The 113,829-nt window shown below is 42.0% G+C and overlaps 1 protein-coding gene across 3 annotated transcripts; it reads left to right on the top strand.

The window, feature by feature from the left end:
- Positions 1–32,976: 32,976 nt before the first annotated feature.
- Positions 32,977–85,066, top strand: Mrps9 (mitochondrial ribosomal protein S9). 3 transcript variants are annotated; one of them, XM_036167744.1, is made up of 12 exons: positions 32,998–33,170; positions 45,717–45,896; positions 59,697–59,759; positions 59,839–59,869; positions 67,989–68,068; positions 76,189–76,256; positions 76,815–76,847; positions 76,979–77,054; positions 79,236–79,404; positions 80,254–80,362; positions 82,571–82,740; positions 84,797–85,056. In XM_036167744.1, exons 1-12 carry the CDS (start codon positions 33,036–33,038, stop codon positions 84,886–84,888), a joined length of 1,206 nt encoding a protein of 401 aa, XP_036023637.1. In that variant the 5' UTR covers positions 32,998–33,035; the 3' UTR covers positions 84,889–85,056. The 3 variants fall into 3 exon arrangements, with proteins under 3 accessions (XP_036023639.1, XP_036023637.1, XP_036023638.1); XM_036167745.1 differs by having other exon boundaries at positions 76,818–76,847; XM_036167746.1 differs by lacking the exon at positions 76,815–76,847 and having other exon boundaries at positions 32,977–33,170; positions 84,797–85,066.
- Positions 85,067–113,829: the final 28,763 nt, after the last annotated feature.

Here is a 113,829-nt window from a genome sequence, read left to right on the forward strand (position 1 = left end):
CTCTGTCGGATATGGTTAGAAGTGTCTCCTAGATGGACAAAGAGAGGGAACAAGGAGACAGCTTGATTTGTCAGTCCACAGTTCTGAAGGATGATCAAATCATCTTAACCACCTTAAGTTAGCAACTGAAAACAGTGTCCCAGGATGACACTGGACATTGCAACACAAGGAGAGGATGACGAGGAACTGGCAGAGGTAGGAGTCTCTAAGGGACACGCTACTCAGCAATGAAAATTCACAACATGTCATCAGTTACAAAGCGGAAGTCATTGTCTGCCTGGTCAGTGAGGTGGCTTGAAGACAGAACAGGGAGCTTGAGAAGACTCAAAAGAAGCTCCAAAGGCAGTGGCCAGCAATCAATATCCAAGTACATCACCGGTTCAGCTGGTGAGATGGCAGGTGTCTTAGCTAGTACCAACTGTCAACTTGACACAACCTAGAATCACTTTAAAAAAAAACCAAGAGTTCCAGTTAATCTTTATCAGGGTGGTTTGTAGATATACCTGTGAGGGGTTGTCTCGATTGTCTCAGTTGATGTAGGAGAACGCAGTCCACTGTGGGCAGGGACATTTCCTTGGCAGGTGGCTCTGGGTGATCTAAGAAAGGTAGCTAATGAGGAGCTAACAAGGAGCAAGCCAGCAAGCAAACAGCATCCTCCATGGTTCCTACTGTACCTCATTGGCTGTGAATGAGTTCCTGGTGGGAAGCAATGCCGCATAGAATATAGCAAATAGGTTTGCCTTTAAGTCCTAGCCCTGAGTTCCTGCCTGCCTTCCTTCAGTGATGGGTCATGGCATGTAAGATGAAATAAACCCATTCCTCCCCAACTGGTTTCCAGTCACAGTGTTTTTATCTCTGCAAGAGATTGAAACAGCAGTTGGCACTAGACTGGGTCTCCCCAGCAATCACTATGAAATGTTACCATGTCACAGTCAAAGCAACAAAGGACATCCTTGTTATATTTTTCACAAACAACTTGTACAGCTCTCTAATCGACCTAGAGATACTAACGGAGCTAGCATTTAACAAAATACCAAAATGTACACTGACTGGATCAAGTGTCCATCACCGTCTTATGTTGCATTATCTTGCTGTTTCAGCAATAATGTTAGTGATTATGCATTGGCCACACGCCTAAATGCTGCTCCAACTCTATAATTTAAATACATATCATACTAATAGCATCATTGTGCAAAAGCCAAGGAGTATTGGGTAGTTGGTGTTTCCCGTCTTCTTGAAATACAAAGAGGCTCTTTCTGCTGCCCAGGATGCAGGTGTACCACGGGAAAATGCCTCACAAATTCCACCCATTTATTTGTCTGGGAAAAATAACTAATTTCTTAAGTTATAAAAATATACTTGCTCTTCCACATGAGTGGGTGGAGGGAAGTGGGTGAAAATGTACTGTTCCCCAGCTAATTTGTTTATGTAGTGAAACCATGAAAATGTTTCAAAATAAACTGTCTTAAATAATCAGGCTACGTTTTGCTCTGACCTGACAGTTGTATTTGTTGTTTTGTGCTGAACCTTCAACTGCACACATGAAACCAGGTGAAGCCCATTTCTGGGCATTTCGGTTTTGTCTTTCCAAAGTGTCACTTGTTACGGATACGTGTCTAGAAAAACTCAGATATCTTTTTAAAATCTTGACTGCACAGAACTTGGAGCAATATTGCCTTTAAAAACCAGAGTGTGGAACGCTAATCATGCCACATGGAGCACTAGACACATGTGAAGTGTCACAGAGCATCTCTACAATGTCTGGACTTGATCTGGAACCTGCAGTGGCTGCCATGACAAAATGGCTTCAATTGCAGCTTGGACGGTTCTTTTGAGTCCAGATTAAATGGTTCTAAAATGTGATCCTTACAAAAGGGCTATTTGTTTGGTATCGTGGGCTGTGAAAGAAAAGGCGTAATTAACATTAACTGCTAATCTTCCTAGTCTCACTGAATTCCCTGGTCCAAAGCAGGAATGTCTGATTCTCACGCTATTCTTCCTAGAGTGGTCAAAGACATGACGTGAGATCTTTGGTTTGTACACTGGTGTGGCTCCTGCCAACATCCTGTTTCCTGGTTCTTGGCTAGTTTTCTTGGTGCCCTGGAGAAGAAGGCATTGAGGATGGTAAAGCATTGTGTAAACTGCTAAAATTAGCCTCACATTATTTGTGGCTCTTTTAATTTACCTACTTCCTTCATTTCAAATCTGGCATCATCTGCCTGCAGCAGAGGTGAGGCTGTGTGTATTGGAGCCCATCCTGCTGCTAGAAGTAGCCCTTGGAGCAGGGAACCCTCTTGTCGCCTAAGAACAAGCCCAGGCTGGCCTTTAGAGCAGTCGTTCTCAACCTGTGGGTTGAAACCCCTGGTGGTGGTGGTGGTGGTGTGGTGTGTGTGTGTGTGGGGGGATTTGTCAAGCAATCCTTTTACAGGGCTCGAATATCAGACATCCTGCATATCAGATACTTACATTGTGATTCATAACAGTAGCAAAATTACAGTTATGAAGTAGCAACGAAATAACTTTGTAATGGGGAGGGGTCACCAAGACACGAGGTGTCACGGTATGAGGAAGGTTGAGAAGCACTGCTCCAAAGGAAGGAGAATCCTGGGTGAGGACTGGCTCCCTCAACCCTAAGCAAATGAGACAGCCTTTCCAGGAGAGTCGGACAGGGACCAGACCAGGGCACTCCCCTGAGCAGCCCCAGTGGCCGGGGTTTGGTTTAGCATCTTACAAACAATGGCTACCCCATGGGGAAAAAGCAGCCATGCCCTATGCTAACACCAACAGGGCCCCCTTCTCTTCCTTCCCATTGAAGGAACACTGCCTCCACCGATCCTTATCTGATGACAACAACCGACTTTTGTCAGAAACTGCCTAGTCTGTCCTAAGGGGACAAGTTGAACCATGAACACTGGAAGGTGTCTTTGGAAAAAGTGTGCTAGCTAAGAAAACGCAAATGAACTCTCACCTACAGCCCATGGGTCGAAGGAACTGCAAACCAAATGCCGCAGTGATGAGATTCTCTGCAGAACCACCTGCAAAAAAAAGGAATAAAGTTTCAAATCTGCCAACAGCAGAGAGCATGTGCTCTTGAGGCAGACTTTTCTCCCTCTCCACTTAGCTTTGAGCTTTGTGGGTCTGAAGCCCCAGGAGCAGAGTGAAGAGAGGGGCATTGTATTCCTTTTTCTGGGTCCCACATGCAGAAGCCTCAGGTGAGTGGGAGAGAGAGCACAGGAAACATTGTAGAAGAGAGACGACAACAGAAAGACAGCAAAAAACAGAGAAAATTTTGTGAGATTGAGTCTCCTGGGAATGTCAGAAACTACACCCATGAAGTCTCACCAACGCGACTGCCTAAACATGAGCTGAACAAAGACAGCAACAATAGGCATGTAAAAGTGGATGGGGAAAAGCACAAGAAGCCTCAGGCAATCTTGTTTTATGTCTTCTGAGATGCCAACACCCCTCTTCACAGGTCTGTGTCCAGATTTTTAGAACCTCATGCTTGTGGCTGGGTGGTGGTGGTGGTGACACACGCCTTTAATCCCAGCACTTGGGAGGCAGAGCCAGGCGGATTTCTGTGAGTTCGAGGCCAGCCTGGTCTACAGAGTGAGTTCCAGGAAAGGCGCAAAGCTACACAGAGAAACCCTGTCTCGAAACCCACCCCCCAAAAGAACCCCACGCTCTTTTCTCTGTCCCTCCAGTTCTAGGTAAGCTGACTCCTGCATTTATACTGTCTGTTAAGTACTGTAAGTATTGTTGGCACTCCGTGGATTCAGATGGTTAGAAGCTTCTAGAAGCTGAGAGGTGATACCAGATAAATCATCATACAGACAGCAGGTGCCAATTAAAAACATAGGAAAGAAGGAAGGAGGCCAGAGCTTATGACCTAGCTGCAGTACCAACATCTATCTGTGTGTTCAGAGAGAAGGTATGTCTAAGAGAACACTTGTAACAGGGCCCCAGACCTTAGTAGCTCCCCACCCCAAACCTTAGCACAACTGACCCCATGATGGAAATACCATTCAAGCTGCAAAACTCAGCATGTAGACAGTACTACCTGCTTAAACTAAAACAAAGGCCTAATCTACCCAAGTCCATAGTTATTGGAAAGTCTCTCAACGTACTGACCTTGCTTTTAGGCCTCTGTAGTTCTGCTTCTGGCTACGTACTCTTGTTAACTGAAGTACGTCAACTCAGAACATGGTTTTTGCACTTAAATGCTCATCCTGAGAAAGTCTTAAGGCTACACTGGGATCTCAAACACCTCGTGTGGTCACTGACTGGCTAATAAAGACTTTCTATTGGCTTAAGACCATGTCCAAGCAGTCTTCTCTGGTGAATAGCCCACAACACATTTAAGGGTCTCTGCCACAGGAGTACATGCCAGCTTGGGCTATGACCCTGTCTGCTCCTTGATTTGCACATCTTAGGGATCACTGGTCCAGGAAAAGCTCCTCTCTTTCTAAAGGAAAAAACAATTTAGGGTGAACTTAGAATACATTTTACTTGAGTACACATGATAGGGAAATAATAGCACAAGAGTGTTAATGCATGAGAATGGGAGCCATAGCACAGGGTGAGGGGGGAAAGTAGGCAGATGAACCTGCAGCAGCAGCCTCAAGAAAACAGAGGGAAGAGCAAGATCACAGACAAGGGAGAGTCTGTGTAAGTTGTTCAGATCATTAGATTAGACTGAGGTGACCAGGGTTGGAGTAATCTTTTACCTGTATTGCTTTCAAGAAACAAGTGTGAGAATTATCAAATCTCAATGAGGATCCAAGTGGAATTGCCAGTTTTAAGTCTTGGCCCTTTATCACAAGACAATTCAAGGCATCTATTTACGGGTAGATTGAAGAGTGTGGATTGAAAATTTTTCACGACAAGCAATCAGTATCAATAGCATGCCCAACAGCACCAGTATCACCTCATCATTTTATAAAGTATAGATTAAAACCTTATATCTAATCATAATAAAAAGCATGAACTTGTGGCAAACTAAAACCTGAATGCTACTTCCTGGATAAATGATTAAGAACATCTAACTTAAAATAATATCTGTCATACTTTTATTAATCATTCAAAACTAAAATAGGTCATGGACTGGGCTTGGAACTCAGTGGCATAGCACTTGCCTAGCATGCGTGGGCCCTGGATTCCATCACCACACAGTACCACAGAAAGAGAAGAAAGTGTTGGGGGGGGGGTATGGATCATTTACTCTCTTTTGATAATGAAACAAGCCCAATAGTTCCACAAAACTAATTTACACACCACAAGCATGGCAGTATCGTTACAAAAATCATATGTTTGTGTCTGAGGTTCTTTGATTTGACCATCCCATATCAGATTTGCATTTTATTATCTATCTAATGAAGTACTTCATGTTTCTTTCATTCTTAAAATTATATTAATTATATTTAACATTTCTTTTTTAAAGAAGCAAGTAGAGGAATATAAAACCTTTGAAGACTAAAATTGCTGAAGTAAAGAACTTGAGCTTATGACGTGAGTATTAGATTGGGTTCTACCCAAGGAAGTTTCAGGAGCAGCTGATCAGATTAAACCCTCACTAAGCACACAGGAAAGGAAGCATTTGGGAGACATATAATGACTGGAAATTCTTAAAACATGCATAGAAGAAAGCAAATCACTCACAAAGGACCTAAAGAGAGTGGCCTTCTTACCCATGCCCTTGGTATCCACAAGGCAGTAGAAAAATTTTCAAATCAAAGGGAAGAGCTGATGGGGTCAGCAAAGAACCCAGAAGGGAGTTCTAGCTTGTATGAGACACCACAGTTTGACTATGGCTTGTCTCCCCAGAACTCACAAAATTGTCCGATACTCAAAATCTCATGTTAAATGGTATTGAGAGGGCAGAACTTGACTGTCCTGTTCAGAGATAGGTCTCTGGAAAGTGATTAGATTACAAGTCATTGGGATGCAGCCCCCACGATGGAATCCTTGGATTCTGGTGGCTTTATCGAAAGGAGAGAAACTCACCACCTAGCAGCACATGCTCCTGCTTGATGCAATCCAGAAGGTTTCACAAAAACTAATGCTATGCTATTTGGATCTTACACTTCCAGGATCACCCACCTAAGCAAATCCCTATTCTTAACAAAACAGTGTGTCTTTTGGTTTCATGATAGTAATTTTTTAAGACTTATTTATATGCACTGTTCTGCCTGCACACCAGGTGAGGGCATCAGATCTCATTGCAGATGGTTGTGAGCCACCATGTGGTTGTTGGGAATTGAACTCAGGACCTCTGGAAGGATAGTCAGTACTCTTACCCTCTGAGCCATTTCTTCAATCCTCATGATAGCAATTTAAGAGCTAGATAAAACAGGTGGAAAGGGAAAAGCCTGGAAAGAAGTGAGGAGATGAGGTGATGAAGGCTTGAGACTGTAAGTGAAATGCAGCCAGAAGAACATGCTGCAGGGATGCAGACGAAGAGCACATAAGGGCCTGCAAATCACCAAGGTTTAGTTAACAGCAATTCACACTGCTAGACTACAAACCACTCTCCCATGTTCTTCCCAGCCTTGAAACCTGACAGCAAAGTTCTTTCGTCTTCTGAATGTGTATTTGTCAGGGTGGGTGGGTGGGTGGGTTGTCCCTTGTTATAAGATAATTCATCTCCTTTTCCAACATTGTCTGTAAAGTTTGGTAACCACTTTAGATTTTGGAGGCTCTCTCTTCCAACTATCTAGCTTTGGCATTGTAGCACAAAAGCAGCCAGAGGTAATGTGTATATGAACAGGCATGCATGGCTGTGTATCAGTGATATGGTATTTAAAGTTATTGAGTAGGGTTTGGTTCATAAGCTTCTGTTACCCATTCCTCATCTAAGCAAGCATTTGCCAAAGTACACTCCAGTCTCTTACGTTAGGAAGTGTGGTGAAGGTCTATGGGACAGCTGAGTCTCCACAATATGATCCGAACTTCCTATGCATGTGCCAATCTCTCCTGAAGTGTCTTACAGATTCTGTGATTTCTCAAGGTGGAGTTAAGCTCTAGGGTGCCTCCTTGGACAGCCTGCCTCTGTTCTGGGACTCTGCTATAGTCCGATTTCTGTTCATAAGCCATTCAGTGATTCATGCCTGTACTGAGTCACTTTCACTAACTATATTTTGTGAAGTATGTGAGTTTGCTGCGTATGTTATTAGGAAGTACTGCAAGCTGGTTTCTTTGAACAATAGAAATCTATATTTCCCCATGGTTTCAGAAGGTGAAAGTCAAGGTGTCCAGAGGAGGATCCATTTCTCCTGGGGTCCTTCACTGTGACACAGAGAGAGCTGTCCTCTTCCTGTGCCTTCATGTGGTTACCCACTAGGCATGTGTTTGTATTATACTTTTCTTATAAGAACAACAGACATATTGTACTGGAGATCACCTAGTTAATCTAGTTTAATTTAATTTTTGTGCTCCCTCACACACACCCAACTTGACACCAAATAGAATCATCTAGAAAGAAGGTTCCTCAGCTGTGAAAACACCTCCCTCAGGGTGGCCTGTAGGTAAGTCTGTGGGAGGGTTCTTTTGATTAATGGTTGATGTGGTAAGGTTGAGACCACTGTGGATGGTGCCATCCATGGGCAGGTTGGTCGTATAAAAGAGTCAGCTGAGTAATGGTAAGCAAGCCAGGAAGCAAGGTTCTCCTGTGGACTTTATTTCAGTTACTGCCTCCAGGTTTCTGCCGTTAGTAACTGTGTGATGCCTCTTCTTGACTGACTACAGGCTGTAAGTGGAAACAGAACCCTTCCTCCCCCAAGGTGTTTGGTTTGGTCATGATATTTTTCTCACAGCAGTGGATAGCAAAGTACTACAGTTATCAACTTACAGAACTTGTCTCCCAATTGCAGTCATAGTTGGAAGTGCTGGGACTTAGGAGGGTCACTGTATTTTCAATGTGAATTGGAGAGGAACACAGTTCAGCCCATCACTGTGTACATTTTTATAAACAGTTTATAGACAGGGGTCACTGTATGTTTATACAGTAAAACTTTCAGTTGCTCATTAGCCATTTCCTTTGTTAAAGGTCTTTTCGCATCAGGCTTGTGTCTGTCATCCCAGCACTCGAGAGGTTAAAACAGGAGGATTGTGAATTTGAGATCATACTGGGCTCTATGACTCAAAAGATAAATAAGTAAATAAAAATAGAACCATCTTTCTCCTGTGAGCTTTAATCAATTTCTATATTCCTAGTAATATCCAGGTTTCAGAATCTTACCATCATTCCTTTCTCACATCTTTTCTTCCTCTCTTCTAGGTGAACCAGGTGGTCACCCAATCCCCAATCCTGTTTATGTAAGTTTATGTAATGGAAGACCTCTAATGGAAACTCTGGGCCCAGAGCTTGGGAGAATGTTCCAGGCCAGCAATCTTCTAGCACATCGCCTCACATGGGTGCTAGAAGACTAATGCCTCCTGACCTCTGTCAAGGAAAAACACAACTCTTTCTCCAAAGAGAGTACCATGTCACTGTGTCCTCTGGATTGAAACACTCCCTCCTGGAGGGAAGAAGGATGCCGGTAAGATCCAGGAAGCAAAGTGAACTTGTAAGACTTTTGAAGCTTAGAAAATGATGAGACTAAAAGGCTCTTCCTTGAGCTTATAGAAGCAGTAATCAGGAAAACTGCTGGTGAAGAGGAGACGCTTTTGGAGAACCACCTGCAAGTTGAGCAGGGAGCTCCTGGCATACAGATTTTTATGAATCATGCTAGGGTGAAGTTTTACAGTCTTGTGGTCCCCACCAAGCACCTGTAATTCCTCATCTATGTTCCCATAAATAACTCCAAAGAAAACCCGTTGTCTCACCAAGCTAGGCTTGTGTGGAATTTGGTCTGTTTGTGCTCTGTCTGGGGGACAGGTGTTCGAGCATGTCTTCCCAGGAAGAGTTTTGCAACAGAAAATAAAAACAAGGTCTAAAGGGTCATGACTTGGAAACATGGCTAGAAGTTGATCTGAATGGCATGTGTGTTCCAGTGTGGAAGAGATAACATGGATTCTGGTAGTCCCCAAACAAAAGGAATTTAATAAACAATTATATTTACCAAAGTATTGGTAGAAGTATTGTATAGGTTTCTATTCTATAGGTTTCCCATGCTGTCTTGTAAAATTCTTAGCTCTGAGTCTGTGAAAACATATACTGCTAAGTTAAAATTTTCCCAGGCCTTGGGGCCTATGCTGGGACACTTGGCTCAGCCTAGGTGTAGGGAGGAGGGGACCGGACCTGCCTCGGCTGAGTCTACCAGGCTGGCCTGACTCCCCAGGGGAGATCTTGCCTTGGAGGAGGTGGAAATGTGGGGTGAGATGGGGGGAAAGGCTGGGGGTGGGAGGAGGGAGGAAGGGGAAATCTGTGGCTGATATATGAAACTAAATTATATATATATAATATATATATATATATATTAATATATATATTCCCCCCCAGGCTTTTACCTAATAGTCACAAAGATGCATAAGTCAGTAATGAATGTCTATGAAGGGAAAGCAAGATTTTTTTTCTCAATCTGCAATATTCCATTGCTCCCTAATCACTGCCAGTCTGTAGAATTTTCAACACAGATGTGGCCCTGTCAGGGAATTTTGGTTCACATCATAGAGAAGACGACAGAATGGATCTGATTTGCACCCTCCTCATCTCAACTTGGTGTGCTGCTTCTGTGGCCAGTTCTTGTTTGCATCCTTCCCCATGATAAACTGTGTGCCACACCTCTCACTCAGTTCTGTGATCTTCCTAGCAAATATTAAACCTCACGTTAGGGGTTTCACGACCCCCCTAAATTTGCCATTGGTGTCAAGAGTGAAGGTAATTTTGTGTGAATGGGACATTTCTCTGTGTCATGACACTCCTGTTTCTTTCAGGCCTATCTTAGAAAGAATTAGTTACAATTTCTTCAAAAAAATATCGCTGGGTGGTAGTGGCACACTCCTTTAATCCCAGGACTTGGGAGGAAGAGCCAGGCGGATATCTGTGAGTTCGAGGCTAGCCTAGGCTACAGAGTGAGTTCCAGGACAGGCTCCAAAGCTACACAGAGAAACTCTGTCTTGAAAACAAAACAAAAAAAATCAACAAAATATTGAGACCTACTGTTGGAAAGTGACATACATCATCTTAGGTACATTATATTCTTTTAACTGTAAATTCAGAAATAGAACCATTAGTTACTGTGGAACTAGCTACACACTGTTAAGCAAAGGAAAACCAATAAATGGCCCAGAAACCAAAGCTGGCTCATTCACAAAGTCAATAAAGCTGACAAACTTTCGAATGGATTGAGCTGAACAAAACTGCAGAATGCATATATATAATATATTCAACCTAGAGCCTTAGTAAACTTAACAGGGAAAGGACGACTGTTGTGGTATAAGTGTGGAATGTCCCCCATAGGCTCACATGTTTAAACACTTGGCCCACACACAGCTAGCGGTGCTGTTTTAGACGGTTGTGACTCCTTCCAGAAGTACAGCCTTGCTGGAGGAAGTTGGTTATTAGGGGTGAGCCTTGACATAGGATGCCTAAAATCCACTTCCTGTCTATGTTCATTGCTTCATACATCCATTTAGGACTCTTGACAGTGAACATATTTGATCAGCTGTGTTGTGCATGTTTCTGCTACTGAGTTTCAAACTGTCAAACTGAGAGCCAGAATAAACCTTCCTTCCTTATGGTGCTTTTGTTGATATTTTGTCAGGGCAACTAGAAAATTAACACACACACACACACACACACACACACACACACACACACACACAGTTTCAAGAGTGGGTGGTCGCTGTACTAAACCTGATCGTGTGGTGCCTAATAAGACTTTGGAATGAGTTTGTGGGAGGAATGTGACTTTGGAATTTGGGGCTAGGAAATCCCTAGAATACTTGAACAGAACTTAGCACCTCTGGTAGAAGTTAAAAAGACCAGATTTCTGAGAGAATTGTGGTTCATGGGAGGCCATCTCAGCATTTCAGAGGGGAACAGGGATTCTGGAGAACTGGGGCTAGAGATCCTTCATGTTATATTCTGGTAAAAAAAAATGGCTGCATTCTGCCTGTGTCCCGAGAACTTGAATGAGAATGAATTTAAAGGCAACTTAAAAGCAACGAACTAATATATTTGGCAGGGGACATCTCAAAACAGGATGGAATTCAGAATATGACACTGTTACTGCTTATTCCTCTATCAAGGTCTAAGAGCAACAGTTGGAACCGAAAAATATGAAAATGTTCGGTCTGGTGCAGAAAGGAATTAGTTTAAAGTTTTAGACAGAGTGAGTTCTGGGAAAACAGCTATAGTTGTTAAAGTGATAATCACCATTAGGAAGAAATAGTATGTCCTATACTGGGGCAACAGAAAAAGTATCAAAGGGCAAGACCTCACTCATTCAAAGCTCTATCTTGTGTAAATGCAAATTGATTAGAAAGCACCAAAAACTAAGATGTCACTGAAGAGATTCCCTACTTGAAAAATACCACTTAGGAAACTATTTCTCAGGGTCAACACACAGAGGGTGGTGCAACTGTGGTCCAAGCAACTGAATCTCAAGCTAGCAGCAGGACTTGGAAACACTGTCCATATTGTTTCACATAAAAGAGACAATCGATGGGGATCACAAAGGTTTGTATCAAGATCTCTGAAGGTTTCTGAGGCCAGACAATATATGTCAGGGTCAGAGTTCCTGCAAGGGGCCTGGAGAAACCACTGCGTGAAACTGTAAAGGTTACGTCCAAGTTACAATGTTGACATCATGATGATGGAGATGCCAGGACTGTGGAATATCTGGTAAAGAAAACTGCAGGTGTGAAATGGAGCCTGCCATATAGAGAAGTTGTGTGCTACAGGGAAAAGAAGTTTAGGAACAGGGCTTCCCAAACCCTTCGGAGCCCACATAGTTCCATTACAAGGCTTATATGCCAACACAGAGTTGAAGGATACGGCGTTTGCCCTGTTGGGTTTCATTCCTGAGTTGTCTTCATCCTTCCTCACTCTGCTCCTATTCCTCCCTTTTAGGACAGGAATATTCACTCTGTGCCATTATGTGTGGCAAGTATGTAACTTGATTATTTATTTATTTTGTATTTTTGTTTTTTTACTTTTAATTTAGTTATTGGTTGCTTATATGTGTGAGCATGTGTGTGAGTATGTGTGTGACTTGTTTTTAAAAACATTTTGCACAGGTTCATAGTTAAAATATTGCCTTGACTCGCAAAAGAAACTTTGGACTTTTGTTAAAGACTATTGGAATTTTTTATATTGGAGTGAATGCATTTACATTACAAGATAGGCTGAGCCATGGGGCATCAAAGCCAGAATGCTGTGTTTTGGATGTGAAATGGTCCCTTGAGGATTATGTGTTTAAACACATAGTCCCCAGTTGATGACACTGTTTGAAAAGTTGTAAAACCTTTAAGAGGCGAAGCTTTGCTGGAGGAAGTGGATCACTAGGGGTGGGACTTTTATAGCCCCGCCCATTTCCTGTTTGCTCAATGCTGCTTTCTATCTGTGAACTCAATGTCACCAGGTGCCTCCTGCTCCTGCTGCTCTGACTTTGATCCTCAAACTGACCCAGTCTGAACCCTCCTTCCCTAACTTTCTTTTGTCAGTATTTCATCACAGCAAGGAGAAAATTAACCGCGGCAAAAATCTTTTCACAAAACAGTGTTAGAAAAATCTGTTTGCCATATGCGAGTGCCATTTTAATCCGAACCTCGTGCCTTGTAAAGATTAACTTGAAATGGATTACCCAAATGCAAAATCAGAAATTGAAATATATTCAGAATAAAATATAAGATGAAAACCACAGTTAATCTTTTAGTCAACAAAAGAGACAAGCATCATTAAAGAGAAATCTCATGTTCTGTTCTGGGACTGCGAGAGAAATCCCCTAAAAGAAGGCCTCCACCTATTCAAGGCTCCATCTTGTAAAAGTGTCCTAGTCCTTTGGAGCTCAGAAAAGAACTCAGCCAAGAGTTCTCTTCTTTAAAACATTTCCTCAGTTATGTGTAAATGGGTGGGGGGAGGCAGTGGTGCATGTGTGTGTTTGCAGATTCCTGGGAGTTGGAGTTACAGATGGTACTGTGCTGCCTGATATAGGCGCTGGGAACCACACTCAGGCTCTCTGAAAGAACAATACATACATTTGACCACCGAGTCATCTCTCAAGCCCCAAGCCAAGAGTTTTAAAGTATGAACTATGAAAAAAAAATGAATTTTGCTTTTCAAAATGTAATATAAAGAGCCAGGCTTGGTGGTGTACACTTATAATCCCAGCATTTGAGACATGGAGGCAGGAGGACCTCAAGTTCAAGGGTATCCTAAGTAGTGAGATACTGGGGCGGGGGGGGGGGGGGGGGGGGGAGAGAATGTAAGAAAATTAAAGACAAAAGTATAGAGCAAAATTTATCAGAAAAATATATGTTCAGTAAAGGACTTGTACCTGTATTGTATAAAGAATTCTACAACCTAGGAATAAGAAAACAAATGTTTCTTTTTTTTTTTTTTTTTTTTTTTTTTTTTAGTGGGCAGTAGATTTGGGCAGACACTTAATCAAATAAAATATGCACGGCAAACAAGCACATGAACGGATGTGCGACATCATCAGTTACTAGGAAACTGCAAATTAAAACCTCAAGACATCCCTACATGCCCATGAAAATGACTATTTGATGGGGTGTGGGTTGGGGAAGGAAGGCTGGGGGGTGGGAGGAGGAAGGACAGGGGAATCTGTGGTTGATATGTAAAATGAATAGAAAATCTCTTAATAAAAAGAAAAGAAAAATAAATAAAATGATGAGTAAAGAGAAATACGGGGGAAAAAAAGAAAATATCTGTAAAAAGATTGACTGTACCCAGCGCTGGCAAGAAACTCAGCTCCGCACACCATTGGGAAGAAGACAAAAACCACAAGTTCTTTGAAAGTTCCACGGTTTCTCTGAACTATTAAACACCTACTGTGTGACCTAGCCATTCTGCTCACAGACACTCATCAAGCCAGGGATAATGAAACCACACATCAGCCCAAGATTTGTCAACATACAACGTAGGTTTATTTATAATAGGAAAAATTAGAACAGGTGTTGAGATGGGTCCAGGAGACAGCTTAGCTGGTAAAGTACTTGCCATACAAGTTGGATGACCAGAGTTCATAAAAAAACGCAGGAGCAGCAGGACTCAGCTGCAATTGTACTGCAGGGGAGGCAGAGACAGGAGGGAGTCTAATGTTAGCTAGCCAGCTGTCTAGCCAAATCAGGAAGCTCCAGGGGCAAGGAAAGAACCTAGTACCCAAAATAAGGTGGAGGGTGATTAAGAATGCCCATGATCAACCACTGGCCTCTATACACACACACACACACACACACACACACACACACACACACACACACACACGAACACCCAAGTGCCTATTAACCTATGAGTGGATCAACTAAAAATATGATTACACCTTACCAGGAATACCACTCCATACTACAAAGGCATGAACTGTTGGAAATGATGTACATGGGTTAACTTTAAAAATAATTGTATTAAAACCACCCAGATCTACTCCCCAGTGTAACCAAACAGGAGTGCATGCAGCATGATTTTATTGATGCAAAAATCTAGAAAATGCAAGGTGAGAACAACTCAGTGGATGCCTTGGACCAGGGCTGGATGGAAAGAATATGAATCAGTGTTAGAACATTTGGGGGAGTGATGGCTATGCTTATTATCATGACTATAATGAGGCTTTCTGTAGGTGAAGATAATGTTAAAATGCATCAAGTTGTATTCTTTAAATAGGCACAGTTTATCTATGTCAATCATACCCCAGTAAGGCTGCTGGAGCAAAGAACAATTAGTCAGTGGTATCAGCTAAAAATTAAGATGAATGCCCTTGGGTGATTTGAAAACTGTCAAGTTCTCTGTGTCAAGGGCTTGTGACCTAGATGACAGGATGAAGCTAGGTCCAGATCAGTGCATTAGAGGAGTTCAAAAAAAGTGAGAAAGAGGAGGTCAATCCTTGGTGCATGAATTAGGGAAAACCCAAACAGAGGAGCACTGCTCAAGCCCAAACTGTTTAAATAAGGTGGAAAGATGAGTGTGGTGGTTTGAAAGAAAATGGCCCCATAGGGCCATAGGGAGTGGCACTATTAGGACTTGTGACCGTACTGGAGTAGGCGTGGCCTTGTTGGAGCAAGTGTATCACTGAGGGTGGGCTCTGAGGTTTCAAATGCTCAAGCCAAGCCCAGTGTCACTCTCTCGTTCCTGCTGCCTGTGGATTCAGATATAGAACTCTCAACTACCTCTCCATTATCATGTCTGCCTGAATGCCACCATGCTTTTTACCATGATGATAATGGACTAAACTTCTGAAACTGTAAGCCAGCCCCAATTAAATGTTTTCCTTTATAAGAGTTACTGTGGTCATGGTGTCTCTTCACAGCAATAGAAACCCTAACTAAAACAATAAAGATAGAGAAATTCTTGTTGGCTGAGCCATCTGAGCAAATGTCAATGTCTGGAAACCTGACAGACTGAGTTAAATGCACCATTCTACCCCTTATGTATCTTACATTTGGCTGTATAGAGATATTCAGATTTGCAGCTTCAGTACTAATCATATGTTGTCTTTTTAAAAATACAAACCCATATTTAAGAATCCTCTCTTCTTATAGAGTATTAATTCTTTTAAAGGCCCTGAACTGTTTATGCAACAAATACTGTATTATCTACTTATAGATCTATGGAACCAGCCCCTGGGAATGTTCCTTTCAAACTGAAGGCCCTTTTATGATAGTTAAAGGACCAGGGATTTTTTTTTTAACCTTTGAAGGTAATTTATAGCTTCCTTTATGTTCTCAAAGGATTTTAATTTAAAGTTTATTCTTACAATTATGTAAGAATTATACATTCAAATAACTGATAATGTCTAGGAAAAAAGAAAGATCTCATGTTTACACCACACTAAATATCTATCAGTAGTACTTCGATATTTCCTTGTAGAATTTAGTACACTTTTGAACGTAACAGTGACTAGGATACTTAAGTTTTTGTTTCCCATGAAGACATTCCTGTGTGTTCAGAAAGCTAATGAGTGAGGTGACTAGATCACTTCCACTCTTTGTCTAGGGAATTCCATCTGCTCGAGACTAAGGGCTTTATAGCACATCATATGAAACCAGTGCTCACCCCAGTGACCTAGACCCCTGGATTTGAGTGTACGGTACATATTAAATTTTCTGTATCTTTCTCACACGGACAAAGGAGACAAATGAGAGGAAGGTTAGTTATAGACAGAATTGTAACTGACTTGACAGCAAGTTTATCAATGCTCTCCACTAAAAGCCAGCTAGCAGAGAGCTAAGCACTAGTCAGTCCTAGTTTGGACGCTCACCGAGCTTCCTCAGAGCAGCTTCCTGATAGTCAACTTCTGTGATGAAGGGGTTTTTCAATGGAACTGTGTGCATTTGATGAATGCTAATGACATGGTTCCAAATCTCCTTTAGCCAATCCACTTGCAGCTGCTACCCGAGCTATTTAGTAAATGTCTGAAACAGCTGTCAGCATTCTGTGAGGGAAGCTCTTCAATCAATGAATTGACAGAAACACGATACTTGGAATATTCAGAGCAGAAGGCGAGAGAACATAATGTACATCTATTTAGTGATGTAGCCAGCAATGAAAGGGAGGGATTGATATTGTCAGTGGATTTGGAAGCACTGAAGAGAATTCCATGCTCCTGGGCATAGAAAAGAGAGCAGAGTGCAGTTCTTGAGTGCAAGACTGGAAAAGTCAAATGGGGTGTTGGAGGGTCCTGAGGATATGAGCAATGTTATTTTCTACCAATAAGAATGCTCGTCATGGGGCAGAGCAGCATTGTAAATCATATTTTAATTAAAATTTTAGTGCTTGTTGATGTTATTTTTTATTGTCTCAATAAAACATTTTTTAACAGATGACATCTGGACATTTTGTTTAAGTCCCTTTCCCTTCTCTATAAAATTCTTCAGTAAATTTAATTGTCACGAAAGTCATCAGATTGACAACCGCAGGACATGAAACCTTTTATTCAGTATGATAGTTTGGGTTTTGAAAGTCCCCCGAGGCACGTGTGTTAAAGACTTGACAACAAAGTGGTTATTGGGAATCATAGAATCTTTGAGAGGTGAAGCCTAGAGGGAGGTTGCTAAGCTGTTGGGATCTTGGGATCATAAAAGAAGGCCATGGGATCCAGGCCCCAGTTCTTTCTTTGCTTCCTGGCCATCAGATGAGTGGTTTAGCCTCACCGTCATATTTCTTCCCACCTGCCTCAGCACAGACCAAATGTTATATAGACCAGAGTCCTGCAACACATGAGCCAATCTTTCTCCTTGTAAGTTGACTCTCTTGGGTATTTGTTAGAGTGATGGAAAGATGATGCACATGTCCAGCCTCACTGTTTAGAAAAGAATGGTTTTTGTGATATTGTTGGCCTCCCTTCTACCCAGAAGAGATTCTTTCTCTTCTCTTCTTTCTTTCTTTCTTTTCTTTCTTTCTTTCTTTCTTTCTTTCTTTCTTTCTTTCTTTCCTTCTTTCCTTCTTTCCTTCCTTCCTTCCTTCCTTCCTTCCTTCCTTCCTTCCTTCTTTCCCCCACAGAGAGCTCCTTTATTAAGTGGGAAAGAAAGTTAAAGTGGCCACTTTCTGACTCAGGCAGAACACAGCAGCAAATGACCTTGAAGGTGTCATTTTTAAGAGGAGAAGAAGGGGAGGTCTGTGTTAGAATGGGCTAGGATGCGCTGGCAAAGGAATGAGGGAGAAGAGAAAAGAGATGAGGGAAAGGGAGCAGAGGTATTTGTCCCAGAGGGACAAAAAACTGCTTCTGGATAGAGGGGGAGACAGCAAGATCATTTCTTAATGATCTTAGGTGAGGTTTAACTCACTGTGGTGGTGCTTCCTGGCTAAATATAGCCCTGAGTGGCAAACATCCGTCTTTTCTGTGGTGATGTATTTGTAATCTGAGAAATAAAACTTGTCTGAAGATCAGAGGACAGAGCTAGCCACAGAGTAAGCCATAAAGGTCAGGCAATGGTGGCTCACATTGTTAATCCCAGCACTAGGAAGGTTGAGACAGGAAGTGATAAAGCTGGACAGAGAAAGGAGCATAAGGAGGACACAGGATTTAGCCCCTTTCGGCTGAGGACTCAGAGGCATTCAGTCTGAGGATTTGTGGAGACAGGATCTTCTCTTTTTGGCTGAGGAGTTGGCGAGATGAGAAGCGTCTATGGCTTGTTTCCTCTGATCTTTCAGCATGTACCCCAATATCTGGCTCCAGATTTTTGCTATAAGACCATTTAGGATTCGTGCAACACTTTTCAGATCTTCATGACAGAAATTAAGTTGAATCAACTGTGTCAGGATCTTCCAAATGTAGCTATTTTGGAACCAGGGGGTCCACTGAAGGTCTCACACATCCCCAAAATTGCAGCTAGTCTTTGGTCGATTTCAGTGTATTAGCAAAGACTCTGTAGCTGTGTGTATAGTGGTTGTGCAGTTTCCAAGAACATCTGCTTCCATCAGTTACTGGATGAAGGTTCTATGATGCAGAGATCCACAGCTAAGCACTGGGCCGAGCTCCTGGAGTCCAGTCAAAGAGAGGGAGAAGGGGTTATATGAGCAACGGTGTGTGTGTGTGTCAAGATCATGATGAGGAAACCCACAGAGACAGCTGACCAGAGCTAGTGGGAATTCATGGACTCTGAACTGACATCTTTGGAACCTGCATAGGACCAAACTAGGCCCCCTGAATGTGGGTGACAGTATAGTGGCTTGGGCAGTTTGTAGGGCCCCTGGCAACTTGATAGGCCAGACTTTATTGACTCCCCATGGGAGACCTTATCCTCTCTGAAGAGTAGATGGGGGAAAGGGGGAAGCAGGAGGAGAGGAGAAAAGTAGAACTGTGGTTGATATGTAAAATGAAAAAAAAAAAACTTTTAAATAAAAAAAAAAGTGTTTAAAAAAAAAAGAGGAATGAGAAAAAGAAAAGCCCCAAGGAGTAACGAAGACATTCCTAGCTACAGAAAAGCTGCAGGGACTCATAATCTATAAGCCACGATCATGATTTGCAACTGATGATAATGTGTACATGGGCAAATAGAAAAGCTAATAGTTTAGTCAGGTGTGGTGGTGTGAGCCTTTAATCCCAACACTTGCAAGAAGCAGGTACATCTCTGAGTTCTAGGCCAGCCTGGTCTACAGAGAATATCAGGAGAGCCAGGGTTACACCGAGAAACCCTGTCTTGAAAAAGAAAAAAAGGCTAATAGTGTTTGACATGTGTTTATATCCACTATTTTTCCTACATGACTTCAGACTAATACATTAAAGAAGAATGGCCAGTCTAAAAGTTGATACTACTGTAGCTTTCACTGGTATTGCCACACTTGGTATTCTATGTAATTTAAGGAATCAGTGCATAAAACTCAATAAATATGTTTTTGAATTTTAAACCTACAATATCAAAAATTGTAACTTTGTGACATTCATAACTGTACTATTGTTGAAAGAGAAGAGTTTTACTTATTATTGACAATTTTGGTGATTAGATATAATTCCCATGGCAAAAACAAAGAAAATATCTATAGCATGTACAAGGAAGGAAGGATGAAATTAAGACATTCTGCTGCAAATATTAAAAATCAACCAAACAAAAAAGGCAACAATATGGGAAACGGGCAAAAAGCCATAAAGACTTGTAGAAAATGGAATTATTTTGAATGTAACGAAATTAAAATCTCCATTAAGAGCATACAACTAAAATGATCCAAATATGTATCATCTCTAAGAGAGTTTAGATATAGAAATACAAATAGGTTGAGAATGATATTGGGGGAAAAATCTCCCAAATGAGCAGTAGCCACATTGCATGTTATTTACAAGTGAAAACATGGGAACAAAGCAAGTGTCTATCAATAAACAGATGGGTAATAATGTAACATAAGTGCACCTTTGGTTTGTGCTTAGTTTTTGGTGCTGGGATTGAACCCAGGGCCTTGGGCATTCCAGACAAGTTTCCAGACATTGCTCTGCCAGTGAGCTACATTCAGTGAACCAACATGTGGCCTATACCTTGGATAGGTAGGCTATTGTTCAGTCTTTAAAATAAAGGCGATCCTGGCACATATTACAGCATAGATGAACCCCCAGAACATTACACTAAGTAATACACAAACCAATCACAAGAACACAGACTTGGTTCCACTTTTTAAAAGTATTTATTAATTTGAATATGTGTGCGTGTGCCTACTTACCTGTATGTGTACCACGTATGCACAGCACCTGCGGAGGCAGGAAGAGTGCATTGGATCTGAAATGCAGCTGTAGTCAATGTCAGATGTTCAATATGGGTGCTGGAAAACAAACCTGGGTCTTCTGCAAGAGCAACAAATGCTCTTAACAGCTGAGCCATGTCTCCAGCCCAGTTTTTTTTCCTTTTTTGGGGGTACCTAGTTACATTCATAAGGACAAAAGTAGAACACTGGTTGCCAGGGGCTTAGGGAGAGGCAATGGAATGCTATTGTTTCCTGTTCACAGCTCAGTTTTTATTTATTTATTTATTTTCCTCTTATTGAAAATTGATTCTTTTTTTTTACACAATATACCCTTATTACAGTTTTCCCTTCCTCTGTGCTTTCCAGTTCCTCCCCGCATGCCCTCCCATTTGGATCCATTCCCTTTCTGTCTCTCATTAGAAAACAGGCTTCTAAGAGACAATAATAAAATATAAAAACAAAACTCATCATATCAAAGTTGGACAAGACAAACTAAAAGAAGGAAAAGAGCCCAAGAGAAGGCACAAGAATCTGAGACCTACTTGTTTACTCACTCGGGAATCTCATTAAAACACTAAACTGAAAGCCGTGATATATACGGAAAGGATCTGGTGCAGACCCATGAAGGCCCTGTGCATTCTGCTTCAGTTTCTATGAGCTTTGCTCATGCTCATTAGAAAACCTGGTTTTCTTGGTGTCCTATGGCTCCTGCACTCTTTCTGCTTTCTCTTCATCAGGGTTCTCTGAAGGATTTGATAGAGATGTCCTATTTAGGGCTGAGTGGTCCAAGGTCTCCCTCTTTCTCTCTCTCTCTCTCTCTCTCTCTCTCTCTCTCTCTCTCTCTCTCAATGTCTGGCTGTAGGTCTCTGTATTGGTTCCCATCTGCTGCGGAAGGAAGCTTCTCTGATGATGGCTGAGCAAGGTAATGATCTCTGAGGATATCAGACTATCGTTAGGAGTCATTTTTATCACTAGCTTTGTTTGTTTGTTTTTGAATACCAGTAGTATTTGGTTTTACCCTGGGTCCCTATCAAGTCTCAGGTTCTTGGTCACTCAAGCAATTTGGGGTTTGGGTTCCATCTCATGGAATGGGCCATAAGTCAAATCAGACATTGGTTGGTTGCTCCCACAAACGTTGTGCCACCATTGCCCTAGCATATCTTACAGGAAGGACACCACTGGAGATCAAAGGGTTTGTGGCTGGGTTAGTGTTTAGGTTTCTCCTTTGGTAGCATGCAGAGTACTTTCTCATACCAAAACACTAGAACATCGAGGTGAAGGCTCTATGTTGGCACCAGTCCGCTTCTCCACGTTCAATGAACTGTGTTGCTGGCTTCTTAAGCAACAGGGCCTTATAGTTCAGGTTTTACAAGGCACAAAATTCTAAGAGTCAAGGTTGGTGACACGCAGTTAGAGTGTGTTCACACCACAGGGGGTGGGGACACAGTGCGCTGAAGTGGTTAACGTGAATCCGCTGTCGTATATATTTTATCACAATCAAAAAACAATATAGACGCTACTATCTAGATAAGGGAGAAAGGTTTATTCAGAGAGGGTCCCAATCCCACAGAGGAAAAATGTCAAGAGACAGAAGGGAGGGGAGACCTGTGCCCATTGCCCTCTCGGTCTTGCTAATTCACTCTTCTTCCAAATGAGGAGCCTAAACTTCATCTCCAAAGGAGATGAAACTTTGTGTAAATACTTGGAGAAAATTACTGTTTGTAGCAATGCAATTATGCCAAAAACTGGTAAAGGACCTTCTTATCTTATATAGGATCTTCTGATTTGCTCTCTCTGTGCGGTGTGCATACCATATGCAAGTCACACAGCTGTGTGCATAGAGGTTAAGTGCATATAAAAGATGTAACAACTGATCCTGTTATCACAGACAATCTACCCTGATAACATTGTGTTTCTCTTTTGTGGCATTTAAATATATTGTATTTAAATGGTGGCTTTTTTCTTTTTTTCTTCCTTCCTTCCTTTCTTCCTTCCTTCATTTCTTTCTTATTTCTCTGTTTCTTTGTTTCTTTTCCTTCCTTCTTTTTTTAATGTTAAAATTAAAAACATTCTAATTAGCATGTGGTTTTAGTACTTAAAAGGTACAGTCCTATATATCCAAAATTTACTGTCTGGCATGCTTAAAATATAATTAGGTTGGTCTAAGAAGCAAATAAGATAGAAATACACTGAAATTTCTTTGAAAACATGTTATTAAATAAATTAATTTTGTGGTGGGTATAGTTAATAATCTAATTTGTAAAATATCTTAATAGGTGGGAATTTGCACAATAAAATATGATATTGGACATAATGTGCAACAAATTCACTTTATTTCCTTAAGGCTCTGAACTTGGGTACTTCAACTAAATAATCTTCACAGTAAGTCACTAACAGAAATAACAGATGCTGGCTTTGCACAGAACACCAGATGAAGACTTCTATGAACATCTAAGTAGAAAGGGAAACAGCGATGGATATTTGAAAGTCCACAGGAAAAACCCGTACTTTGAAGATGGTTAGAGGAGAGAGTCATTTGCCCATCATGAGCGGTTCCTGTTATCTTTTACCCTACCTCACAGAAACAAAATCATGCTGGCTTGGTCCTAAAATATCTCTCGAGGGCTGTGTCCCCAGCTGACATCACGGGGATGGGAAGGGGGCTAGAAGAAGGAAGTTAAGTTGCTGGGATGTGACCTTGAGGAGACTTGAATCTTGACCCCTTCTCAGCTCTTCGCTGTAGTGGGAAGCTCTTCCAGCTTTGACCTTGAAACACTGCCCCTAGAGTGACAGCAGGTAACTGCCCTACCTAGGGCATGACAGAGAGGGATCCCTGTGGTCCTGGAAGCTGGAAGGGACACCAAGGCAGAGTTCTCACTGGATGGTACCACATCTCTCCCGGATCCTGTAACCAACCCCTATTGGCTGTAAGTTATCCCAGAAATAAACCTATCTTGATTACCAGGCAAATTACATGGAATTGCCTCGCTAATTACAGTAATACTTTGTTCTCTGTTCCTGACCACCGTGAGTTAAACAACTATGTCCCACCACACACTTGCTGCCCAAAACAATGGGGACAAGTACTCGGTGGCTGAAACCATGGACCAAAACAAACACTTTCCTTTCGTTGGCACCAGTAGAAGCTAACACACATCAAGTACATGCTATCGTGACAGTGCCAAGATAATTATCATTGTCCAAATCATCCCATTGTGCTCAGTGTGCCCCAGGAGCCAAGATACTTTTTCTAAGGTTCAAAGGAAGGCATCTTTCCCAGGCTTACACATCTTCACTGACATTTTCCTAAGCAATAAAAATAGAAATGGTGGGCCAGTGGTACAGCTCAGTGGTAAGTCCTGCTTAGCATGCACAGGGCCCAGGGTTGATCCCTAGTACTACAGAGATGGATGCAAGGATAGAGAGATGGTAGATAGATGGATGGATAGAGAGGGAAACAACCTCATCATATAATCACACTGTTAGTGTAATGGCCAATCCTGCTCAGGACTGTCAAATATATAAATAAATAAATAAACAAATAAGCAAACAAATAAATATATATGTGTGTGTGTGTGTGTGTGTGTGTGTGTGTGTCTACAAATGTCCTTACAAAATCTCCATTTGAGTACACTCTCAATTCAGTTAAAGAAACAAATTACGAAGTTAATATCCACAAGACTTTAAAAGTTATAGAATAATCTATAGATGAATATTGGCCACTAAAGGATGGTGGAGACAGGAGATGGTGGAGAAAAGGACAAGTACTGCTGGGGGGCATTCATCTTCAGTATACATGCCTAGCATATCTGACTGACTTATCTATGAAGCAGAATTTTCTGAATGGCCTTCCTATCTTGTCTTAGCAAAGTTTAGCAGTCCTTTCTTTTGTGTCCTGCTTGTCCCATTTGGACAGCACACTGTCAGCAGTTGAGGCAAGGGCACTTTCTTGCCTAGTGGCTAACTTTTACCACAAAGAAAATAAACTCCATATGGAGTTTTCTTCAATGCCTATCATCTTCTTTGAAGTAGATTGGTACTGCCAGGAGCAGATTTGTCTCATTGTCATAAAAAGAAGAACCTATGATATTACAACACCTTAAATGCCCATATTCTATAGATCTCTGAAATGTTTGAAGATGACCTGTCTATCTAAAATATATCTCTGTTTGACTTTGAAAACATACCTAACAAGACTACAAATTTGATTGTAATGACTAACTACTAACTCTTCAGGCAAGCTTTATTTGTTAGATCATACACAAAATATTACCCCAGGTTCCAGGGATTGAACTCAGCTCATTAGGCTTAGAGGCAAGGACCTTTACCCACTGAGACATCCCACCAGTCTTCATTACCATTATTGTTATTACCATATGCTCAAATGGAATGTCAAAGGCTAAAAGTTCTATTGTGTTTCTCAATATCTCTCATTTCAACAGTAGGCCAGATCTATACATTTTTTTTGGAAATGTAGAAATTATACCAATTCGTGTTATCAGCTTGAACATCCCATAAACAGCATGAGTATGTCAATTTCTAAACTGAATTTTTGGTTTTAAAAACAAAACAAATGTATTGTCCTGAATGAAAAAGAAATGATAAAGAATATATAATTATTTGGCAGCTGCTTGCCCTGAGGTCATCAATGTATATCTACAGTACGTTCAACATATAATTAGGATGGCAGTAAAACATGGAGTTATCATATAAATGTAAGTATGTCAAAGCTTCAAGGGCCATTAAGAATGTATCCTTAGCAGCTTGGTTGAAAAATGATATGCTTATTTCAAGAAATCTATATTTCTCAGCATAAAGTGTTCCTTTAAGACAGTCTAAAGTCAAAATAGCACCATGCAGGTGTTTACAACTTAATCACAGCAAAGTCTATTCATAAAGAGTTTAATCACATGCTCAGCAATGATATGATCTTTGAAATTGGACACAATTTCAGATATCAGATCTGATTCTTGATTTTGGAAAAACACTTGGAAAATGGCTGGGAATGTTTTTCAGTGGAAATAGGAAAGGTGGCATGCAAATGCTTAAGAGTCATTTAAGGATATTGAAGGATAATTTTTAATCACATGATTGGATGGATTGAGACAGAAAATTCTACCTTGTAGGTATAAAAATGGGATAGTTGAATCATTTTCAGAAAGTTTAGAAGTAGTTCCGCACCAAAGTAGAGAAATGAGTTAGACAGTTTCTTTATTTTGATTTGCAGCTCTGTAAAACGTTTAGGAAACAAAGCCATCTTGATCCATTTGGCAGGAAGCAATGTTTTCCTTCTTGCTTTCTTAAATTACTTTGCAATTCTTTCGTGATTCTATCACGGTTTCTCTAGAATTATATGTATGCGAATATTTTTCCCCCTATAAGGTTGTAAGCCTCTGAAAGGCAGGTTTCATCTCACTACCCAGATGGTTTCTGTCACCAGAGCCTTGCAAAATATGCTTCAATACATATTGATAAAGATTGACTAGACCTGGTGTAGATTAACCTCTTACCTCAATTTCTGAAACATCTACCTCCCACTTGCCAGCTGGGCAGCCAGGTCATCAGGAATGTTGGACAGGATATCCGTGTCTCCAAATCATGAAATAAACAGTTTCTTGGAGGGCCTTTCTAGAAGAATCCTTTGGACTTTAGAATTCTAATTCTTTCTGAATAAGCAAAATCTGAGCAGTTCTGAAGCTCATTTCTATACTGGGGAGTATTCTTGAAATGAGTGCATGTGCACTCAGGATAGGTCACATAGAAAACACAGGTGTAACCTGAACTTGAGAAGAGGCTGATACAGGACACCAAGGAGAAAGATGAGGAGGGCATGGTAGAAGTGATATGTGATTGACTGAAAGCCCTCATGTTTGAATTTCACACACACACACACACACACACACACACACACACACACACACACACATCTTTGTTGGTCAAAGAAGATAGAAAATAGGAAGTCATTTTTTGAATACTGCAAAGAAAGCCAGATAAATATAATGTCTTTAGGCAGACAGTAGGAAAGACTGACAGTAATTGACACAAGAAATAAGACTGAATACAGAAACAGAAGGGCTCTTAACCACTGAGCCATCTTTCCAGCCCCATCTAATGTTCTTTATATTTGTACTGATACATATATCTCAAGGATAGATAAATAGATAGATAGATGTACATAGATACATATACATGGTATGTAGTTATGTGCATGAGTACACACAATTTATATATTTCTCTTTTACATTTCTTAGAACTATCCCCACAGTCCATCTAAATTCTTATCCTGTTTCTGAAAGAGACACAAGATCCCTCTTGCTCTCATCTGTACTTCCTTTAAAGGCTGAGACAAAAGTCGCAATTGAGAATGTTTCTCACTGTGCAGGCCTAGGTTGCTGCCTCCTTCTACTTATTTACATTTTCAGGTGCCATCAAGTCTTATGAGCGATGCACTTTTTAAGACACCTTCCCTGCTGTGTAAAGTGGTACCTCCTCCATTTGTCCTAAAATAGTCTCTTTTATGCCTTAAGGGGTTCAATTTAGGTTCTCGTTTTCTGGAATATTTTATTATTAAGTCTATTTGCCAAATCCTTTGTGATTTTACTGACTTCAATGATATTCATTTCTCTTTTGACTTGTAAAGTCCCAGCATACTAAATGTTTCTAGTCTACAGTCTTAGATCCTTAGCTCTCTTTTACTGGGTCTTCTTTATATTCACTAGCATCAGTCCCAGTCCCAGGGCAGTCTGGTATCTAGTCCAAACCCATGCTCATGGCCCCAATAAAAAATGTATATACTGGAGTGTAGTTCAGTGATAGAGCACTTACCTAGAGTGAACAAGGTTCTGAGCTCAATCCCTAGGGTGTGTGTGTGTGTGTGTGTGTGTGTGTGTGTGTGTGTGAGTGAGAGAGAGAGAGAGAGAGAGAGAGAGAGAGAGAGAGAGAGAACAAGTCACGATACAATGCATACTTATCACACTTATTTTAAGTAGAGGAATTACACACATGCACGTGCATAGGAGCCTGAGAGATATCTTGGGTATCACATCTCCAAAGCCATCTACCTCGTTTTTCATTACAGGATCTCTCATTAGGACTTGAGACTCGCTGATTCAGCTAGCCTGGCTGGCCAGTGAGGGCCAGCGTTCTACCTGTCTTCACCTTCCCAGTGCTAGGATTAGAAATGTATGCCACGATGCCTGGCTATTTATGTGGGTGCTGGGGATCAAACTCATGTCCTCATGTTTGCATGTTAAGCACTTTACTTAAGGATCTATCCCCTCAGCTCTGGAACTACTTCAAAACTCACCCCCTGATTGTCATAACTTCTTTCAATGTTAGTATGCTTTGTGTGTGTGTGTGTGTGTGTGTGAGAGAGAGAGGGGGGGGATATAAAGTGCTAGGAATCAAACTCTAGTCTTCTTATATGCTAGGCAAATACCCAAATGCATCTTTCAAAATGATAAAAAAAATATGCAAAAGATACATAGACAAAGTTAAGGAATCATTGGGTCTTATAAACATTGACTCTGAACTTGTACTGAAGGTATTTTCATCACACATCAAAATGGCATGATTGATTCCCCTTTTGTTGCACGTGATTTGTTTTATTTTTGATAACCATGTCTGGGGAAATGATTCTGGGAGCATCACAACAGGGTTGACTGACAGCTCCCTGTGTGTGTGTCTTCTATAGCAAACAGAATTGACAGCTCATAGGTAAATAGCACAAGTGGATGGATTTGGGCCACACTGTGAATAAAAGCAAAGGAGATACTTGTTCTATTTTCAATTTATCAAAATTCAATTAATATGGCAATATGCATGCATCTTGTGAGAACAGATTTGTAGGCTCAGACAAGATTTTATTTTTAAACTATTATAGAAACTTGACATACAGCTTTTCTATACTGAAATTGCTTCCTAAATATTTTTACCATTTCAGGGAAATTTACATTGCACATTTTCTTATCCTACACACACTGTTTATTTAGCTGGGAGGGATGTAGATAATGAGGGACTTTTCAAGTTGTAGATTTAAATAGAATGCAAAGTCTCCTTTGTAGGCATTGCCTGTGTTGATAGAAGTTTTTAAAAAAAATCTGTTCACGTTAAAAACAAAAATTCCCCAATTGTATTACTAGGTACGTATCCAAAAGTATTAAAATGCACAGCTGACACAGATATTTGTTAATATATACCCACATGCACAGCAGGATTATTCACAATATCCAAAAGCTGACAAGAATCTAAATGTCTATCATTCACCCATCAGTCAAACAAAATATACTACATCTACACCAGGAAACATTATTCAGCCTTTAAAACAGGGAAATTCAGGCATAGGCTATGCTGTGGCTGAAGTGTCAGCACGCGGTGCTTCCTGCCAGTGAAGAAAGGTGGCCATAAGAGGACAAACATTGCAGGGTTCTGTTTATAGAAGAAGGTCTCTAGAATCTCCAGACTCATACCGAAGACAGAATGATGGTTTTAAGGGACCTGGAGATGTAGTGAAGAAGAAGTTAGTGCTTGACGGGGACAGAGTTTCAATCTGAGAAGGTGAAAAAATTGTGAACCTAATGGTGGTGTTGGTTGCACAGTAAGGTGACAATGCCTAATTACCACTGAATTGTACACTAAGAATGACTAAAATTATGTTACATTTTATCATAATAATTAATAACAAATGATGGAATGGGCTCTGATAAGACACTGTAAATGCATAAATCAGTACTGAGTTTGGGGGTGGGGAGACTGAAGAACTTGCATTTTAAAATCTATTCCTGCATAACTATGTACTATTTTAGTAGTTTGAGATATTATCTCACAGTGATGTCACCCAAGCGCCTACTGTCTATGGTTCTGGCTCGGGGTGGCCCTCAAAGTGACAATCTAGATATGGCTAGAGGCTGTGGCCATAGGAAGTCTTGCTGGGAGGGGTCACATCTGGGAAAGATATTAGTGGAAATCTCCAGTTTCTTGCTAGCTACGTCTCTGAGAGCAGGAAGCTATCTCAGAATAGGACATCCAGGTTCTCCCCAAAAGATCCCTGAAGAGAAAAGAGGAGATGGAAAGCCAAAGTACCCTGGAGATATGACTTCCATGTTGTGCTGTTTTTCAGAGGCAGATCATTGGATCAGCCGATACTTAAGGGAAGGGTTTTACCTTTTTGATGAACGGAGTATCTAACACTGGGGGACAATTTAGTACTAGTTGTTTTAGTAATAGCATGGGTAAAACACACTAGTTCTTTTGCTGCGACTTCTATAACAAAGTAGCATAAGCTGAGTGGTCTAAACAGCACGATTGTACCCCTTTTTATTCCTTAGTGCTGCACATCCAAGTTCAGTGTGCCAGGAAAGGTGATGATTTATTAGAAACTGTGAGAATAAAATCTGCCCCAGGTTCATTTCCTACTTCCGGTAGTGTGTGTGTGTGTGTGTGTGTGTGTGTGTGTGTGTGTATCCTTGTATTGTAGAAGATCATTGTAGATGATCTTCTCCTGTGTCTTCGTTTAGTTTCCTTCTATGCTTCCATCTCTGTGTCCTACTTTCCTCTTATTTTTTTATATTTTGTATATAGGAAAGCTACTGATTTTTTTGTGAGTTAATTTTATATCCAGCTTCTGTGCTGAAAGTGTTTAGCAGGTGTAGGTTTTCCTGGTGGAATTTTTCAGGTCACTTATTTATACTATCGTGTCATCTACAAATAAAGATGCTTTGCCTTTTTCCCTTTCGATTTGCATCCTCCTGATCTCCTTCCGTTGTCCTACTGGTCTAGCTAAGACTTCGAATACTGTATGAAATAGGTGTGGAGAGAGTGTGCAGCCATGTCTTGCTCCTGATTTTCGCGGAATTGCTTTCAGTTTCTCTCCATTTAAGTTGATGTTGGCTATTGGCTTGTTCTAAACTGCCTTTACTATGTTGAGGTAGGTCCCTTGTATTCCGGATATCTCCATAACTTTTATCATGAAAGGGTGTTGGATTGTGCCGAAGGCCTTTTCTGCATCTAATGAAATGATCCTGTGGGTTTTGGCTTTCAGTTTGTTATATGTGGGTTACATTTATTGATTTATGCACATTGAACCAGCCCTGCATCCCTGGGATCAGGCCTACTTTATCACAGTGGTTGATCTTTTTGATGTGTTCTTGGATTTTTTTGCAAGTATTTTATTATTTTTGCATCTATATTCATAAAGGAAATCAATTTGTAATTATCTTTTTTGTTGAGTCTTTATGTGGCGTGGGTATCAGAGTAACTGTGGCCACATAAAATGAATTGGGCAACGTTCCTTCTGTTTCTATTTTGTGGGATAATTTGAGGAGAATTGGCATCAACTCTTCTTTGAAAGTCTGGTAGAATTCTGTGCTAAAACCATCTGGCCCTGGGCTTTTTTTTGTTGGGAGGCTTTAATGACTACTTCTATTTCACTAGAGATTATAAGTCTTTTTAAGTTGCCTATCTGATCTTGATTTAAGTGGTATGTCTCAAGAATTATCCATTTCTTTTATATTTTCCAATTTGGTGGAGCACAAGTTTTGAAAATACATCCTTATAATTCTCTGGATTTCCCGACTTTCTGGTATAAATGCTTCTTCATCTTCATTTTGTTAATTTGAATTTTCTCTCATCCTTTAATTAATTTGGATACGGATTTGTCAATATCATTGCTTTTCTCAAACTGCCAACTCTTTGTTTCATTGATTCCTTGTATTGTTTTTGTTTGTTGGTGTCTATTTATAGATTTCAGCCCTGAGTTTGCTTTATTTTTATTTTTATTTTTATTTTTTGAGACAGGGTTTCTCTGTGTCATTTTGGTGCCTGTCCTGGAACTCATTCTGTAGACCACTAGCCTTGAACTCACAAAGATCCGCCTGGCTCTGCCTCCTGAGTGCTGGGATTAAAGGCATGCACAGCCGCCACCTGGCAAGTTTGCTTATCTCTTGCCATCTACTCCTTTTGGATATAATCTTTCTTTCTTTCTTTTTTTTTTTCTAAAGCTTTCAGGTGTTCTGTTGCATTACTAGTATAAGATTGCTCCATTTTTTTTTTTTAATGTAGGCACTTCATGCTATGAACTTGCCTATTAGAACCTCCTTCATCATTTCCCATAAGTTTGGGTGTGTTGTGTATTCATTTGCATCCTATTCTAGAAAGCCTTTAATTTCTGTCTCGACCTATTTTTCATTCAGTCATGAGTTGCTTGATTTTCATGAGTTTGTAAGCTTTCTGTTGCTTCCATTGTTTTTGTTGAAATCCAATTTTAATCCATGGTGGTGAGATAGGGTAGGGTGTTATTTCAACTTTATTCTTTCGGTAGAGATTTTCTTTGAGTATGTGGTCAGTTTTGAAGAAAGTTCCATGAGGTGCTAAGAAGAAAGTACATTCTTCTGTATTTTGGTAAAATATTCTGTAAATATGTGAGGCCCATTTGGTTTATAACACCAGTTAGCGCCAGCATTTCTGTTTAGCTTTTGTCTGGATGACCTGTGAGTGAGGAGAGGCCACAGGAGGTCTGCTATGGAGCTGGGGATGAGACTACAGGACTGAAGGAAAGGAGAGAGAACTAAAGATCTGCAGTTAGCCTACCTGCTTCCCTAGCCAACATCTCTATTTTAGTGAGCTCTGAGGTCTCTCGCTCTCCAAATACTGGTCCTGAACCTCTGCCACAGACTAAAGAGATTTTCATTAATGTAAAAAGTAGTAACAAAGGGGGAAACGGTGATTTTCCCCTTAATAAAAAAATCTCATTTAGAGTTTTTTCTCTTTTGTTTTCTGAAATTATGCTATTCCTACTTCCCTAGAGCTCTGTTTTATGAGGCAATGACAGTATGATGCCTACTCTTACACCATCACTTAAAAAAAAGATTTCTATTTTATATGTAGGAGTGTTTTGCTTGCATGTATGTATGTCTGTACACCACAGACATGATGCTTTTGAAATACAGAGACAGTGTCAGTTGCCCCAAAGCTGGAATTACAGACAGAGGTGATCTGCCATATGAGTGACCAAACCCAGGTCCTCTGCAAGAGCATCAAGTGCTGAGCCATCTCCTCAGCCTTTTACTTTGTCACTTTGACTTCATTTTTCTGTTTTAAACTTCTATGGATCCTTTCAACATGTTTGGAAAACCTTTTGGAGTGGTTTATTCCATCACTTAACTTGACCTGGTAGAAATCACCCTGGGCGTTACAAGTTTCAGAAAGCAAGGTCAATTTATGCCTACGCAGCCACTCTGTTCTTACTGGTTTCAAGGCTCAGAGCAGTGCTTGTGGGTCAGTCTGTGGGTCACACAGCTAAGAGTTACCACAAGAGTGAGTCGGAACCTAGAGTAAGGTTTGTCAGCACCTGGAGGGAGGTCTTGACATACATCCTGAAAGCTGCTGGCAAGTTTGAGAGGAGAAGGAGGCCTTTCTTGGGAAGGCAGGTGGACAAGAAAACAAGCTTGAAATTCGGGAGCAAGGATTGCAGAAGGCTTGTTTGAGTGTGGGTACCGCCACTAAGCTAGAAGGGAAGGCGGGGTGAGGGGGTACGGCTTCCTACTTACAACTAGTGACAGGCTGAGAAGCCACGTGCAACTCAACCTGCAGCCAAAGCCCCGCGCACCCAATCGGCGGCGAGGGGCGGGACTGCAGGACACGCCCCCTAGCTCCCATTGCTAGGGAAGCGCTTCCGCCTGGCGGCCTGCGCCTGCGCAGTCTCTAGGCCCCGCCTCCTGCCCCTCCTTCCAGGGTCTCTCTCACAGCCAAGATGGCGGCTCCCTGTGTGTCCTGCGGTCGGTCGCTTTCCCGTCGGCTCTCTCACGCGGTTAGGGTTAGCCTCTGCCAGAGGCCCGGGTACTGGACAACCTCGGCGGTTGACTGGCAGGCGGGTCCCGGGTCCCAGGTAAGGTCCGGGGAGCTGGAGATGGGCGGTCCGTGTGGTTGGGTGATGTGAGCCGGCTCACCTTCCGGGGCTGCCCGCTGCCCGCAGCGGCGCCCGGCCCTGAGGTGTTGGGCAGAGATCGGAGGTCAGGCGTGGGAGTGGGCGGTTCAGCTGCGGGCAGATCCTGGTCCTGGGCGGCGAGGAGCGCGGCCGGGCGAAGTGTTCGGCAGATGGAGCTTAGCGGCTGCCGAGGTGTGGTGATCCGACCCGGGGGAGAAGGGGAGCCGAACCCTGCTGCGACCCGGAAGACGTCGTGGGGGAGAACCACTCCGAGGAGGGGACAGAGACTGTTTTTTTCCCACAAGTGCCTCGCAGGGTGGAATTTCAGCGTTCGTAATTCCCCTGACACTTTGCCTTCTGACATTTGCAGGGCAGGATTTTGCCCAGTTCGCTCGATCCTGAGGGGCAGTGTGAAGCTGTGACTTCCACCTCGCGGGCTCAGTTACCCGCTCGCTGGAAGAGGGAAAAAGACGAGTTTAGTGTGGGCTGTGATTGTATTTAAGGTGTCTGTGGGGGTGTCCCGCCGGAGATTTCCAGGACACCCAGGGAATAGCGCGCGGGGAGGGGGTAAAACCTGAGTAAGCAGAGGGACAGGGCCTTCAAGTACAAACAAGCCAGAAAAGAGACCTCCAGAGACTGAGAATGTGCTCCCCAAGAAGTGGGGTGTTGGAAAACAGAGCGTTGTAAATAGAAAGAGTACCAGATATTGGCAGAGAAATACTAGCACCAGATAGTGCAGAGAAGTTCAATACTGGATCTTAAAACTACTTTGCAAAATGACTGGTCATCTTTTTCTGTGTTGTTTGATGTTTTAAAATAAGGCAACCAACCTGTCCATTGTTCCGTTAAACATCGGTTTTTGTTGTTGCTGTTTTTGTAAATTGGAAAATGTGCTAGACATTTTTGTTTCTTTTATACACCTCTTTGGATTCTTTGGATATATGTGTGTGTGTGTGTGTGTGTGTGTGTGTGTGTGTGTGTATGCATATATTAATGTTCATATATATTTTTTTCCTGAGATGGGGTTTTTCTGAGTAGCCCTGGCTTTCCTGGAACTCGCTTTTGTGGACAATGCTGGCCTCAGACTCACAAAAGATCCGCCTGCCTCTGCTTCCTGAGTGCTTGGAATAAAGGTGTGCACCACCATGACCAACTGTTGAATATTTCTTTATACACATAGTTGCATATGAGGGGAACTGTACCATACAGAATATTTTTATTGTGATAATGTGTGTATGGGGTAGGTGGCTTTCTCTCCCTCTCCTGCATTCTGAACCTAGTGTCTACCCTTCTGTCTTTCTCCATATTCTTATAATTATGTGTAAAAATGCAAATTTTAAAAAATAGACCTTGCTGGGTCACATCCCTTGTACTTTTTTAAATTATAGGGGAAATGCACATAAGATTTTTATTATGTCTAAAACAAGTTCTGGTTGCCTACTACCTTCTTCTGGCTAATGCTGTCAAAGTAAATATCTTGCTCTGGTTCAGTGCTTTCATTTCTGTAGGGAGATTTTCACATGTGAGGTTATTGTTGCAAATGATAGATACATCTTCAGTTCCAATATTTCATATCACTGTTCCCAAAGGCTGTGTATAATTCTCTTTTATCACTGAGATATGAGAATGTTCCTTTTTCTACCGTTACTCGGATTTTTAATTTAATGACTTTGCTTGTTAATGTTGTAGGATGCTATTGGTCTTTGCTAATATTTATTTCCTTGTCACTCTTGAAACGACCCATCCACATCGGTATGCCAAATGTTTACTGAGCACATTTCTTGAACCAGATATTCAAATGTTGACAACTACCTATGAGAATTGATCCTTAGCACTCTCAAAGAATGGTTGTCTTGGAGCTGACCCTACAAATTCCTGAATACCACCACAGCGTATGTTTTGACACATTAAATACATCTTAAATAATAACTGGAAAACTTAACTCCTTTAGATCCTTAATCATTCCATACACACATGCACTGTTGTTAGTCACTTTTCTGTTGCTGACCAAGGCAACTTATGAAAGAACACATTTAATTAGGGCTTGCTTACAGTTTCGGGGGGGTTAGTCATGGTCATCATGGTGGGGAGCATGGAGACAGGCAGGCATGTAGCGGGGTAGTAGCTAAAGCTAGAGCTTTCATCCCAATCCACCACCAGCAGCAGCAGCAGAGTGGGGGAGAGAGACGGAGGAGAAGGGATGGGCGAGGGAGAGACTGGGCTTGGCATGGGCTTTTGAAACCTGAAAGGGACCAAGCATCAAAATATTAGCCTATTGAGGCCATCCTCTTTCAAACGACTCCCCCCCCCCCCCCACGCATACATGCACACACGCAAGCACGTATGTATGTATACATACACACATAATGACATTTAGAAACCTTTTTTTATACAGTGCCTGTCTGAAATGCTAATGTTTCTTAATGTTCATATTAAAAAGCACTTACCTACTTCTGCATCCAACATTAATAGCTGTATTTCTCTTGGGGCCCACGTTTTCTAAAACAAAAAAAAATGTAATGACTTTATGAGCAAATAAAACACTGTGCAGCTACCTCCCCTCACTTCATATTTGGGTCATGTTCTATTAATTATGGAATCTCTTCACAGGTCGTAAACAGCTTGAAAGGAGTAGAGGTAATAGAATAATAAAATGTATTTGCTAAAGAGTGTTTTTTCATTTTGTTTACACTGGTAAGTGTGTACTAGGTAGTGATATAAACAGAAATTGTGGGTGACATAAGATTTTTTGAGAAACACTAATCCAATGAAGAAAAGGAAGCAAGCTTTACTTAGGTGACTCCTGGTTCTCAGTTGGGTCCGTTACTAGCTGACTTCCTCCTCTGCCATTCTTATGGTGTACCCGTTTTATCGTATGCCTCAACACAGTCTCACACCTCTGAGTTTCCCAAGTTTGGTTAAGGATAACAGTCGTGTCGTGTTGGTGAGTGGCCAGACTTTTCATAAAGAATACCCTCACATGCTTGGAATCTGTAATGTGCTGTGAGAGATTTTCAGAAGGAAATACAAAAGAGCCACAGAAATGTATTTACCTAATTCATTGTAGAGTCAGTGGAGGGTTACAGAGGTGATTATGGGCAGCTTCCTAGGGGATGTGGTAATAAAATGGAAGCTTAGCAGCAATTAGTAATTTCATGTATATGAATATGCTTTATACATTATCTATAAATTTTATGTAATTATCATGCTCTAGAAGAGTCTAATTGCTCAAAGGTATGAAAAGGTACAGAATAATCGTAGTAGATTCTGGCAACAACAAATAATTGGTTAGCCACTTAGGGAACGAGTTGAGATTGGAGTCATCAAACCAAGCACATATGGCCACACTTAAGTATGCCGGTCACTGAAACAGTGTGTTTTGGGAGAAAGATTTGTTTACTTGTCAGACCACTGGACCCAGGAGAGCAAATTTCAACTCTGCCTCCTTGAGGTCAGAGTTTATAGTATTTAGGAGATAAAACACATGGTTGACTAGAGTGTAGGTGATTAGAGGTGGGTGAAAGTGCCTCTGTGATGGGTGGTCTGTCATATCTAATCGTCTTCCTGGCTCTTCATAGAAAGTAGCTGTATTTCTTTGTGTTGTGAGAAAATCTGTGACCAAAAGCAAGCTGGGGAGGAAAGGGCTTGATTGAGTGTAGAAGTTACAGTCCCTCATCAAGGAGAGTTAGGCCAGGAGCTCCGTGCAGATACTGAAGACCACAGAGGAGCACTGCTTACTGGCTCACTGGTTATGGCCTGCTCACTTTTGCTTACACAACTCAGATCCACCTGTCCCTCACTCCCAGCCCCATCGGGGGGTGGCATTAGCACCACCCATAACTGGACCTTGCTACAACAATCATTAATCAAAGAAATGTCCCACAGGCCAGTCTAACGAAGGCTGGTCCTCATTTGAGGGTCCCTTTTTCTAGGTGACTGTAGTTTGTGACAGGTTGACAAAAACTATCCAGCACATTGGCATGAAGTCAAAAGGTCACCTGTTAGCAGACAGAGTTGCTGCTTACAGCAGATGTGAGTTCTTTCCTAATTCTTGAACAGCATCACTAATCTTGTGACCTTAGTGGTATAATGTACAAACTAGAAAAAGTAGCCTGTTTAGCTAGTAGTCTCTCAAATTAGTGGTGAAAGCAAGTAACTAAAAGCAGATGGAGTGAAAGCTAATTTTCCCTTAGTCTCAGCATGTCAGAGGGATTGGAAATTTTGTTAAGTGCCATGTATGCTCTGCTCTTTTAGGTAGTGAAGGGTTTTGTTTTGTTATGTTTTGAACTTGTCACAAGTGAACAAAATAGTGTTGGCATTATTGTGAACAGTTGGTAAGTTCCCTTTCATGGTGCTCTGGAAAAATTACTCAGGAATTTAAAAACCCTCTATGATTATAGTTTAATAGAGTGGGCATGCTGTTTTAGTTTTTTATACTCTATAGTTTTTTAAATAAAAGTGGTACAGACATTGCTATTTTGAAAAATATTGCTGCAAAAAAATATTGCTGAGATACCTTTTTACTTTTTCTTTTCTACTAAGCATTTTATTAGTACCTAAATCTTTAATTTTCCCCAAACCCAACATGCTAATTTGGATGATCTGCCAGAGAAGAATGATCGCTGACATTTGGATGGCTTAATCCTTGTATGTTATGGTTTCATAGTAAATTCATTACTGTCTCTATGTACAGTATCTCTTCATTTTATTACTCATGAATTCCCAAGGATTGTAACATCCTGTTTTTAACACATTACTATGTTGGTCTAATTTTATAAAAAAATTACTTTTTAATCAGTGGCCAAAAGTACTTGCAAGATGCATTTTAATATTGACTTGCATTTTATCAGATGGCTCTATTCAGTTTTGTAAATTATTTATCTTCCTTAGATTATTTTTGAATATCAGTATTATTCAAACTATATATTCATAAGTGTATATACATCACAAACACACGCACATATCTATATATATACATACATATACATACATATATGTTGTATATCTGTGCTGTGGTATGTATGCTAAAGGTCAAACTTTGGGCCATATGCATGCTAGTTAGATATTCTGCCCAGTCTTTGAGTGTGTATTTTTAACTGTAGTTTATTAGTAGTGGGAAAGATAGCCTCTTTAGAGAGGTGTTTGTTCCCTTTAAGGACATTGTCCTGTCCTGGATAAACTTCAGTGCATTCCCTCATTGCCCTAATTATTAAAATACCTCTACATTAAAACTGATGTTTTCCTTATGCATCAAAATATAAATTTATTTTAAGAAAGCTTGGTGATGGATCCGTACCTCCCCATCTTGTTCCCTCCCTCTCCTCCTCCCTTTCCCTGCTACCCATTCTGTCCCCCAGGGGTGGCTAATGTTAAGCAGACATTCTGTTATGGGACTTGTACTTGAATAGTATGTACATCTTGAACAGAATCAGGCTGTTTCTCTGCTTTCAGTAGAGCTTCATACCATTGTAGCTCAAGTGAGTAATGGTTGTGTGAGAGCATCACTTATGCTCACCATAGTCATATTACCCTGATGGTTGCACCCATAACTTTTTATAGTTATTGGGTTGTTTTAATCATTATTCAGACATGGTCTGTATGTTTTATTTGATTGGTAAGTATGCTGAGTGTCTTAATATACGTGATTGTGGCATGAATATGAATGGTGAATTTTTTGTTGAGAGTCTAGCAAAATGTCTTACTAAATACATGCAGCAGCCATTTCCCCTTCATGATAACACTTCATGAGGAATCTGGTGTTTGGGTTTTTTGTTTGTTTGTTTGTTTTAATGTGTTCTGGAAGAACTGTGACCTGGGACACATGACCTAGCTTAGCCCACCTAGGTAATAATTCTCTCGACATCTTCAACATAAGAGACAAGACAGTGATGTCTCAGTTAATCTTAAGGACCACATTCTGATTATATTGAACCTGTTGTGGATCATTGGAATTTGTTTTTCCTTGTCAGAGAACTCCTCAGACCTGCCTGATTTTACATATAGTTGTGCAGTCTCTTTTTAATTTTTTTTTTTAATGGAGCTGAAGAGATGGTTCAGGAGCTAAGAACACTTGTTGCTTTTGCAGAGGACCTGGGTTCAGTTCTCAGTACATACATTGAGTGATCACAGCTGCCCATAACTCCATTTTCAGGAGATCCAGTGCCCTCTTCTGGCTGTGGGGACCTGCATGCATGTGGTGTACATACAGACAAGCAGGCACACACACATACACATTTTTTTTTAAAAGATCCTGGAAAGAGCTATCAAAAATTACAAAAATAAAATGCTCATTAGTATAGATTAATTATGCATGACAGGTTTCATAATCACATTTTCATACATGTAACTAGTAACTATTGACTGTTATCCCCCTTATCATCCTCCATTTATCCCTTCCTCTTCTCAGCTAGCAGTCCTTTCACTGCTGTGTTGGTTTATTTTGGTTTTTTGGTCCAGGGAGTTTCATAAGGGGTGTTTCCAGGAGCACGGGCACCTTTTACTTAGTTAAATCAGGGAGCTTTCTTTTGCTTATATCCAAAAGCTTCTAATTTATACAACTACACATCTGTAATTCCTTTATTGGAGTCCTTATATAGTTTCTTTCCTTCACTTTTCTTTCTAATATGAATTCAATATTTACCTTTTTAAAAATTCCTCATTATATTTTTCTACCTTTCCTATTCAAAGTAGCAGCACAGTCTTCTTTGTTCCCTTTTTATCCAATTAAACTAAAAAGAAATGGCCTAATACTTCTATAACACCATTAAAGTAATGTTGACACTGGCATTTGGCCAAATTTGGGACATCATAGCTGTCAGGATGTGTCTGCCTCGTTGGCAGCCAGCTTGATTGAAATTATAGTTGTCTGACCCACTGATTATCTTTAAAAAGAAACAAATTTGTCATGTTGTGTCTATACCTACTCTTGAACAAAAGTCTGGTGAAAATTCTGGCATCATGGCTCTGCAGTTGGACAGGGCACCTGTAGCTGATTCTGTCAGGATTGTTTCATGGTGCAAAGAAATTCTCTCCTAGAATTGTGTGTTTGCCTAAAAAAGCGGTTTGTTTGTTTTGTTTTTCATTCAGCCTCACCTTAATGGACTGTACCAATGAGTAGTAGGCTCCATTCAGTATACATGCTTTTATGTGAACTCATGGCTGGAATAATTCAGAACCTTTAAGAAGAAATGTATTCATTGGGCTGTTTCTTATGGATGTTGTATTTTTATGTATTTGAGAAAAAAAAATGTTCCAAATTAGGGACATCTCTAAAAGTCTCTTAAGTGAACAGGAAAAACTTTTGTAAATATATTTAGGCCTCTCTTATGTTAAAATTAGGAAAACTGTCATCTCATGTCACAAACTCCAGAGAATATGATTGACAAGTGAAGAAAGAAATGAAGTGAGGAAACAAACCTTCAAGTCAGTAATCAGCTCCTTCACTTGAGAAGATGCTGAAATGTGGGAACCAAAGAAGCACAGGGCGGGCGGCCCAGATAGATGAAGAGCCTTCGATGGGTGTTCATGTAACAGTGGAAGCTCGGCAGCAGTCCTTGCCTTCCATGGTTCAGCTCTTCGTGGTCGGCTTCAGTCCCGGAGAGCTTGTCTCTTTCCCAGTAGTGAGACCACACTCAGAACTCTTTCTGTCCCAGCATATAGCTAGACTTGTCCATATTATCATGAATTACTGTTGCTAATCTGTGGTGGTACTATTAGAAGTTAAGTATAGATGGAAATAGTAGATGCTATTTTCTTTTCTTTTCTTTCTTTCTTTTTTTTTTTAAAAAGGATTTATTTATTATGTATACATCATATATGACTGCAAGCCAGAAGAGGGCACCAGATCTCATAACAGATGGTTGGGAACCACCATGTGGTTGCTGGGAATTGAACTCAGGACCTTCAGAAGAGCAACCAGTGCTCTTAACCACTGAGTCATCTCTCCAGCCCTAGATGAGATTTTTGAGCTATCTGTGGTTTCACTTATCCCCTGGGGGCTTGGAATGTTCCTCTCTAGATAAGAAGTGACCCCCCCCCCCAAAAAAAAAAAGAAATCTTATTTTGACCACAACCATGTCACATCATCAAGGACATTCTTAGAAAGTTTGGGTGAGGGACAGCTCTGTGAGTTGGGGCATGTCAGGCTACGCTTGAGGGAGGCTATTGAGGCATGGAGTTTAAAGACAGACCAGCAGTAAAGCTAAAGATGAAGAGTGGCTGCCAGGGCAGGAGTGATGCTGCAGGAAGTGGAAAGGACATAGGAATGAAGGGTTAAGAAAGCACTGCACAGAAGACAGAGACCGGGGGTCCGAACAGACCAGGAGAATTTGTGTCTGGAGAAAAGATCGTTGCCGTGACTGAAGTGAATGTCAAGATGAATGATGAGATCAGTGTGAACAGGATATTTTCATTTACTAAAAACTCAGATCACACACATGTATACACACTCGTACACACTTTCTAGTGGCCTCGAGTTTAAATGAAAAGTAACAGGCGTTGATATTCCAGGGCAGTGTAAGTAGAGGTTGACAAGGTCACATTATGATCCTACCAAATTAAATTCAAGGTAAAGTGATTTACAAGAGTGGCAAACTTTTTAGTGCTGAAAGGTAGCATGCAGCTCTCTTCAACTACTCAGCATACAAGTTGATGTGGGGTGATATATTGTGTACCCTAATAAACTTGTCTGAGGAGGAAAAGATGATTGACAAATTATTACAGACACAGTATGGATGGAACTCTGGTTTACACCAGTGTGAATACTTGCTTGTAGTTTCTCTGTCTACACGTTGAATACTGTATCACTGCCTTCTGAATGGGAAGTATTTGGTCCATCATACCTTCCCTCTTAATCATCACAGAGAATCTCACCAATTTCACAAAGAAAACAGTAGTCATAAGGCATGATTTTAACTCTCTGCCTATGATCCCTTGGCTATAAGCTGTTTCTTTACATGATAGAGTTATATTTATATAACAATTAATACCTGTCATTTCCCATATTCCCTGGTGTATGAATATCATCTGTCAAGCAGCTTTGACTTTGTTAAAAAGATTTATTTTTATTTATGTGCCTGTTCGAGTATATGCCATGTATGTGGGTACCTGAAGTGGCCAGAGGGAGCGTCAGGTCCACTGGAGCCAGAGTTACAGGGCATTGTGAGCTGCTTGGTGTGGGTGTTAGGAACTAAGCTCTGGTCTTCTATGACCTGGACCAGCAGGTCTTTCTTCAGTTACAGGGTCCTGAGAGAGGATGAGGAGATCAAAAGATGAGGGGATAGGAATGTTTGGGGTCAGGAGGTCTTGCATAAGCTATGTATTATGCCAAGCAAGCTTATTAAAAACAGCTTCTTACATACTATTTTGTATGAAAAAAATGGGACAGAGTCAGCAAAAAGACAGCATACTATGGGACAGAAGTTACCGGGAAGCTAACTGAACATTGTTGCACAAAGGGAACACAGGATATTTCAAGAACTTCTGAGAGGAGCCCATGGGCCTTGGGACTGATAACCCATAGCCCCTTAGGGTAGGAAGAGTTGAGTTGACAGGATTTGAAATCACAGCTCCCCTAAGGCTATGGCCTCGGGCCATTACTGGCTCAGCCAAGTGTATTCCTGGTTTAGAAAAGGAGCTATGGTTCCTTCTCCATATAACAGGGGCTCAGGGAAAGCCTAGGATCAGCTTAGGCTTCAACACTCTGGAAAAGCAGCAAGTGCTCTTAAGTTCTGAACCATCTCTCCAAGCCCAGTTTTGGTTTGTTTGTTTGGTTGGTTGTTTTGAGACAGATTCTAACTATATAGCTCAGGCTAACTTCAAGTAGATTTTTAACAGACACATACCTCTATCTCAGATCTCTCCAGTGTACATCCAGAGTCATCTGCTTCCTGGAATGTTCATCAGACATCTCATTCTGAGTTTTCCTACAGTGGGACTGTGGCTTCCTTCCCTAACTGTGCCCTCCTCTAGACTCCTTTACTGCAGAGCATGGACTCGTGTTTACCTGAGGCTTGGATCTGCTGCCTATGATGCTGACTGCTGGGAAGTGTAGTGGGGGTAAACCAAGAGAGGGTCTTCTGGGTTGGTTTGAATCAGGGGTTCAACTGCATTTGAGAGCACTGTCTTCACCATGGTCAAAACATCTGCTTGTACTGTGTGCAGATCCTTTCGGCATTGACACCATTGAAATAATAATCTACTCTATTACTGTACTTTGGGCCTCAAATTAATGCGTTTGCTTGGATTTTTAAAGCAGAAAGCATTTTTATTTTAATTGCCTACAAAGGTAGCAAGATTCTCCTTTGCTGAAATTAGAGCTAGTATCATAAAAACAACCAGCTAAAAGGATATGTAAACTATTAACACATTAGATGATAAAACTCCTAGATTGGAAAAATGGCTGCACTAGACTGTGAGCAAGGGAATGAAATAGGTTCTTTCTCTAAAACAGGCTGACTCTGGTAGGCCTCCCATCCCCCAGGGGATGCTCTTTGAGTTTACTGAATGCTCAAAACTGCAGCCAGTACCCCCTCTCTATCTTGTTCTTTTCCCATTACATATCTACAATAAAGTTCACCCTGTGAATTAGGCACAATGAGAGCTTAAACGACTGTAAACTAATAATAGAATGCAGGTGGACATAGCTCCATCTCAGAATAATTGTATCACATTCATCCTTTATCCTCAAGTAACTGAAACCAGGAAAAGCAAAACAAGAGGAACTTCTGTGAACCTAAGCCACCGGTGGTCTTGTTTTTACTCACTGATAGTAACACTTTGTAAAGCATTGTATTGGGAGAATATAATTGTTGAGTAATTATATTTTCCAAAGGCGGAGCTCTGCTTTCCTAGCAAAAATAAACTAAGGTTTTATGCAACTTTAAATTGCTGTTTCTTACCCATTAAAGAGTGGGTCAAAATTATTTTCACCCAATTAATTCAGAGGCAGTTCAGAATGTAAGTTGTATTGTTAATTGGGTATTGTAATATTTTGTCTATTTTTTTCCTTCTTCTTTTTTTTTTTTTTTTTGTAGCAACCTTAGTGGTAAATTACTGTAGAATGTTCGGAATTTAAGAGTCTCAGAAGGGAAGGAGAAAAATGTAGGAGGGATAGTCTTTTGTGTGTGAAGGAGATTTTTAATGTGTGTGAGACCGGAACTGAGAGTCTTACTAAGATTTTGAAGTCTGAGTATTATTAGCGGTGTTTAAATTTGCTGGGGCAGCTGTAAAAGAGTTCATTTCAGGTCTTAAGAGAAGACTAGAACAGTCTGTCTTATTTTTATATTGTCTTTGACACTGTTTATTGAAGATGAGGTGTTGATACCCTGGAAGGAAGTTCCTCAAGGTGTGGCATAGAAGGACCAGCACCCACAGCAAGTGTGATGACTGATGCCTCAGGAAAAATGGGAAAGCCTTCCTTGTAGTTAGCATGTTGAGCCAAGTTGACTAGAAATCTCAGTTGGAGTAAAATGACTTCCTTATATTGCCATTTTCTTCATTATATCAGTTTGATATACTATATATAAAATAATTTAGATGTGATATAAGATATATATGAGGGGAAGAATAAAGTCCTAAGCCAAACCTACACTTTTGTGTTGCTCCTTCAAACAAGGGGAGTGCCCACAAGACCATGATACCATCCCCAACCCTCTTGTCTGTTGATTCTTGTATTTGCCTGTTTGTTTGTTAGAGAGGTCTGTTTATGTACCTCTAGCTGTTGGGAAACTTGATATGTAGACCAGGCTGACCTCACTCACAGATAACTATCATTACCACCACAACCCCCAAGCGCCTCTGCCTCCTGAGTGCCAATTAAAGGCATGCTGCCTGGTTTTTGTATGTTTGTCTTGTTTTGTATTGTTTTTCAAAACAGGGTTTCTCTGTGTAACCACCCTAGCTATCCTGGAACTCACTCTGTAGACCAGGCTGGCCTCAAACTCATAGAGATCTGCCTGCCCTTGACTTCTGAGTGCTGGGATTGAAGGCGTGCGCCACCACCACCACCCAGCCTCTCTCTGATTTTTTTAGAGATAGGCTCTCATTATGTCTCCCTGGCTGTCCTGGAACTCACTCTGTAGACCAGGTTGGCCTCGAACTCGCAGAGATAGGCCTGCTCCTGCCTTCTCAGTGCTGGGATTAAAGGCGTGTGCCAGCACTGCCGGCATGTTTGTTTTCTTTTTTTAAGTGGTGCTTTTCTCTTTATTTCTTAAACATTCAGTGTGACAGCTCACTGTCATGAACCAAACAGTACCATCTGTGGTGGTCACAGCAAGAGGCACCAATACTGCTCGCAGGCATTTTAGCTCTAACTAGTTGAAATGCTCTTGAATCAATGTACTTGTAAGCTTTTGCACAGAGATGATTAGGTCTAGCACCTTGGTTGGGAGACCTTTTTCCTTTGTTTCTGAATGCCTGTTGATTGAGGATGTTTTATTTAGAGACAGTGACCTGCTAAGTAAATCACTGTTTAATTTAAAAAACTTTCTTTTCTTTCCATACCCTTAGCTATTAAAGCTAATACACACCACAGTTGTAACAAGAAAGAAAAATGTCCAAGCCTCAAGACAGGCATCGTATACAGAGGATTTTATTAAAAAGCAGATTGAAGACTTCAACATAGGGAAGAGGCACTTAGCCAACATGATGGGAGAAGATCCAGAAACTTTTACCGAAGAGGATGTTGATGTGAGTACGTTAACTCTGATCAGAGAGTGTTTCTGCAGAGCTGTGGCTGTGGGCAACTCTGTCCTTGGCATAAACTCTTTGGCTCTGTAAAGCTTACATCAGGGTATTGGAACAAGGGAAGAGGCCTCTGTTGTAGAAAGGTAGAACATGTCTTTTCTTTGTCTTCCTTTCTGAGACTTCACATTATTTGAGTAATTTTTAAAATGACTTCAGCTTTGGCTTATTTCCTATTTGTTTTCATTCTCTCTTTTCCCAGTGCCCTTCTCCTTGGCTAGAATTTTTTGTTTGGTTTTGTTTTTAATACTTGGAACCATGATTTCGAAGAGACATGCCACTCTATTTGAAGCCTCACAAAGTATGGTAAGCTTTAGGTCTTATCTAGAAGTGAGTGGTTTTCTTGATTTTGATTCAAGGTCATAGAAGCCACTGTGAGTTTGGGAATGTTCTGTTGTGTAGTTTTGATGGTGATGTGTGTGATAATAGAAGCAGAGTCCAGGAAATTCCCTTAAGTAAGACTTGGGCAGTGTGGTTTTTCAGTTTTCAAAGGGAAGGTGTGTTCTCTGTGTCGGCGTCCTGCCGACATATTTATGTGCTTCCCATGTACATGGGGGCATCTGCAGACTTTAGAAAAGGGCATCAGGTCCTCTAGAACTGTTGGTTACAGGTGGTTGGGAGCTGCCATGTGGTGCTGGGACTGAGCGTGGGTCCTCTGCAAGAGCAACAGGTATTCCTAGTGTGCAGGCATCTCTCTAGCCCCTGAATTTTTTTTTTTTTTTTTTGAGAATTTTGTACATGAGTACTTTATTAACATCATTTCTACCCTTCGCTCACCCCCTCCCAAGTCCTTGGATGTCCCCCACTCCCTTTCAAATTCATTACTTTTTTATTGTTACGCACACGGGGGAGGGGCATTGTACACACACACACACACACACACACACACACACACACAACCTACTGAGTCCATTTAGTGATGCTTTTGTGTACTTGTGTTTAGGGCTGACCATTTGGGATTGAATAACCTCTCAGGGGCTTGTCCCTAGAAAAAACTGACCTGTCTGTCTGTCTATCTCCCCTCTCTGCGCTCCCCTCCCCCTCCCCAGCAGCCACTGATTGCTTATAGGGATGGGGCTTTGCCCCATCCACACTGGCATATTGACCGGTAGTATGGTTAGGCAATCTTGTTTAGCAATAATATTGAGATTTCATGGGTGCAGTTTCCCTGTCTTGTCTAGAAGATACTATCTTACTTTAGGGGCCCGGGTCCCTGAGGGGTAAGTGCTGGGGTTGTATTACAATTGTATCAGTTAGGGTTGTTTACCCCTTGGCGGCTTATTTTCTACATTTTGACGGGTTCTGGATCTCTGTAATGGTCTCTGTCTGCTGCAAAAATGCTTCTTTGAGGAGAGGTGAGACTGGGCTGTTGCATAGGCTGGGAGACTCCAGGCAGCCGTGGAGGTGGGGGGGGGGGGATGGGGACACCATGTGTGAGGCAAGCATTCTAACCAAGAGAGCTACATCCCAGCCCAGAAGGATACGTTACTGCCCTTGTAGGGAAAGGTGATTCAGTATAGGGACCTTATAACTGCTGTTCTGTGGTTCTATCTTATGATAACCTAGGAAGCATCTGAGAAATGAAGTGTTGGCACTTGTCTCAGATAATGTGGGTATTTCTTCATTTTCCTGAAAATTAAGCATCATGCCCACACGCCAAAAGGACAATGTTCCCACTGGAACTTTAGACTAATAGTCTTTCTTTCCTTATGTAGGCCTCGTCTCAGCCATAGGTACCTTTTCAAAACCCCTAATTCTAGGCAGGGCTCAGGGATGTCTTTTTGTTCACTGTGAATATATGTTGTTACCATTGGTTAATAAATAAGCTGCTTTGGCCTATGGCAAGGCAGCTTAGAGGCAGGTGGGAAATCCAAGGAGAGAGAAAAAGAGGGAGAAAGGTAGAGTCTAGGGAGACTCCAGCACCGCCAGAAGAAGCAAGATGTGAAAATACTGATCAGCTATGGACACGTGGGAACTTATAGATAAATAGAAATGGGTTAAATTATAAGAGCTAGCGAGCAAGAAGCCTACCATAGGCCATACAGTTTGTAAGTAATACAAGCCTCTGTGTGTTTGCTTGGGTCCAAGCAGCTCCAGGACCACAGGTAGGAGAGATTCTTCCCAATCTCAGGGCTGGGCAGGACCAGAGAAACCTTCCGACTACAAGGCATCTCCTTTTTTAAGCATATGACTTTAAAAACTTTTTTCTTTTTAATTTTTATGTATGACTGTTTTGCCTGCATAAACATGTGCAACAGCTGTATGCTCTGGTGTCTGGAGGACAGAAGAGGGCATCAGATCCCTCAGAACTGGAGTTAAAGATGGTTGTAAACACGAAGTGGGTGCTGGGAACTGAACCCAGATCCTCTGCAAGAGCAACAAGTGCTCTTAACAACCACTGAGTCATCTCTCCTACCCCTAGGCTCCTATTTTCTGTCATTTGCTTGTTTGGGACATGTTGTAAACAGTCATATAGCATTCAACCTTTTGTCACTGCCTTCTTTCACTTAGCATAATTGGTTCAAGATTTGCTCAGTGTGTAACAGTATCTTCATTCCTCTGTGTTACTGCTTTTCTACTGTTGGGATGGAGGACATTTTTTTTTCCTTACTCATCAGTTGATGGGCATTTGGACCATTTTTGTCCATTGTGAATACAGCTGCTGTGAACAGTATACTGTGAGCAGTATGATACATTTTTGTATCAACATTCTTTTTATTTCTAGATACTTACTTATATCATTACTACACCAAAGTCCTGAAGATTTGCCCTCCTGTTTTGATTTAAGGGTTTTATGGTTTTAGCTCTTACATTTAAGTTGTGGAACAAGGTGTTCAGCTTGTTCTTTTACATGTGGGTATTTAGTTAACCCAGCATCATTTGTTATAAGGAATTGTTGTACCCATTGAATTCTTTTGTCATTTTACTAAAAATCAACTCTGTGTGTGTGTGTGTGTGTGTGTGTGTGTGTGTGTGTGTGTGTGTATGTACATGAAGGTTTTATTTCTCAACCCTCAGTTCTGTTCCATTGTCTATATTTTTATTTTGTTGCCAGTGTAAGTCTGTTTTGATTGTTGTAGCTTTGTAGCGCATTTTAAATTGGAAAATGTAGACATTCTTTTCCTCCCTCCCCATAAGATAATGTGGGTTATTGTGTACATCTTGAATCTGAAATTTTAGGAGTCGTTTATTGCTTTCTGCATAACAGCCACCTAGGGTTGTGGTTTGGAACTTGCTAGACCAGTTAGGGGACTGCAGCTAACTGAAGGTTAAATTCTGACCTATGAGAGCAACATGTCTGGCTTGCTTACATTTTTAGTATCTCTTAGTAGTGTTTTATAGTTTCTAGTCTTTGCATGGTGTTTGGTAAGCTTATTTCTATGCCCTAATTTCTTTTCTAAAAAAATCCCATGAATAGAATTATTTTGTTTTCTTTTTGTATTCTTCAAGTATGTGACTTGACTTTTTTTTCCTACGAAGTGACTGTTTTGTAAATTGATCTTAAATCTGTAGTATTGCGGAGATGATTTACTGAGTCTTCAGGTTGATTTCTTAGCATTTTTGTTGTACCATCTTCAAGAAATACATACAGCTTTATTTATTTATTTTCTATCTGAATCCTTTTGCTTTCTTTTTCTTATCTACTTTTTCTAGTTGAACTTGGGATGTGAGTGCAGACACTCCCGTCTTGTGCCGGAACTTAGGAGAAAGTGTTCATTGTTTTACGGTTATGTAGGAAGCTAGCCATAAGGGTTTTGTAGGTACTTTATCACATTTGGCAAGTTATTTCTCATACCTAGTTGTTGAATCTTTTTGTTGTTAACACAATGAATATTGCTTAACACTTTTTCTGTGACCATGTGTTGTCTTTTATTCTATTAATCCACCTAGTATATCATGCTTTAATATTCAGATATTAAAATAACCTCTGTATTCATGAGATAATTCCACTCCATCAGTTTGTGTAATTTTATGTATTTATGGATTTTTTTTTTTTGAGCATTTTGCTGAGGATTTTCAAGTCTGATACCAGTTTATAGCTCTTTGGGTTTGGGGTCTGTTTTTTGAGACAGGGTGTCACTGTATGGCTCAAGGAGACTGAACTTCTGATCCACTTGCCTCAGTCCCCCCAGTGGTAGATTATAGGTGAGTACCAACATGTCCGTGTTAACTGATTACCTTTTGGTGTTCATGGGACTTAGTAGCCTTTTGAAAGGAGGAAAATCACTCCACAGCTTCATTGTTCTGTCTAAAGAATAAATGTTTTCTAAAAGCATGACAGTGAGGAACCAGTAGAGAAGCATTCAAATCTGTGTGAGCTAACAGGCATCTAAACATATCACTGTGGTCTGCAGAGATGGCTGGAGAAATAGCAAAGAGATACTGTACCAGCGCCTGTGGCCTTTAAGCCAGTGTCTCTTTGGACTTTAAAATTGTTTCTGTCCAGCTTATTTTAGTTTTACTCAATCAACTAAACAGAGAGTCTATCTGTGGGTGGGGGTTAAACATTTTCATACTGTATTAAAAGTGAATTATCCTTTTTGGAGTTGCTTATTCATTGCTTAAATGTTTACTTTGAATATTAGTTTGGGAAATTAAAACTGGTTTTTTGTGAGTGATAAATTTTTGTACCGTAGACATGGCCTGTAACATCATTTAGTTACCTAGTTAAAAGTTCAGGCTCACTATAATTTTCACATGGGTAAATTAAGTGACATTGAAACTGTTACTTTATATATTTACTTAGAAATTGATTTTCCATATTAATTTGCCAATGCTAAAATGGCAAGAACTCCAAACATTATGTTATATATTTAGGCAAATATATTTAAGACTTAAAACAACTTTATATGGAATAAAGTATCATAAAATGTTTTTGTTGAGGTGTTAATGACAGATACACATTTGAAGATCATTTAGTCTGTTGTTTTAGTAACCTTTAGTAAGTAGTGAAATCAAGAATTACTATGAAAACATCCTTTTGTTTTTAATCGACTTTTAAAATGGAGTTGGATTTCTGGGAGGAATAAGAATGCACAGCATGTAGAATCTTGTTATATTGGTGTCACCTTTGTGACAATCTCATGAGAGTTGAAGCAGTACAGGAAGCTGTAGAACCCGGGCTGAGGGACTTCCTTGCGGTATCTCCTGTGCTGTGATGTTTACCAGGTCAAGTCACAGTGATTCTCTCATCACAGTATAAGCAGCATGCGCATAAGACCGTGTTACTGTTCTCATCACTATCTGTAGTGAGGAATAAGGTATACTGCAGCTGGAACCATCCCATAATGCCCCAGATGCCTTCCCCAGGCTTGTGTTTGGCAGAACCACCCGAGATACTGTTGAGTACAGTGATTTACCATGGTTGATTTAAAGGGGAGATTGCCCGGTGTCCTGTAGGATGATGTGGCTTTCCTAGCTCCATATCCAAAAGCCCACATGGAAGTGAGTGTTTGCTGTTTCCTTGATACCAGTGACGTAATTCTGCCGGGCTAAGCTGTGCTGCACGTGATTGATCAGCTTCACTGATTCTCACAGTTTATTACAATTAACTCTTGGCCTTTTATTAATTTTAGTGGATTCCCTTTGGCGTTTTAGAAGGAGATGTAAAAGCAAAAGCAGACAGTGACAACCAACTCTCATCAAAGCATTACAGTTATCTACTCAATATGGTTTCTTTTTTTTTTTTTTTAGGAGGCTTGGTTTTATATATATATATATAACAAGGGAGACAAAATAGGTGATGAGCTGTATTTGGCAAATTCCACATGAAAACTGCTTAGGTATATCCAAAGACAAAAACAGTTTATCAATATTCAAAAAAATAATTTAAGCAGCCATTGCATTTGCTGTTATGTATTTAGACATTATAATGTTTTTCTCTAGTGTGTGTATTTCTAATCTATTAATGAAAAGTAAATGCTGTGATCTCCCCTTTTCACTATGATCAGGAGTTTAATGTTTCACAGAAGCAAGTCTTCCCGGTGAGGGAAAGGAACTACCACACACCAAAACCTGTGTGTGCGATGCTGTCAGGGAGCCCAAGCCACTGTCAGATCTAATCTTCACAAACAGCCCCAAGATGTCTTCAGATGTGGAGGACTCCCACTCAGTGGCCTTTCTCTGAAGCCTGTACAGTTTCAGATTAGTATTTGGGGTTAACAGTCTCCAAGATTAGTGTTTGGGGTTAATAGTTTCTGAAATCAATTGCTGTCTCGTTTCGTGGAGCACAGTGAGTTTAGTGTTAGCCAACAATGCCTCAGGACTACCCTTTCTATTCTGGGACTCCTGGCTGTGGCTGGCAGTGCATGTTTGCCCCTGTTGTGAACGGCCAGGCTTTGCTCTCTGTTTCTTGCCATCCCTTTTCCCATCAAGTGTCTGAGTGTGTATCCACCTCTAGCTTCTCCCTGTTAGCTAAGCTTTTGGCATAACTGAATTTGTTTGGAATGTGAATTGAAACAGAGAGCAATTGATTTTTAGTTTTCAAAGTTACCTTAGAGAATTGAGTTTGAATAGAAATCTGGCTTTGCTGAATGTCGCATATGAAATTTATGTGTGAAAATTATATTCAGCTAATATTCCTCACTAGTGTTTCCTGTAAGATATTTAGAGGGTACTAAATGTGTTAGCAGAAATACAAAGAAATTTGATGGATGAGTTTGTTTAAATACAAATCGTTCTTGATGCTATTGCTATTAACTTTTGAATTCTATCACTTGGAAGAGGTGCTATTTTTAAGGCTACAGTAATATATGTCTGGAATTTCTTAGTAATCTCTTTCTATATCTGAATATGCTGGTGCAAGCCTGTAATACCAGATTTGGGAGAGGGAACCGAAGGGATTAGGAGTTCCAGGTCCTTAGGAACTCCTGCTTAGAAGCTGGAGCAGGAGAAGGCCAAATACTGAAAGACAGTGGTGTGTGTGGTATTGTCCTGGCTGTCCTAGAACTCACTGTGTAGACCACATGCTACTGCCATGTGTTGATGGATGTGGGAGATGATTTGTGTCTACAGCAGTTCATGACTCTTAGCAGGAGTCTGTCAGGTAGAACAGGGAGCTGAGTGGGTTGTCTAGTGGGAAGGAGTTAGAAAAAAGGGATCTCTGTGGGCTGTGAGGAGCTAACAACACATGAGTGTGGGATGACACATGATAACACAGGTTCAGTTTCCTGAGCCCAGGGCACACTGATGGCCAAGTGAATGGTGGGAGCAGATCTGCACACAGAGCAGACGTGAGTAACACTGACTACTACTGACTGCCAGTCTGCAAGGTCTCAGTGAGTCTCTTAATCTCTCATCCCCATTTGAAAACTGGTGTATGACAGGCATGCCCTGAAACTATATTTCCTTCTGACTAAACACATAGTAGTCATAAATTTTAGGTTGGAGACATTCATTGACTTAATATTAACTACAGTGAATATAGACATGTGCTCATATTTACTAATGCCTTTATTTGGGAATTAAAAGTTAAGTTCTATATTACTGTAGAATTTCAGGAAGAAAGCCAGCAAACTGATGTATAATACTGCTGAAGTCTACCAATTACTTTTTAATTGGTATTATAGACTTCATTCTAAAACCAGAATGTTTTATTCTCCTCAGTGTGAATGTGCTGTATGAAGTTTCTCTAATTGATTTGCTGTGCCCATTCCATTTGATGTATCATTTTTCACAATATTTCATAATTTGTGCTCACTTCTAATGAACAGAGTCGTTAGGACAGGCATGTCTAAGTACAACTGACAGCTAACATTAGGTGCCAGATGCAGTTTGTAAAGCTATGTACAACTGTGGAGAACAGTTTAAATAAATTAGCACCTGTACATTAGTCTCACTTGCTGGTAATTTATAAGCGAATCAGTAGAGATGACATTTAGGTAAGTCATTGATCAAGTTAACAGCTGCAAACCCCCTGCCCAGCTGGGATACCTAATTAATAGAGATTGCATTGCTGACCTGGTGCTTCTCCTGGGCTGAGGCTGCAGTCCATTTAGACTTTAGATGGAAGCCCAAGAATGCAGTCAGAGTGCCTTCACTTTAAGAAACTGTTGAATTGCCAATATTATGGTTAAAACAAAAATTACGCTTAAAAAAAAAAGAGATACTAGTATTTACTAATGATGTTAACTTTATCATGTTACTTAAATTTTTGCAGTGTATAATCTTTGTCTCTTTGTAGCCCTCTTGTGTGAGAGTCAGATTAGGTGTCCATGTCATACTGTAGTGTATGTACTTAGTGTTTAAAGGGTGTACTTCAACTGTGTGTGTGTGCACACACGCGCAGAAGTCATTGACTGTTAACTTTATGTGTAACGATTTTTAGCATGTGACATTTAAAACATCAAAGAACTTTGCCAGGTTAAATTAATGAATTCTGGGACTTTGTGTAAGAACTGTTAAACTAGTACCCACAAGAAAACCCCTTCTTTTTTTCTGTTCCCGAAGCTAACGTTTTCTTTGGATGGGTTGGTCATGGACTAGAAGAGAAGTTTTGTATCTTTCAGGTATATGTACTTAAGTGTTGGAGTTGGTTAAATACAGTATATTTAATGCAGACCATGCCCAGAGCCTGGTTCTGATCCGAGAAACAATCTCTGAAAACACACTTGCTGAGTCAGAGCAGGCATTTGGCCAGCACTGTCATTGAAGCTTCTCAGAGAAGCAGTAGCGCTGGTGTCAATTCCAGCTGACAGTTTTCTTTTTGTGGAAGGTACAATTGTTATTTCCTACTTTAATTATCTTCAGTGCAGATTGCTTAGGAAGAGGATTATGAAATTTTGGTTAATTCTGTTGTAGTTGGTGAACTTGGTCCAAGTCCACCCAAATCACAATTTGGAAGTGAAGCACCCCATTTTAAAGGTACTCCGCAGTGGACCATTTACTCTGTCCTGATTGCCCATTCCCAGCAGCACCAGGGGTCAAAGGGCAGTGGGAGTCAACAGGCAGACAGCACATTACCCTGTCACTTTCCTCCTGTGGGCTTCTGGCTGGCCAGACTTCACCTACCACATACTGAAATTTTACATTCTTTATTATGCCAATATAGATGTTTTAGAGGAACATAATCTTTACCCAAATTAAAAATTTTATTTGACATAGCTTTCTGTTCTCAACCAGTTTTGTTATTTATCCTGTGTAATAATTACTTTATTTGAAATACTGCCTGGATGTGTTGGTGAACACAGGTGGTACCATCTGGAAAGTTAGGTATTTCTGAGTGTAAGTAATTATCTTCAGTGTAGCTTGCTTAGAAAGTTAATTATGAAATTTTGGGATGCTGGGCGGCGGTGGCACATGCCTTTAAGCCCAGAACTTGGGAGGCAGAGCCAGGCAGATCTCTGTGAGTTCGAGGCCAGCCTGGTCTACAGAGTGAGAGCCAGGACAGACACCAAAACTACACAGAGAAACCCTGTCTCGAAAAAAAAACCAAAAAAAAAAGAAGAAGACGACATTTTTGGAGGCTTGTGAGATGTGGTCTGCTGGAGGATGTGTGTCACTGGAGACAGGCTGTGAGAGTGTAAAAACTCACACCGTCAAGTGCCCTGTGCTTTGTGTTTACCTCTTCTTCCTCTCCAGTCACTGTGCCCGACACTTGGTGCCACATTTCCCTGCTGTGACAGACCTTATCCCTTTGGAACCATAAGCCAAATAAGCTCCTTCTTCTATAAGTTGTCTTGTTCGTGGTGTTGAAGCAGTTGCAGGATTGAAATGATAGTCTAGACAGAAATCTCTGGAAAGGGGAGCTATTACAGGACGTGGATGGATATGTCTAAGGACAGGGTTGGATTTGAGAATTGAGAGTTATATATTGGCCTAGATGTCGCCATAATTTGTACAGTCTAATTTAGCTGGCTCATTCATATTAGTTTGCTCACAAATGTGACAATAGTTCGTATTAAGGAACCCTTTGTGATTGTGATAGCTGCAAGTCATGTTGTTGTTTGGTTGTTTTTTTGTTTGTTTGTTTGTTTTTGTTTTCTAGACAGGCTTTCTCTGTATAACCACCCTGGCTCTCCTGGATCTCTCTCTGTAGACCAGGCTGGCCTCGAACTCAGAAATCCTCCTGCCTCTGCCTCCAGAGTGCTGGGATTAAAGGCGTGTACTACCACTGCCTGCTTTTAATCTGTTTTATACATCAGCTCCTGTATCTGACACCATAGATTCTTTGTCTCCTGACAGGATGAAGTTGGAGGCTATATCTTATTCATCTTCCTAAACTGCCAAGTGCCTAGAGTCAGTTTGGGTTAAATATTTGTTAAATAAAACTTTGTTTCTTTGGGAAATTTTGTTAATTTTACTGCTAAATAGCTGTATGCCTTTAAAGCCAGAAAAGAAGTAAATCTGTAATCTGAGAGAACTGGAAGAGCAAATTCCAGAATTCAATCTCAGGTTTCAGGACTCAAGGTATTTTTAGACTGTGTATTGTTACTTAACTGAGGAGTCATCTGTAAAATAGAGTTAATAAATACATGACTTATTCTTCAACTAACATGAAGAATAATGTGGTTTCTATAAACTGAAAATTTTGTGTTCATATAAAATTTACTGAGTGCCCACTTAGCGCTGCCTTTTTAAAGTAATTGTTCTGAGCCCACAACTCAGATTACTAGAGTGGTAGTGAAGTACTGTGCTCTTCTGTCTCTGTCCTGCCTCTTTCTCGGCGGTGGAAGGATGTCAAGGTTTTCCTGTTGTAACACCTAGTGTTCTGCCCACAACACACTGGAGACCAGTCAACACAACACTAATGTAGTCTTGTTCTTATTTAGTCATTGTTTTAAAAATGCATTCACTAGACAACTGTGTGCTAACTGGGAGTTAAGTGAACCCATAAAGCAACAAAATTATGTTTTCAGTTAAAGCCAGTGAGTCCTTTGTTTGCTTCAGAATTTGGGGGGGGGGGGGGGGGAGAAAATCTGCATCGAATGCCCATAGGAGATGGATGGAAGTAATAGGTTAGGTCATATCAGCACCATCCCATGCATGATAAGCAGATGCAGGCAGCATGCTGAGAACTGTCTTGGCTGTTGGGATATAGTCTCACTTAATTTACAAACAACTGGCTTGTTTTATTTACTGTGCTCTCTCATTTTTATCCATTCCCTTCCTTTTTTATTTTTTAACTACATTATAACATTGGGTTTCTCTCTTTAAGTTAGATCCACCTTTTGACTGAATTTCAGAATATTTCCAGCAGGTTCTTTGTTCACTTGTTCTTGTATTTGAGGGGGTTGTTTCTGCATCCTAGCCATCATTGCAGTGATTTTCTTTTTCTTTTCTAAACACCCTCTACCAGTAAACTTTCTTATGATTTTTCCAAGGTTTACCATGCTTGAAAAATATGGAAGTGTGGATTCTTAGGTTTGCATCTCCCTTTAGGATTATTCAGTGATCACAGGAGTTAGTCAGTTTCATGCTAGGAAGTGAGGCCGCTCATAGCCTGATGCTCATTGGAGGATGAATGGCTTCGGAGCTGACAGGCGTCCGTAGTCTAATATGGTTGTGCTCTTCTAACCTGGGCCTTGCCACGATGCTCACAACCTTGGAGTTGCTTTGTAGACGAGGCCTTGCAGATGCTATATATAGGCTAGAGATGGCCTTCGGACAGGGTGGGCGTGGGAAAGTCTGTACTATTTAAAAGTTTTTGACATTTTTTACTACCTTTTAACTTTGAAATGTTTCAAATTTCCGTGAAATTTGAATGCTTATTGAATACATGCTCTTCACATAGATAAATCTGACAATGTTTTCCACATTTCCTTTGCCTCTGTGTAGAATAATTTTAACTGATCCATTGAAAATCATGTGTCACAAACTTAACTCCTGAACATATCAGTAAAACGCCTAAACATATACCCTCCATGCCATTATCACCCTCAGTACAACTGTCACTTCTAATAGAGCGGTTCTATAATGTCATTTATGTAAATGGTCTCTATTTGAATTTTCCAGATTGCCCCTAATTGTTTAGTAGTTCAGATTCTAGACCACCTGCCCAGCTGTTGCACGTTCTGGAGTTGTGCTTGCTTCCTCCTGATCAGACTTAGAACGCATGAAGGCAGTCCTCAGCTTCACCCTTACAGCTTCACGCTGGGAGGCACACAGCTTCCCCCGTTGATGCAACTGTCCTTTTCCTTCTTCGTAGTTCCCCTGGACTACTAAGATCCCTTGCCCTTTGTCCCTAGCAAGCAGTCTGGAAGCATGGTGGTTTAAATAAGATGTCCCTCTTAGTCTCTGGCATTTGAATACTTGGTGTCCAGTTGGTGGCACTGTTTGGGAGGCTTCGGTCTGGTCTGGCCTTGTTGGAGGAAGTACGTCACTGGAGGTGGGCTTCGAGCATTTGAAGACTTACGCCATTGCTAGTTTGATCTATTTCCTGCTTGTGGTTTAGACAGGAGCTCTGAGCTGCTGCTCCAGTTGCCAGGCCTGACTACTGCCATGCTTCCACACAAGGGGCTGAGGAACTCTAACTCCTCTGGAACTGTGAGCCACAATAAGTTGCCTTTTGTCGTGGTGCTTGTCAAAGCAACGGCGAAGTAGCTAACATAGGAGTGTGACACTTGAGTCTGAGTTTCCCGGCCCCTGACTGCATGTCACCCAGGGCCTTTATTATGACTGACTGTGCCATCTCTTCTACTTTTCTGCTTGGTACTGTTCTGTTAGCGGCTTTCTTTTTTCCCTGCCCCTCACTCCAGTGTGTATGTGTACTTGCCTACCAGACTTACATGCATGTATACCCACTTACTAAGCGTGCTGTAGGGTATTGCCATTCTTTTTGATGTTCGATCGTCCTGGGCAGGGGTGTTGTGTGTGTGAATTTGTCCAAGCACTGGTGTAAATGGGGATGAGCCAGGGGTGCTCAAAGGCCTGTGTGAGGGCAGAGCGCTGCAGTGGCCCTTGGCTAAGAAGGGCAGTCATATTCCTTGTGAGGACTTGTTTGAAAAGTAGTACTTTAAAACCTCACCAGGACCGGGGTAGATCAGTGGAGAGTGCGTGTTCAGTGTGACTGAGGGCCCATGTTCAGTCCTCAGGACTGTAGGGTAAATTAAAACATTACCTAAAAATACCAAGCGAGCATGGTGGATGCCCTGGTTTGAGTGAGAACTGCCCCCCAGATTCGTGTGTTCAGAGTGCTATCCCATCTGAGTGCTGTTTAAGGAGATGCTAAGACTCCTAGAGGCCTGGGCCTGCTGGAAAAAGCAGGTGCTGTGGGGTGTGCCAGAGAAGTGCAAGCCTTGTCTCCAGCCCTTCATTTGTTTCTCTCTGCTTCCTGGCCACCATGAGGTAAAAGTTGTCTGCCACGCTTTCCCAACAGATATTCTGTGTTGGCTCAAACCAAAGCCATGGATCCGGCACAGCTTACTGCAGTGATGAACCAAGATAAATCTGTCCTGTGAACTGTTTCTCTCCAGTATGTCACAGTGAATGAAACACAAGCCTGCTTGTCGCAGTGCTCCCCCTGGCCTGAGGTTGGAATGATGCCCTGAGCACAGTGCCACAGGGTTTGTGAAGGAGCACCTCTAGTTTGATGTGACACTTGAGAGTTGTCAATGGCCGGGCTAATAATTACAGGCCTTGGTGTTGTTTTCTTTTGGGGATGTATATTTAGTAAATGTGCTTTGTCACTTGAAATGACATAATACATAGGAAAGTCTAGTTCCATATCTGATATATTGAAAGCATCTTGGTTATAAATTGAACATATTTTTATAACAGTTGTTAATTAACCTTTATTTGTATTTTCAGAGAGCTATTGCTTACCTTTTTCCAAGTGGTTTGTTTGAGAAGCAAGCCAGGCCAATAATGAAGGTAATCCTAAATATTTGTTAAAGAATATCTTTTATGTGTTATAGAAGTTGCCTAATAACATTTTACATTTATTTTACAGCATCCTGAACAGATTTTTCCAAAACAAAGAGGTAAGGTTGCTCAAGACTGAGATGGTTCATTTTGTTTTTTCCTTTACTATAGTTTTGGGTTACACATCAGGAGTTTTGTCACAGTGAATGTGAAATAGGTCACAGGTATTCTGTATAATAGTGAGTGGATAGAGTTTGCAGATTCTGTGTAGGATATGAAAGTTGGATCAGGTTAAGCCTTGTGTCTTCGTTAATGTCTCGTTAATTACTTGCATTCTGCATTCCTCTAGGCATCTATGGGGAAGAGTTTGTGAGTGTAGGTCTATGGGTGACTCATTCAACTCTTGTTTGTGTGAAGTCTTTGTTTCTCTTCCTTTAGAGACATAATTTTACTGAATATGGAGTTTAATCCTTTCTGTTCTTTTAAAATACCTTTTAACGTGTGTGTGTGTGTGTGTGTGTGTGTGTGTATGTGTGTGTGTGTGTGTACACACTAATAGGCATGCACACGTGGAAGTCAGAAGACAACTTAGAATAATTGGTTCTCTGCTTGCACCGTGTGGGTCCCAGGGCTCAAACTCGGGTCATCATACTTGGTGGCAAGTGTTTTACTCATTGAGCATTTCTCTCTCTCTCTCTCTCTCTCTCTCTCTCTCTCTCTCTCTCTCTCTCTCTCTTTCTCTTTCTCTCTCTCACCCTCTCCTCACTCTTTACTCCTGAGCCTCTCTCAGACTGTCTCTTCACTCTGATGTAACATTTATTTTGGATTTGGTGTGTAATTATTTGAAATCTTTCCAAATGTGACCTATGTTTTCTAGTCTCAATTCTTAGATATGATTGATTATAACATACAAATCATTTGTTTCAAAATAGCTTTTTGGGAAGAAATGAATGCATGCTGTAAACAAGTGCACACACGTTTGTACATACAGTGTCATTTTCAGTGTGATTTCTAATCCAATCATCAGTATGGGCAGGGTAACTTGTACCTAGTTTCTTTGCTAATAAATGTTTGGAATAGCAGCAATTTCTTCTTCCCTTTTTCATTGACTTCTCTTTGCTCCAACTCTGAAGACTTCCCACCAATTCTCTCCATCTCTTAGTTCCCTTAGTATATCTCTATGAGTTGTGTCTCTTCTGTCCGCTGAGGTTCCTTCAAATCATACCACTTTCGCAGTATTATGTGCTCATTATTATTAGCAGCTGGAATATGACACCACAGCTTCAGGCTACCCTTGCAAAATGTCTATGTATGATTTTGAAAATAATGCCACTATTGCTAGAATCATCTGACTTTGTAGCTAAGTGTATTTAACAGTGTTCCTTCAGAAATAGCAGTTCTGCTTTCTGCTCTCAATTTTATTGTAGTTTTTATAGCATAAATCAGTTTGTAGTATTGAGAAAAGTAACAATGAACTTTAGATTTAGAGAGATTATGGCGCTTGTACTATACTACTACTTGGTTTATTGAAAGACGGGAGCTTCTAGATTGAGTTATCATAAAACACCTTGTCCTGGAAAGTGGTAAAAATATTGGGGAAAATGAAGGTACATACCAAGTTGATGACAGAGCCAAGAAAGAGCACTGATGGCCTGGAATTGGAGGAAGCTGGGGAAGGGTTCAGTGAGACGAGAAAGTTAATTTGTGTTGATAAAACCTGTTGTCCGGTAAGTGGATTTGATTACCTTGAGCCTTTCTGTACCAAACACTTAACACTGACAGGTTGGAAAGTGGGGCTGTTAACTTAAGGCCAAAGAATTCAAATACTGCATCATGGTTTTGTATTGTAGACACAAACCCAAAGAATATGTTTTCTATGCTCATGACTACCAAATAGTAATAGAATTAATTGTGCATGGTGAAGTGAAACATTGAAAAAAAAAAAAAAGTCCCAAGAGCAGAAGTTATATTAGTTAAATTTTCTGACTTAAAATCAATAGAATTATATCACTGTTGGGTTAAAGACTCAAACTTGAAATTACACACTGGAAGTATTTGACAGTTCTATCAAAAGTGGCTGTAACACAGAATCACCTTTGAGAAGGCCAATAAAGTCAGTCAGATAATATTATTATACATATTTCCTTTTTATTATTATTACTTTTTTTTTTTTTTTGGTTGAATTGAACCTTGGGTCTCCTCCTGCATGCCAGGCAGACAAATCCTTTACCACAAAGCTGTGTTTAGCCAGTATTGACACTTTCAAACGGAGACATTCAGAGGCTACTGTGAGGACATAGCTAGCTATGCTGTTATGATCTGAATATAAGACAGGAACTTCATGCTAATTTGAAAACTCTTCCAAGTAATAAATAACAGTAGCATTTATTGAGCTTCCAAGAAGGAAGGCACAGTTCTAAGTGCCTCATGTTTTATCTTGAAACTTTCACAGCAGCTTTTTAAAGCACAAACTATTACTTTCCCCATTTTTAATTTCAAAGATACCCAGAAGTGGCTGGGCATGTAGTTTGGCCTAGCTAGTGATGACTCATGGTACAAATGTGTGACCACCACACTCTCAGACACGTAGCTTGGAGTAATTTAATTGCCACAGTTACCTCAATCAGGAAAATTCTAGGTAGACTAAAAGCCAGGCAGATCACAGATGATCAAGTTTACTGAGAAAGTACTGGCCTAGCAGTAGGCCAGTTAGTGAGTTCTATTCTGCCTTGAAGTAACAGATAGCTTGTTAGTATATATGTAGTTGTAGAAAAAAAACAAAAACAAAAACAAACAAACAAAACAACAACAACAAACCCACAAAGGCTTCTAGATTCACTTGCAAACTCACATAATTATGAAATTTGGACATGAATTACATAAAAAGTAACTAAAACTCCCCTGCCATTATCCCCACCCCTGGGGGAACAGGGTCTCACTTTATAGCTCTAGCTAACCTGGAACTTGCTATGTAGACCAGGCTTACCTCTGCTTCCTGAGTACACAGTACAGTATTTTAAGAGACTACTGGGGGCTGGAGAGATGGCTCAGTAGTTAAGATCACTGGCTTCTCTTCCAGAGGTCCTGAGTTAAATTCCCAGCAACCACATGGTGGTTCACAACCATCTGTAGTGAGATCTGGTGTCCTCTTCTGGCATGCAGGCAGAATACTGTATACATAATAAATAAATAAATCTTTTTTTAAAAAAGACTACCAGAGAGCATTTTTCTCAGAACTTTAAGTCTTGCTTAACATTAGTGTATTAGTGTAATTATTTTTTGATTCAAGGAGAAAACATTTACATAGAGAAAACAATGAACAAAATGGAGCCTTTTATTTTTGTAAAAAGGTTTCAACTAGAAATGTAAAGAAGCTTTCTTGTTTGAGTAGGATTTTGCATGAGAAAACAGAAACGTCAAATCTTTAAATGTGTCATTAAGTCCCATTGCGTTCAGAAATAGTATACATCAATTATCAGCAGTTATTTGGAAGCCTTAACCATTATAATTGTAAAAGAAACACGTAGGAATGGGTGTTTATGCAGCTCAGTTATAGAGTGCTTGCCTGGCATGTATGAGGTTCCATCCCCAGCATCATAGACACAAAAACTATAAAGAGTATATGTCAAAACCAAATAATTAGGGAAATTAATGGCACACAGGACCTTGTGACAAATTCAAGGCCATGGGAGACAAAGCAATGAATGTAGATCGGTGATGGAGCACATCTAGCCTGTGCAAGGCCCTGGGCCCAATCCTCAGCACTGCAGAACAAGCAACAGGAAATTCAATTACTATTCATAGATTATGGTTGCCTGCTAAGAGAAACTGATAAAATGTAAATGAAAAACTATATTAGAGTATTACTGAAAAGTTATTATTTGGGTGTCTGAGTTCACATTAAAATTGAATCCTAAAATTTTTATATCATGTCTTTTATAAAAGTGTTTATGCCATAAAAGAGTTAAAGGGTGAAATGTTAAATCATGTGGAAATATTTGAGGATCTTCCCACCCAGTGGTCTTACTGATAGCCCGTGAATTGCCACCTTTCTTTCTGAGGAGACACAAACCATCTTACAAATACTGATTCCAACTATATTAATACATGTTTGCATATGTGTGTAGACATGATTAAATTTATGTGTTTTTTAAATCCATTTTAAAGAATATTGGCAAATAGATGTATCCAGATGATGAAATGTGGGTTGAGACACTAGCAACATTACATGTCAAATGATAGAGCCAAACCTGGTGGTTCACCTCTGTTATCCTAGAACTCAGAACAGATTGTCAGGAGTTTAAGATCATCCTAGGTTACAGAAAAAGGCACTATATTAACTTTGACCCTCTGCCCCTTAAGGGGGCAAAAAAAGGAAAAGAAAAAAGAAATAAAAGACAGTTCACTCTAGACCAGTAGATAGATAGTACATCTAGCAATATTTTATGAGTGTGAGTGTGCCTGTGTATATGTATGTGTACCACATCAATGCAGTACCTTGGAGACCAGAAGAGGGCATCAGATCCCCTGGAACTAGAGTTACAGTTAAGAGCTGTCATGTGGGTGCTGGGAACCAGATCCTGCAAAAGTAGCAGATGTCCTTAACCAGTAAGGCATCTCTAGCCCCAGCTATCAAAATGACAGTCACAAAAAACAACAGAAAAGACAAAAATAATAAATTGTTTTCAAAATAAAAACTTTTCTTTGACAAAAAGACACCAGAAAAATTGAACTATAAGGGCTTGGTTTCTAAAATAAATTAACCAAAAAAAAAAAAAGCTCAATGGAAAAATAAACATGGAATTTCCTGCAGCTTGTATATGAAAAAAATAAATGTAGCCAGTAAACATTTAAAAATATCTAAAACCAGAAATAATGCCCTATAAAAACAGTAATGAGACTATTTTTTTTTTCAGCTTAAGGAGTAGGAAGTATAAGTATTATAAAACAATTATTAGAAACAATTTAATTATTATAAGGTTCCTGAATAAACTGTCATCATCACACAGGTGATGTGTTAGCTCATGAAGTTGGGCTGGAAAAACAACTAGAAAATGCTGTAATGTAATAGTGTAACTACATTAGAGTGCTATGTATGTTTATAAAATAGCAGTCAAATTGTGAGAAGGTGCATTCAGAAGGCTATCACGGTCAGGGCCAGCCTGCATTATATGGTGAGCTGCAGGCTTCACTGCACAGTGAGACAGACCCTGCTTAATACCAAAATGAGTAGAGCCACATGGATGGAGCAGAGAATGGGTTCCTACAATCTGTTCTCTGACTTCCATACTACACAATGATGCCCCCCAAAATAAGTAATTATTTGTAATTTTTGTAAAAGCAAATGCAAACCACAATGACAAGTAAATAAGCAAATGCTGTTGTTTCCTGCAAGTGTACATATGTGAATGCACAAAAGAGTCTGGAACTGTTAACTCTCATCATGCCTCTGGCCAAGGAATCCTTACTTTTAATCTTTAGGAGAGTAGTATGTTACTTGCATAATTTAACTTACCTGTGTTGAAATCTATGATAGGAAACCAGATGGGAGGGACCTGTATCAGCAGCAACAGACTCTGCTTAGAATTACATGAACATGGACAAGTATTTCATAGAAAATTAAGCTAAAGACCTTAAATGAAAACCTGGCTAGCAAAAAAGAAGGAAAGAAAGATAATAGCCCGAAGTTTCTCTTTTCTTTTTCCCTCCCCAGCTGGAGAGTGAGACACGCCCACCTGGTGCTTAGCAAAGAGCTAGGTCCTTGTAGCACAGCTATCTGCTTGCTGGTTATCTAAACTGGTTTTTGAATTACAAGTCTATCCTGTTGGACCCAGTTCTACCTTCAGAAATCACTAAATGACCATGCTTAGTAGGTATCTAGGCAAATTGTTATTAAGTTTAAAGATGCTAACAAGTAGTGAGGGGTTTGTATAAGGAATCATGAGGATGGTCCACTAATTATTGGAGCAGAGAGCTCTGATGAGCGAGCTGGTGGTGGTAGTGTAAAACAGAGACAAGTAAACAGAGAACACTCGATGTCAGTGTAGTTTATCGGCCAGCTTTTCCAATTTTAGTACCTTTAAGAACAGAATGTACTTTAAAATTAATTATTAAGTTCTGATGCATGCTATGGTATAATAAACTTTGCAGTATATCAAAGTACATGATGGTTTATCTTAAAATTTATGACACTATAGATTCAATTAATCAAGTATGTTTATGCGTGTGTGCATAGCAGTTATGAAGTCTGACTGTGAGCACCAGTGCACACAGAGCTGTGATTCAAGGTTCTAGCCAAATATAACTGCTCTTGATAAGCAGGATGCTTGTCTGATTGCACAGTTTTCAGTTACGTTCTGACTGAGTACATGAATGGTACAGTGATAATCATTGCACTGTGCAGGTTCAAGTACTAGGTAATGTGGAAGCCATGGAGCTTCTGGAAATGGCATTGGAAAGTATTTAAATCATTTGTAATTCATTGGCTGGTAAGAACATTGCTTTTCTAGCCCTGTGGTGGTAGCACATGCCTTTAATCCTTTACTCGAGAGGCAGAGGCAGGTGGATCTCTGTAAGTTTGAGGTCAGCCTTATCTACAGAGTGAGTTCCAGGATAGCCAGGGCTACACAGAGAAACCCTGACTTTAAAAAAAAAGAAGAAGAAGAAGGAGGAGGAGGAGGAGGAGGAGGAGGAGGAGGAGGAGGAGGAGGAGGAGGAGAAAGAGAAGGAGAAGAAGCTGGCGCACGCCTTTAAATCTCAGCACTCAGGTAGGGAGGCAGAGCCAGGCAGATCTCTGTGAGTCAAGGCCAGCCTGGTCTACAGAGTGAATCCAGGACAGGCACCAAAACTACATACACAGAGAAACCCTAAAAAAAAAAGAACATGGCTTTTCCTTTCAGTCTAAACTTAGCTAAGACTTTTTCCACACTTGTTCAATGTTGATTCTCCATTTTCAGTGTATTCACAGTCTGATACTAATTATCCTCAGAGAGAAAAACAGCCTGCATATATAGGTATTCCAACAGAAAAATGTTTACTGTTTAAAAACAGACAGATAAAGGCTTTCTGCTTCCTAAGCACAAATTGTAATGCACTTGATACCTAAATATGAAAGTGATTAGAATTCCAAGAGAAAATACAGGAACACAAATTTAGCCCATACTTTAAAGTATGCTTTCTTGTGGAGATGGAGGTTGCTTGAGAAGGATAAAAGAAACCTGTTTTTACAGTGCCTTGTGGCCCTTCAGCGACCCTCAACTCACAGCGGTTGTACAGTATATTTATAGTAAGAACATGCCACGAGGAGGCAGACAAGCAGGCTAAAACCATCTGAAGACGTTCCTTGGTGGGTCCAGTAGTGAAACCAGGGCTGCGAACACTGCCTGAAGTACCAGATCCCCTCTATGATCCAGTCTGTAAACTCTTGCTGTAAAGGACACTGTAAATTAAAGTAACAGGGAGTAGCAGACAAGAGAACATAGTTGATACTGTGCCGTAAACCTAGGAATGTAAGTTTTCCTTCTTTTCTCTTGAGACAGTTTCCTTCCCTATGCAGTTTCTGCTGGCCCGCAAACCCTGTTCCTCCTTTCTGTGCTCTGAGGTGCCAGGACTACATATGTGCACCACCACACTCACCTAATATAGAGTCCTTAACCCAGAGGGGCTCAGCAGGCAGTAGGCAGAAGAGTAGGAGTTTGTGTCTCAGTGTGTTCGGTGGTTAGTTAAGTGAGGGAAGCAGGTATGACTCTTTCCTGAGGCCCCCCTGTCTGTGCTGTTTTAAACTCTCAGAGGTAGATTCTGATGGGGTTGGGATGACTGCTGTGGCAAGCAGGCTCTCCAGTGCAGATGAGCTGCGCTGGGCCTGCTTCGACTGTCCAAGTACACTCATTGACTTACTGACTGCGAGAAATGAAGGTCCTACTTGAAAAATGTAGGACCTGAATATTTTTGTTCTAACAGAATGATTTTGATTGTCTTATGAGATTTTATTTAAAACAAATGAAATAGAACTTCACAGCAGAATATTATATTAAATACAGACATTGTTTTATGCTAATTGATATGAAACAGTAAATATCCTAAGCATTTACATATTAAACATGCTAAATGCATGAGTTTTCAATGTGAAAACTTTTGGTATTTTAGATACTTTTGGTATGTCACTCTGAATCACAGATGTGTCCCATGCTATAGTCAGACTCAGTTTGGTTGATCTCTGAATGGTTTTGTTTTCCTTAGCAATCCAGTGGGGAGAAGATGGCCGTCCATTTCATTTTCTCTTCTATACTGGCAAACAGTCATACTATTCACTAATGCACGTAAGTATATTCATTCATAAGCTGTAAACTACACTGGAGACTTCTCTTAGCATCAGAACTATCTCCTAATGGGCAGAGGAGGACTTGTTGAGGTCAGCAGACTGCTGTTGCAACAGTATGTTTGTCCAGAAAATGCTCTTGCTCATAGCTCAGGTTCTCTCAGTAATCCTCCTGTGTGCAGTTTGAAGGTGGGCAAGGAGGGCCAGGTACTGTGTGCTGTCGGATTGTGAGGTCTTATGCCCCCCTCCAGACAGCTGTCTGGTTTGCCTCTGTTATTAAAGTTCGGCCTTCCAATAGTTAATGCAGTGTGTGAGAGAGAATCCAGGCCACAACAACAGGCCAAGAGTGAGGTCCTACTGTGCTTTGGCTTTGGAGTATACTGGGAAGGTTTTGTCTTGCTGCCTTCAAAGAGAGCTGTTTTTATAGTGTGTGAATTTGAGGGTGGTCCCCAAACTGCTGTGAGAACAAAAAGTTGGATGCCACTATCCATTTTGACAGACAGAACCCATTTTATTTTTCGAACATAGTGTGTGTTTTATCCCTAATGTGATTTTTAAAGCTATAGAAATATTTATGGGGCTTCCCCATCCACAGTCAGAGACTGGAGTCCACACGCATTCCTCTGCCTTTAGACATATCTGCTGTTTATTTGTGCCTCACAAACCCAAAGGACAAAATCCCCAGTTGTCAGGTACATTTATTTCTTAGGGAAAAAAAGAAAACCTTCTTTTCGCTTTTTGTTGACCTTGGGCAAATGAGCTGCTTGCCCTGGCAGAAATGAAATGAATGGCAAATGTACAGTGTGTCTTTGCTGAGTAATGGGGCTGTGCTCCAGCTTCCATGGAGGCTCCCGTGCACAGCCCGCGGCTGCCCGAGGACCCCTGCTGCTCATTTAAATAGGTATGTCAAATCTGCCTCCAAACGCCGCTGGTTTGATCTGTGGTAATATTTGTGAAGGTTCCATATGGACTTGAGCCCCCTGCAGTGCTAAGAAATAATGTACAACGCTTCATGGTGCAGACGCAAATTTTCCCTGAAAAGGGATGCAGCGCTGCGTTTTAGCTGTCGGAGGGGATGATGGAGCTGACGCGCTAGGCCTGTCAACTTGTTACACGGATGGGTTGCACGCAGCGAAGCTGTGGAAAATCTGTGCCTTTTAACTTTTCTACTTAATCACGGTTGTAGCATTGCCTTTAGACTGTATGCTACATTAATTCTCTTCCTGCCTTCTGCCTTCATCCCAAGTTTCACGGGAAAAAGTAAAGCGCGCAGGTCTTACAGAGGAGCCTTATCAAACAGCTGTCATCTGACAAGTCATTTGCATTTGTTTTGGCTGAAATGGAGCAACCCAAGGGCAAGATATTTTGTTGCATTCCATCATAATGAAGAAATTACACATTGTGTAAGAGGCCTGGCTTTACTTTTAGTTTGCTTGTGTACTTTAAAAGGTATTGCTCCAGAAACTGATGTGTTAGAATTTTACCATCCTCTGACTGAAATGTCAAATTATATTTGACTAATAAATGTTCTTCCCTTGGATTGGGCTGGCCTTTGTTGCACATAGGAGAGAGTCTTTGGGCTTTTACATTTTAGTTATCTCAGGAAATCCTAAATGCTTGCCCCTCACTCACATCAGCATCACTTACAGCCATGCCATTAACTATGGCTGCAGTCACACCCATGTCAGCTCTTAAAACACACAAATGACTGGCTTCTGAGTGCTCGGACTCAAGTCTCAGAGAAGTGTGCACTGCTCGGCCTGCAGGAGCACCTTCATGCCGAAGTGAGCACTGCACATAAGGTCCAACTGTGAAACGGACCAGTTTGCAGCCTTTCATCCTGGAATCGGGTGCCCTCTCTCCGCTCTGGGCAGCACCAGGAGCAGCCCTTGGAGACTGGCAGACTGCCAAGCCTTAGGAAAAAGCTTCATGGCCACCATTTGATTTTGTCGATATAATTTTCTCTCAGGATGACAGGGGAAAAGACACTCAGCCAAAACAGCTTTTCCCATATCTGTGACCAGCTATAATTGTTCGAGGCAGGGCAGTCTGTGGTCGGGCTTTTTGACAAGGAACAGATCTCATGGCTGTGTGCAGCTGTGTGAGGAGACCTTTCTGAGCTCCATTAACCTTTCCTACTGTCTGTAATTGTGCTGAGTCTTTTAGTATGGGTGGCTGTTTGCATGGGAAGTGTACATGCTGCTCTCTAACTAGTCAGAGATAGCCAACCCTAGTGCACACTACAGTTAAGAACAGCATGTAAGAAAAAGGTAGGCATGGTGCTGCACACCTTTAATCTCAACACTCAGAAGGCAGAGGCAGGGGGAGCTCAGTCTACATAGTGATTTCTAGGCCAGCCAGAGCCTAGAAAAGGAAAAAAAAAAAAAAGGCATACAGCTAGACATGGCACATACATGTAACCTTAGCACTTGTAGGGCAGTGGCAAGAGGATTGCTGCAAGTTCAAGGCCAGCCTGGCCTGCACATTGAATTCCAGGCCAGCAGAGAAATTCAGCAAGAACCTGTCTTTGAGATAAAATGACAATGAAAAGAAACGTGTAGTTTCTTTGTTCTGATCAGGAAATGAACCATGATGGGGATGTGTAAATGAAGGAAATCTTACTGGTCTGTGGTGTGCTCCCACTTTGTGTCACACTCTAAGGGTTCATTTGTAGGTCAGCAGGGCCCCCAATTTTTCTGTGGACATAGTGACTCCTATATCTTCAGGATCCTTGGAAAATCAGTAAAAACCCATTTAGCAAGATGTACATGTATAGTGAAGAGCTGTAAACCATCCTAACGCCACAACTTAAACAATGAAAAGGGTTTCAGGAAGTAGGAGTCTCCCTGGGGTTTTGTAGAGTAGCACTGCATAGCTGAAAGGAACTGGCTAGGTACTTGGCAGCATTGGCTGGACCTGCTCTCTGGACTGAGGGACTCCATTCCCTCAGCAGCTGTTTAAACAGTAGGACTTGTATACTTCTCCAGCATGAGAAGCTGTAGCCTAGGTGTCAAGAACAGAAGAAAGAGAAAATAAAATAAATGGAAGAGAAGAAGTTTAAGGACGTTACATGGGTCTGTTTGAAAAAGAAAGTAGGGGTGTGGCTCTGGCAAACCACTTACCTAGTAAGTGTGAGGCTCTGGACTCTGTCCCTAGCACTGCAAAATCAGAATTGCCATAGAGCAGAGATGCAAGTTGTGGCTGGCCTAGTGAGACCCTGTATGCACAGCTCAGTGAGATGGCTAGAGGGCTGGGCTAGGAGTGTGGGCTGCCGTGGCCTGGGCAGTGTGAGCCTGCCCAGGATGGCTGTCTTGGTGGCAGATGTAGTAGTGGACTGTGTTCTTAGAATTCACTTACTAGAAGTGAGTTGAAAATTATTGGTTTTCTTTCACCTATACTATTTAAAATATTACCTCTAATAACTTAAAAAGAGGATGTTTCTTTGGCACAGTTTTGGGAATTTTAGTCAGTAAATTGGCCCCTATTCTGGGCATGTGTGAAAAGGCTGCTCATCTTGCAGTGGAGAAGTGAAAGATAAAGGAGATCAGGGGCCATAGATCCTTTCAGAGTCATGTTTCCCATGACCAGAGGGGTTATGGGTCCCAACTTCCTATAGGTGCCTCTTCTCAATAGCATCACCCTGGACACAGCCTTCATACATGGGCCTTGGGTTGTAGGGACAACACTATTCAGACTGTAGCAGAAGTCATTTACAGTTCACTATGAGAGATGGTTATCTGACTTTTACATGGGGACCTGTCTTAGAGTTTCTGTTACTGAGAAGAGGCACAATGACCATGGCAACTCTTATAAAGGAAAACATTTAATTGGGGCTGGCTTGCAGTTTCAGAGGTTTAGTCCATTGTTGTCATGGTGAGAAGCATGGCAGCATGCAGGCAGACGTGGTGCTGGAGAAGGAGCTGAGAGTTCTACATCTTGATCTGCAGGCCACAGGAAGTGAACTGTCTATCACACTGGATATAGCTTGAGCATAAGAGACCTCAAAACCCGCCCTCACAGTGACTTAGTTCCTCTAACAAGGCCATACCTAATGCACACACCTCGTAATAGTGCCATTTTTATTGGCCAAGCACTCAAACATGAGTCTATGGCAGCCATACCTATTCAGACCACCACAGGACCCTTCTGTCAAATCTTAATTACTATGACATGTCTGGAGTGCACTTTCCCTGAAATGTTCTTCAAGAAAGAGGACTTTCAGACTTATTGGACCAAGTTTGGAAGTGTTTCATGTTGTACCCTGGTGTCCTCCACTAAAGGGTTACTTAGTAAGTAGGGTGTCACCTCAGGAAAGAGTGTGAGTAAAGAAATCTGTATGCCTTATACATTGTTGCTCAAGAGGCATGGCCTGCAGTCCTTTGTAAGCAGAACACTTTGATGTCCTATGAAACCCATGCTGGGGCAGGCCATGCAAAATCGTGAAATCTATATACTGTCCTTGCCAGCATTATTCAGACACAGTTTTCCAAAGCAGGGAGATAAAACCTCCATTTTAGGCTTGCTGTAACTCATACAGTCAGGACTCAAGAAGTTTTACATAAGCTTATCCCAGACTTTTAGGGGAAGCCAGAAACAGGACTGTGAAACTGAGAGTGCAAACTGAATATTGTGCAGAAAGTTCACTTACAGTTTGCAAGTAAATAATGGAGTCTTTTCAATTCAAGCTTCTTTAAATTGAAGGAACTGCATGGTCACTCACACACGCACACACACACACACACTAAAAGCGTGAAAAATGAAGGACTAAGTGGCTCATTATATACTTACACTACTGGGTTAAGAAAAAGAAATCCAAACCAAGAATGAAAACCTGCCATTCCGATCTCTGGAAGCTTTACATCAACAGAACTCACTTGCCTTGTGAAAGAACTCACTGGCACTTCAGAGATTCTGCAGGCTTTCTTTGATGACTTAAGTAACCCCAGTTCTACCTAAGGACAGCAGCCTATCAGGAGTGGGCTGCTTTATGAAGCCACTATAGACTGCAAACCAGGTCCTAGGACAAAGTATCATGGCATTTGTGCTTGGCTTATATTTTTCTAAATATTTAAAGCTCTTGGATATAATGTCATTGTCTTTAAAAATGGAATTAAAATAACTGTTACAGAGTAACTGTTTAAGGACTTTGTAGTGATTGTTTTTTAAAAGCCCTGTACCATGCTGGGGTATATTTATATACTTGTTGACTTAAGACTTCTTGGCAGCAGGAGTTAATTCAGTAGTCTAGAGATATCTTCAGTGTACGTTTTCTTCATATATGAATAATTACTATTGTATACTTTATATGCTCAAAGTGTATAGTTAGGAAAACAGTGTTTTAAAAATAGGATTTAACTTGCTACCTTTGTTATTTGATGAGATTACTTCTTTTGGTACAAATATTACAATGTATGGCTTTAATTCAAGAAGCAAAAACCTGTGGGATGTGAGTCCTAAGCGCTCTCATGTCCTTGCTGCTGGCAGTGAGCTTCCCAGAGTGGTTCATGTGACCTGAAGTGAAAACTCTTGGCACTGTATGTGAGTGGCCTTCTTGAAAGGTCGACCATTCACAGAGAGGTGGCAGGAATCTGCAAGAGAAACATGCCACTTACAACCTCTCTGAGTTACATTGGTGCTTAATTCATGTGATTTTGTTTACACCAATGGCCAAAACACTTGAGGTAGTTACTACTTAAGAAGTTGATTCTCTGTGATTCTATAACAGATTACCGTCGGGGACTGAACTATCTAAAATGGCAGTTACTATTACTTACTATTTTGTATACCAAATGCAATTGTCTCTTCCTATGCTGCCCTCCAATGAACTGTTATTTGTTTACCCTTCATAAAATGGAATTTCCACATTATTGGTATAACCCAAACAAATTTGGGAAGGAAGGATACTGAGATTCATACTGCTCAGGCTCCAGGAAGAGCTTTTAGTTTAAGAATTCCTTTTCTAACCTGAGCATCTGGTATTTTCAAATTAAGGCACCTTCTAAATTTGACTCATACATTATGGAAATCTGATGGCACAAGGGGTGGATAGGCTTGCTTTGATTTTATGAAATATTAATCATAGCTGTGATTAATGATTCAGCATTTCACATCTGGGTTATTCCTGTCATATTTGAAATTACACTATTAAGTACAGTATATAAGCTTAGAGTAGGTGGGGTCATTCTAATTCTTTAGTGTCCCTTAAAAATTAAGTGGAAATGTAACAATATACAAGAAGCTACCAGTGATAATCTGTGATGTTGACAGTTCCTGGCATTTTTTATGCCCTCAAGGATTTTTCTATGCAAATCGGAACACATCTCTTCAGGGAATTAAAGCTATAGAATTTACTTCGCAGAGAACTGCTGTTTTTAGCTAACCACAAGGCAGACTCTGAAGGGCTGTTTCTTACACTAACAGAGAGAATGCATGGAAGAGGGGCACCAGCACACGGGTCCCACTTACCTGACTCTTGAAAACATGTTTGGCCACTGCTGTAGGCCAATCACTGTGTTAAGTTCTTTGCACACATTTTCTTATTCAAAAGGGTGCGTGCAGCTGGGAGTATAGGGCATCGGAGAGTCCCTGCGTGCCCGGCACCAGATTCATGGTCTAGAACCTCCTGTTGAAGCAGCCTAGGGAGCAGCGGGTTGCTGGGCTTCACCCAGTCCAGACATTTGTCATCCGTTAGCGGAACACTGTGCTTGGCATCTGATGCACACTTGTCATGCTTTCTTTCACAAGTGTTTACTTAAATCATGTGTGAGTAACTATGAGTATAAACAACACCGGAAGGAAACGGCATAGTGAAAGAATATTCATAGAAAAATACAGACTTGAAGTGAAAATGGGGCTGACTAGATGAGTTGGGTGAAGGCACTTGCTGAGTTCAGTCCCTAGAACCCATGTGGAAATGGGAGAGAAGAGCAGGCTCTACAGAGGCATCCCCTGGCCTCCACACATGCACCCATATACAGACCATGCATATGCACACACAATAATACATAGAACTTAGGAAAAAATGTAAATGGAAACTGCTGGAAAGTCTTTGGAAATGGTTAATTTACCAGCCTGAACTTTGACTTGAAATTCATCTAAGAGGAAGGTCAGCTAGTGGGACAGTAGTTGCCTTGGTTACTGTAGAAAGTTAAAGAAACCTTTCAAAGAGAGGAAGGTGTGTTCTGACCATGTTGGTGTTCTCACAAGCTTCATGTCCTATCTGTGTTTGGAAGCCATGTCTCTGGCCACTGCAGTCTCAGGTCCGTGGGCTAGTTGACTTTTCCCGGAGCATCAGCTCAGGCAGTGTCACTTGCACACTGACATGCTGTGTCTGTCCACTCACTGCAGGTGACGAAGGTTCCTTCCCTGGAAGCCTTGATCTGTTGGGAGTGCCAAGAACTGCTTTTTAGAAACCCGTGTGTTGAAAACGTTGTGATCTGCTGCCCACATGGAGTTTTGTTCTAATGTGTGTTAGCTGCCGAGAAGCCCAAGGGCAGAGCATTTGCTTAGCAAAAGTGAAAACCGGAGTTCAGTCCCTAGCACTGCATACCCACAGGCTCAAAGTACCCTAACCACAGTCAACTAGACTTTTAAAATCTGAGATTGTAAGAGTAGATTTTAGGTAGGTAGTTACCAAGCTAGAGATGCCTTAAGTTCACTGGGTCTAAGTGTAAAGGGCATATTGCTACCTAACTTAGGATTTTTTTTTTCTTTCTTTTTTTAGCTGAGGATTGAACCCCGGGCGCTCTACCACTGAGCTAAATCCCCAACCCATGGATTTTTTTTTCTTAAGGAATATTTGTATCCTATTTGTGAAACTGTTAAGGAAAAGACATAGTTTACGTGGGTTTGGTTGTTTTAGCCATTACTCACAGGTGTGGAATTTACAAGTTGTTATAGACATTTTTAAGGCAGTCAGAGTGTTGTAAATTCTCATTATGATTACTGCCCCTTGGTTCAGATGACGTTTTATTGAAACACATTTCTTACTCTGAAACTGGACTGAGGAGGGAGCACTTACAATAAGGGGTGCTCAGGAAAGTGATCAAATGTATTATCAGGAATACTGATAATATACTGTACCATCTCTCTCATTTTAGCTGGGTATTTTGTTTGCTTTAGGAAGTGTATGGAAAGATCCTCCAGCTAGAAACACACAGAAGTCCACTTTCAGGAAAAACTGAGCCCAGGTAAGTTCTTGCCATTCATTGCGAGTATGATGCCAAAACTTTGGACAGTATTTCAGCAATAGTCACTAAAGGTAAGTTTCTAAATGGGTGGTTTTTATTTAAGAGGAAACACACTGAGCTTATTTTTGTGTTACCTCATTCCAAACTTGTGGAAAAGTGGTATTTAATCACTTTTGGCTGGTGATGTTCTCTGCTTTGTGTATAGCTGCACTCTTATTCAGCATTTGCATATTTTAGTGGTTGTATTTATGTTTGGCGGATTGATCAGATTCATCAACCTGATCATCAGCTTTCCACGGCCTTACTCGTGTATTTGTTCTTGTACAAGACATCTTATTCACTTTTCAACTTGTGGCTGTGGCTTTTTTTTTTTTTTAAATGAGGACTTTATTACTACTTCAGTTGGTTGATAGGGAAGCACTATACCCTTTATGTCTTCTTAGTAAATTACCCAGGCACAATCGTAAGCTTGAAGGAATCTGGTATGGTAGCTTTTAAATGAATTTCAGAATAACACATTTAACTCTTCAAACCTTTACTCACAGTGTGTTTCTAAAGTAGGTCGAGAGAATGGAGTGTTTCTCCAAAACGGTATGTGTAGGAGTATCCTTGAATAGCATGAAAATTTGTCTCCACATCATAAATTACTACTGTATGTAGGATCTTTTGTGATATAACTCTAATTGCATGCTTAATTAAAAATATATGTGATATTTTAACAGAGACCTGATTGGCAGCAGATGGCTGATTAAGGAGGAACTAGAAGAAATGTTAGTGGAAAAACTGTCAGATCAAGATGTGAGTAATTAATCTTTTTAATTTAAGGGGACCTGTGTCATGAGAATGCAGACAATTGCTGTATTAAGATCCTAATAGTGATGCTCCTCAGAGCCAGGTGTTCCCTAGACACTTACCCTTGTTCTCATACCGCCCTTGTTGATTTCTGCAGTCAGGAAAGTGACACATTTGTCTCCAGATCCTCCTTTTCCTTTTGTGAGTGCCCTCATGTCCTCTGCCAGTTGTTACAGGGAGTACGGCAGATGTTGGTTTTTGTTCTCTTCAGTAAGGCCAATAGTTAATTTTATGAGCTAATGGTGAATGCAGGCAGCCGTCAGATAGGAAAGAATTTAGCATGTGGTCACCTTCGTGCGGTGTGTAACTTCCTGCCTTACCATATTCATGTGCTGGGTCCATGAGGGCAGTAGTGGGTTTTATCTTGGGAGCTGTACATCAGCTGTGTCACAGACACTTAGAATGCTGGCTCTACGCTGCATTTTCCTAAACCTCACCCCAGACCTGACAGAATCCTGGGAGAGTCACCCAGGAATCCAAGGTGAACAAATGCCTTCTGTGAATCTGTGTCCTGTAAAATTCAGGACCCTGTCTTAGGTCTTAATTGTACTTATTGTGTGGAGTGTTATAATAGAGCCCATCATTATCAGGGAAGTTGGATGTATTACATATTTAGATGTATAAGAGAGAAGATTTATACACAGATCCTGCTGTGGCAATGGCTAGTAGTGCTGGTGCCTTGCCACCACAGGCTTTATGTTGTGTCCCTTGCTTGTTGCAGTTTGCTTAGACAAGGGGTCAGGAATTTGGTTGGTGGCAAATCTGGAGGTGATTTCTAGGATCTTAACTGCTAAGTCCTGCTGTGTGTGAATTGAATTGGAAAGATCTCTGTGTCTTCAGTGAATCATGTTTTCCAGCCACCATTCTGATTTTTGTAAAATTCAGGGATTTTTGTCTGTTTTTCCAGTTGGGGAATACTCTAAGGGCTTTAATACAAAACAGAGTGTAGGTGGTATTCAGAATGCCTGGTATTAGCAGAAGTCCTGGAAGTTGTGTCTGTGATAATAAAGCTGAGGGTAGTGGGAGTGCTGTGTGGCTTCCTAAACCATAGCCTAGTTCATGAACAAAGCTGTGCCATGCACAGTGAAGGAATTGTGAGCCTAGCTGAGTCCAAGGACAGAGCTGTATGACTGGGAGGAAGAGGAAAAGGCCTAGCAGCATGAACCATAGGTGTGCAAGTTCTCCATGCTGACTTAGAATGTGCATGCCTTCTCTTTTCCTTGTCTCCCAGGAAGCTGTGTTTGAGCAGTTGTTTTAATACTAATCAGACTAAGGAGATTCTTAATTTCACATTACCATTGAAGGAGAGTCACTGGGAAGGCAAGTGTGGCAAAGTTGGGTATGACTTTTAGGGTTGGCAAGGAACAAATAAGTCATCAAAAACTGGGCTCCATGATCCATATTAACTAAGGCTCTTAAGTATGGTTGTTTCCTTCTCCACAGACACTCTAAGTGATTATTCTGGCTTCTAATTTTAAGGGGTTAATACCAAGTTGTTTACTTTCTAATCACATGTTCAAGAACTATTAAAAAAAATGCACAGAGTAGCAAGGATAATTTATTTCAAGAGGCTGCCCTTTAAGTCAAGTATCTCTTGAATTTTTAAATAGCTTGATTGTTCGGTTTTAAAGGAAATCATAAACATTAAAGTAACACAGCTTGAACAGCCAAAAATATATTTGCCAAATGTATTATGAAATATAACTTAAGGGGAACATTTTCTCAAAAATCAGACTCTTCCGTTATTTATAACAAACTGGAAATTATTTCTAATGTTCCTTTTAATGCAATTCTATTGACAGAATAGAAGTTGTACTTTTGAAGATCATCTAAATATTTTTTAAAACAATTTTAAATATCAATTTCCTAGTCATAATGCAGAGAAATTGATTTTTTTGAATGATAAATCCCTTTGTTTTTTGAGAGGAAAGCTTAAGCGCTAAAGATCCACAAGGAAAGTGATGCATCTGCATGCTGTTTTTAAAGCAGCATGAAGAAGATGCAGAAGTGTCAGCCTGTCAAAATTCATCAAGAAGGCAACATTGGAAAGATCAAGTATATAAAAATAGCCAAACTTTAGCAAATGCAATTACACTTGCTTCTTCTAATGAATTCTATTGTCTGCAGTATGTGCAGTTCGTCCGACTGCTGGAAAAGTTATTGACGTTGCCGTATGGGCCCGCCGAAGAACAATTTGTGCAGAGGTTCCGCAAAAGTGTAACTATTCAATCAAAAAAGCAGGTGATTGAGCCGGTGCAGTGTGACGAGCAGGGCAAAGCCTTCAGCACCAGCGAAGGTAATAGCGGTCCATGGACACTCAAGAACTGACTGTTCTTACCTGATTGCTCCCAGTGCCTGTTTGTTCTGTTGGTTTCCCATACTTTTACATTGGGTTTCCTGATTTTAAGGTTCTATTGGAGGTTTTTGTTTTTGTTTTTGTTTTAACAAACAAAAAAACCTGAACTTGCACTCTTGTAAGAGAAAGTGTGGGTCCACACACACTATTTCATGCTTTCAGTTGGAAGAATCAACAAAATTCTTGTGATAAGGGGTCTCAAAAACTACAAATGATCAGTGAATCTGCATTTCAGATGTAAACACGTAACATAAAAACTTGAGGCTTCAATTTGAATTTTCTTGGATTATGAGCGAGGATGTTAGACATCCCTCTTCAGAAATTGATGGGTTGAATGTATTTACAGGTCTTCAATTTTAACCTCAGTCCTTTGTCAGGTCCCCTTTGAAATGTTGCCTGGCCTAAGGATTTCTTTCATTTCTTTTCAGTTGTGTTTCATTCTAGTGTTCACATATTTTTAAAGACTTGTGTTGATTCATTTTTATTAATTATAAAAAACAAGGAGTTGGTTGCTGTTTTTTGTAGCAAGACAAATGAGTGTGAATATCTTGGTTCTTGAAACAAATTTGAAGTCATTTGTGTTTCTAAAATGGAATTGAAGAGCATAATTACCTCCCAACCACTTTATTACCTCAGTTGTAGTGTGAGTCACCCATTACTGTTGGCTGCTTGTGTGGTACTTCTAGAACTTCCCTCTCTGCAGGGTTGTGCAGTAGGGAGCAGTGATCTCCCTGGGCACTCTGAGGCACGCACGGTCTTGAACTCACTTGTGGCTTTTCTGTCCTGCAGGCAGGAGAAAGAGCGCCACGGCACAGGCGGTTGTTTACGAGCAGGGAAGTGGGAAGATCCACGTGAACGGAGTTGATTATCTGCTTTACTTTCCCGTCACACAGGACAGGTGTGGTTTTCATTCCTGCCTTATAATTCATCATCATAATTAAGAAGACCACCGTTTTCTGATTGTTTAGCTGAAGGATTATTTCTCTTCCCCAATAAACTAGCTAAGTGGAAACTACTGCTATTTTTCTAGGTAGTTTTTCAGATTTTTAGAAAATCATTCCTAGAAGCCCCCATTAATTGATTCATTTTGTCAGATCCTACTGGAATTTGAATATTGTGAGGCACGTCTCCCGTTCTGAAATGCAGAGTGTGCCAAAACGTAAGGAAAGCACGCATCACCTTCTGACGGGAAGACAGGCGTTCACAGAAAGCAGCAACTCCAGAAACCAGCCCTGCCTTCTTAATTGGCGAGGCCGAGAAGCAAGGCAAAGTGTGAGCAGATCTCCATGGCTTAGGCTCGCTTCTCCTAATTGTGAACATTAGGAAAGGTCTGCCTTGTCTCTTTCAACTTTCTTCTGCTTGGGGAAGATAATGGTACATATGTTGAGGAAGCAAAGAGACCTGGGCTGTGTAAAGTCAAAATACAAGTTTTGCTCCATTCCTGGTGCCGTGTGTTATCCACAGAGAGGCAGACATTTGTCAGAAACAGGCATTAGACGTCTCCTGCCCCTTAACTCTCCTCCCCTGGTGCTCTCGAGTGAACTGCCTTGCAGAGCCCTTCTTGACGGTGGTTATTGTTGTAGTAGTTGTTTTTGGAGGCCATGCATAGCAGAAGCTGCATGATTATTTCCTCACCTTCTGTTCCACACCTTCTGTTTCCTGAGTGTGTGGTGGTGTTTAAGGACGAAGGGACTACAGCTCTTCTCACGCTTGTGTAGGGACAGAATAGCTACCTCAGGAATGTGCATTGTGTGCCTGTGGCAGGAAGGAGTTTGTTCTTAACTCGTGTGATAAAGATTGAACTCATTCTGTCGCCGTCTGCACTGGAATAGATGGAAGAAGCTCAGGAAAAGCCAGAGAGGCCCACACCACAGGATGGTGACTTGACAGCAAGGAGTGGCATTTGACAGGTGGCCTGTCTGTCACTTGTGTTCAGAAATAATTCCTGATTTAACAGCAAACCTCAACCCTATCTTGATCTGGTTTTCAGTTACACCTTAAATCTTACCCAGCCGCCCCTTTGAGGCAAGGTCTCACTGTATTAGCTCTAGCTGGCCTGGAACTTGCAGTGAGACCCAGACAAGCTTCACATCTACCAAGATCCACCTGCCTCTGCCTCCCAAGCACTGTGATTAAAGGCGTGTCCACCCCTCCCGGCAGCTTCAATTTGTAGTTTGAAGTCTGTCAGCAGCATCTTCTGTGGTCCGTCTTGCCCAAGGCAGGGAAAAGATGTCAGTGCCATCCAAGATGACTCTTGTAAGGAGGAGTTCAGGAGATACATAGCTCAGGGATAGAGTGCTTGCCCAGTGCACACAAAGCCTTGGGTACATAAATCAATTAAAATAAAAAACTCGGCAAAGGTAAAGGCAAGATAACAAAATCCAGCTCTTTTGCAGATCTGACAGTGAGCATCATGTTGACATGGTGTTGAGCAGGTGCTTGTTCACCTGAGTGGGAGGAGGCACAGAACCATTCTTGTGTGTGGCCTGCTCATTGGTGCTCACAGTGCTTTGCTCCCTGGTCCTGAAAGGGCAGGCTTGACTGTGTATGCATCTTAGAGAACTATAGTAGGAATGTGTGATTTTGGGTAGAAGGAGGCATGTTCACTGTGGTTTTGGTAACTTTAAAAACAGCATGACAGAGATGGGCACCTTACATTATGCAGAAACATTAGAATACACCTTATTTAGGAAAGCCAAATGGCATTTGAGTCTTGCTTAAGAAGGCATTTTAATTTATACCTGACCATTGAATCCAAAGGCTGGATTCAGTGAGTAAATGGAGTTCCTCAGCTGTAACACTTCTTTACAAGTTGATTTTCACAAAGTTCTCTTGAGATAATCAGTAAACAGTAAGGTCAGTGAACTGCTCTACCTTGTCAATAACCAAAACCAAGTCTGTGAACCTTGCATAAAAGCAAAGCATTCTAACCCTCAGGAGGATCTATCTGTGTTTCTATGTCTTGGTGTCGAGTTGACGGAGAAGTGTGAACGGTGTAACTGTGGCCGGCATCATTTGGTTTTTATAACTGTTCACAAGGTTAGTAGCGTATGAAATCGTATGTCTTCAGAGGAGGCTTACCCCATGTATTTGTGATGTGCCTTAGAGAACAGTTGATGTTCCCTTTCCACTTCCTGGACCGGCTGGAAAAGCATGATGTCACCTGCACAGTCTCCGGGGGCGGGAGATCGGCGCAGGCAGGGGCCATACGCTTGGCAATGGCCAAAGCTCTATGCAGCTTCATCACCGAGGACGAGGTGGAATGGATGAGACAAGGTAGGGGTGTGGGGGTGCGCATGTGCATGTGGGGGGTGGGGGGTGTGTTTATACATGCACATGCACAGATCCTGCTGCTGCTGCCTTGTTGATGTTACTTAGACTAGTGTGAGGAAACTTCCTCTTGGAATCTCAGCCCACTACTATCTCCCATTCTCCAGAAGTCATTTTCAGGCTGGATTTCTACAAAGTGAACCATGATTAGGACAAGGAAAGGTCCTCCCTCTCAGCCATTGACATTTGTCCCTGCTAAAATATGCAGCCCCAAGGCTGGTGGGAATTATTTTGGCCTTAAGGCATAATCTTTTGTGCAGCTGAACCAGCATATAACTCAACTGTATTTGAAACAGATTGGTCAATTTACTTTATCATAAGAATCAGTAATAATGATAGGTGAATTTTTCCAGCATTACTAGGGATTTTCCTTTTTTCCACTGTGATATTGCAGTGTGATTTTATTTTCTTTTTCATTCCACTTGGTGACCCTATTACCTGGGCATGAATGGAGGACTCTGCACAGTGGGATAAAGAATGTACTTCAGTCTTGCACTAGGATATTGCTTAAACATGTAGGAGCCATTCAAGCTCAAGATGGTCTTTGCACCATCTACAGGAAGAAAGCGTTGTATGTGCAGCAGATGCAGCAGCCCTCAGGAGTCACTTAGTGCTTTGAACTGCACCCCTTTCCAGGGCATAGGACACTTTATATGGTCTCTTTACCTGTGGCCCCAGCCACTGGGACATGGCAGGGTGGTGCTTGTGGCTTAGGCTACTTGATTTTCTATTGGAATGTTGCTTGCTTATAAATAATTTGCCATTTTATCAGATTCACCAACTTGTGAAAATAAGTAGGTAGTGAAGGAGGTGTACTCTTTGAAGCTATGTGCATTATGACTTTGAATTTAATGTAGGACCCATCTGTATCCCATTCAAAGTAATTATTTTATTCCATGAATCCCTAATAAATAGCACCATAAGCCCTGTGCCAATAAGAAGATTGCTGGTGTTACCAAAGTGAAAAGGAGCAGGTTCAGTAGAGCTTGCCATTATTCCCAGGTTTACAAAGCGAGTTCCAGGTCAGCCAGAGCTACATAGTGAGACCCGTCTCAACACAAAAGGATAAGTGAAAACAGTGGTCTGTGTATTCCTTTATATAAGCCCTAGTGTACTCCTGGTGTCTGTGATGGTGACTAACATGCCCTGTGGACCACATGTTGAAACTAACTCAGGAGTTGTCTCAAAGCATGATGGCTCCTGATGACTAGACAACAGCACTTCCATCTAAAGGTGGCTGTTCTTCTAGAACAGACAGCTTATATCCAAAGAATAACTCGGAACTTATTCAGCTTCTGAAATACGACACCAAGGAATAGCATTTTCACAGAAATTCTAGCAAGATCCTTCTCTTTCAAATATGTTCAGCTGTTTGTTTCTATATGCCCCTTGGCCTGGGCTGTTAATAGGTGTCTGTGATTCCTCAGACCTTGCTGACCAGGCGCAGTGACATACACCCAGAACCCCAGCAGCTGGGAGACAAATGTGAGAATTGGGAGTTCAGGGTCATTCTTAGAAATATGAAGAATAGCCGGGCAGTGGGAGCAGAGCCAGGCGGATCTCTGTGAGTTCAAGGCCAGCCTGGGCTACCAAGTGAGTTCCAGGAAAGGCGCAAAGCTACACAGGGAAACCCTGTCTCGAAAAACCAAAAAAAAAAGAAAGAAAGAAAGAAATATGAAGACTACATCCCAGCTCAGTAAATAGTGACTGGCCACAGAAGAACGGCTTCAGCCTAAGTGAAACAGTATTGCTGAACCAAAGACTCATAATTCTCCCACGCTGCAGAAAAAAAGACTCATAAAACATTGCTGGTGTCTGTATCTGAAATTAGAAAAGTATCCCAAAAGAGTGGAAACAGTCTGCCGTCTGATGGGAGTTGTTGGTTTGGTTGCATGCCTCCAGGTTTTTCCGATAGCAGTTGCTGTAAATGCCGTGCGGTTCACTCCTTGTCTGCTAGGCAGCCTGTTTCCCACACTCACAAAGGCTTCTGTTTATGCTGCAGCTGGACTACTTACTCCTGACCCACGGGTCAGAGAGAGGAAGAAGCCAGGCCAGGAGGGTGCCCGAAGAAAGTTCACCTGGAAGAAGCGCTAACTAAGGCTTTCACAGGCGAGCGAGGAGCACCTGTGCTGTGTGCCTGGCACGGGGTAGACACGTTCATGTACACTGACCAAGGGCAGACAGTACATCTAGACATTGTTTGGGGTTTCAGTTATGACATGACTGTTTTGTTGTTATTACCATTAAAAATAATACAAATAATGTTGGTTTCCTTCTTTATTTTTGTTTAACTTTTTCAAAATACAGGAGAGTAATTTACAAAATCTTGGAATATTGGACTTGAAAGTTATACTCACCCTGTGGTACAGATGGGGTTCTGTTTGAAGGGTGTAGCAGCCTCCCCGAGACAGACCGCTGCCTGCCCATGCTGTAGGCCCAGAGTAGGACTTGCTGCACCAGGCCAGCTGGCCCACACAGTTCGTCCTTCTTGCAGTGTGCCCGTGGAATGGAGAGCTAAGAGTTCTCAGACTGGAGGGAATGGGTTGCACGGGAGCCCAGCAGCGCTAGCGAGCTCAGAGCCTCCAGGGTTGGGTGGCTGGTAAGGCTGCAGCCGATGGGGGCAGTTCAGCCCCAGTTGCTGGACAGAAGTGTGGTGAGGCTGAGCCTGTTTGGATCAGTTTGCAGTTTAGGTTTTATAAATTTTCGTCATATATTTAAGGTGTACAATAGGGTATTTCGATGCACATAATGAAATGTTAACTGCAATCAAGAAAAAGAACACATCCATCACCTCAAATGGCTCCACCTTTGAATGAAAAGCAGAATCCTAAGGTGCACACACTGCGTTAGCTGTGTAGACTTACTCTTCTGTCCTGTGGTGCTGAGACTTCTCACCCTTGACCAGGTCTTCTCATTTTCCCTACCCTGCTACACCCCTGCATGGTGTAACCACTGTTGTACGGTTTCTCCAAGTTCAACTCCCGTAGACTACACAGCTATGTGAGATCATGCACAGTGTCTTTCTGTGCCTTGTTTCACTTAGTGTGATGTCCTCAAGATTTATCCATGTCAGGTGGTCAGGATATTTTTTAAAGTCTGAATTATTATATAATTCATATGTTATATAGGCTCATATATATACATACATACATACACATACACACACATACACATATGCTTACCTTGTGCTAACTGGATGCAATTTAAAATCACGTAGACAAACCTCTGGGCCTATCTGTGAGGGTGCTTCTAGAAATGTTTGTTAAATGGGAACTCTCACTGAATCTAGACAACACCTTGTAGGTCAGCATCCCCTCCCCCAACTTCCTGACTGAATGTCTCAAGCTGCTGCCCCCAAGCCTTGCCTGCCCCAATCGATGATACTCACAAGTACCAACCCTAAGTCAACCCTTCCTCCTTTGAGTGCTTCTTGACAGCTATGTTGCCATAACAATACAACAAGCAGTATTCACCACATACTGACTGCTTTATCGGTCCATTTTGGAATCCATTCCTAATCAGCAAGATGGAGGGTGGAGGGTAAGGTATCCTCAAGCTTTCCCCCACAGAGCCTCACTGGAGGGGCTTGAAAAAAGATTTGATTAAGGAAATGGCAACAGGGCCTCTGGGTAAAGGTCCCTGGACTAAGAGGGCTGCTATGCAAATGGCCTGGGGCAGGGAGGCAGTCTGACTCCCTCAATGGTAGCTAGAGATGGGCTGGACCCCAGGCCTGGTGTACAGGTTTCATAGGGAGATTTGCCAGGTAAAGTGGTTGGCTATGACCCATCACACCGGTGTTTGGCTAGGAGCTGGACTCTTCAGTCACAACTGACAGTTAAATTGAAGTTTGCTCTGGGGTTCCTAGCTACCCTGGCATAAATGATGACACATTTTTTTTATCTACTTATAATTTTGTAGTGGGTCTTTGAGGGAAAATAAGACAATTGTGGCAGAGTATTTTGCTTGTCTAAGTATATAAACATGTATTAATTGTACAAAACAAGTTTCATTATGACATTCTCAAATGTGCACGTTGAGTACCTTGTCCATACTCAACTGATATCCTTATATACCTCTACTACATTTATTTTCAAGTCTTTTTTGAAATCTAGATTCCACACAGAAGGAAAAATGTGATACTTGTTTTTAGTCTGGCTTATTTTACGTAACATGAAATTGTGTCCAGTTCTGTTCATTTTCCTGCAAATGACATAATTTTGTTCCTATGGCTAAAAATTATAAAACAAATGCTTTAATTGCACAGACGTTATCCCCTAATTCTCAGTCTTCCTTACTAGAGAGATTTGTTTAGTGGTGATTTCTTGGTGAATTTGCTTTTTAAAATCTCAGGGGAGTTTTGAGATATTTTGTACGCACCCAGATCCTTAAAGAGAAACAACATGATGCAGAAAACAAAGCCTACAGACACCCAATGCATGGGGTGAAGTTGCAGTTAGTGAGCTATGATTCTTGCCATATCGCAGTCCCTCTCGTGACCTGTCAGCCATGTTTAGCCACAGTCTTTAGGCATACTTTTGATTGAAGCCAGTGTGACAGGGGAGGTCATGACATCCCTGTGTAGCATGGATCTGTAGAGAGCATTGGATCTCCTAGCAGTTCTGAGCACTGCCTGGGCTTTCGCCTTTTCTGGCATGCTCGTGGCAAGATGGTGCTGACTGAGGTGTTCCCATCTGGTCCTTACCTCAGTCACTCCCATGCCATGGAGGTGATGTGGTTCTGGAAACCCAGAATGATGTAACAATAAAACCAAGAAGGGGACTAAAGTCAGCATTGATTCAGAGGTAGAGATGATATGGGGGGGGGGTCAAAAAGAAACCGGGGAGCTGGGAACAAGCTTGGCAGGCCTGGGGTTTGCTGAGAGGGAAGAGTTCAGTGTGAAAACTGGTTGGGAAGGGCTGAGGCAAGTCTGGAGGGCCAAATTGCCATGGAGATGTGACCATACCACCAGGAATAGCAATGAGGCCTGAGCAGAGCAGGGGTTTCAACCATGGTTAAACAAGAGGGTTGTTGTAGAGCATTAATTTAAAATGTGTTACATTTGTTCATGCTGTAGAATATTAGTTTAATGATGCAGAGATGTGTTCCATTCTTTTATGTTGCATTTGTTTAACTCTGTGAAGCTGTGTTACTTTGCCTGTCCAAAACACATGATTGGTCTAATAAAGAGCCGAAGGGCCAATAGCGAGGCAGGAGAAGGGATAGGTGGGGCTGACAGGCAGAGAGGATAAATGGGAAGAGAAATCTGGGAAGATCAAGGAGTGAGAGAAAGAGGACTCAAGGGGCCAGCCACCTAGCTACACAGCCAGCCACAGAGAAGGAAGGAAAGAAAGGTATGAAGAGTAGAGAAACAAAAGCCCAGAGGCAGACGGTAGATGGGATCATTAAGGAAAGCTGACTAGAAACAAGCCAAGCTAAGGTCAGGCATTCATAAGTAAAAATAAGCTTCCATGTGTATTTATTTGGGAGCTGGGTAGCAAGGCCCCTAAGAACTAAGAGTAAAAACAACCAACTACAGAGGGTCCTTCTAAAGGTAGATGAAGCAGTGTCACCTTAGTTAATATAATGAAAACATTTGAGTCTTATTAAATCCTACCTTTCTAAACAGCAGTTTTGGACCCCAGAGCTGCTGAGAAAAAAAAAAAATGTTTAAAAAAAAAATCTTCAGGAAGCTGAGGAATCATCTGCAGGCAGAAGAAAGGAGGCTGCTGAAACACAGAAGGCAGAATTCAGAGGGAGAACTGTTTCTCGCAATAGGTGGTACAGATCTTCCGTATAAAGTCGGGCCGGCCACTGGATGGAGCTTTGGGGGAAGTTGGGGGAGGGAAGTCCAAGGGGGTCAGTGAGGCCTGCGGGGGGGAGCGGGGGGTGTGTGTCTCCGCCTACAGCACCTACAGTGTTTGCCCCACGTTTAGAAGCAAGAACAAAAAGACGAGAATAGAAAAGTTATACTCTGACCTCTCCATTCTACTAATGTCGTCGCAGGGCCTGAGGGTTGCATTCTTGCCTAAAAATGTACATGTTGTCAGTTTCTAATATGAAGAGAAGGCGAAGAGGGGGAGGGGGAGTCCAGAATCAGAGAAATAAAATCCAAAGGGCTGGTTAGTGAGCTGGCACTTAGTGGTTAGGATGGAATCCTCCAATGGAGCCTTAGAGACTGAGCTCTTACTCTTCATGGTTCCTGGGAGGCTCCTTGGCCCTTGGAGGAAGACCTACTGACCATCGTCAGCCCTTCCTGGTGCCCACAAGGTCAGTGTGCTATGCAGGCTGGGCTCGGTCTTAACACCACTTTCCTTTAAACCACCTCTCCTCCATGAAAACTGCAGGAGAATATCAAATTTGTGCCCTTTTTTCTGTTTCCCCGAGCTCTCAGATGCCCTCCTAAAAATGATTGAAAGCTCCAGGGGAGCTGGCCTCACAGTGTGAAGCCTCTCTGTGAGACAAATGAAAGCCACTTCTGGAACCCTCTCCAGCGGTGTCTAGCCTTACCTTCCCCAAGGGTTTTGTTCTTACTGGAGGAAGCTGGCCCCTCCCAGGGAGCCCCATTATTTACTTGAGTTTCTCCTTTGGTATCTCACAGTATCACTTGTCTGAAGAGAGGTGCAACAGTTGTTTTGCATGGTGTTGCTCAGTGGATAAAGTCCAGGAGACTTGAGTTCTGCATTGCCGTCTGTGGTTACATGAGAAAAACATAGGACTCTGGCGTAGGTTAAATATAAATAAATAAATAAATAAATAAATAAATAAACAAATAAATATAAATAAATGAATGAATAAATAAATAAATAAATAAATAAAAGCCCAGTTTGAACTGTCTGAAAGGGCATTCAGGCATTCAAAGGGCAGCAAAGTATGCTCACAGTGCCCAGCTCCTCCCACTCTGCTGCCTGCCCCTTTACAGAAATGCTGCCCTGGCTCCCTAAACCAGCTTTCCACACTTCCATCCTGGAACCTTCAGAGTTCTGAAGATGCTGAGAATTGCTCACCCACCCCTCAGAAGCTGGTCTTCAGCTCCCATCGGAATGATGATCATCCCGGTTAAGTTTGTGCTGGAGCAGAAGGTACAATAATCTCCAGGATACAGACCTCCATTTTCCTAGAAGGTGCCAGGTTACACAGACAAAGAAACTCCACCCTGGGAATGTACCTGGAATATCCTCTATAGAAGTCACCATTTTGAGGCTGCAGAATTGGATCTGGATGCTCTGGAAGCCACAGTTACTGAATATGCTTGACCAACTTAGACTATTTGACCTGCTGTCCCAGGCTTATTGCCTGCTCCCTACCATGCCCTTCCAACGGCTCTCTGTAGGGCTGAGCCCAAACATGCCTTTCTTATTCATTGGCGCTGTGCTCTCTCCCTGCTGAGCACGCTGACCTAGCTGCATTTGCTGCAGCTTATATGAGGTGAGAGGAGCCCAGCAAAGGTACGAGGTAGGGCTCGACTCCCTTGTTCTGTCCCAGAACCTGTACCCAGAAAGCCGCAGAGAAGTGTTTGCTTGCTAGTGAAAGGACCACATTGCTGATCCACAGACGTCGTCGTTAGATCACCGACAGAACAGCCCTCTTCCTGCCTTGCTCGGTCTATCGACTCTTCTCTAGGTTGACGTGCTTCTCCTGACCTTTGGCTCAGTAGCAAGATCCTTACAAAAGAGTCAAGTCCAGCTTCTCTTCTCAGTCTGTGGGCTAATTAGAGAAAACACAAGTGCAGAGAAAACAATTAGAAGGCAATTATGTCCTGCTGGGAGGTGTTGGCTGGAAGTGGCAATGGGAATGGTCCACCCATGGGGTAGGTGATAAGGGACATGACCTCACCTGTCACGTGAGGCTAAGAGCAAATCTTCAAAACAGATAGCAGCACTGACGAAACTCTTCAAACCTGCCCAAAGGAGAAAAGGAGTGTCACCACCCTGGTAATGTTTATTCAGTTGTCCACTCACTTTCCCCCCTCAGCAGTCCCTCCTTCAGCTCTGCCTGGGTCTCTCTTTTCTGAGGAAAGAATCATTTGGAAGCCCACACTAACAGTATTTCACCAGACATGAATCCTGCTCCACGCTGACCTTGCTTTTGTTTGGAATCCATGCCGATGCTGGGGCTTTCTGGGGATCCTGCATGACCTAATTTCTCATCCCAACTTGATTTGATCAGTCAACTTAATGACTGCCCTCTGTACCCCACTAGCACACTGGTCTCCAGCCCCACCTTGAGTTTAGTCTAGGAAGACCAAGCCTGCAGTCCTGTAGTACAGTAAGATAGTACAAGAGTACTTCCCTCATCAACCAGCTCAGCAAGTTACTGAAGTCATTCAAGGCTCTGATTTTTCACCACGGTAACAGGACTTGTTGGTGTGACTGGACACAGGTTTGCCTCCTCTTGCTTGTTTTGGGGAGTGGGAAGGTTAATGGAATCTGGGAGCTCACACAAGAGGCCATTGTACTGAGTCGGGTAACAGATGATAGTGACTTGGACCACAGTACTAACACTGGAGGCAGAGAAGGGGAAATGATTGGTTTAATTGATTGATCAAAACACATTGGGTTGATTTGAAAGCCAGTTCCAAATTCCAGTGGAAGTGATTCTTGATTTATCTAAAGCCTGTTGCCAGAACCCTGTAAGTTGATGAAGACTGCTAATAACCACCAACTTGGTAAGTTATATAATTCATATTGTGACCATTGCTGAATTGTAGCCTACTCCTGAGTGGGTAGGAAACTGAGAGAATTCATAACAATGGAGGAAGACAGACCAATAGGCAAGAGTAGAGGTTTTTAATTGATGCTCTCCATCGGCCAAACCTCAGAGTTAATGTTAGTTAACTTTCACCAGTGCTACCTGATGGCTTTCTAATACAAATTGTGGTCCTTCCTTTCTGGGTTGCCGAGGACCACTACTCTCCTGTAGTAAGTGTTCTAGGGAGAAGCAGATGTGGTGAGCACCTGTCTTCGCGGCACTCAGGAGGCAGGAGAAGCAGCTTGAGATTTCAAAAACAAAAAAGGCACCATAATGACCTGTCTCAAACAAACAAAAACAGTCCTCAGGATAGGACCTCATGGTTAAATGTCTCAGGCAGAGGTCCGTTAAGCATCATTTGATCCAGTGGTTGCCAGCCAACCCATTCCCAGGTGAGCAATATAAGCACATGGACCAGTGCAAGGCCAGAGGGTGGGGATGGAAGAAAAACACCGTCCGCACAGAAATAATATCTGTGCAGACAGTGGTTAAATAATAAATAATTAAATAATAATTTAATTATCATGAAAATGTGGAATTTGGAGTTGACATCCCATTGGTACATCATCCCCATACTCCCTTTAATAAGTCAAGAGGTTCCTGTCCAAGCGGTGACTGCTTAACCTAGTCACCATGGAGATATTCAGTTGTTAGCACATCCAACTGATCAGCTCTCCTCCTTGAACTGAGTTAAGTTACTCATTCTTTTAAAGCTCCCCACCCCGCAAAAGATGGGGGTGAGAAATAACTTAGCAGTTAAGAGCACTGGCTGGTCTTCCAGAAGACCAGGGTTCTATTCCAAGAACCCACATAGACTATCCAACTACTATCTAACCCCAGTTCCCGGGGATCTGATGCCCTCTTCTGGCCTCCTTGGACAATGCATACGTGTGGTGCACAGACATATATGCAGGCAAACACATACATAAAAATAAACCTAGCTGGAGAAATGGATTAGCAGTTAAGACCACTGGCTGCTCTTTCAAAGGACAAAGGTTCAATTCCCAGCACCCACAGAGCAGTTCACAACTGTCTATAACTCCTGTAACAGGGGATCTGACACCCTCACACCAGCATACATGTTGGCAAAACACCAATGTGCATAAAATAAACATTTTAAAAGGATCCAATTACTATCCTTATCTTACATAAATTCTTATATAATAAAGTGTGTATTTGACTTCATTATATAAGATACATATATGGAGGTATCTCTAGACTATGGGATTATGAAGTATTAAAAGCTTTATATATATATATATAAGTTTGTATAGTTGATTGGTGGGGTGTATTTTTGTGACAGGGTCTCATAAAGCCCCGCTGGCCTTAGACTTCTCTGTGTAGCCAAAGATGACCTTGAATGTCTGGTTCTCCTGCTTCCTTCCTATGTTCTGAGATTATAGGTGCACTGCCATTCTTGGTTTATGCAGAGCTGAGGATTGAACTGAGGGCCCTGTCCGTGGCAGGCAAGCACTCTACCAACCAAACTATATCCTGAGGCCTTGATTCGAATTCTTTAAAAAGGTCACTTGTAACTTTTAAGCATATAGAATATGATATTCCCTTTATCTGAGATTCTGCTTTCCATTGTGTCAACTATCTGAGCGAAACTGTGCTCTAAAATGTTCAGTGGAAAATTCCAGAAATAAGCAATCCACAGATTTAAAAATGCATCTCTTTCTGAGTAGCCTGATGAAACCTTTGGTTGGAATGTACCATCCCTATGTCCAGCATACTTACAGTATGCATGATACCTGCCTGTTAGTTTCTTGGTAGCCATGTTGATTACCAGGCTGACTATACTGAGATCACAGGGCTGGTATCCAAGCAACCTTTATCTTATTTAACAGTGGTTCCAAAGTTCAAGAGCAGTGATGCTAGAAATTCAGATAGGTAACACCCAGGAAGATGGAGATGGAGAGACAAAGACAGAGACAGACAGACAGACACAGAGAGAGCACATTCATGAGTCTTTAATTAGAGAATATTGTAATTGTTCTACATGTTATTAATTTTTGTTAGTAAAAAGCGTGTGTGATTTGGTACTAACCACATTCAGGTGGCCACTGGGGTCTCAGAATGAATCTCTGCAGATGTGAGAGACAACTGCTAGGCAGATTTTCTATGTAAAACATAGTAGCATCCCAATTAGTACCCTTGTTTAACCACAAGATGGAGTAGTGTACAACAGAATAAGCAACTGAACGTCCCAGCCGTGAGGAAGGGATTCCAGCTGCCTCCTAGATTTCACCTCAGTGATTCCAGTGTGCTTTCTGCCCTCTGCCAGTACCAGGTGTGTGGATCATCTTTCTAAATCTACCCACTGCAGACACGTTTCTAAACCCTCGTTTGTTCCTTTATGCTTACACTTCAACTTATAATTATCTCACCATTAAATCAAGTCCTTTCGGTGAAAGACGTGCATGGTTAAAAAAGACTTGCAGCCGAACTTCGGAGGCTTAGGACCCAGCCCCACTGGAGGACACTTGCCAGGAAGCCTGGCAATCCACTGCTTCCATCTCAAACCGTGCGGTCCCCAGAACTGGACAGCAGTTGCCATTTCGAAATTGTGTCTGATCAATGATTTAAATCATTTATAAGCTGTCTAAAGGCTAATATACCAAGGCGCGCGGGGGGTGGGGTGGGTGGGGGGATGGGGGGGTGGGCGGGGAGCACACAGAAGGCATTTGATTCAAATCAGGTGAAGACAAATGCTGAGTGAGCACCCGAGACTTCTGGTTCAGAGCATCACGAGATGATAAGTAAGAGGAGTCGGGGGGTCATACAAGGCCCCGGGGTCTGGGGAGAAGCTCGATCTCAGTGCAGAGCTCAGGTTAACAAGAGCAGCCCTTTCTGCCCAGCTCTTCACCCACTACTCAAACCAGCATGGTGTCTAGGCTGCCAATGTGGCCTTCCTTCCTTCCTTCCTTCCTTCCCCTCTCCCCCTCTCCCCGTCTCCCTTCCTCTCTCTCTTACCCTTTTATGAGCCAAATGAATAGTTTCTATTTGGCGTCTACATTTTCCTATTGAGTCCTGGCCTCTAACTGCTAATCTTCTCTTATTGTTATGATGAGAACATTCAAAACTCTGCTAGCTCTTTTGAAATGTCCAATACATTGCTGTCAACTGTGGTCACCACTTTGCACGAAAGAAGCCCAGAGCTTAAGTCTGTCTAACTAACTTAGTGCCCACTGGCCAACCTTACCCAGCCCTCGCCCTGCTCCTTCAGCCTCTGAGCACTGCCTGTCTACTGACTACTTCTGAGATCAGCATTCTCTTTTGTCCTCACGTAGGAGGACAACGTTCAATGCTTCTTTCTGATGCTAGCTCGCTTCACTTATCCTAACGTCCTCCATGGACATTTAGGCAAGTGGTTCTCAACCTTGTGGGTTGCAACCTGTTGTGGAGTCGGGCAACCCTTTAACAGAGGTGGCATATCTGATATCCTGCATGTCAGATATTTGCATTACAGTTCAGGACAGTAGTAAAATTACAGTTACGAAGTTGCAAAGAAAATAATCTTATGGTTGGGGGGTCACCACAATATGAGGAACTGTATTAAAGAGTCACAGCATTAGGAAGGTTGAGAACCATTGGTTTAGGCATTAATGCTTTTCTTAGAAGGATCCAGTCCCCACTGGAGACACCCACTCCTGGCAATGCTCAGATCTGAATGTGAGCTGTAAGTAGATTCTAGTGGAATCCCTCCACTATAGAAAACCTTCATTCTATACTGTCTACCTTGAGAGGGGGAAATGCAGTGATGTCATAGGTAGGCTAATCCATGACAGCAGGCTCAGGCTGCTCTTGGTGATCTAAAACTTTAGCATTAGAATTCAAAGCAAGATTACTAAACTGAGAGAGAAAACAAAAATTACCAGTGATCTTAGTATTATCCCCAGCCAACAGCTGGCAATTATTAGGGCTGCTTCTGCAGCACGCTGCCACGAAAGGGTGTTCTGGTTGCCATTAGAGCACACACAATTTAAAAGCCGATCTTCCATTTATAGTCATCACCATCTTTCTGTGGCGCTATAAGCTTCGTAATTATAATTTTAATGACCTCATAATATTCTATCCATCGAGCATATGTTCCATAATTTACTTAACTAGTTTCCATACCATTAGCCACATGCGCTTTTTAAAAATAATACTGTAAATAATGGGCCACAAGCATATTCATATGGATGCATTTTCCACTTATCCTTAGGGTATGTCAACAAGATTCCCCAGAACAGAATCCAAGAGAAGTGGGAGCTTTAGTTAAAAAGGAAAGGAAAAAAAAATAATCATTTGCAAACCAAAGGGATGGCACCCTTCCTTACAAAATGAAAGGGTATGCCAAGGGCCAAAGGGAGAGGCTGGCTGCTGGAGAAAGTTTCCATCCAGGCTCCTATTACTGGCTGCTTACACAAACCCAACTCACCCCACAACTCCTCTCCCTCTCGCCCACCATCCTTCTCCTTGCAACCCCACACACCCCCATTGGAGTGTAATCTGGAAGGGCATCATGAGGTCCATCTTGATTGGTCTTCTATATGTAAATGAGGAAAACAACAACCATGCCCATTCTTGCTTGGTTGACATCTATGTATGATACGTAGGTAGGCCCTAGTGCATTGGTCAGTTCCCACAGCAAAATTAGGCTTTTCTGGGGCTATTTGTCTTGGCACATGAGACAGGAATGTGACCAGGACCACAAAACCTGGTTTTGATACCAGGGACTGTGTACTTGTATGTGTAACCATCGGTTGCTGGGAACCCTTCGGGGACGTACTGTTCTTGAAGTTCACAGGCCAAGTCCCCACAGTAACCTTTTGTCAGGTGAGTGGGCGACAGCTGTGGCTTTACTGCCAAATGCCTTTGCAAACGGAATTTGCCATCTTCAGCCCTTGAAGGTCTTTGCAGGAGGCTCTGCACCAAAAGGCCTCCCCCACCCCCTTTGGTTTTTTGAGACAGGGTTTCTCTGTATAGCATAGTCCTGGCTGACCTGGTCTACAGTTTGCTTTGTAGACCATGGCGGCCTCAAACACACAGAGATCTTCCTGCCTCTGCTTCCTGAGTGCTGAAATTAAAGGCATGCACTACCATGCCCAGCTCAAGAGGAGCACAGTGAGGAGTCAGGAGCAGACACACCCATGTGAGTATTTGCCTGCAGGGGGAGCCTTTTCATGGGAATGTACCTGCTGTCACCTCCTCACCCAGCCCCTCACCATGTTCTGAAGGCTGGGAAGGAGCTCTATGTGTCTTGAGCTTCCAGCAGGTTAGCTATACTACCAAATGCCCGGTATCACTTGTCAGGACTTCCATACCAATGTGGAAGATACGGGAAACGTGTTAGAATCAAAATGGAGTCACTTTTGCCAACCCTAATCGACAAACAAAGGCAAGGCAAGCTAGGTTATGAAGAAAAGGTCCCTACAGTATCGACCGCTGAAGACAAAACCCTTCCCAATCACCTTCCTTCCTGCTCATTCAGTCCTGGACCTGACATCATCCTTGTTATTACTGATGGAATGCCTCCGTTTAAAAGCAGGATTACTATGCAACTACAGCAGACCTTATTAAGCCTTGCTCGGCCCAGAAGGGAGTGTTAGCAGAATTGTCTCCCAAGATGATCAGTCTTGCCTGAAGTAAACAATTCCAGAAAAGAGAGACCACAGACCCACACATAGACCCCACAACACCATCAACTTTCTCATTACCAAGCCTCCATAAATGGTTCCAGATGGCTTTTTTCTTTGCAGACCCCTCTGTTTCCCAAAGGAAAGAGGGTGCCCCTCACTGTGTGTGCTCACACAGTCTCAACTGTTGAGATCAGACTATGGTCTCTTTCTCACCTTTGGTCTCTTCGTGCTGCCTTAGAAATCTAACATTAACCATTGTGGCTAAGGATGGTTGTTTAAAAATATCCATTGCAAGCCTAATATTTGATAAAAGTTGCCCTTGGCCTCCATTCCTTGCATATTACCGTAGTGCAGGGTCATGTGACCACCACTGCATTATCATATTTTAGAGAAATTCTGGTTTTTTTTAAAGATCGACACCCCTGAACAATCTCCTTTGTGCCTCCGCCCAGAACCAGCTCTCACCCTGCTTCTACATCTTCCACAAACTCATTTCACATCCATCACTATAGTTCCCTACGAAAGTCAGTGCACACCCTCAGTTCCGTTTCATGTGACACCTGGGAGGCATTTGACACTGTTCTTGACAGCTCCCCACAACCTGTGTTCTTGTCCTCTTGCCCTGGTGAGGCTCCTCTCCAAATGTCAGTTGCGTCCTCCTAACCATTAGTGTTCCCCATAAATGGGAGAACGGTGGGGAAAATGGCAACTAGGGCAATGCTGTGAAGCTCCCGCCTCTCTGTATTGTCATTGGGTCCTGAAATCCACCAACTCCACAGAGCCTTCTACCTCAGCTGTGTGACTCCCTAAGGATCTCTGGTTTCTGTTCCTACCTTTTCCTTTCTACACGTGTGACCTGTGAATAAATTCAGCTACTTAAAATAGTCTAAGCTCCTTCGTATGTTTAAGTACCCCCAACAAAGTCTTTCTGTAGAATTGGAGCTGCTCTGCCTATTCAGGTCACCTATATTTTAATATGTAGGCATTTCAGATTCAGCAGGGACAGAGTAGAATCATCATTTTCTTCCTCCCATACCTGCTGGGTTCCTGTTCTCTTAGTAAAAGACCCCACTCTCCACCATATGGGATCAAATTCAAATATGCCCAACATTTCAGATTCTTTCCCTGCATCCATTACAACTGAAAACTTTTACATTACCTCTGCTAAAAATCACACTCTCCCCTATGTCTGCTTTTTATTGCTTCTTGAGGCAGTTCACGGGTCCCATTATCTCCTGCCTTCATCATCTCCAGTACTACAGTAACCTCATACCTTCTAACCCCAACCCCCAGGAAGAGACTAGGTGATACAATTTGAGCGTGTTTGTCTTTTCAAAGAACCAGTTTCTTTTCTTTCATTGGTTCTTGTTTTGTTTTGTTTTGAATTTCCATATTATTAATTTTCACACTGATCTTAATTTCTTTCCATACTATGATGTGCAGTTTGGCTCACTTGTGTTTTCCCAAGGCACTAATGTGCATCATTATGTTATTTAAGAGCTTGCTGACATTTTAATATAAACATTGGTAGCTGTAAACTCCCCTCTTAAGATTGATTTTGTTGTATCCCATGGTTTTGGGTGTGTTATGTTTTCATTTTCTAGGAATTTTTCTACAAATATTTTGTGATGGCTATTTTTGGTTGTCAACTTGACTACATCTGGAATTAACTAAAACTCAAGTGGCTAGGTACAGCTGTGAGGGATTTTTCTTAATTAAATCATTTGAAGTGGGAAGACCTACCTTTGTCCAGATCTTTTGAGGTGGGAAGATGAATGTTTTATCTCAGCCACACCTTCTGGTGGCAGCCTATATAAAGGATGTAGAAGAAGAAACCTCTTGCCCTTTGCCTGCTTGCTCTCTCTTGCTGGCAAGTCCATTCCTTCCCTGGCATTAGAGACTATTTTTTTCAGATTCCAGCATCTACTGAAGATCATCTGAGACTTCAGCCTTGTGGACTGAACAACTATTGGATTCTTGGCCTTTCTATTGGTAGACCACCATTGTTGGACTAGTGGGATCACAGCCTGGAAGACACTGCAATAAATCCACCATTCTATCAGGAGTGTTGCTCTAGAGAAGCCTGACTAATACACTTTCTGATTTTTTTTCTGTGATCATAGTGTGTGGCTTAATCTCCAGGAGCTCATGTGTGTTTTGTAGATCCTCTTGCTGTTAATATGGTTTTATTCCATGGTAGTCAGATAAAATACAAGAAGATATTTCAATTCTTCCATATTTGTTAAGACTTTCTTTGCATCCTATTATATGATTTTTTTCCCTTAGAGAAAGATCTACAGGCTGCTAAGAAGTATGTGTACTCTACAGTGTTTGGATGGCAATGTGCTATAGATATCTTTTAGGTCCATTTGACCTATGATACCATCTAACTCAGATGTTTCTGAGCTTATTTTTATTGTTGTTGTAGGAATGACCTGTGAGAGTGCAGAACTGGAGTCATATGCTGAGGCAAATCCAGGTTTAGGTTTTAGGTCTCAAAGTATTTGTTTTGTGAAACTGGGTGCACCTGTGTTGGGTGTGCATATGATTGAAATTGTCATAGCCTTGTGATGCATTATTCCCTTCATCAGTGTGAAGTCTGTTTTGTCATATGTTGGAAAAGTGACTCCTGTTTGGGCCCCGCTTCCATCTGCTTGCAATGGCTTTGCCATCTTTGCACTCTAAGGTGGCCCCTGCCTCTGGTGATGAGGTGCGTGACTTGTCAGCCACACATCTTCAAATCTGTGTGTTTTTCCTGGAGCTAGGAACCATTGATATCTGTAGATACTGTTCAAAGGCATGTATCATGCTTGTGATTTTTGTATTCTTTGGTGGTTTTCTGGTCCTTATTTGTTGTTCTAGTGTGGTTTATTCTTCCCTGTAGCATCATGAATATGTTTATTTTTCTCTTCTGTCTGAAGGATTCCTTTGAGTATCTTTTGTAGAGCTGCCTTGATGGTCATGCATTCTTTAGCCTGTTTCTTATCATAGAAAGTCTTTATTTCTCTTTAAATTATGAGAGATCATTTTGTTCAGAATAGTAGTCTGAGTGGGCAGTTGTTGTCTTTAAGAACTTGAAAAACAGCATTCCACGTTCTCTTGACATTTCAAGTTTCTATTGTGAAATCTCCTATTTTGGGTTATATACATTGGACTTTTATCACAGTTACAGGTGAACTGGATAACAAAGAGGGTGAGGTGGAGGTGCTGGCTTGCCATCACTTACAACGACTGAGGACGGATCTCAAGGGGAAGGGAGGACTACAAGTTAGACTGTACCAAAGAGCCTTTGCTGTAGCTGAAGTCCTGGGACACCACAAGAAGAGACCAGGAAGGAGGTAGAGAGTGACGTCAAGGTGAAAGAAGATCATGTCTGACCTTTAATAGAGAAGGGGGGGAGGTGTGAATCAACATGAAAATAGGGGCCTTAATTAATAGGAGCTGAGAAAGGAGTTACCTTAGCAGGGACTTCAAGAATGGTGTGGGACTTTAATGGCTTTGCTCAGGTCCATGGTGAGGCATGATCTTTACAAGGTAGGAGAGGCTTTGGGGGAGGGATCTGAATGACTTAGCATAACCATCATATAAATCAGTTCCAGAATATAAATCATGTCAGCAAAGTGCTAAAGCAATCTAGAGGAAATGGAGCAGGGGCAGATCAGACACAGGAGTCTTTCAGGGTCACTCAAGGCAAATGTGGCAAGATTTGTATTAGAGGGTCAGAGTTTCCAAGGGGGACAAATTGACAGAAAGACAAAATGCTGTGTTAATGGGCTTCTGGAAGGCTTCAAAGCCTTAAGAATAGTTTATAGATGGTATAAATTATGAAAACAACACCGATAAAAAAGATTAAGCTTGTCTCAGGGGGAGGCAGTTTTCCCCTCAGAGCAAGCTGGGCACATCTCTCCCGTTGTGTTTTGTTTTATTTGTGGTTTTATTAACATATACCAGAAGTTGAGGTCACTCACTTATCTGGGGCTATCACAGCAGCCCAGTATGGCTGAGGGATGCAACATCCAGGCTGCAGCCACATGAAGGCCCGTCAAACATAGGGAGCCAGCTTGAGCAGAGAGAGTCATGGGATGTCTATGGCTGTGATGAAACACTGTAACCATAAACAACTTGTGGAGGAAAGGTTTCACTGGGCTTACACTTCCATATCACACTGTTCATCATTTAAGGAAGGGTTTTTTTTTTTTTTTTTCACTTTACAGCTCTCAGGTCACACCCCATTGCTGAGGGAAAGTCAGAGCAGGAACTCAAACAGGGCAGGAGCCTGGAGGCAGGAGCTGATGCAGAGGTCATGGAGAAGTGCTGCTTACCGGCTTATTCCTATGGCTTGCTCAGCCTGTTTTTTTGTTTTTGTTTTTTTATACTTCTTTATTGATTCCTTGGGAATTTCTCATCAGACACCACAGTTCCACTCACCTCCCCCACATCCTCCCCTCACTCCTGCGATGCCCCTCCACCAAAGAAAATTTTAAAAATAAAAAAAAAAAATCAAACCAAAACAAAGCAAAACAAGCAGACAAACACAAATAAACAAGCATACATAAACCTCTTTGAGTTTCCTTCTTTCCCACCTCTCCAACACCTCTCCATTCATCCTGGTGGCATTGGAAGCCTCAGTGTGTCATATAGTATGCCCCTATCCAGTCAGCTTTACTAGCCAATGTCCACTGCAGTGAGTCACTGATCTGGTTTGAGGCTCTGGTTTTTGGCACACCATCATCACTGGATCCCCACAGGAACTCCTGTGGAATATCCCGTGGCCACCGCAAGTCATGGAGATTCTGTGGGCATTGTTCTACAGGACCAGCCTTCTCTACAAGCTCCAGCAGGTCCTAGATGGAGTAGATGTTGGGTTAACCCAAAACCCAGCAGTGGTCCTCGGTAGTAGCTGAGCTGGTCAGTCTGGGCCACTCAGGCTACCCACATCAGGTGAAGGTGTGGAGTCAGCTCCCCTATGCTCATGCCCTCAGGGTTGGTTCACCCTTGCCTATAGTGAAAGGTGAGGCCATCTCTCTCAAGAACAGGGGCCAGCTTTCTGGTGAAGGTTGGAACCAGCTCTCTTGCTGTGATATCCAGCAAGAGGCAAGGCCAGCTTTCCCTGGGCCAATGAAGGGTGGCCCTGGCTCGGTGTGGTCTTCTGAGTTCATATCACACGTTACTATGGCTCCCTGAGGTTACACAAGCCGCAGACATCAACACAGACTCCAGCTGCAGCTCAACCACAGACACAGATATGGTCCTTAGCAGCAGCTGGGTCTGGAGGTCACCATGCCCTCAGGTGGCAGTGCAGGCCACTCAGATAAGCATGAGCCCCAGTGGCAGTGTGGCCTTTGAACACCAATATGGCCCCAGACGTTGGGCATGGGCTTCAATGGTAATAGGAGCCTTGGACATCAACATATACCCTGGCTGCAGTAGGGCCATAGACCCAGACATGGCCCTCATCTGCAGCTCTGGCCTAGATGTCACTATGGCATTGGGTAACAGTGTAGGCCACTCAGATCTTCATGACCCCTTAACCTGCTTTCTTATAGCATCTAAGACCATCACCCACAATGGGTTGGACCCTCCCACATCAATCTCTTAGTGAGAAAATACCCTACAGCCTGATCTTAAGGGGGCATTTTCTTGAACCGGGGTTTCCTGCTTTCAGATGACTCTAGCTTGTGTCAAGTTGACACAAAACTAGCCTGGACAACTGATCTCTTGTCAACTTTACACACAAACCCATCATTTTTCGACTTGAACCTTTCCTTTCTCATTTATCCTCAAAATGACATCTTAATATTAATATTACACTATAAAGCTTAAATAAGTTTAGAAGTCTCAGTCTTTACAAATTCAAAATCTTCAAAAGTGCAGTCTCTTTAAAGTATCCAATCATCTTTTTAAAAATCCAAATCTCTCTAAAAATCCAAAGTCTCTATAACACTCCAAAAATCTTTTTAAAAGTTCAAAGTCTTTCAACTGTGGGCTCCTATAAAATCAAAATCAGTTCAATGCTTTCTTATTCTAAGAGGGAAGAACCAGGGGCACAATCACAATCATGTCAAAGCAAAATCCAAATCCAACACTGTGAAGCTCCAAATCAGATTTTGGGGACTCGTGATCTAGGATCCAGAGGGCTTGCCTCAGCACACATAGCTTGCTCTCCTAGGCCCAAGCCAGCTCCACTCCAAGGCTTATTGCTGTCTTTGGTGACTGCCATGGTATTGGCATCTCCAAAACAAAACAAACAAAAACAAAAGACAAAACAAAAACAAAGAAACAAAACAAAACAAAACAAAAAAACACCCTAGGGTGTCCATGGCAACTGGGCTATACTTACACCTTAGCCTCTCCTATGTCCTCTTCAGAGACTCTCCCACATGGTGCCAAGCGACATCTTCTCTCCATGATCCCTTCAATACTGGGGTTCTCACTGCTACAGAGGCTGCACCTCCACCAGTGGCTTCCCCTGGCTCCAAGCCTCAGCTACTCTCCATGACCTCTTTCAACCTTCAAAAGCAGCACCATCTGGGAGATTTTTACACTGCCAAGTCCAGCTGCCATCATGAGATGCAGCCTCAGCCGCCTCTGGACCATAGTTTCTGTGTGCTAACTCTGAGGAAACACTTCCCAAAGGATTTTGATAATCACAGCAAAGCAAAGATTTCACTTTAATGCCTCTGGTCTCTTCCAACCCTTCAATTAGAGTTGACCAGAGTCACAGTTCTTAACTCAAGATATCATATAAACAGCCCCAATGGAATCTTTGTTTATCTCTAAAACTTCACAAGCCAAACTGCATTTCTTTTAGCATTCTCTTCTAAGTGTCCAAAGAACAGCTCATTGAGCTATGAAGACTCAACAGCTGTTCCTAGCCCAAAGTTCAGATGCTACCACAATCCTCCCAAAAATGCTTGGTCAGATCTGTTGCAGCAACCCCCCACTCCTGGTATCAATTTCTGTCTCAAAGTTTCTATTGCTGTGAACAAAACACCATGACCATAAACAACTGAGAAAGGAAAGGATTTATTTCAATTTTCAGCTCTTAGGTCACACTCCATTGCTAGGGGAAGTCAGGGCAGGAACCTGGAAGCAGGAGCTGATACAGAAGCCATGGTGAATACTGCTTACTGGCTTGCTCTTTATGACTTGCTCAGCCTGCTTTCTTATAGCCCCTAAGACCATCAGCCTTGGGGAGAGGGGACATTCACAATGTACTAGACTTTTCCTGTGGGAGTCTGCCAGAGTCCAGCTCCAACCTGTGGAAAGGTTCTTAGGTGATGGTGGGGGGGGGGGATGAGGAAATATTAGGTAGAAAGATAGTGACAAGGAAAAAGAGAAACAGGAGAGCTTCAGGAGGGCCCTGGGTCAATACCCAGGCACTCAGAGATTTATTCAAAGGGGCTTTTTATAAGATGCCAAGGGGAGAGGCAAAAGACCTCCCCCTTGCAAGATCAAGCACAATGTACAGCCAAGTGTAGACCCTTCAAGACACCTGGTAACCATGCCTGTGCCAAACCATCCCATTATGCAGCCCTGCTTCGTAAGGCAAGTCCAGATTCTCTGACCTTGCATAAGGTCTCACTGGAGAGCGCCTGTGGACTCCCACACCTTCCACATTAATCACTAAGTAAGAAAATGCCTTATGGACTTGCCTACAGCCTGATCCTAAGGAGACATTTTCTCAGTTGAGGTCCCTTCCTCTCAGATGACTCTAGTTTGTGTCAAGTTGACACAAAGTTAAGAGCACAGAGGACGTAGCAGGAAAGAGTGTGGTCTCTCTCCCTCTTGGCCCCGGCTAGGCTGAACAGCTTAAGGTGGGTGTTAATGAGCCCACTGGGGTTGTAGAGTTGCACAGTGGCCCTGAGGTGGCACTGCAGGATGAGCAGGCAAACTGCTTATGCACAGCGTCTGTGGATTATGGGTAGTGAGATGGAGTGGTGCTTCCCATCCATGCCATGGTACTCAACATTGGTCTTCCAGCTAAATAACTAATAGAAGCAATGAAATCATTTTGTACTGTATTGGACCTTGCTAATATTTCTTTTTTAGTATCCCCTTAGCTGCCCCACACCAACTGGCACTTACTTGGAATGAATGATGGCAGACCTTTAGAGATCCTGCCCACCCCTTTAAAAAAGAGATTTCATTACATGATGGGCAAACCATGTCTTATAGATTTGTAAAAGTGCCCCCAAAGAGCAGTAAGACAGCAATTAAAGAGGGTGTGTGTGTGTGTGTGTGTGTGTGTGTGTGTGTGTGTGTGTGTGTGTGTGTGTGTGTGTGTGTGTGTGTGTGTGTGTGTGTGTGTGTGTGTGTGTGTGTGTTTAAGGCACCTTCCATGGATGGGAAAGGGAGGAGCCATAAGGTTATTGGATGGAAATCCCACTCCAGGGCTACCCTGTATGAGTTGTTGACCAGGGAGACCCCTGAGGCTGTGCACCTGATGAAATAGTCCATCCCAAGCTGAAAGCAAAAGCAGACAGCAACATGTAGAGCTGGAGCCTTGTGGAGCTTTGGACAAATGTATTTGTTGATTCACACACATACGCATTCATGTCTTATCGTCTACTCTTTCATTGAGTTAAGGGGTGGCATAGCATGAGCCAAGGTCTGAACTCTTTGCTCTGATTCCCAGATGCCACACATTTGTCAGCTCTTAGACTAGGCATGTGCTTTCCTGTGCCTCACTTTTTTTCTCTGTAGAATGGGTTGAACTATACTATTTACTCCACAGGGCTTTCTTAAGGAATAAACCAGCATATTAAAAAATGCTTAGACCAGTGCTTGGCACTTAGGACATTGACCTAAAAGTCTTTGATGTGACTAAGAGAGAAATACCTCTGATTCGGGCACAAAGAAGGCACAGGCTGGACCCTTCTCCCACCATCTTTAGCATCACTAAGTGGTAGCGTTAATGAGAATGTCACGCCGTGTAGAAGCCGGGGCTCCTCAGAGTGCAGGGGCTAGAGGGAGCGGGGGTTGGATTACATGAGTTCTGCTCACCTCACTGCTCATGTAGCTCTCTGCATTTGAAGTTAACTGAGACAAATGTATGTAAGATTTCAAATAATATTTTGATGGCATGCATGTAAAGTAGGAAGGCTGTTTAAAAACATTAGCATAAGTAAAATGTAAAGTTTATGAGGTTTTCTAATGAGAGGCAAGAAATGAGGCTGAGAGGTAATTTTTGGCAATTCATCCTGGTGATAAGAGGTAATGGGAGTGTGTCAGGAGGAAGTGAGCTGTTCTCGGCCTCTGTACTTAAACCAGAGCAATTTCTCTACTTCTCTCTTCCAAACAGCATTTCAAGTATTAGGGAATCTTTTGGCTATTAATATACTAAATGGGAAACCTCCCTGCTCATGCCAGAACTTCCTTTGCCTGCCCATTTGCATTACATGCAGAGCAGAAACAGATTTCATCAAAAGTGTAGTTTAGCTATTGGTTTTGTTTATTTAAGAACGGGAATATTATTTTTCTGAGTACTGAAATGATAGGTATTTATTTTTTATTTTTTAAGAAAATTTTGTACAATAGATTTTGGTCATATTCTTCCCCAGCCCCACCTCCTCCCAAAACCACACTACCTCTGTACCCACTCAACTTCATGTTTTGTTTTGTTTTGTTTTGTTTGTGAGTTTGTCTTAGTTAGAGTTTCTATTGTAGGGAATAGACACCATCACCATCTTACAAAGGAAAAAATTTCATTGAGTAGCTTACAGTTTCAGAAGGTCAGTCCATTGTCATCATGGAAGGACATAGTGGTGTGCAGTCAGACGTAGTCCTGGAGCTGGGAGTCCTACATCTGGATCAGCAGGCAACTGGAAGTGGTCTGAGGCACTGGGTGTGGCTTGAGCATATATGATACATCAAAGTGCACCTCCACAGTGACACACTTCCTCCAACAAGTCCATACCTTCTCCAATAAAGCCACAACTAATAGTGCCATTCCCTATGAACTTATGGAGGCCAATTACAGTCAAACTTTCACAGAGATTATAATTTCATCATTTCTCCCTCCCTCTAAGCGCTCCTGGATACCCTTCCTTGCCTTCTTTCAAATTCATGGCCTCTTTTTTCATAATTGTTACATGCATGTATATGTATATGTGTGTATGTGTGTATATACATACATATATTCCTAAATATAGCCTGCTCGATCTCTGTAATATTATTTGTATATATGTTTCCCGGGCCGACCATTTGGTACTGGATAACCAATTAGTGTGCTCTTCCCTGAGGAAGACTGTTTCTCCCATTCCCAGCATTCCTTAGTTGATCTATGACAATTTCTTTTTTGTTTGTTTTTGGTTTTGTTGCTGTTTTGTTTTGTTGAGACAGGGTTTCTCTGTGTAGCCCTGGCTGTCCTGGGACTCACTCTATGAATGAGGCTGACCTCAAACTCACAGAAATCTACCTGCCTCTGCCTCCCAAGTACTGGGATTAAAGGTGTGTGCCATCACTGCCTGGCTGATCTATGGCAATTTCTTATCTATAGTTTAAAATTCCATTTCTTTCAGTTTGAGATCAAGTAAAACTTGACCATGTGCATACTTTTGCACAGGCTTCAGTCTCCATTCCTCTCGGGATCCCACAATTGCTAGGCTGCATGGAATGTGTGTGAGGTGCTGCAGAACTGTTTCCTTCTCCAGTCCTGGCAGCAAAGCTTAGACGCTGTTTTCTGGATTTTATCCCAAAGAAGTGAAAACCATGTCTACACAAAGACTTGTTTGTATGCAGTTTTTCAGAAGCTTAATTCCCAGGTTACACGGGAAGCAACTCCAAATGACCACTGATAGGTGAATAGATACATGAACTTGCAAAGCCTCCAGCATAGTGCGACTTAGAAATAGTGAGGCTTCAGCCATAGCACACTCCTCAATGCAGGAAGCTGCAAAAATATAGAAAATGAAAAAATTAACAGACATAAAACAACACCAGCCAGTCACGGAAGGGAGGCTGGTAATTTGAATGAGAATGGCCTCCATAGGCTCATCTATTTGAATACTCAGTCTCCAGTTGGTGGAACTGTTCAGGAAGGATCAGGAGGTGTGGTCTTGTTGGAGGAGGTGTGCCGTTGTGAGTGGGATTTGAGGTTTCAAAATCTTTTGCCATTCCCAATCAGCTCTCTCTGTCTGCTCTTTGCCAATCAGGATGGAAGCTCCCAGATGCTGCTCCAGCACCATGCTTGTCTGTCTGCTGCCATGCTCCCCTCCCAGATGGTCATGGACTCACTCTCTGCAAAGTAAGCCCCAATAAACCCTTCCTTCGGTAAGTTCCCATGGTCAGGCCGTGCTTCTTTACAGTAGCAAAAAAGTAGCTAAGACATTTGGGAATTCACCAAAAAGGGCACAAAAACAGTTGAAAGGATAGAGGCTAGAGAGACAGCCTGGTGGTTAAAAGCCCTTGCTACTCATCCAGAGCCCCCAAGTTTGGTTCCCAGCTACCATGTTGGCGGTCCACTTCTAGGGATCCGCGGTCTTCTCTGGCCTCTGCAGGCAGTGGACACAGATGGTCCATATTCACACAGACACATCACATGTAAGAATTAAAAACCAAATCTCTAAAAAAGTGGGAAGGGGTGACAGAAACTCTACATCTCAGGGGTGACAGTCACCATTACAGGTACATATTTTGTCAGCACTGACTGATCTCTGCAGTCAGGATGGGCATGCTTTGTTTCCTGAGAGTAATACTAACCTAAAGTTGACTTTTGAAAACAATGAGAGGGGCCAGTCAAAAAGATGCAAAGGCTGTTTAACAAGCACTGTGGCTCAGTTCCTCAGTATTTCCCAAAGACCCCCGAGTTAAAGATTTGATGGAAAGTTGTGGTTCTGTTGGCAGCCAGTGGGATCTTTAAGAGGTAGGATATTGGGAGACTTTTAGATTATTGTGGCTGTGCCCTCAAAGGGAATGGTGGGGCCCTGGAGTCTGTTCCTCTATTTCTCTTTCATTGCCTGGCTATGAAATGAGAAGATTAACTCCACCACTTGTTGGCACTATAATGTGTCACTTTCATCATTGTCTGGGAGCAGTGTGACCACTGATCTTAGAACTAAAAGCTTTGAAGCCATGGACCAAAGTAAACCTTCCCTCTTCGTAAGCTGTTTAACGGGGGTTAGTACTCCTATCAATGGAACACCTGCCAGTTAGGCTTCCGCTAATATTACTAGGATAAGGTGGACTTTTAAAAAATTCGTTTCTATAAAATAATGAAACAAAAATCGATTGGACCATAATGACAGACAGAGGCAGAGAGACAGAGGGACAAAGGAACTTGTCTTTATTGAGGGTCCATATCTAGGAAGTCAACAGGTACAAAAGATGCAAGGAAAGGAAAGCCAGGGAAGTCAGGGGTGTGGGTGAGGAACTGAACACTGAGCAGGAACAGGAGTTGGGGGATAATGGTCTCACTGGCAGTTTACTTCCAGACCACTTGTTAAGCTAGGTGTGTCTGCGTGTAGACATATTTCATAGTCAAAAGAACAGCCTTCATGTTCAGAGAACTAGAAAGCCCCAAATAGCCTATCTTAAAATGCCACTTCAACCCACTGCTTCCATTTCTCCAACCCAAGCACCTGTTGCAATTGACGGGGGCCAACAAGTAATCAAAGCTAGAAAGCATTTTTTCTTTCTTTTGCGACTTTCCTAGAACTCACTTTGTAGCCCAGGCTGGCCTCAAACTCACAGAGATCCGCCTGCCTCTGCCTCCCGAGTGCTGGGATTAGAGGCGTGCGCCACCACCGCCTGGCCAAGAAAGCTATTTTCAATAAACAGACTTTTAGGACTTCTTAGAGGATCCATGAAGGAAAATACAGAGTCATTAGAAGAGGTCTGCTCCTGTGATGAGTCCCTTCTCCTCATTCTAGAAGGCTCTGAAAAGTCCTCAGTCTACTCTTTTCACAAAATGGAAAAGAGAGAGCACAATGCCAAATCTCCTTTGTGTGAATTAGCAAACGGGCTGGCTTGCTCTAGCTTCTTCTCAGAATACTGAGTTACTGAAAGGAATTTGAGGACCTGGAGGGGACCTGATTGGCACCCCATGCATGCAGAGGGCGGTGCGGGGCTGTAGCCGGCCTGGCTTGGGGCTGATTGATGGGCACCATTTCTTCACCTTTGCTTCCTTTCTTTCCTCCCATGGTACCTGCTCTCCCCAATCATCACCTTGATAATAAAAGGCTGGGTGAACAAATGGAAAAAACGGGCAGACTCCATCTCTCCTAGCTCAATCCCGGGTGAAAACCTTTTCATCTTCTGGGGGAGTTTTCTTCCTTTTCTTCATTTTAACACATTATTCCGCCGTGCCCAGAAAATTGTTTTGATCTCAAACAACTCTTATTTATTCATTCTTGTGGATGAAAGTAGAAGCCTGGATAATGTAAAATGATACAAATCCAGAATCCTTTTCTATTTGACTTTCAGATGTGGGGCTGTATTTACATTTGATTATGCAAATGTTTAATATTCAAGCAATTCAATCCAGGCAAAATGGCAGAGCCACAGGCTAAATGCCTACCTGGAAAAGGCCTGAGCTGCTGCTACCTTGGGTCTTGAGCAGTACTCCGTAGCAATATTTACCCCCCAGAAACCAGAACAGGACTCATCAGCAGAGAATGCACTGAAGAGCCCCACTAACTGCCCCTATCAACCTTCTCGCCCTCTTTCCCAAAGCAACAGGGTCTGGTGCTTCCCAGGGCATCCTGGGTGATGCGTGCATCTTGTCATCTTGGCTGCAAAGATATTTGCTGCCAGGACTGGAAAGGAAGAAGTATATGACTGACATAGAGGTTACTGCTCCCCAGCCAAAGGCTGCCTTTTCTCATCCTCTGTCTTAGCCAGTGGTGAGGGTCAGCTGTTAGCAAAGGCCTTACCTACTCTCTTAAAGATTAGTTGTTATTACCCTTTTTAATATATATATTTATAATATCATACATTATATGTATTTATTAATTCTTTCAGAATTGTATGCATGCATACAATGTATTTTGATCATAATCATCCCCACCCCTCTTTAACTCCTCCCAGCTTTGCCCCCACCTTCCCTTCCCAACTTGCAATTTGCTTGTTTATTAATAACCTTTACTGTACAACTTGTGCTACCCATTCGTGGGTATAGGACCATTCATTGGAGCTCCTTCAAGAAAGCTGACTCTTCTTCACAAAGAGGCCAACGCGAGTCAATAGTTTCTCAGCCTGAGGTGAGGGTCTTTAAGCCTCTTCTATGCTGATATGTTGGTTGGTTTGATGCTGTGCAGACAACCTCAGCATCTATGAGTTCATGAATGCAGTGATCCTGTCACGTCCAGAAGACACTGTTCAGCTTTGGCCCTCCACAACCTCTTGTTTGTTATTATCTTTTCTTCCAGGATGATCCCAGGATGAGCCTTAGGGTCTTCTTCACTCTCCATAGAAGCCAATTATCCACCAGGAGGGCAGCCAGCTTTCTGGAGAGACTTGCTAGAGTCTACCCACACCTTTGTTGTATTTATAACTCATCTGTTCACCCTCACAGGCAAACTTGGAGAAACCTATATGGGAACAAGGAAGTGGTTCAGCTAAGACTGCAGGCCGCCCAAAGTCCAGATCTCCAGGCGGTCTCCCTTGGACTGGCATCTCGCACCCTGTGCTGGGACCGTGTAAGTTATAGGAAGAACAAAACAGTATCTTCACGGTAGATACCACAACAGTCCTGCCCAGTTTCATTCATCTGAGTCCCAGAGTCCACCATGGAAACTGAAAAGCCACCATTCACTTCCCCTTTTTCTTTGTAGCAAGGGTTTGTGGGTATTTTGTTTTTTAAGACCACAAGGAAGCCAGGTGGTGGTGGCACACACCTTTGATCCCAGCACTCGGAGGCAGAGGCAGGCGGATCTCTGAGAGTTCAATGCCAGCCTGGTCTACAAAGTGAGATCCAGGACAGACTCCAAAGCTACATGGAGAAAACCTGTCTCAAAAAACAAACAAACAAACAAAAAACCCACAAGGAAAGAACTGAAGGATATTGGTAAGAAACGTACATGGTCAGATCTGTGCTGAAGAAAGGTCAGGGTTCACACATTGTTAACTGAAGTATGGAGGAAAAGGGGGAAAAAAGAAAAGGGGAAATGAGATTAGGAAAGGGAGGGAGAGAGACAAAGAGAAGGCAGATAGAGGCCAAGAAGGAAGAGGAAGAGACTGGAGGGAGAGGAAATAGGGAAGAGAACCAGAGAGTGAGAGAGACTGGGAGAGGCAGAGAGGGGTGGATGGAGGGAGGGAAGGAGGAGTGAGAGAGGGAGGAGAGGAGAGCCCATGAAGCTATGCCTGAAGGATGGAGACTCCACCCCATCCTGTCCTTTCCTCCAACACCATCTGTAAGTTTCAGGAGGGGATGGGTATGGGGGAGGGTCAACCCTTAACCTGAAGCCCACCCATCCTTCTGGCATCTGACTCTTGCATTGCCCTCCATCCTGAAGTTCTTCCTGGCACCTTCAAAGGCCCTGCTTTGCCCTTTGGGTGGGAAATCCTGCTGCTCCCATGACTTAGGCATTTGCAGCCTCTCTCTCTAGCTCTGTCTGCCACCAACTCAATTCAAAGGGAGACTACTGTAACGCCTGCATGTGCATGCCTGTGAGCTCACACACACACACACACACACACACACACACACACACACACACACACACACTACCACCAAGGAGCCAACTTCTGATGTAAGAACAAAAGGTTTCATTTATCCAGCCAAGGCAGGGACCTCTGCCACTTTACAGCAGGAGAAAAGAGAGAAGGTCCCCAGCACTCACTTTAAGGGGTTTATATAGGAAAGGTTTACATGTAGAATGTTACATATCTCGGGATTGGATGAGGGGGGCTGGGGGTAAGGTAGTTCTTTGAAGTTACTGGCTGAACTACAAGCATAAGCTTGCTAATGGCTAACAGGATTCAGGGTATCTATAGAGACATAACTTTTTACCCACTATGTCCTGCTTTTGCTGAACCCAGGATATAGACATTCAGATTTATTGTTCCAGTCCTGCTCTCCCCTGAGTTCAACTTCCGGTCAGTTGAGTCCATTACTCCCCATATCTTGTTTTGCCAAGTCCAGGATACATAGATTTTTTTGTCCCAGCCTTATCCGTCCCATAAGTTCAACTTCTGGTCAGTTCAAAAACTGCTAGTCAGCAAATACCTTTAGAGGAAGAGGGGGAAGGGGAAGGAATGTCTCTCAGGATGGCTACTAATTTTTCCCTTTTAACTACATCATCTACAGGGATGGGAACACAGCAGGGTAATAACAGGAAAGGATCCTGCCACCGAACTCACTCTTCAGGAGGATCAGTAGGGCTGTGGACAGGAAATGGATTAAACATGGACATGTCTGGAGACAGGGAGGCCATTGAGGATGCTCCACACACATCCAGGCAAAGGAGCCTGGGTGGTGATTGCAGATGAGCCAAGGTGGTGGTGGCAGGAATGAAGGTGGGACCACTCAGGAGCTATTTAGATATTAATATTAATGTTAATATTAATGTACTATCCTCCAGCTTCATTTTTGGCTGTTTGCTCTCCAGGGAGACAGTGTGTATACTCATAAAGGTGCAGGAAGAGGGGCTGGGATGGAGAAGATGAAAAGAGGAGAAATGTAAGCTGAGATCAGGCTTAGCCCACTGACATCGGGACT

Source organism: Onychomys torridus, chromosome 18 (genome assembly GCF_903995425.1).
Source record: "Onychomys torridus chromosome 18, mOncTor1.1, whole genome shotgun sequence".
Classification (NCBI taxonomy): domain Eukaryota; kingdom Metazoa; phylum Chordata; class Mammalia; order Rodentia; family Cricetidae; genus Onychomys; species Onychomys torridus.

Bases quoted from the DNA above. Each gene is read 5' to 3' on its own strand.
- Mrps9 (XM_036167744.1), top strand. From the start codon at position 33,036: ATGGCGGCTCCCTGTGTGTCCTGCGGTCGGTCGCTTTCCCGTCGGCTC. The intron at 79,405-80,253 runs GTAATAGCGGTC...TCTGTCCTGCAG, and splicing joins AGCCTTCAGCACCAGCGAAG to GCAGGAGAAAGAGCGCCACG. The intron at 82,741-84,796 runs GTAGGGGTGTGG...TTTATGCTGCAG, and splicing joins GGTGGAATGGATGAGACAAG to CTGGACTACTTACTCCTGAC.